At 35.2% G+C, this 122,994-nt stretch overlaps 1 long non-coding RNA gene across 1 annotated transcript; it reads right to left on the bottom strand.

The window, feature by feature from the left end:
• Positions 1-46,936: 46,936 nt before the first annotated feature.
• LOC129144690 (uncharacterized) lies at positions 46,937-117,898 on the bottom strand. The gene is made up of 4 exons (XR_008549111.1): positions 117,749-117,898; positions 50,443-50,523; positions 49,410-49,483; positions 46,937-47,473 (listed from the first exon to the last, which is right to left on the bottom strand). It is a non-coding gene; the product is annotated as an uncharacterized LOC129144690 (long non-coding RNA).
• Positions 117,899-122,994: the final 5,096 nt, after the last annotated feature.

Here is a 122,994-nt window from a genome sequence, read left to right on the forward strand (position 1 = left end):
TGGCAACTTTATCTTGATTTTGATTTTGCTCTTTTCCTCCTGGACTTGTCTGATTGTTTCTGACCCTTTTCTCTAGGTCCCTATTGAAAGATGCTTTAGACCTGTGGCAGACTTTCAGGTCTTGCTTTGGGGCAATCCTGTTTGGCTGGACTTTTACCCATGAGGGGATGGTAACTTTGGGTGCTTGATTTAGAAGTTATATTCTTTGTCTTTTCTGTATTATACACTAATTGTATTAAAGTTTTTTTTTTCCATTAAAGGTCTTACATATTTTGTCTTGATGTGGAGAATGGCAGAACCTATTTAGAGCAGGCAGGTTTCGGGGTTCAAGGGTGCGCCTCTCTCTGCCCTGTAATGATTTCACTTTTATTCAATATTCATATTGTAATAGCTCTATTTTTGTGATATATTCTGTTATATGAATGCAAATTTTTCTTTCTATCTTTTCTTATTTTTAGTATGAAGATGGATCTATGGACTTCATTGTTTTAACTTTAAGTACAATCACTTGTGATAAATTATTTCACCATTGGTAACCCTTTCAAACTGACCTTTGTGTCCTTTGACATTATTCTCCCTTAGACTTTGTTGTTTTCCTGCACAACAAAAGTCCCAAACTCCTGCCATGCCTTCTTAGATTTGGGTGCTGGGTTTTAAGGGTACTCTTTGTTAATTGAGTGTCTTGTACTTCCAGTCACTTAATAATATTACATTCATACTGATATGTCTAACTGAAATTTAACAAGGAACAATTTTTTTCTTAACTTCTTTAATTTTATAGCACTCTTTCCTCTTACATAAAAAAAATCTGTCACTAAAATCAATAGTATTTATTTGCCTTCGCTTGCAATTTAAAACAATTGACACAAAATCTCAAACAATGTATATTGGTTTACTACACAATACTTTTACTAACAATAAGGCTTCTGACAAAACTATATAACATCTTTTTAATTATTTTTATCTTCAAGGGATATGTCACTAATGATGTACAGTCTGATTTGTTCTCAAAAGCTGCATATTTTCCCTTTGGGGATGGCACTTATTTGATATATAGTTAAGTTTCACTCAAGTCATCCAAACTCCACACTCCCTACCTCACACTGTCCTCCTTTTACTCTCCCCTTGCCAATGTCTAACTTAGGTAATCTTACTTATTTGTTCTTTCTCCTCTTCGTATGACACTACTGAGTAACTGAGGGGATAATGTAACCCTCTGTATTAAGTTCAATAGATATTCATGCTTTTTTAAAAAGATTTATTTTAATTTATTTATGCATACAAGAACTGTAGTATAGGACAGAGGTGCAGGGGTTAGAGGATTCACTGAGACAAAGTGGAAAGCAGAACAGGTGGATCTAAGGAAATACATTGCTGAGGGGAGAAGCAGGAGAGACAGGAGAGGTCTGCTGCATTGTGTGAGTTAGCTCCCTGCCAGGGGATCAAACTTGTGCAGGCCACTGGAACTCATGCTGCAGTGACTGGCCATAGCTTGATAGTACTGAGACTTTACACCCTGAGCCAACAGGGAAGCCCAGAGGTGTATGTTTTTGTCATGAGCTAACCCCTTAATCATGTTTTATAATTAAATTCATTCATCTGCTAATTTTTACTTTTTTATGGCTCCAATGACTTTCTTACGTACATCACCTTGTTTCATTTTATCATGATTAAGTCAATAGTGAAATTAAAATTTTATATCTCCACATTTGGGAATTTGAATTTTCCTGAATTAATTATCTTCCTTGAATTATTGAGGTTTTAATGAAATCTGCCAGCTTAAAGTCAAGGTTAAAGGGCGAGTGAGAATCTCCTGGGTCACCCAATGAATCACTTGATAAATGAGTTGAGTCAACATGCACAACTGTGGTAAACATTGCCTCCTAAACTCTCAACAGACCAATCAAGTGTGGTAGTTTTTTTTCAGTGAAAGGAGAGACATGGTGCAATGACTTGCTTTATATAGTAGAGTGGATATGTTACCCAAAAGGCTTACAAAACAAAACTGTAGTGCTATTCAGACAAAACTGTAGTGCTATCTCACAGCTGTTTAATTAAGAATCAGACATCTATTCTGCCTAAACTGGTTCAGAAGATCAGAGCAGTGAGGACCCTTGGTTACTTTAGTCCTATTGACATTCATTTCCTAGGAAAATCCCTGCCCAAGGGAGTTACCTTGGTTGCCACTTTCTGAACATAGGACCCATTAAGAGCCCTGCTCTAGTCATGAAACTATGCATTCCTGCCTGCCCCAAGCTACACAAATATCAATAATCCTATAAAAATCCTATTCCCTTTAGGAAAGCAAGACAGTTCTTTTGAAGTGATACCTTTGTCTTCTACTTGATTCCAGAGATAAAATTCTCTTTACCATGATTCTCAGCTTGATCTCGTCAATTGTCTGGGACATGCCAAACAAGGAGTTCAGTAACACATGTTAATATGTTACATGAATTTATATACTTATTGATTTCAGTAATTTATAGACATTTTATTTTGGCATACACAGTATTAGTATGTTTGTAGTTACCCTAACATCTGAATTAAAGGGAAAAAATCAGAAGTTTGTGTATTTTATCCAAACTATAAGTCTACTTATTAATATATCTATTTTTCATTAATTTTCTCACCATTCATAAAAACATGAAAGATCAGCAAAATTGAATTATGTGGGATGAAAGAATCACAGGGTAAATTTAAACATATTTGCAGCAATCTCACCACTTTTGGCAGCATGGTTTAATGAACGTTTTTTAAGTTACTCAGATATTATTTTAAATCCCAGTGACATTACTTAAACACTGCATCTTTATTTATTAAGTGGCAAAATTGAAAAGTGTTTTCCTACCCTTCCTGTAGGATAAAATGATATTATATATACTTTTACATTAAACTAAATCTTTACCCACCTATACCTTCTTTCAACATGTGATCTTGAGACTATTTCTTTCCTTGCCTTGTTGAGTTAGTAAATTCTCACAGAATGAATGAAAGAACAAACTATAAGCTATTTAGCAAGAAGAGCCCAAGGGAAAATATCCAAAGTGCAACTAACAGTCTTGGAAAAATATTGCAATGACATGTAATACTACAAAGGTTACTTTCCTTAGAATTCAAAATGCTATCCCCATTGAAAACATATAAATTAACAAATCATTAGGAAATTTAACAAAGCCTTGAAAAAGACAATTTACTGAAGAAAAAATGCATATTATCAATAAATACACAGAGATATATTGAATATCACTATGGGGAAATTTAAATAAAAACTAGTAATTCCTTATCAAATACTATTTATTATCCCTCCTAAACATCACTCAAATTGGACCTGTTAGTTCTTTTTACTCACTGTCAGTAACTTCATTCAGTCCCCCTTGATCTTTTTCCTGGGCTAACATAATAGTTAGTTTCTTGATGGTGTTTCTTTATCTAGCCTTCTGATTTAAAACCTATACTACTTTCCCTAAAAATCAGATTATCTTAGCAACCTATTTTAAACTCATTAATGAGTACTTAGTAAAGCTAATGTTACATTATTTCTCTGGGACTATTTTTACCATATACTTCTGTTACTACTTCTATCCTTTCTATTTTTCTAAGTTACTCAAAACTACCATGTTTTATTTTTTTAAAGATTTATTTATGCATATAAAAACTGGGGTAGAGGTGCAGGGGGTGAGAGGATTCACCAGAGACACACTGCGGAACAGAACAGGCAGACTGACTGAAACACACTGCTGAGGGGAGCAGCGGGCTAGGCAGGAGAGGTCTGCTGCACCATGTGGGTAGCTCCCTGGCTGTCCGGAGATTGACTCATGCTGCAGAAGTGGTGGACAGCCTCATAGTGCTGTGCTCAACCCCTTCCACCCTGAGGGAGGCCCCATTTGCTTCTTTACAGGGTGGATTTTTCAAGAATAGTGACTATGAAAGCAGTGCTTGAATCATCTTCAGTGATCATTGTGTTATAGTCACAATATACTGAGTAGCATAATAAATATTCAATTATAATCATCAAATGGATAACAAATTAATAACTTTAACATGTAAGAGATAGCTGAAGAGTAATTAAATGTCATTTTAACTACCAGTTCAGAGAAAATATCTTATTTTAGTGTCCAAGGAATATTTACATAAATGAGTCATATGTGGGACATAAATGAGTCATAAATGATATGTAGAAACATGTCAACATAAAAGGAACCTCAAAAAATTTCAGTATAAAAACTTTATAATGGGGCCTCCCTGCTGGTGCAGTGGGTTGAGTGCAGCACTGTGAAGCTGTCCGCAGCCTGTGCAGTGCCAGTTTGATTCCCAGCCAGCAGGGGAGATAACCACATGGTGAGGCAGAGTCTCTCCTGTCTAGCCTGCTGCTCCCCTCAGCAGTGTACTTCAGTCCTTCTGCCTGTTCTGCTCCCTGCTCTGTCTCTGGTGAACCTCTCACCCTCCTGTGCCTCTGGCCTGTAAATAAATCTAAACAAACAAACAAACAAACAAATAAATAAATAAATAAATAAATTTTTTAAATAAATCTAAAAAAAAAAAAAGAAAACATTGTAATGGGCTATTTTCATAGCCAAAATACCATACAATTATGATTAAAAAATACCAGAAATAATCCAAAATTTTATGATACTATAAGAATTCTCTTGGGTTGAAAACAACTGAAATTATAGATTTTTTGAAAATTAATTTTAAGCTTCAAATCATGTGTTCTGACTAAATCTGTGCTTAAAACAAATGTATAGACTTAAAGACATATTTTTTAATAACCTCCCAAAGCATTTGATTCCATATATTTTAAAATAATCCATACAAATTTAGAAAAAGCAGAAGAATTGAATGATTTGGAAAAAATTATGTTTTATTAATAATTAGCATACAGCTGTCTAATAATAAAATTAGAGAAAATTTTGACAATTTTTAATCAGTCAACATAAAGGAAATAATACTAAGTGTGAAGTTGGTACTATAATCAATAGTAGATATTAAAATTAAGAGAAAGCTATGCTTAATTCTGTATTAATAATTTTGAGAGTTTTGATTAAAATACATTGTTACATTAGAAAATGTTTTTTATAAAAACTAAGATTTTATTATAAAGTCTAAGATATTGGGAAGAAAATGGAATTAGATAAATAATGTTTATGCTGAATCTCTGAAATTATTTTTGGCTATGGTGGGGGGAAAGTCAAAATGGTTTTAAGTAATCAAATTAATACAAACTATACCTTGAAGGATGGGTTCAAACTGCCTCTAATACCCAACAATTAGAATTTTCAATTTATATATTCAATGGTTGTTGTACATTGGAAAATGTGATATTTTCAATAAAGGCTATATATACATGGTACTATGACTAGAACATTTAAATATATAATCCAACATTATTAAAAGTAAGCAATAAGGTTATGCATCCTTACTGAAGGGAGCAGTTTGCTATATAAATGTATGCTAAGTATTTAAACCAGGTACATGTGCTAATAGAGAACCAATTTCCAAGAAGGAAAAAAAATCTTAAGTCATTAGACATTTTTTTTCTAATTAGGTGTTTTCATACTTCTTATCAAAATAATCAAGTAAATATGATAAGCAAGTCAGTATGATTGGGAGTACTCATTATGTGTTTATCATTACTGAATATTGAGAGGTCACTATAGTGAAGTGAGGATTCTGGAGTGCTGAAAGGCTGTATCATCTCGTCATGAAATTTGTTTTCTCTTCTCTGAAAGGCAGAGCAGACAGAATCACTCATTGACTACAGTATGTAGAGTAAGGGCTGTTGAGACAAGGAGTGTCTGGACTCAAGTATTTAGAGCATGTTCTAGAATGGCCACACAAGTGAGGGGTCATTGACTCCCTGACCCCTTGTGTGCAGCTGTTGGTCTGAGGTATTCTCCCAGAAATTATAAAAGAAAAAATTTGGGCACTATGAGAAATAATAGCAGAAAAATATTAATTATTAAATATGTTAGAAAGGTCTCTTCAGTTAAGTGATCAGTACTCTAAAACAGAAATGATATGACTAATGTCTATTAGGAATAAGATAGTGAATTACAGGAAATTCTAGATAGATTGAATTATAAAACTGACACTCTAAAATATGTTAGTTACACCCCAATACTGTAAGTTGTTCATTTATAAATGAATAAATAAATTTTAGATGGATAATAGAAAAGATGAGGTACTGAGATGTACAAAAACAATGATGTAAAATATATATAAATAAAATAAATTAAATTTAAAAAATGAGGTAAAGGAAATTTTCAAATAATAAATCCATGATCACTAGCTTAAAGAAACCGAAGGAATTCAAATGCTGTCAAATAAGATGATGAAATGTGAAAAAAGCACATTTTAGGTAGGGAGAAATCATGATTTGTATTTACAGCTATTATGTTTCAGATCCCTGTGGGATATACAAGTGGATGGAACTCAGCAAAGAGATCAAGACTGAAGACATGCACCCAAGACGTAACTAAATACTGATGTAACACGAAGCCATGAGTCTGGGGAAAATAGCAGGGAGAGATTAGAAAAAAATAAAAGAAACCAAAAAGAGATGATAGGCCAGAACCCTGAGTTATTCTAACTTTCTGAACACAGATATAAAAGAAGAAACTGGCAAAGGAGACTGGAAAAAAAAAAAAAAACAGAATATGAGAATTAGGAATAATAGAATAGAGTTTGAAGTCTTGATTACCACTTGGGAAAAGAGTTAGAAAGGAGTGGGAATCGGGTCTCCCCGGTGGCGCAGCAGTTGAGCACTGGGCTGCGATGTTGCCTGCAGCCTCTGCAGCGCTGGTTCGATCCCCGGCCACCGGGCAAGTGTCCCACATGGCGTGCAGACCTCTCCTGTCACTCGCTGCTCCCCTCAGCAGTGTATTTCGTCGGTCTGCGTGTTCTGTTCCCCCCTCTGTCTCTGGTGAATTCTCTCACCCTCCCGCGCTTCTGACTGTACCCAGTGCTTGAATGAATTAATTAATAAATAAACAAACAAACAAACATATATTAAAAAAAAAGGAAAGAAAGGAGTCAAACCATAAGGACAGAAAAGCATCCATTAGATATGCTAGACTTGAAATGATCTCAGCAGGAACAGTTCTAGTATAGAAATAAGGGGGAAAGTTCCAAAGTGAATAATTGATTAGCAGATAAAGTCAGTACTGTTTGAGAACTTATATTTGTGTGTTGGAATAATCTGCATAGTTGGCAAAATTTCAAGCTATTCTCCACCAATTCCAATAATCATCAGCCATAGTCAGGTGATTTACTTTGTCTAGCGGAGTGTGAGTGGTAGTGAGACATGCTATTTCCATACGGTCATTAAGAATCTCTAGATGGTCCTACCATGGCCCTTTTTCTCTGTTACAAATTTGGCATGTGTAGATGGGCCTGCTCCATCAAACTGAGTCCTTGAGGGAAAGAGAAACAACCGAAGTGGATGTGTAAGAATCCAGAATAAAGTAGTCAATTATAATTAAAAGGGACTACTGTCGTTTTTGCTCTCTTAATTTAAACCTGATGATGTGTAATCATAATGTAGTCATTTCCTATAAGGAAAATGTAAATCTGTAAGAGGAAACATTAATGTTATCTGTGAAGATGTAGCAATATTCTAAACATAGAACAGACCTAAAAAATGTAATAATATGAATGTATTAAAACAGGACTATATTGGGTTATATATATATATTATTTACTGCATATATATTAAACCATATATATGATAAACTACATATATACTATAGATAGAAAGCCTGTAAAAATTATACAGTAAATATAATCATCTGTTTTTCTAATCTACTCTCCTTTATCTTATTATTTAACTACTCAGTTCCCAGAAATTAACAACTCTGTCTCAAGACTTAGAACATTACCAAATCTTACTTATTATCTAGTTTGATTATATGTAAATGCAAGTATATGTAAGTTAACCTAAAAAACAACTTTTTAAAAGCATAGATTTTCTCAAATCTCTATTTCTCATTCTCATGAGAACATACCACTAGTTATCATGAGAATGAGAAATAGAGATTTGAGAAAATCTATGGGGCCTCCCTGTTGGCCAAAGGGCTAAAGCCTTAGCACTCTCAAGCTATCTCCAGCTACTGCCAGGGAGCTGACCCACATGGTGCAGCAGACCACTCCTGTCTCTCCCACTGCTCCCCTAGACAGTGTATTTCAGTAGATCCACCTGTTCTGCTTCCCACTCTGTCTCTGGTGAATCCTCTCACCCCCTGGCCTACATGCCCAGTTCTTGTATGCATAAATAAATACATATAAATCTTTTAAAAAATTATCATTATTAAAGTCATCATTAAATGTAATTACATTTTATAGCAAGAAAATTGACTGGAGATAGATACTTCTTGATAATCTATTTCCTTTTTAAAAATAACAAATGTTTTCCATTAGAAGTATTTTAAGGAGAATATAACATCTTATTTAAAATGCTAGCATAGTGACTCACTGAAAAATCTCATGTAACCTGCTTTCTTTGATTTAAAGTACAATATTTCCCAAAATGTGACCTTTTAAAGCTAACACATCTTAGAGCTCCGGTTTTCTTCCCCATCAGTGAATTTTCTATCATATTCATTCAGTTATTGAGTTTTTTTTTTTCCTTAATAATGTAGTCTGTAGTGCAAGCTTAACCACTTATTAGGAAATCAAGCTATGTTCTTTCTACTTCATACATCAGCAGCAGCAATAAAAATCCCAAGATTAGAATGTTTCTGGCAGCAGTCTGACACATTAGGTGGGGAAAAATCATGCTTTTTAGAATTTCATAGCTCAGCATTGATGATAATAGTGCAATTGTTTTTTCTTCTGTGAAATAATCATACATGATTTCTCTGGCCTACAAGCCTGACGCTGTGCAGTGAAAGAGTGTTATTTGAAATCTGACAGGAAACTTTTCTGATCACAGTTCTACTTTTCACATAATTTATTTTTTTCAGGATGATAGAATTCTCATTGATGTTAGTGATCATACAAATTTTTGGTTGTTGGTAATTGTTTAGTCTATGCAAGCTATTGGTAAGAATTCTCTTTCAGTTCTCTCATTTTGTAGAACAAAGTGTTCTACCTGTTTCACCCACTGGGTTTGTTCTTCATCCCACCTCTGGTTGAAAAAACTGTTTCGTGGTGGTTGTTTTAAGCATTTAAGCAAAATTATTAAAATTTGTTTACACTAGCTCAAAGTATTTGGGGACGTTTCCATAAGATGATCATCGTGTTTTTTACTCTCCACATTTCCTGAGGATAGCATTAGGGCCTGGGTTTAGGGATAAAATTGAGGCGGGCAGAAGGGTAGAGTATCACAGAACATGGAAGCGTAAATTTGGCAAAAACTAAGAGTTATTTCAAGGAAACTTTCCTTGAGTCTGTACAGACTGAAAAGTAACCCAGGAAGAAATTAATGTTTTGCCTTACTCTACGGAATTAAAGGAGGTTGATGATGAACAAATAATGACAGTTGCTAAATAATTACTTTGATTTAAGTCATGGACGATATCTATATGTGAGTATTATAGAAGGGCGACATCAACAAGATTGTCAGATGTTTATAATGATGAATTAAGAACAAAATAAAGAATGAAAATGTGTGTATATAATTTTGTTTTTAATTCATCACTCTGGGACATGCACACACACTCACCCACCCAGATTATTTTTTTTAGGCATTCACACTGGAATAGTATCTCTGACATAGATATCTTGATATGTAGGAATAGAATGGCATGGCAGTATATACTCATGTCCAAAAACAAAGTTTGAAACTGAATCAAAATACAGATCACAATTATATATGTGGATCACGAAAGATCTCTGAATACCTCTATCTTTGTGTACAGCAGTTATGCACTTAAAAGAGAAAATAATACCATAATTTCTTTTACCAAGTTAGGAAAGCTCTCTAACTTTCTAACCATTCTCAGAGGAGTTTTTTGACAAATAAATTATACACACACACACACACACACACACACACAGTGCCTACTGGAATACTTTGCATAAAGAAAGTGCTTTTAAAAGGGAGCTACTTAAACAAGACATCCAGAATTTTGAGTTTGTAACTATTAATGTACTCTGATTCTATGAATGGCATATGATGATCTGTACATATTTGTAAGTGTTTAGGCTAATCTGATTTAGTTGAGAAACCAGTATTTCCTTTAAAATATTCTGTGGAGTCCTGGGATAATAATCATAGATGGTTATGCAGGATGTGTAATGTGCAATTGACCATATAAACCAAGGGACAAAGGGTTGAAATCTAGCCCCGTGCTTGGCATGAACTGAGTTTTCCCAAGAGGAATGCAGCTCTAAAATATTTATCAACTTACTTTAAAAGTTAAGCGTGATAATCTTTATAAATTTTAAAAACTTAGTTATCTGGAGTTTTCAAGTAAAAATAAAATCTTTTTTTAGCATAAACCAGAATCAAGAGAATCCTAGATTTCTGTCAGATGGATAAAAATGTAAATATAAAACTTTAGGTGTTATTTTGTGCCATTATGTTTTACAGAATATTAATATTCATATGAAATATGTTTTATTCTCCACCTATGTGATGTGAGAGAAAAAGAATAAAAGGACAACAGGTCTTAATTTGTTAGATGAGGACATTTGATAACATTTTTGGCTTATGGTACAATATGAAGTTTTTACATATGTGCTACTAAAATAAACACTAGAATATGAAATTTTTAATGCTTTGTTAACTAGTATTCTTCTTATCTACTTTGCTTCATTTAAGAAATGCTTGAACAGTAACTATCTTCAAAAAACAATACAATGACATTATAAATATCATGCAATATAAAGGCCTGATTGATATACATCTAATTTCAGAAAGTTCTCCAGATCACGATCATCTTGTATTTGCACATGAAAGACTAACTGTTCACCTTTGCTTTTACCTTTTCCTCCAAATAATAGTTCTGGATCTATTGGAACTCTTAGTGCTTACAGTAGCAGTTTTCCTGTTATACTGATGTATCACATTTTCCTTTACTTCCCTTATAATATTTTATTTCTTGGGTTGAATGAATTGCATTTCAAATGATCTCTCACATGTACATATCTAAGTCTTCATTTGCCTGTTACTTGTTCCCTGTCTCAATTTCTTTTTACTGGAACATAGAAAATCCTTTCTCTTCTTTCCTCCACAAAGCTCATTGATCTCTCCTCAACTTTCTCTAATTAGACAAGCTCTTCCCAATAAACACCCTTGAAATGTCATTTGAAAGGCTGTTATTGAGTACTTTAACTTAACTCACAATCTTAAAACAGTGTTATTTTCTACAATAAGCTATGCATATTTTTATGAATTAGCTGTATAACTTGTAAGCCTTTTCTTTTTCACATTGATTAGCTTATGTTATATGGGTTGAAAACTGCATGTGGATATTTTGGATTCACAAAGATTTGGAAGGGCCTCCCTGGTGGTGTAAGGGGTTAAGCGCTGCACTATGAAGCAATCCACATCCTCTGCAGCACCAGTTCGATCCCCAGCTAGCTAGTTCAATCCCTGGGAGAAACCCACATGGTGCAGCAGACCTCTCCTGTCTCACCCGCTGCTCCCCTCAGCAGTGTATTTCATCAGTCTGCCTGTTCTGTTCCCAGCTCTGTCTCTGGTGAAACCTCTCACCCCTGCTCATGTCTGGCCTGTACCCCAGCTCTTCTATGGATAAATAAATAAATCTTTAAAAAAAAGATTTGGAAAACCATTTAATAAAAAATCTTAAATGAAACTCCTGAATATGAGAAGATACCCTCTATTTATATGTATACGAAGTGAAAAAAAATGTTCTGAACCAAAGTCCCTCATTACCCACATTCCTGTTTTCAAACTGTATCCATTGTAATTTGGATGTGAAAAAGCCCAAAATAAGCCCCAAGAGTAGAGCTATACTTTAGAGAGTCTGATCCAGAGAGGTTAGAACCCCAGGGAGTTCCATCACGCAACATCGTCGACATTTCCAATATTTAATATCCGTGTCCCTTTCAAAGTATACTTCGGTCTACTATTTTTGTAGACTTGGACATTTTGTGTACTAAGCATAAAACTATTTTTAAATATGGGCTTATAAAAATCATTAAATATGTTTATACTCTATCATGTGGCTTCACTATTGGGTCAAATTTAATCTGAAAATTCTAAGCTTATAAAATAATAAATGCAAACAAGTAGATGATAATAGATTTTTAAAAAATGTTTCATCTGATTCCCAGGAGCTAAGTAAACCATGAAATGTGAAAATCTGAAACATAAAATAGGAGAAAATTCAAGCTTCTTAGAGCAACATAAATGTTTTTCATGGTTTATGTTGTATTTGTTCATTGTTTCTAACTTTTTGGAGAGTGTCTTCAATGATGGATGATGGGACAAAATAATCCTTGCTGATGTCAATACTTTGAATCTTAAATAAGTTAGGCATGCCAATACTTAATGAGAATTTTATGTGCTATGCTACTGCTCTGCTTCTTGTTGGCCATTTTCTCTACTTTTGCTGTCTGGAAATGTTCAAATCTCTCTTGTCCATTAGATATGAAAAGTTTGAATTTAGGTACTATGTATTAATACATGTTTTCATTTTTAGGTGTTAGCTCAAAGTTTGGCTCAAATTAAGTGACTCTAATTGAGAACACGTAGGTCCATAAAGAAAGGAAGGGAGAACTCAAGTGAGGGAAATATCTAGTTTTTCTGCTAAATTAGACAATGGTTTATCCTATATCTTTACAGCTGTTGCTTGTTTTTAAACAAATAGGTTTAATTGAATAGTGTGAGATAGATCGCAAAAACTGAAATAGTTTTCCTCATTCTATTCTGTTTCCTTGTCTATTAAGTTTAAGACAAATTCACTGTAAAATAAAGTAGACCTCTGGCAACACCCTCAAGTTGGAATATATGATGATGATGATGATGATGATGATGATGATGTTTTTTTCTCGATTAGGGTCAGCTCCTATGTAACTATTTCTACAAGAAAGACATACTGTTTGAGCAGGCATTGTTATTATTTATCCCTTTTGTTAGGGGGAAAGAATGTCCTGAGCAAACTCCATACAGGCTTTGTGGACTCCACCCCCACTCCATCAAGACACTGGGAACTACAAATCCTATGATCTCCAAAGGGAGGTTGTGAGGACCTGAGGGCAGAATTAAGCAGCCATGTTCTTTGTTTTGGATATTTAACTAGCCATGTGAGTGAGGCTTGCTCTCTTGGCCAGGCAGCACTTGGTCTCAGGGTGTCATTTGGGATTTCAGGTTAGCGGAACCGGTAGGGCTCATTTAAGAATTTATGTCCCTCTTTTTCTCTGTGGGTTATTCATTTTGTCATTTCCCCTTTCCTTGAAAATAAACCTTTGATTAACCTTTTGTGTGTGCCTGCAGTTTAAGTCCCCTTTAATGGCGTGGGTGAGGACCCACAGTCAGGCAACCCGTTTTATATTGGGGTTGCCCTGTAACACTTTTATGGGTTATTTTGCATTTCTGTTCTGGAGGTAATAGCAATATAATTTTGAATTATTCTGTAGTAGAAGCTCTTATTTCCATGAAAGGAAGAATTCTACTTGCACTGGTCACTCTGTTATATTTGTGGTCACATTTACTCAGCTACTGTTATTGGAAGGTGGGCTTAGTTTACTGATATGTTCCCTTAATGATTTAAATGACAACAATGATAAGCATTAAATATGGAAGGAAAAGTGACTTGAGAGTTTGAAATTTTGTTGCATTTCTGTCAGATATTTCCTTATGTCAGCAGAGACAAAAGTATGACACTGAAATGTACAATACACCCGGAGAAACAAGAGCTATTTGACTTCTAGTCATCTCACCACCAAACTCATAAGCACTTTATCACAGTTTGGAATCTTTGTCTATAACATAAATAAACAATATTACTCTACCCAAAATTTATTTCTCAAAAAAAAATTGCCTAACAATGTACAAATTTAAACTATGACAGATCCTGTTCAGGAATATGAATGGTATGCATGGATGAATAAAAAATATGGGTTAAATAACTTCAGCTGAGTTTCTGTATATCTTTTACAAAGCAGAATCCTCTCTGGAAAGCAATATTAAGTAGAATCTAACATAAAGGTATGAATCACACCTACAGCCAGCAGCACGATTTTTATATGAGATGGTTGAATTAGGTTGTCATCCCCCAAAGGAGTCAAGTCACCTGCCCTATAAAAGTTAAGTATTTAGAATGAAATGTAAAATGGTGGGTGAAAATAAAGAGGTTACTTTGAAAAATAAAATTTTAAGTAAAAAAATATCCTTAGAGAGGAGAGATGACTTTACATGAAAAATTGGGTCATGGAGTACCTAGATATATGGATGGGTACCATACTGTTTTCCCCATGAAGGTGATTTTGGATGCATCATTATTTAAATTAGTAGAGTGAGTGAAGTAGATTGTCCTCTGTAATGTATGTGGGTCACATGCAAACTATTATTTGAATAAAATTAGAAAGCCAAAATTTCCCTGAGTAGGAGAGAATTAATCCTATCTGACTGTCTTCAAACTGAGACAACAGTTTCTCTTACTTTCAGACTTGAATAAAAACACTATCTCTTTCAGGGTAGTGAGTCTGCCAGACAGCAATTTGGAGCTTTATCTTTGGCTTTCTTTGGTCTTTGACTTGCTGACTCAGCCTGCAAATCTTGGGACTTGACAGCCTCCAGAATCATGTGAGTTTAGGAGAAAGAAAAAAAAAGGAATCTGAACTTGGCATGAAGAAGTAAAGCAATCATTATTTTCAGATGACATGATAATATACACAGAAAACCCTCAAGATGTCATGGAAAAACTCATGAAAACAATTTATCAGTTTAGTAAAGTCAGGGTATAAAATCAACACATAAATATGAGTTGCCTTATACAAACTTATACAAGCAAGAATGTGATGCCATTTACAATTACACCAAGAAAAAAAAAAAACACCTAGGAGTAAGCCTAACAAAGGTATATACAAAAAAAAATTATAAGATATTGTTAAAAGAAATAGAAGAAGACACAAAAAAATGGAAAGAAATATACCCTACTCATGGCTTGGAAGAATAACATTGTCAAAATGGTCATCCTGCCCAAAGCAATATACAGATTCAATGAAATCACAATGAAAATATCTATGGCATTTTTCAAAGAACTGTAACAAGCATTAATGAAAGTTACATAGAATTATAAAAGACTGAATAGCAAAAACAATCTGGACAGAAAAAAAGGAGAATGGATGTATCATACTTTCAGACCTTAACTTATATCATAAATTAGTAATATTAAAACTGCCTGGAACTGTAACAAAAAACAAATACACAAAATAATGGAATAGGAATGAGAGCCCAGACATAACCCGCACCTATATGGACAGTTGCTCTATGACAAAGGAGCCAAAAACATACAGTGAAACAAGGGTAACCTCTTCAATAAATGGTGTCAAGAATAATGGACAGCTGCATGAAAAAGAATGAAAATAGATAACTATCTCATGCCATGCAGAAAAATCAATTCAAAATGGGTTAAAGACTTGGATATAAGACTTGAAACCATAAAATACATAGAAGAAAACATAGGCAAAACATTTCACAACCTAAGCTTTAGTGGTATCGTTAGGAATTCATCCCCAACAGCAAGGAAAACAAAAGAAAACAAATGATTGGGACCATACCAAACTAAAAAGCTTCTGCACATAAAGAAACCATAAATAAAATGAAAAGATACCCCTCTGAATGAGAGAAAATATTTGCACATCATACATCTAACAAGGGACTGATATCAAAAGTATACAAAGAACTCACAAAACTCTATAAAAACAAAACAAATAAACCAATCAAAAATTGGGCAGAAGAAATAAGCATGTATTTCTCCAAAGAAAACATACAAACTATAAACAGGCACATGAAAACTGTTCACCATCACTTATCATTAGGGAAATACAAATCAAGACCACAATGAGCTACCACCTCACACCTGTGAGAATAGCTCATCTCAAAAAAGCCAGGAACAACAAGTGGTGGTGAGGATGGTGGTGACAGGGAACCCTTCTACATTGCTAGTGGGAATGCAGACCAGTTCAACCATTATGGAGAGGTGTATGGAGATATCTCAAAATGTAAAAAAAAGCAATTCTACCCCCAATATTTTTCAGAGACATCCTGAAGGGGAGGAGGAGGGAGAGGGATCAGAGGGAGGGAGGAAGAGCATACGGGGACTGAGGTGATGGTGCATGGGTACATTGGTGAAGGAAACTCTATGCGGACTACACCTGATGGGGTGGGGGAAGCAAATATTATTTAAAAATGAACAATGGTGTAAAAAATAAAATGAAATAAAAACAAAAACACCAATTTGAAAGAAGACCTGTAGTCCCATGTCTATTGCAATGTTATTTTCAATAGCCAAATTATGGAAACAAGCTCAGTGCCCCAAAACACACCAGTGAATCAAGAAGATGTGGTATATATCCACAGTGGAAAATTACTCAGTGATCAGAAAAGATAAACTCATGCTATTTGTGGCAACGCGGATGTAACTGGAAGGGATAATTCTAAGTAAAATAAGTCAAAAAGAGAAAGATAAATAGTGATGGTATCCTAGTATGTAGAAAACAGAGAAACTAGTCTAAGAGTCAGGTAAAGACAAGTTTAAACATTAACACTTGAAAGCTGAATACAGTACCCAAACACCCACTGGAGGGGAAGAGGTGGGGGGAACAATAAAGAGGGAAGGAAGCACAATGGACGACGGTGGTGGACTCTGGGTGACTGGGTTTTGGGTGCACTATGGTGGCAATACTTGATGGAAATGTCCAAATATGGGGCCTCCCCTGGTGGTGCAGCAGTTGAGCGCTGGGCTGCGAAGCAGCCCATAGCCTCTGCAGCACCGGTTCGATCCCCAGCCGTCAGCGAGGGTCCCACATGGTGAGACAGACCTCTCCTGCCGCACACGCTGCTCCCCTCAGCAGTGTGTTTCGTCAGTCTGCCTGTTCTGTTCCCCGCTCTGGCTCGGGTGACTTCTCTCACCCTCCCGTGCTTTTGACTGTACCCAGTGCTTGTATAAATCAATCAATCAATCAATCAATCAATCAATCAATCTTAAAAAAAATGTCTAAATATGATCTCAATTTAAAAGTAAAAAATGTATATATTCTAATGTATTACAGGTTAAATATATTACATATATATGTACACATATAGTGTGTTTGCATATATGTATGTACACACATGCACATCTGAAGAACACACACATAGATATTGATTCTGTTTCTCTGGAGAACACTTAATGCAATGATTGAGAATAATATGTACACATAAAAAGAAGACATTGACATTTTAAAAACTGCTATGTTTGCATACTGATATTAAGCAACCCCTCAAAAAAAACAGTTAATATAATTATTATTTTGGCACAATTTCTTAAGAGAAACTCATAGGTTTACCTTATTTCTTCATGACCCAGGAAAAGTATCTAAGAAAGACAGCAAATTATTCCCTCACACAGGCAATGTTGAATCATTACATGGTCACTCTTCAACTTAGCTATTGTGTTATGACAGAAGAACAATACAGACCGATTATACCATTACCCTTCATTATGTACTTCTAAGTCAGGTGGCCAATTTGGCATGACTGTCCGGATTGTCTTTAGAATGGAATATGTGTGACATGGTTTTCTGGGAAACAATGGTACATGTGAATGAAAATGAGTCAGAGGATGAGAGTTGGAATATACTTAGCACTTCACTTTTAGAAATTCTGGAAGATAATCTAAATATATTTATTTCTCTCTGCCTTTTTCTGAAATACATGTGTTTTGCAACCATCCCAGGACAGGAAGGGTCACCATCAGTTCTAGCAATGTAAAGAGAATTTTGGAGCCTATGGCATCATTTTCACAGCCTTTAAAGGTAAGCAGGTAAAGCAAGCCATCAGAAGACAGCAACTTGAGGTTCCTGCAAATCTCTATACGCTCTTTTCTCTGGGCTGTCTCTGGTTTTCTCTCATGGTCTCTTTCTCTCATAGCCATTGCTCGTCCTCTCGCAGACATTCTGCTGCAGCCATCTCTGAGTAATGCTGCCCTTATAGCCCTGATCTCTAGGCTCAGGTGTGCACATTTGCACATGTCCACACACTCATGCTCCAGTGTCTCTAGTCAGGTATGCGAGCTCCACACACACAAGCCATTAAAAGATCAAGGTCTGGGGCCTCCCTCATGGTGCAAGGGGTTAAGCACCACACTATGAAGCAATCCACAGCCTCTGAAGCACCAGTTCGATCCCCGGCCACCCAGGGAGCCACCCACATGGCGAAGCAGACCTCTCCTGCCTCGCCCACTGCTCCCCTCAGCAGTGTATTTCAGTGAATCTGCATGTTCTGCTCCCCACTCTGTCTCTGATGAATCCTCTCACCACCCCCATCTCTGGCCTGTACCCCAGCTCTTGTATGCATAGATGAATAAATCTTTAAAAAAACAGAAACAAAGAAAGAAAAAGACCAAGGTCATAGGTGATCAAGGCCAATGGCATAAAAGCCTGACCAACTTCATTTACCCTAAAACAAGAATGAATCAAGATAGGAAAATTAATGCATACAGCATGAGTAGTAGGAAAATCATAATTTGCATTATCTTTTGCAAAACACTATGGAATATAGTTTTAATTGTATTAGAAGTGACATTATACTACTCCCCATTGCTCCTCTATAGGATGCTTATAGGGCTCAGGGTGAAAGAAAATATTTTGTAGGTATAGGGTAAATGAAAATTATCGGAATTTCTGTCCTCCCACCATTAACATAAATGATAAATCCCTGTGGCCCTACATGCATACCTGATGGTGAGCACCTGGAGTGGGGTATGTGCATGTGTATGTAGGTACGCCTGGGCTGAGAGACTGGGCTTATAAGGGCTTATAAGGGCGGCATCATGGGGATGCCAGGAGAGCAGCAATACAAGAACAGAACCAGCATAGCAGCAAAGGAGAAGCAGAGAAGCAGAGACCAGAGCCTACGAGACAACGCTAAGAGAGCCCAGAATGAGTGAAGATTCACTGGGGGCTGGGAAGCCTGCCAGCCTCCTGTCCCCTTGGCCCCCCTGCTTGCCATGTACCTGGGTGCCACAGGACAAATGGTGTAAAAGCTCAATAAAAGCCTGAAAAAGCCACCAAAGTCTCCAGGTCTCTCCTTTACCCATCTGTCCAGATCATAGAGATCCTGCTCTGTGCTTTGCTGCCACTACAGTAGTATACAAATCCCCTATATATACTGATAGCAAAGTTATTCTAAAATTACTAAAAGAATCCCTAAATTTTTTTAAGAAAAAACTTCTCTCATGTTAAATGATTACTCTAGCATATAGCCTAATTTAAAAAAAATCAAACTAATTAGTGTTTTTACGTGCCATATTGAGTGAAATACTGAGCATCCATAATGTTTAGCTGTTATAACTTTGATAAAGAATGATAGAAAAGAGCTCCTGACTCAAAACAGTCCAGAAAAATTGAAAGTAGAGAAGAGAAAGGGGCCTCCCTGTTGGCACAGGGATCAAAGACACAGTGCAAACAAGCTATCACCAGCCACTGCAGCAAGATCCCGGCCTGCCAGGGAGAGGCCCACATGGCGCAGCAGACCTCTCCTGCCTCACCCGCTGCTCCACTCAGCAGTGTATTTCAGTAGATCTGCCTGTTCTGCTCCCTACTCTATCTGGTGAATCCTCTCAAACCCCTCCACACCCCCACCCACCTATGGCTTACACCCCAGTCCTTGGATACATAAATAAATAAATATTAAAAAAGGAGGCATGTATTTATTATAATTTCAGAACATAATGCTCCAAGACTAAAATCAGCTCTAGCAATATAGGCAACAGAATTAAAAAACAGTAAAAAATCACAGGTCCCTAAAAGAAATTGTTGTCCCCTCCTCTACATCTAAGGTAGATGCTGCCACCTAGACAAGAGACAGTGTTAAGAAAAGTCCTTTGGGAATCCAGGTGCAAAAATTTAAACTTCTGGGGTCTCTCTGTTGGCACAATGGGTTATGACGCAAGCTATGAAGCTGTCCTCAACCACTGCAGCACAAGTTCAAGCCCCAGCCAGGGAGCTATCCATATGACGCAGCACACCTCTCATGACTCACCCACTGCTCCCCTCAGCCATGTATTTCAGTCAGCCTGCCTGTTCTGTTCCCCATTCTGTCTCTGGTGAATCCTTGTACCCACCCCCTCACCCCGGCCTGTTGCCCAGTTCTTACATGAATAAATAAATCTTTAAAAATAAGAAGATGGTCACATGAATTACTGATAATGATGATAATAATAACTTACATTAGCTAACACTTTAAAAAAATTAAACTTATAATATCAACCAATCACTCAATCATCAATCTTTTCTTCACTAGGGACACTGTCAAGCTAAGCAAGTGGGATGTTGTTAGGGAGCCCCAAGAACCTGCTTCTTGTTTGTGTCATTGAACTAAACTGTTCCTTCTTGAAAACCATGGAACACTGGTCTGCTAATAACCTGCTTCCCTATTATCCCTCCTGCTGATCAGCCCCATGAATCCAAGGTCCTCACACTTCTCCAGCTGAGAGTAGCTCAGGGCAGTTGCTTGCCCTCTCCTCTTATGTGATGTACAATAAAAGTTTCTTGCTTGAAATGGGTTATTGGCTCTTTCAAAGTTTTTATGGGATTAATTTGTGGAAGCCAAACAAAGACCGTCAGAATCCGTAACAATGTTGATGCATCATTCAGGCAAACATGACCCCAGCTGTTATGATAGCTCTTGGCAGCTGTCGCACTTTGGAAACCTGCTGTGACACAGTCACCATGAATTCAGTAAGTGCAGAAGTATTTCCTGGAAAATTTGAATGTGCACAATTAAGTGGAAGGAGCAGATCAACCAAAGAGCAATGTACAAACCTGGAAAAAATGACTATTCAAGTTAAAACAGTGGGTCTGATGGCAAGTGTTAGATGAATTACATGGCCTAGCTGATCATCCTTGCCAGACCTTGGTATAGGGCACTGCATACCCAGTCAGTAAATCCCAAAGCCAACAAGACAGGAACCACCCAAATTTGGTCCATTTTTATTACAGGACAGCATGCATGGTCTCACTTTCTAATTTGGATTTCTAGAATCATGTTCTTTCCTTTCCAACTTACATACTCAGCACTTGCTAAGAACCTGTGAGAACAAAACCCAAGGCCAGAATATTCATCTGGTTTCAATGTATCACTTGATAGCTTATCAATCATAAAGATGGAAACTCAGATAACACTTAGATAGCTAACAATAATCCTATCTCACATTGTCTCAGGAGCAATGAGACAAATCTGTGAAGAAGTCATGTTTGTAATGGTATAGTACAGTGGAAAATTCCTGTCATTATCTGGTAGTACTCTTGCAAAAAGGCATAAAATGGAATTTAAACATGACAAAGTAAATATAAATTCTTAAATATCTTACAATTCATTTATCTTATACAATCAGAAAAATGCTGTAGAATGTGGGTCTAAGATGCAAATGACCTAAACTTCTAAAAAAGGGCTAACATTTGTTGTTCTTTTGCAGTTACTTCTTTTGGAATCATCCGGAGGACAAATCAGTGAAAGTGTTTTTTTGTAGGTCTGATAGGTACTTGAGACTCAGGATGTTTACTTTTTAACTAAATGTCTCAACATTGGAATTGGAGTCAAGATGAACTCTTCCATTTCCATTTCAAAGAAGTTCTACACCTTGAAATTGATTGTTTAGGATAATTTTGGGGAAGCGTACTAAAGAGAACAACCATGAGGAAGGTAGGGCAGCAGCGAGGGAAAGAGAGAGAGACACTAGACAGAGAGAGAATACTATGGTGCGGCTGAAATAGAGGTCAGAGCAGACTCCATTCTGGAACTGAAATGACCCATTACCATTGTCACAATGTCAGGCAAGGGGTGAGTGAGGCAGGCCTTTATACCCTAGCTATGACCTAATTTTGGGCAGCTACTTTCACACAGGGCAATTTCTTAGAAGGTGCAGTAACTGGGAACCAACAGAAATGACTATTACCAGCACCTGGAAAATGAAGGCTTCTGTTCTGAGAGGGACCTGGGGATTGTACCTCCATAAACATGATCCAAAGCAGCACAAAATCCAGGAATTGGGGCAGAGTTGGGGGGGACATCATATTTTTACTATTTAACTGTTTGACTTTTATAATACAGTGTTTTCCTCATTTTTTTAGTTTCATGGTTTTTGGAATATCTCTTCATTTGCCTAATATTTTATTTTGTTTTCCTTAAAGGCAAGAGAAAGATAACTTATTGTCACCTTTAGAAGGGCTGGTCAACAGTATTTCTTTACTATTTATATTTTTTAATATGGAAAATTATTTTTACATTTGGACAAATCTATGTCAAGTTCTTTATGAACTTGAAGATTTCAGCTATTTAAAGGTATCTTGGGCAGGGAGTAAGAATAAATTAATTTTTGTAACAGTCACTCATTCATCAATAGTATACAAATAGTATAGTGAGGATTATAAGTTTTATGTTGGACCCATCACCATCATTTCAGGAATCAGCATAGTAGTGGAAGGAATATTCTGGAGCCCGTTCTGACATTGAGACAAGCAATATCTATAATTGGAAGTGACTACAAAGCATAGATAAATACAGTTTATTAAACCCACATTAAATTTATCTGTAACTTAATTGCATCTCCATAATTCAATTAGGGGCTGGTATCAGTGAGTGTTCTGAAATTTAAACTTCAGCAATTTCAAGGTAAATTTGCTCCCATACTCAAAGTTCACACCTTTCTGAGGTTTTCATTTTTTCGTTATCCCTCTCCCCCATAATTCTGGGGAAGTGAACACACAGTGAACAAACTTATGAAGCACAACAAAATCTGGATTTACAAATTCAGTAATTATGCATGGAATATGATGGTATAAAGTTTCTCATCAACTCAGTACTAGCTAAACCATTAGTCAGTTTCAGTCAAATACTCCCCAGTTTCAGTCATTTTTCCAGCTCCTTCTATAAACCCAAGTTCTTTTCATGTGTCCTTTTCAGTTCCGTCAGTTATACTTTTGTTCCAGTTATCTATGGAAGCACAAAATTTTCTGTCTGTTCTTCTGGAAGTTCCTTGGAATTTCATAATGAAATTGTTTTCTCAAAGTTACCTGAAATCGGTCCTCCCTGCTGGTGCAGCGGTTTGAGCGCAGTGCTGTGAAGCTGTCCACAGCCTCTACAGTGCAGGTTCGATTCCCGGCCAGCCAGGAAGATACCCACATGGCACAGCAGACCTCTCCTATCTCACCCGCTGCTCCCCTCAGCAGTGTATTTCGGTCCACTTGCCTGTTCTTCTCCCCACTCTGTCTCTGGTGAATCTTCTCACCCTCTTCCACCTCTGGCCTGTACCCCAGTTCTTGTATAAAAATAAAATAAATAAATCTTAAAAAAAAAGTTACCTGAAATCTCACTCCATTTCATCTCAATGTACTACTCGCAGAATTCTTGGAACTGGTTCTTGTACCGCCCATGGAACATCACATCTTCTGCTCAACTTTCTTGAGTGTTGCCTTTGCCCATTATCATACATGGTCTTTCTTTTTAGTCATTGATTCCTCTAAAGGCATCAAACATTTTTTAGAACTCAGATCTCTAGTATACTAAGTGTACTATAATACTATAATTAAACATATAAGAATCAGGGCCTCCCTGGTGGCCTAAGTCTCAATGTCATCACTACGATGGCCTGAGTTTGATCCCTGGCTAGGGAGCTATCCACATATGGCCCAGCAGACCTGCCTTGTCTCCCCTGCTGATCTCCTTAGCAGTATTTCAGTAAATACCATGAAAGTATTTGGAGTATTTCAGTAATTACTCTCCAAAAGTATTTCAGTAAATCCACTTGTTCTGCTCCCTACTCTGTCTGCTGAATCCTCTTACCCCCTGCACCCCTGGCCTACACTCCAATTCTTCTACCAAAAATAAATAAATAAAAATCTTAAATTAAATAAATAAAACCTGTAAGAATCAAGCACCAAGATTCCAAGGAAAAATCTAAGAGTGACTGCAAAGAAAGAGATCTAATTATCACATACATCTCTTTCAAATCATGCTTAAAGTCAGGTGGCTTTAAGAAATTAAATAACATTTCTGCAAGTTTTAACAGTAGAGAATAAAATAAAAATAAGTATTCTTTATTTGAATTCTGTATCACACACTTAGTGTAATGCCACTTTTCATGGTAATGTTTATTGGGATGCAAGTGTCCGATGCATTTCCTTTGCTCACTGCACTAAGATCCTATGTGAAAATTTTTTAACATTTATTACTCTTCTGTGTCAGTGAATATAGTTAGCATTAGATTATTAGTGGACCAGGTTATTAATTGATCCATGTCTTTTCTCCTCTTACTTTCTTTAGGTTGCTAATTTCTTACCCAAGTTCATTTCAAAACCTCACATTCTTCACTATAAGCATCAGAAAACTGGACAAAGGTTACTTTCAATGAAAGGCCTTCCTTAAACTCTGAAATTTCTTACTTGTTATGATAATGTAGAGTCTCAGTTCCTCTACCTTTTTAAGGATGTATGCAATGGCTTTATTTATTTATTTTGGCCACCATATACAAAAGGAATTGAAACAACAGTTTTAAAACCTTATTTTATGCTGTTTTCATCAGAACTATAGTTTTCCAGTTTAATTTTATTTCAATTGTGACAGTGTTAATTCAAGGCTGTTCATGGGAAAGACGAAAGTTTGAAAATAAAATAAAAAATAATTCATGGTCTTTTGTTACTTGAATACTTCCATCACACATCAGCATCACTGACAAAAATTATTCCTTCAGTTCTCTAGTTAAAAAAAAACAGAAAATGCCCATGCACATATTTGGAGGTGGGGGCTACTTTAACAAATCCGTTGCTCTACTTACAAAATAAAAATTATTGAAATGGAAGTTTCTGCAATGATATTTTATGACAAATTGAAAAGCCTTTCAAAAATTGAGTTATTAAATTAATAATTAAAGTTGATTAATTGTTGTCTATTTCTTTATCTTAGCCCAATTAAACTGCCACTTAAAATCCTGGGGCAAACCCAAAGAAACAGGAAACTACTGAGTTAGCTTGTGTTTGCCTATGGGGAGGGCAAAGGAGAGGTTCAGAACAGCAGAAGGGAAATGGAAGGTTTCCCTGCTCTCCTCAGTGACGCGCACTGAGTACTCAAAGGCAAAAACATTTAATAGACATCAGTGTTTATCTCTTTCTTAAATTTCAGTCTATTAAGAGTCTCTGTCATTTAATTTCAAAAGTAAAAGGCTTCCTTTTGAGAGCAGGGCACTTAGAGAATCACTATCCTGAGGCTCTTGGGTAGGAGATTTTCCTTTCAAAGATACGAAACACTGTGGCTCTCTTTGTCAACAAGGTCAACATTGGATTCACTTTTCCTTACCATCAGAGTTCACTGGTAAGCTGTTAAATTTGTAACATTATTCTTCCTCCAACAAGATCACTCTCTGGCCCTCAAAAGTGCTAATTTACTGATTTTCATGGAGTTGATACTCCCACCATGGTTGATTTTGAACTATAAATCAAAATGACTGAAACCAGAGGTGGGAAAAGGTGGGCACAACCAGGTCTCTGCAATGTAAATTAGTCTTGGCACACTACTGGGTGCCCTGGAGGAAAAAGAGGAAGTCTCTTAGCTCTTCCTACAATTTGGATTGAAGGGATTCTACCTTAAAGTTCTGTAAAATCAACTAAGCCTCTTAATATAGATGTCTTGCTGGAAATTGACAAAAGAAATATACTTTCCAATAAGTAGTTGAACCATATGTTTCAAACAGCTTTTGAAACTTGGTTGTGTTTTGAAATTCTAGTTGAAATGCTTTAAAAAGAATGCATTACTTAGTTGAAAGAGAAGTTGTGTTTAGTATGATTGTGGGAATATTCTGCTGCCAGGCAAGAAGATTCAATCTAAAAGTTATTTCATTCTTTTCCTTCTCAACTTCTTCAACTATTTCACAAAACACATCTGAGTTAGTTATAGTACTTATGCATGAAGCTTTGTGGCACAGACCTTAGACCTGAAAGAGATCTAAGATGATGAGGCAATGTTGAATAAAACTCTACAACTCTTATACTGAACAACTAGTATGTTTTATTCTTGACTGTCACGATATACTCTTTAGTCCAATAATTTTACATTACAGAGAAAAAATTGTTAAATGAATTTTTCTTTCTTTCTTTTTTTTAAAGATTTATTTATTTATTTATTTATACAAGCACTGGGTACAGTCAGAAGTGCGGGAGGGTGAGAGAATTCACCAGAGCCAGAGCGGGGAACGGAACAGGCAGAGCGACAAAATACACTGCTGAGGGGAGCAGCGGGCGGCAGGAGAGGTCCGTGCGCCATGTGGGACCCTCACTGGTGGCCGGGGATCGAACCAGCACTGGAGAGGCTGCGGGCAGCTTTGCAGCCCAGCGCTTAACCTCTGAGCCAACAGGGGAGGCCCAAAATTGTTAAATGAATTTCCCCAAATCACACAGTCATTAAAAGTTAGGGCCAGAACCCAGATTTTTTTTTAATTCCATTCTTGCTTTCCTGTCCTGTTCTTCACTCCCTCTTTTAAACATTGAAATACAACTTTAATATCTTGAATATCTGAGTGTTCTCTAATTTACCCAGTATCTCAAGTCACTATTGGATTTTGAGCCTATTTTTTATTTATCTATACTATATCACTATCCATTTAGAAACTTTAGTTGATTTTGGTATGGCTTATAATATTTCTAGCTGATTACAAGTCACATCAAAGAAAAGGATACATGTAATATGTTTTAATTAAGAGGAAAATTAAAATTATCAGATTTTTTTCTTATTAAAATTAACAGACTTTATAGTCATACATGAATGGCCAACTCCTTATTTCAAGATCTTTGATTCACATTGCTGTCATATTTAACAATTCCTACTGATTATTAAATTGGCCAAAATCAATAGATGAGTTGTATTTGGCTCACCTTTATTTTATAGGTAAAATTTTAGCATTTATGACATTGCAACTATACACTTTCAAAAATACTCAGACACTTCTAAAAATGTTTTAAGAATAGGTATAATCAATTTTATCATATTCTTGGTGATTAAATTTCAAGACTGATGTTTCAGGAATTTCTATTACTTTTATGCCTAAAAAGTAGTAAAAAAACTCCAGCAGATTTTTTTTCCACAGAAATATTAAAATTTTTAAAGATAAAAATTATTAATTAGGTTATGATATCAAAATTCGATATTTATGTATTTTCAAATGATCTCTCTCTCCCTCTCACAGTTTCAGATTTCCAAGACTCAAAATCTTTCATGTAATTCTTTTTTATGGCATTAAGTAATAAAGTTGATTTATTTATAAGGTGATTATAAAGATCTGTGAGTATATTAAAGATCGTCTTTCTTCTTCTATTTTCCATTTCTTTTCTCTGATGCTACGACAGTCTTCCACAGACTTAGGTTTATAAAAAATGCTTCCAGACTTCTCACATCCTGAATTGGTCCATCAAAACATAACTGAAAACTTATTTTTCTTGAGATTTGGGTGTCATGGTCCTTTCTCTTCAGAAAAATGCTATTTGATGCCCAGCAGGAAAAACTTTGAGGTCTACTAATAACATTTTCCATTTTATAGTATATGTACATTTTCCGTTGTGTTTCATATCTAATATCATTTTAGCCTTCAAAGAAGTGATTTAAGACACAATAAATGTTTTCATGAATGTCTTCTAAGGACACTCAGCAAGTTAAAATTGAAATATTGAAAACTGAAAGAAATCCAGAAAATATTTAAGTAAAAATATACCCTGGTTTTAACTAAATCTGTGAATGCATTTTCAAGTATATATAGAACTTTTAAATCACTCTATTGATTTTCTTTTGATACCATCCACATTTATAAGCCCGATTTTAAATTGCATTGAAGGAGTTATGTCTGTGGAAATGGTGTGGTAAGGAAAGCAGAAAATTATGCTTTCATGAAAGAAATGAGAAAACCGGCAAACAAATGTTAGAGTCAACTTTTTCAGATTTCCGTATATAACGGAAGGCGTATTTTTGGACTCTGTAGTTTTCTCTTGAACTTTCTATCCACCTCTGAGCTGGTAACTTTTTAACTCTACAATATGTTGTGGTACTTAGTCTGGCAAGTCTTGATTTATTATTCTTATTCTTGGACTTTTATTAGATATATATTTGATTACATAAAATCCACAAATCATTCTGAGAAGAACAGATATCTTTGTGAGCTAGGATTTCACAGTCAGAAATAATGAACACTTATTTTGATATTAAGGAGATAAAAATATGATATCATCTATAATGTTTTATAATTTCTTCATGTAAGTTTACATAGCTTTCATTAAACTTTTTGTTTCATATATTAATTTCTGGAAAAATATTTTAATTATATTTTGAATTAGTTATTACTAATTTATGAAAACATCTTATTTCTTGATTTACTCAGATATTTCATATATAGATTTTATGTATCTTATTTCTTGATTTTCCGTTTATATAAATTTATTATCTGAAAATATATTTTTAAATGTTTTTCCTGTCTCATGATTCATATTGCTCATTTTTTTCTTAAGTTCTGAACTAGATAAAAATTTTGAGATTGATGTTTAATACTGAAGTGTTTGCAGCATTCTTGCTTTATGCATTTGATATTCACAGAATGAAATAGTGATGAAACTTTTCCAGACTTATGAAAATATCTTATCAAGTGCTTCACTTATGGCACAGACTTATGGTTTCCCACATAGCACGGGGTTAAAGTTTCAGTGCTATCAAGTTATTACCAGCCACTGAGGCATGAGTTCCATCCCCAGCCAGGGAGCTAACCCACATGGCACAGTAGACCTCTCCTGTCTCACCCACTGTTTCCCTCAGCAGTGTGTTTCAGTGGATCTGCCTGTCCTGTTCCTCACTCTCTCTCTGGTGAATCTTCTGATCCCCTCCCACCTCTGACCTATACTCCTCAAAATGTACTTTACTTATATAAGAATGGGGAACAGAGTAATAAAATGACTTACTAAATTTTACACATTGCATTAATGGCATAATTGCCAATGGCAAACTGGCAAGCTCTTTACTAATCTAGTCTGCAATTTTTTTTCTCATAATAGCATTGAGGATGTTTATTAAAACTTTAAAATTGAACATATCTCAACTAAAACATTATCTTCCTAAAGAGATAATTTTCATTAGAGGCACGCAACACACATTAAGATTATTTCATCTAGATTATTTACGAGGTGATTTTTAGGTGAACATAGTGGTCAGAACTAAAGGATTTGCAAAAGATGATGAAAACGATGGCTGATGGTACTCGATTGAACAATAGTCATCATCTGCATTAATGAATAGGAAATGGGAAAGGACATGTGAATGAGCAAACATATAGGAAAAATTATAGGATATGTAAGTAAATGTGTACACATACACTCATCTCCCGCTATGACTGCATCCAATGACCTTCACACCCCCTAACAGCCCACCCCAGCACTGATACAGAAGTCATATGCTACATCAGTACTGAAGGATTATCCATGCTACAAACTGAGTAGAGTGCTGTTTGTAAAGTCTATTTTTTTTCGATAAATACAAGGCTGCTTGTTTTCTTTTTTTACAGGAAAGTGAGTTCACTGAATAAGAGTCTTGTTTTGCTTTGTCAAAATATTGCTATTTAATTTACGCTCCGCTTAAGTCTGCCAGATAAAAATACATATGTACCAGAAGACTCACTCTCCATCACCAAACTAGTTGCTTCTGAGGGCTATAAAAATTATAAGTGAATAAATCAGAGTAAACAACATACTCTTATTCTAGCCTCATATTAATTGCTTATATTTATTTACTACAAATGTGAAAATATTAAAGCATGTGAAAATATCAGATCAAGTCTCATTCTGTAGCAGAGTTTTAATTTAAAATTTAAAATGAGTATAATTTAATTTTCATTCAGATAGTTTTTCAGAGTTTGGGTTGGTCAATATGATGTAACCATTACTTTCCAGAAAACAGGTAATTTCACAGCAAGCAGAGGTGTGAAATGATTTTTGAATTTCCAGAAGACAGTGTTCTGCCGACACCTGTGTGAATGTTTTGTCAAAATCAATTATGGGATATGAAATTATATATGGATATTGACTAATTAATGTAAAACCCAGTGGAACTGCCAGGGAATTAAATAAATTCTCTCTAGTGTATGAGAACAGGGTAAATTTTCATTAAAGTAATGATGTCAATCACACAAAGGATCTTAAGTAAATTTGGGTGATAACTTCCACATATAGATCATGATTCAAATACTGTTTCATGTCATCGGAGTTACATTTCATTCTGACAGAGAACATGTGCTCCAAACTCCTCAGCAGTTTTTAGTACAATTATGCATCATCAAGGGACACTGCAGTCAAAATAGCTGCATTTTCATTCAATTGGGAGTCTGTATTGAAAAGTTTTATTCTTGTGACCATGTTTTGCTAGTATGAACAGAATCTAATGAAGATAATGGTAGTCTAAATGTTTCCCATATCAGAGAAGATGTTATTATCCACTAGGGGAAAGTTAAGAACTATAAACAAAAAGGTGATGAACATAAATGATTTTTAATTCTCTTCCTGCACATCATTTAAAAAAATCAATTCAGAACTAGAGAATTGTGATATTGTCCTGCAACCTGCTGAATTCCATGGGAGCAGAGGTATTTTTCAAGTGTGATCTATGGCACTTTATGACCACAACTCAATCTCTCATCTGAGCCGGTACTCATATTACACAAGTACCAGAAAAAAGTCAAAAGACAAAATTGTGATGATTGTTAAGATAAATTGGTGTCCCAAACCCATGTTTTTATAGAGATTTGTGAAATGTCTCCCTGTATATCACTAAATGAAGTAGTCACAGAAGAAAAGCCAGGCTGTCAGGTACTTCGTACCTTCTGCAAATCTTCAGAGAATGCCTGATTTTTGTGTACAACATAGCTGATTTACAAAAATTCCTTTTAATACCTAGTCCTTTTGTCAGCCTTTGTGACTTCTATAAAATCATGTCTTTTGAACACTTTTCATGTTCAAGAGAGACCTGGAAACATCAACTCAAAGAAAACTGTCACTAAGTGATTCACCTAACACCTTCTAGAAGTCTAAATTAATGATTCTCTAATAGGTATATTGAATTCTAAGAAGGAAAGATCAAAAGCAGAACCAGACAAGAGTCATCACTGTGGAAACATTTCTACATTGCCTCAGTAAACATTTTAAAATTCTTTGCTTATCCAGATAAAAGTTTCTCTAACTTTTGGTCGTGATTCTTACCCATGCCAGCATTCTTTGAATGGACTTTAGGCCTGGAAACTGGTTCTTGAAAATGAGAATCATCAGTGATTCTAATGTGACACTAAAAGCTACAGTGACCAAATTCTAGGAATAAGTGAAGGAGGCTGTCTGGTTCAAAGCAGATGAATTATTAAGATTTCTGTTTTTTTATACATTCCTTTTTAGCAACATTCTTGCATAAAATTTCCAAACATTAATTCCCTTGGTGAAGTAGGAAAAAAAAATACTTCTTCACCCTTTGCTCATGTCATACACATGACCACAAAGACACTTACCTTTCCACATATTCTTTTTTTTTATATAGAGGCATGTTTTATTTATTTGTTTGTTTTGTTTTATTTATACATGCACTGGGTACAGTCAGAAGCGCGGGAGGGTGAGAGAATTCACCAGAGCCAGAGCGGGGAGCAGAGCAGGCAGAGGGACCGAAGTACACTGCTGAGGGGAGCAGCGGGCGGCAGGAGAGGTCTGCGCGCCATGTGGGACCCTCCTCCTGTGGCCGGGGAGCAGCCGGGGATCGAACTGGTGCCGCGGAGGCCATGGGCAGCTTCACAACCCAGCGCTCAACCACTGCGCCACCAGGGAGGCCCCCTTTCCACATATTGTTAACCTGGAAAACCTCTTAAGAACAGGAGCCCACTATAATACCAGTGCTGTAAACATTCTCTTTTATGAGTGTTATATTTAACGAATAAGTATTATTTGGTAACACTTTATGGGTATTTACTCTCCTCCTCCCTTCCTACATATACTTTATCAGCTATTCTTAAAATTTATATTAAAACAGCCAACTGTAACCAAGCGTTTGTTACAATGCCATAAAATTTGGTGAAATTTTAGTGCCTGTAACTAATACAGTGAATCAACACGATATAGCGCATATTTGGATGTTAGGGTCAATGATAAAATACTGATTCCTTAAAAAATATTTATAATCTACATTTTAGCCTCAGACTTAATAAACTAAGGGGACATTTCATTAATCTACATGCTCAGATCATTGCTAGGAAACAGGTTTTAGGTCTCCTTTCTCACCGGATTGCCTCACAGATTTCTTTCTCCACTCATTTCTGTTCTCCCCAGACACAAAGTATTTTGGGTTGTCAGCAATCTGAAGTAATTAGTGACTACTTACTATTTAATTTTACAAATAGTCTTTTATGATAAAGAAGGTTAATTTTAGTTTTCAGATTGTAAGCCTGTTTTTGCTGATCATTTTAATCCTTTTATCCAGCACAGTGTCAGGCACATAGAGGATTCTGAATTAAAATTTGTGAAATGAATAAGGAAAAGAATAGAGGAATGAGAAAAGACATTGGAAGAAAAGAGAATTTCTTGACTCTTTTGCTCAAAGTTTGAATAGAAGCTGTGAGCCAGCCAGAACTTGGTAGTGTTAAAAAGCATTGATGCCAATACCATGGCTGTTAGATTGTCAGCTACCTTGTCTTTCTCAGCATTAGTACCCTATAACCTTAATAATTTTCTTTAAGAAGACATCTTTTGCACCATTGAGTTGCACTATATAAAGTGCAAAGATTGTCATCGGTTAGGGTAATTATTATCTATTAAAAGCATTAGGTCAGATAAACCTGTAAAATGTAGTCCTGCTCAGCTTTTATTCACTCCAGGTTTGTAATCATGGCACATTATTTGATATTAAATGTACTTTTTTAGGTTCTTTCAAAATTATTACCCATTGAAGACTTATGCAGGTACCTATTTCATACACTTCATATGTCAGAATAGTTCTTGGCTGATGCAAATTTAAATATTATGGAAGGATTTTCAGTGCTTTTATTACAACTGTACCAGTAGCAATGAAGCACTCTCAAATTTACTGAGTAGTATTCCTTTTAAAGTTCAGTTGAACACTTGAAAATAGTGCAAAAGTATTCTTCATATTGTTAATCCAAGAAACAGCATGAAGAGTGATGGTAACTGAAGAAATCTTTTGGAAGTCATACTCATTGTGTTAACATTAAAACTGCCTTTTGGATGCTTATATAGAAGGGTGACACAGATTGTTCCTAGTCTCATAAAGGTTTGCTAGTTCCAGCTCTCTGGATGCCTGATGAATTCATCATTTTAACCTTAGTGTCACTAACTCTGACAAAATATAGTAGACTACCATATTGGAGGCTTAAGAGGGAAGAAACATCTCTACCACCTGTATAGGAAAGCTCATGTCTTTGACAAGCACTGGCATCCCGCATGGGTGGTCAGTAGATCCTGCCCTATTTATTATCACTGCAGGATGTGAAAGCTGAAAGACATGGCTATATTTAAAGCAGACGTTTATATAGAAGTCTACTAAGGGCGACCATGTATATTCATAGATGTCACTCATGTATAAACGTGCCATGAAACGTTTCCTTGGAGTTGTGCACTGTGTAATTTGCACCATTCTAGCAAGCAGCCATAAATCCAATTTACCTTGCCCATTACTCCTTGAAATACCACATTCAGGGATATTTGATTCTTTTGAGGATGACAATCATTTTAAAAGCATGGTCCCTTATATTCTATTTTCACAATCTTAGCTACAGGAAGAAGGCAAACTGTATGTTTTTGCACTTTGATCTGAATTCTAGGTATAAAATTTCCTTTTGTGATACCCTTTTAATTACTTTGAAGAAGTACTCTGTACTTCCCTTTTGGGGATACACATCCTTATATTGTCTTTCCTAATGACAGCAGGTTCTTCTGGAAATGTTTATTCTATTTTTTACTTTACATTTCTCTTAATTCTTCCACTTGGGTCCTTTGCACATGACTATATTCTAGTTCATTGATTCAATACTCCATTGGCTCTCTTCTGCTTCTGTAACTTTCTCTAGAATTTTTAAATCTCATTTATTGAGCTTTTTATATTCTAAATTTGTCATTTTCATATTTAAAGTTTCAATACTTATTTTCTTTTCCATATTTCAATTTTTCAGGTAATTCATGTGTTCTTTTGAAATGTGTATATCACTTTGACTTGATTTTCTGTGTTTTCTTCCATTTCTTTAACTCTACACACTAGGGAAATAAAATTTTCCATGTGCTTATGGTTGTATTCTAGAGAGTTGTCCTTGCCTTTAGTGTAATATATAACTTGACTCTGAAAGTGTAACTTGCTATATTTTTTGGTCTGTCCATTTTGGTGTTTTAGATTCTCTGTTTAAAAAGAAAAATGTCTCTTTTTTTAACTTGGAAGTAACTTAGGGGTTAAACTAATCAGTAACGTAGAGAGCTACACTAATTTTACTTTTCTAGCAGCTGGCACTATGGTTTTATTTTATTTTTTATATTTTTTTGTCTTTGCTGCCTTCAGTAGGGCCTGAGACCTGATCTTGCAGTGACTTGGTCAGTGCATGGGGCAGTGACCTTGAGGTGTCCAGTCATTGCTGCAAATGTGCTGAGTATTTGGGAGGCATGGCTTATAGATTTGGCACTGCTGATATTATTCCTCTCTGTGATTCATATCTGAGACTCTGCAGTCTTTGTGCTATCAATGCATTTCACTAGGTCAATACCAGTGTAGAGGATGCATTTTTAACTGAGTTTGTGCACTGTTTTTGCTTTTAATTTTACCCTGGGATCTGGCCTACCCTATGGGGAACATGCCAGCTCCTCTGAATGAGTTTCCCCTCAGTCAATGATGTGTGTCTCTATATAATCCCTGGCTTGTATTATAGCCTCCAAGCATTTTCCTTAACCCACCTCCTGTTCAGTGAAGCCTGATTATTTTATCTCTCCTCTTCTGGTTCCCAATCTATGCTGATCTCTGATATCCAAGGGATGTTCCAGTTTTACCCGAACCTACAGGACTCACTGGGTGTGATGTCCCTCTGGTAAAGCATTAAATCATCTCAGAATCAAAGCAAGGAACCTCTTCTTTCACCATCATACTCCATCTCCCCCTGTTTACTTTTAGATTTCTACATTATTCCTATTTTCTGCCCTCATCTGCATTAATTTTTTTTATGATATCACTTTATCCTCTTTATCTGACAATTATTTATTTTTATTAACTGTTTAATAGAGTGGTTGCTTGAGGGTATATAGCATTCATTCAATATAGATTCGACTTATCACAATCTACCTTCATTGATATTATATCAATTTAAATATACATGAAAATGACTGACAGGGGTATTTCATTTTTCCCTTTCTCAAAATTGTGTTACTTTTTGTCAGAATTTTACAGTATAATTTCTGTAGTATACCATAACTGTCATTATTAACATCAGTTGACTATATTGAAATAATACTTGTAAAAACTGCTCATGTATTTACACATGCAGTTAAAATGTCTAACCCTCATTCCTTGTGTAGATTTATATTTTGATGTGGTCTCACTTTTCTTTCTGCCTTAGGACATTCCTTGATATTTATTTTAGAGACAGTCTTTAAAGATTAATGCTTTCTGTTTTCTCACGGCTGGAAAAGTCTACTTCATTTGTAATTGCACTGAGTATTTTAGAGATCTGAATTAATACTTTTTTTCTTTCCTTTTAGTACTATAAAGATGTTGCTCCACTATCTTCTAATTTTCATTGTTTTTCACAAGGAGTCTATGTTTTTGCTGTTCTAACTGTTCCTCTGGATCCTATGGAATTTTTACTCTATCTCTTTGAGCAACTTGATTATTATTATAGGTTTCTATTAATACTACAACACATTATCACAAAATTACTGATTTAAAGAACATAATTTCATTATCTTACTGGTTTATAGGTCAAAAACCTCACCAATCTCATTGGGCTAAATTTAGGATTTAGTAGATACATCCCTCCTTAGGGAAGATTTCACTTCCTGCTCATTTAGATTGTTTGTATAATTCAGTTTCTGTGCTATAAACCAATGTCCTCATTTTCTTAGTGACTCCAAGTTAAGGATTGTTTCTAGCTTCTAGAGGTCACCACTTCCTTTATTTTTACATGCGTACAAATATTCCGGGTATGACTAAGTCACCAGAAATTGTTGTTGCTTTCAGGATTTGTTAGGTGAGACAAAAAAAACAAGTCACTATAGATTTAATCATTCCATTATTGAGTCAAAATGCTTCTGGATACTCTACTCAATTCTCCATAAATTATATGTGTTTCCACTCTGCTTTGTGGGAACAGGCACTGTTCTCAGCTCTCTGCATGCACCAGGATCTATTCCTTCTAATTCTTTTGTGCATCTTTCCTCAAGCTCAGCTAATTTCCTATATATTTTTGGCTACATATTCTGCGGAATACTCAAGAACATCCTTTAGAAACGAGTTGGAACTCTATACATGTGTAGCTTTTTTCTATTTAGTCCTTTGTACTGTGAATTCTAACTGATACCTTGCTCTCCTCAGGCTTTCATTTCTGTCTCCTCAACTTGGGGGACCCACTGGGATCCAACGGGAATCCCTCTCCTATGGGCTTGACTTATAAAATCTCCAAGCAAGAATCTAGAAAATTTTGATTCTTGTTTCCTGTCACTGTGGAACACTCACTTATATTTTCTACTGTTCATCCTCTTGAACAAAGTTATTTTATGAGTTTTTTTCTACTTGTTTAAAACATTTTCAATGACTTCATTTTTATTAGAGAAGTGTCTCCAGAGATCACATGTAGAATTTTAGAAGACATCTGAGATAATCCATAAAGTTCATATTTTTGACTTATCATAATTTATTTTTAAATCTTCTTACCCAATCATTATTTTTATTCTGTTGTTGATACACAAATAATAAATGTGTGAAAAGGAACAGTTCATAGTCTCATAACAAAGGAGACAGAAAAACTGAATCTGACACATTGTTCAGTGATTATATAATATTGAACTTGGAAATAATGATAATAACCTGCATTGTCAAGAAAAGTTTCATTGTAGTTAATTCCCTTTGTTTATAATTGTGGTTGTGAGATGTTGGGTTTTTCTAAAAAAGCTTTTTAAATCAAATGTCTAAATAAGGCTTATTTTATTTTACTTTCTATCATTTTAGCTATCATATGCTTCAGCTACCTGATGCATTTTTCTATGGATTAACTCATTCTTGTGAGATGCAGTATAAGTAGACAAAATCTTGTTTGGTCTCTGAGGCAGCAGTAACCTCTCTATTTTTATTTATGAGGCAGGCATTTCCTTTTTTCATTCCCTATTGTATATAAGAATTCAGTGGTTCAAATTTTACTCATCATTTTAATCTGTTAGTCTTAATTGGGCCTTTTAAGCACAAAAATCCAAAATATACAATATATCCCTTTAGAAAATAAATAGGAAATCTTGCATAAAAGGAGAATCATGCTGTGATCACAATTCATAGCTCATCAGCACACACCAGAATTTCCTTTTTAAAGTTCAGTAACTAGAATTGTTAAATTAATTTCTAAAAGACATACATCAACATCAATTTTGGGGAATACTATAATTACTTCTCAAGATTGTCTAAGAATACTAATGATACAAAAAGTGACTGGAAGCAATTTGTATTCCTCGTTATAAAAAAGAGCACTATAGAAAGAAGTTGGAAGTATAGTTACAAACAAGTTAAAGAATATATGTCTTCTTCAATTCATCTTCACAATTAAAATTTTTTTTCAAAGGGGGCGGAGCAACATGGCGGCGAGGAGACGCTGCGAGTAAGATCTCCCATTAAAAAAAGTGAATAGGGAGGAAAAGCGGCAGGTCCCAGTGAGAACTGGGACACGGAAGATAAACGGGTGACGCCAGCGAACTGCCCGAAGAAGAAAGTGGCCATAAAAGAGGACTAGAAGGGAGGGAAGCGCAGAACCCTGCTCCCCTCCCCCGCCCACAGAGGCGGCACTCCGACCGGCAGAGAGGAGGAAACAACAAACCAAAACAACCAACAAGAACAAACGACGCAGCAAGCGGGACTGTGAGCGGAAAGGAACTATTGCAGCCACCACACCCCGTGAACGGGAGCTGAGGCGAACCCTGCAGGATCCGCCGCGGCGGTGAGCGAACGGCTCCGGGCGCCATTAGAGAAGAACAAAGACCCCGGGAGCCGCGCACACAGCCCGGGCTGCCGGTAAGCCTGCGCGGGAAACGCGGCGCGCCTGGCGCGCTTGAAAAGCAAGTGCAGACCGGGATCGCGGCTGCCCAGGTCCCCGCGCCTGCGACCTAGGCTTGCGGGGAGACGACCTAGGCTTGCGGGGAGACGCACGGAGGTCCTCACTGAGGTGAAGGTCCCTCCCTGAGTGAGCAGGAACCAGGCGCCCAGGCACGGGAGCCGGGTGCAAAAGGCGCCATTCCCGCGCCACTGAACTGGGCTACAGCCCGCGTCCTGGACCTGAGGGCTTTGAACTGAGACCCGGGGCACGAAAATTCGGGGCGTGGTTTCTCCACGACGGTGGGGCACAAGGCAGACACAGCACCCCAAAGCTGTTGAGGTGTACCCTACCATTCCCGCTCTGTTCTCTGTCCAACGGGGTGGGGGGAGGCGAAAAACAGCCCCCCAAGGACAATAGGAGAGATCTCTGGCGCCACCTAGCGACCAGGAAAAAAAAAGTCACTAACACCCTATAAAACAGGACATTTCTTAAGTCTGCTTGAAAAGGGCAGAAGGTTTCTGGAGGACCCAGTGGCCAGCCGGGAAGTTATTCCATGCCAGGCCCCTTCCGACCAGCAGTCTGAGCCCACAGAGGGAGCAGGCACCCACGTCCGGGGCAGACCGGGTGCGCAGAAGAGTGTGCCTGAAACCGGAGGCGCAGGGACTGCATCCTGCTTCGCCATTTGAGAACAGGGACATTTCTTCAGTAAAAACTGCCTAAAACCAGCAGAAAGCTCCCCCAGAAGACAGAGATGGCTCCTGGAAGAGCCAGAGGGGAGCGGAGAAGTTCACCCAAGATGTCAGTCAGTCCGAGCAACACAGTGTCCCAACGCATACGACAAATTAGAAAACAGACAGTAGGGAGTAGAAGAACCACACGCAACCTAAAAACTCCTCAGGAAAGAAGCACACCACAAAAAGAAAACCACTCCCCAGATTGCAACGACAGCAACTTGGAAGAACTTCTGAGCCTTCCAGAAAGAGAATTTAAAATTGCCATGATTAAAAAAGTGATAGATCAGAAGAAGGAAATTGAGTCCCTAAAGAGGGAAGTAAGAGAAATGCAGGAGATCAAAGAATTAATGGAGGAACTAAAGAACTCTGGGAAAAGCAATGAAAGCAGAATAGATGAAATGGAAGAACGAATAAGTAATCTTGAAGACACAGAAATAAAAAGAACCAAAACAGAAAAGGAAAGAGAAGTACGAAGGAAAAAGAATGAAGAAAGACTTCGGGAACTATCTGACTCCATGAGGAAAGGAAATATAAGAGTTATAGGAATTCCAGAAGGAGAGGAGAGAGATGTAGGAACAGAGAAAATATTCATGGATATAATTGAAGAGAACTTCCCAAATGAGAAGAAGGAGCTGAAAATTGACATACAAGAAGCAAGAAGAACACCAAACTTCCACGACGAAAGGAAAAACACAGCAAGACACATAATAGTAAAGCTCCCAAGAATCCAGGACAAGGAAAAAATAATGAAGCTGACAAGAGGGAAGAAACAGATAACATTCAAAGGAAAACCAATCAGGCTGACATCAGACTTCTCTGAAGAAACACTACGGGCAAGGAGAGAGTGGAGGGACATAGTCAACAGACTCCAAGAAAACAGATGCCAACCAAGAATACTCTATCCCGCAAAGCTCTCTTTCCTCCATGAAGAAAGAATATGGACCTTCCCAGACAAAGAGAAACTCCGGAATTTCATTGCGACTAAACCCCCACTCCAAAAAATACTACAAGGAATCCTAAAGCCAGAACCTCAGAGGGACGAATAACAACGAAAGAAGACCAAAAAAAAAAAAAAGTTATTAAAAGAATAAATAAATAAAATCAAAGGAAAGACAAACATAATGGCAAATACAGATGCTAACATATCAATATTAACTCTAAATGTAAATGGACTAAACTCTTCAATAAAAAGACACAGAGTTGCAGCCTGGATTAAGAAACAAAACCCAACCTTTTGCTGTCTCCAGGAAACACATTTAGCTACAAAAGATAAAAATAGGCTCAAAGTCAAAGGATGGAAAACAATCCTACAAGCAAATGGGCCAAAAAAGAAAGCAGGAACAGCTATACTTATATCAGATAAAACAGACTTCAAACTCAAAAAAATAAAAAGAGACCCCAATGGTCACTACATTATGATTAAGGGGACAATACTTCAAGAAGAAATAACACTCATTAACATATACTCACCAAACGAAAGAGCACCAAAATATATCAGACAACTGTTGTCCTCTCTGAAAACAGACATCAGAGAAAACACATATGTAGTGGGAGACTTCAACACACCACTATCAACAATGGATAGATCAACAAGACAAAAAATAAGTAAAGAAACTAAAGCTCTAAATAAGGACCTAGAGCATTTGGGCTTAACAGACATCTATAGAACACTAAACCCAAAAAAAACGGAGTACACATTTTTCTCAAGCGCACACGGATCATTCTCCAGGATCGATCACATACTGGGGCACAAGACAAACATCAACAGATACACCAAGATTGAAATCATACCAACCATCTTTTCTGACCACGAAGGCATCAAACTAGAAATAAATCATAAAAAGAAGGCAAGGAACTATCCTACCTCATGGAGATTAAAAGCCACACTACTGGAAGACCACTGGACTAACGAGGAGATCAAAGAAGAAATTAAAAAATTCTTTGAATTGAATGACAAGGAGGACACCAATATCCTAAATGTATGGGATGCAGCAAAAGCAGTAATAAGAGGAAAATATATAGCAATAGAAGCTCACATCAAAAAACAAGAAAGAACTCAAAGAAACAACCTAATCTCGAAGCTCAAAGATCTAGAAAAAGAACAACAAAAAAACCCCAGAACCAGTAGAAGAAAAGAAATAATAAAAACCAAAGCAGAAATAAATGAAATTGAAACTAAAAAAACAATCCAAAAGATCAATGAAACCAAGAGCTGGTTCTTTGAAAAAATAAATAAAATAGACAAACCCCTAGCCAGGCTCACAAAGGAAAAAAGGGAGAAAGCACAAATACACAGAATCATAAATGAAAGAGGAGAAATCACAACGGACACAGCAGAAATCAAAAGAATAATCAGTAACTACTATGAACAGTTATATGGAAACAAGTTCAACAATCTAGAGGAGATGGACAAATTCCTACAACTCTACAATCACCCAAAGCTAGATAAAGAAGAAATAGAACACCTAAACAGACCAATTACAAGCAGCGAAATTGAAATGGTAATTAAAAACCTCCCCAAAAACAAAAGCCCAGGACCTGATGGATTTACAAATGAATTCTACCAAACATTCAGAGACGAATTAGTGCCTATCCTTCACAAACTCTTCCAAAAAATTGAGAAGGAAGGGACAATACCAAACACGTTCTATGAAGCCAATATTACACTAATACCAAAACCGAATAAGGACAACACAAAAAAGGAAAACTATAGGCCAATCTCCCTAATGAACACTGATGCAAAAATCCTCAATAAAATTTTAGCTATCAGAATCCAACAATGTATCCATAAGATAATTCACCACGACCAAGTTGGATTCATTCCAGGGGCACAAGGATGGTTTAACATCCGAAAATCAATCAACGTTATCCAACACATCAACAAAAAGAAATATAAAAACCATATGATAATATCAATAGATGCTGAGAAAGCTTTCGACAAAGTGCAACACCCATTCATGATAAAAGCCCTTGAAATTCTTGGGATACAAGGAACATACCTCAACATCATAAAGGCCATCTATGACAAGCCAACAGCCAGTATCATTCTCAATGGTGAAAAGCTGAAAGCAATTCCATTAAGATCTGGAACAAGACAAGGATGTCCACTCTCACCACTGCTTTTCAATATAATACTGGAAGTCCTAGCCAGAGCAATAAGACAAGAGAAAGACATCCAAGGAATCCAAATAGGAAAAGAAGAAGTCAAACTATCACTATTTGCAGATGATATGATAATATACATAGAGAACCCCAAAATCTCCACAGAAAAACTAATTCAACTCATCAATCAATTCAGTAAAGTGGCAGGATACAAAATCAACACGCAAAAGTCAGTAGCCTTCCTATACACAAACAATAAATCTGAAGAAGAAGAAATCAAAAAAACCACCCCTTTTATTATCGAAACAAAAAAAATCAAATATTTGGGAATAAATCTAACAAAAGAGGTAAAGGACCTATACAAAGAAAACTATAAAACACTGTTAAAAGAAATAGAAGAAGACACAAAGAAATGGAAAGACATCCCCTGCTCATGGATTGGAAGAATAAACATTATTAAAATGGCCATCCTACCAAAAGCAATATACAGATTCAATGCTATTCCAATCAAAATCTCAATGGCATTCTTCAAAGAAATAGAACAATTATTGATGAAATTCATATGGAATCACCAAAAACCCCGAATAGCCAAAGCTCTACTGAAAAAAAAAGAAGGAAATGGAGGCATCACACTCCCAGACTTCAAACTATACTACAAAGCCATAATCATCAAAACTGCATGGTATTGGAACAAGAACAGACATACAGACCAATGGAATCGAATAGAAAATCCAGAAATAAACCCACAGATTTATGGTCAACTAATCTTTGACAAAGGAGCAAAGACTATGCATTGGAGCAAAGAAAGTTTGTTCAATAAATGGTGCTGGGAAAACTGGGTCGCTACATGCAAAAGAATGAAGCTTGACCACTACCTCACACCATACACAAAAATCAACTCAAAATGGATTAAAGAACTAGACATAAGACCTGAAACCATAAAATACATAGAAGGAAATATAGGCGAAACACTACGGGATTTGCACATCAAAGACATCTTTACAGACACATCACCCAAAGCAGTGATAGTGAAGAGAAAGATAAACAGCTGGGACTACATCAAATTAAAGAGCTTCTGCACAGCAAAAGAGACAATAACAAAAACAAAGAGAAACCCCACCAACTGGGAGAACATTTTTGCACCCAACACTAATGATAAAGGACTGATCACAAAAATCTGCAAAGAGCTGATGAGACTCAGCAACAACAAAGAAAATAATCCAGTCAAAAAATGGGCAGAAGAGCTAAAAAGAAACTTCTCTGAAGAGGAAATGAAAATGGCCAACAGACATATGAAAAAATGTTCAACATCACTTGTAATCAGGGAAATGCAAATCAAAACTACCATGAGATACCATCTCACACCAGTGAGAATGGCACATATTAAAAAAACTAGCAACAACAAATGTTGGCGAGGATGTGGAGAAAAAGGAACTCTTGTGCACTGTTGGTGGGAGTGCAAACTGGTCCAACCACTATGGAGAGCTGTGTGGAGATTTCTGGACCTACTAAACATAGAGCTTCCATATGATCCAGCAATTCCACTCCTAGGTATTTACCCAAAGGACACAGAAACATCAATTCCAAAGAGCACCTGCACTCCTATGTTTATAGCAGCACTGTTTACAATAGCTAAGCTTTGGAAACAACCCAAATGCCCAAAAATAGATGACTGGATCAAGAAGATGTGGTACATATATACCATGGAATATTACTCAGCATTCAAAAAAGATAAACACATGCAATTTGCAGCAACATGGATGGCACTGGAAGGGATCATGCTCAGCGAAATAAGCCAAAAAGAAAAAGAAAAATACCGGATGGTCTCACTCATAGCAGGAATCTAGAAAACTTAAATAAGGGACCAGGAAAATGAATATAAGAAAGTGAAAATCAAAATCAACAAAAAAACTATGAACCAGAGACACTTTTTGGGGGTGGGGGGCGGGAGGGGAAGGATTGGGGTCAGAATGGGGCGTTTGCAATTGTATGGGGGAATATAAAAATAAAATTTAATATTAAAAAAAAAAAAAAAAAAAAAAAAAAAAAAAGCCAAATCCTCTATAAAAAGTGTAGCTAAACTTAAAAGGTATATTACTGGAAAAGGGTATCAATGTAGACAGGCACCTAATTTGGATAATGAGAACAGAAAAATGCCTTGACTTTAGGTAGAACAGAGAAGCACATAATGTACACACTAGAAGTGAAAGAGTGAGTCTCAAATGCCTAATTTAACAAGATATCCATAGAACGAGCTGGAGTGGAGAATGTTGAATTTAGGTTTAAGATAGATAGACATGAGATTTCTACTCATCAAGCTTAGAGGTCAAGGAAAGAAATAATTTCCATACACCCCTTCCATATAGATATCTATATACATGTCTATATCTACATTTGCTTCTTAAAATTTTGTACAATGGGAAACATAAATAAAAGAATATTTTTTGTTTACTACTTAAAAAAAAAAAAAAAAAAAAAAAAAAAAATTTTTTTTCAAACTTTTTTTGTAGTCTTTTCTATTACTCCAACAGAAGTTCGTGCAAAATATTCTGTTATGCAATAAAAAGGTGGGCTTTTGTTCTCTGAGGATGGCATTAAAGCAAATATATCTGACTCTAACTTAAATGATATAAAAAAACTGAAATAATAGAGCAGGATTATCTTACACAGTGCATTCTGCTCTTACAGTACATGGTAAATAACACCTTTATTTTAGATTCGTTATTTATCTTTAATTTGTTGACATGAAATCACCCAGAAATGAATGTATGCTGATTTACTTCACTATTATGAGGGTTACATGAAGTATGCAAAGGTTGTCACTGCCATATTACTTTCCACTCATGTTCAGTAGTTGAAATAAGTATACCTGCTTCATCACAATTCTTAGGCATTGTTAGTCTTAAGAACTATCTCATAAAGTGAAAATATTTTAAATAGAGAAGCTATCATAATCCATAGGAGTTATTAAAACAATACCTACAATAACCAACAATCAACACAAAACTAGTCTCCTATTTTCCTGGTGAAGAACGTAGATTCAATGTTCAAATACACTGTTCTATGCTGGAGCAATTATAAACAAATTAAATTCCATAAGAAATAACTGAAATCTAACATCAAACAAACCTTTCTTTTAATCTGAAAATGTACACATCCAGAACTGTTTAACTACAATAATGATAATTGTTTGAATCTGGAATTAAATTATTTTGGTTGCTAATATTTTGCACCTTTCAAAAGATTTGTGGCAACATATATTGGGGCCATTTTTCTCCTTTTGAAATTGCCGTTATGCTCAGCCAGAGAATAAATGAGGCTGAAAATTAATTCACCTGGCATTTCAACCAATAGCCAGTAATTTCTGTTCTGCAAGCAAGAAGCAGCAGCCCAATACACTTAGGAATGATTTCGCCAAAAGCCACTCTATTAGCTGCCACTCTGAAGGGAGCCAATCCATTTCATTTCAGGCCTTTTCACCAAATTAAACTTTTTTTTTTTATCAAGGTGCCAGTATTTAAGCTGTACTTTATTCAATATAGAGGCCGTTTGTCTTTCATTTCAGTCAGCCTGAATCTGAACCACTTCCAATATTTAGACATCTTTCCTCTTTGTGCATCTTGTTAGTTAAGAAAACTGCTTTCTATTATTAAAACTGAAAAGGCTAACAAATGTTTTCTTAGCCCTCCTCTCAGGTGGGACAGGAGACTGTTTCCATGAATCGGAGCACCCAGTTCAGAGGTTCAAGACTCAGAGAACCATCATCTCTGCAGTGGCAGCCACTGCAAGATGAAAGGAGGTATCCAGAGAAAGCAGCAGGGTCTAGTGATTTCCATCTGCAGTGCTATACTCAGCAGAGCACTTCTATGATATGATTTTTGTCATTGTTCTTTAGTGCATGTCTCACCAAAAGTCTTAATAGCAGATTTCAGATCCCTACCCCACAAGCTTTCTTCTCTCGAAACAGACAGATCCAGTGATAAGAAATTGGCCTTTGCAAGCAGATAGGCTCAGATTCTGACTTTATCTAAACCAATTATCTAAGTTATATTGTAGGTTCAAATAATTCTGAGGCTTTGTTTTCTTTTTGTAAAACTGAATTGGTATACAAATTATATCAATTAACAGGTGGTAAATACCAAGCATATGTCAGGATAATAAAGAGAATTATTGTTTTTATTGTGGCCAAAGAATCAAAACAAATAGCTATTTATATTTTGTGTTGTGGGGCCTCCCCTGGTGGCGCAGCAATTGAGCGCTGGGCTGCAAAGCTGCCCGCAGCCTCTGCAGTGCCAGTTTGATCCCCGGCCGCGCGGCGAGGGTCCCACATGGCACGCAGGCCTCTCCTGCTGTGCCCGCTGCTCCCCTTAGCAGTGTACTTCATCAGTCTGCCTGCTCTGCTCCCCGCTCTGCTCCCCGCTCTGGCTCTGGTGAATTCTCTCACCCTCCTATGCTTCTGACTGTACCCAGTGCTTGTATAAATAAATAAATAAATCTCATATTTTGTGTTCTGGATTTTTTCCTTTTCATTTCTATATTGTTAGCCAGGCTTTGTGCTTTCTTATGTCAGAGGAGTAGTTCAAATTAAGAGGCTACTTAAAGATATTTCCAAGTTACCTTCAAGTGTTTTTAAATTGATTTATTAAAAGTGTCATTTTAATAGGGTAAAAGAGAAGCAAATGAAAGCAACAACAAAAAAGAAGATGGCTGTCTGCTTAAATAAACACAACTGTGTGACTCAAGTTTCCTGGGTTGGTGTGGACTCTTAACACATCTCTGCAATGGGAAAACCTACATTGCACACCTAAAACCTACAATGCACACATTGAAAACCTACATTCAGTCACCTAGAGAGATTGAAACCTATCACCAGCGATCCAGTTTTCACTTGAAAGTTGCAGAGCTACTTGTTTGCAAGGGAACATACAAGGAATCAGGTTTCAGGCTTTTTTTGTTAGGAGGGGTAAGGCTCGCACCACAGATCCCTGCATGAACTTGAGTTTTCCAGTCACCTGATAGAATGAGGTTTCAGTGTTACTTTCAATTTACTTTGAAGAAAATTATTATGTTTTGCTTGTCTTTGGGGACTGCGGTACATATAGCAGAATCTCAAACAGTGATAATTTACTTCCTTTTCATCTTCTCTTTTCTCTCTTCATCCCTTACATTATTTTGAATTGCCTAGTTGAAGACCTAGCACACAAAAATAGTCACACAGTCAATATTAATTCCGTGCTCCCCTTAAAGTTACTAAATCTTAAACTTTTGAGATAATTTCTAGACTAACACATTAGACATTAACTTGACATTTTAGTGGCTTGAAGTTAAATAGTTAAATAGTTAAATTTTTTAAATGTATCTTATTTTGATTCTTTTAAGGAAAAAACATATAATAAACACGATCATCCCAGGACCCACTCCTTCTTATGATTTTTACTTCATCAAACTTCTTAATTTTGTTTTCACCTTTAGCAAAAAAATAACTATCACTTCTATCCTCTTTATTCTGGGCAATAAAAGTGAGATTCTTTTCACTTGATTGAAAGGTTGTGTAAGTGAATACATTTTTGGAAAAAATAAACAAACATAGGGTTGGGGTGGGGGAAAAAGAACTGTATTTGATTATGAACATCAACAACAGAATATAAAGACAGTAGGAAGGAAACAATGAATCAAAACTTAAAACTGCACATGAATTTACACTGCATGTAGAACTGACATCAAGGATTTAACATGAAATAGTATCTGTCAGTTTTATATGTACTAGCTGTTATACTAAGAGTTTTTCAGGTATTACATCATTTAATTTCTACCAAGTTAGTAAAACAGTTATATTTTATTCACATATCAAATGAGGAAACTAGGGTATTGTGAAGTGGAGATTTATCCACAATTATCTAGGTGTAAGAAATTAAGAAGATTTGGACCCAGTGATTTTACTTGAGTTTCTTTGTGTATAACCACCATACTACATTGATTCCTGTAGATTTTTTTGGTATCACCTAACTACCTTAAAAATGAGGCTTGATTTTTACAGTCCACTGGCAAAATTCTATGATTGCTATAATTTTAAAAATGCAAAATACAGAGACAGCTTTTCCCTTGAAATAAAATTAAATGAATAGGAAGAGCTTTGTGGCTAAGAAATTTAATTAGGAAGACTTTTGCTATGGAAGCACTTCCAAATACTACTGTCACAGAAGTGAAATGTTTTTCTATACTATACTTTTTCTATAGTGCCCAATTGTTCTTATAATCAGGAAACAGTAATGTTAAATTCTCAGCAATGATGAGTCATAGTAAAGTCCTTGCCATGCCTTGAAACCTATCCTCATTACCCCTTAATGTGGTATGTTTGGCTTTGTTATGACATTGGAAGATAGAACACTCCGTGCATGGCAAGCAGCTGCCCACTTGTAGATGGCAGAATTTATGTCCATACAATCTCTGTAACAAAATTGCAATTGATGTGACATCTGTATTCATAGCTAGGAGACCCATAATAGCAGCAAGGAGTCCCCCACAATTAGACATGCAGTAAAACAAAACTGGAAGGATTGTGCAAGCAAAAAAGGAGCTACAAATAATAGCCAGCCCAACGACCAAAAGGACTTTCCTAACAGAAAGGATACATTTGTATTGTTTCACTCATTTAAACATGGGGGTATGGTGATCCCACACCTAGAACATACCCAAAAGCAAACAATAGAGAGAAATAAAAATACAACTGGTCAAGCAAGCCCTCCTGGAAATACACCACAGAAAGAAAATCAGCCTCCAGAACCAACACTGACACAAAAGAATTTCTCTGCCTGCTAGATAAAGAATTCAAAATCACTATAAATTAAAAACTTAAATACACATAAAGGAACAGAATGCGATAAGAAGTATTACTAATAAAACAGAACAACAAGATTGAATCTTAACAAGAAAATAACGGAACTACAGGATGTTAAAAGATCAGTGGGGAGCTAGGGTAAAGAATTATTTAAAAAGCCATGAAAATAGAATAGATGAAATGGAAGAATGAATAAGTACACTTGAATAGAACCACAAAACAGTGAACACAATGGCAACCACAACTCCCATGTATCAATAATCACCCTAGACATAAATAGACTAAACTCACCAATAATAAGACACAGAGTAACAGGCTGGATTAGAAAATAGAACTCAATCTTCTGCTGTCTCCAGGAAACACAACTAAGGACCAAAAATAAATATAGATTTATATTTAAAATATAAATATAAATTTAATAAAATAAATATAAATTTAAATTATAAATATATATAAATAAATATAAATTTAGATTTAAAGGGCTGGAAAAAAAATTCTACAAGCAAATGGCCCCATCAAATAAGGCAGGAGCAACCAGAGTTATAGCAGATAAAACAGACTTCAAAGTAAAAAATGTGACGAGACACTGATGGACATTATATAACAATAAAGGGGACAAAACACCAGGAAGATATAACATTCCTTAACATATACGCACCAAATGAAGGAGTACCACAACACATTAGACAATTACTATCAATTCTGAAAACAGATATTAGAGAAAATCATATGTGGTAGAAGATGTCAATACCCCACTCTCACCAATGAACAGATCAACAAACAAAAAACAAAGAAGGACAAAATAGCCCTAAACAAAGATCTAGACCACATGGACCTAACAGATATCTATAGAACATTGCATCTCCCCAAAAACGAATGCATGTTTTCCTCAAATGGGATTATTATCAAGGTCCATGTTTCACTGTTTTATTGTTATCGCTTCAATGGAAACGTTTCTATTATTATTTCTCATTAAAATATATTTTTAATAATGACATGCAACAAATAGAGGACAAGTTAAAAAAGAAAACTATTCTATTTTCATAATCTAGTCAATAGATCAGCTATTCATAACTCATATCCTTATAACTTGAGAATATGGTTTAATTTATTATCAAAACCATAAAACCATAAAAGGGATTAAATTTTAAGAGAAAATAAGACTAAATTTTATTTCATTAAAAATTAAACTTTTGTTGAATGACTAATTAAAGACCTTCTCCTGTTGTATCAAAAACAGCTTTGGAGAGTACTGATGCAATATCTACAGAATCTGAGCATCTGTGTCTTCTATGACTCAGTAATTCTACATCATGACACATACCTTGGAAGAATTATTGAATAAGTGCACACAAACACATCTTCAAATATGTGCAATAGGCTATAGAGTGCAACACAATGTATGCTGGAAAAAAATAGAAATGCATAAATATTCACCAAAATATAAAATGTATACATTTGCTAAACTGGAATATGATACATATATATTTAACAGATGTTGTTTTGTGTTCTTCCACTCAGGTAATTTTAAAATACCAACACATTTAATACAACCCTGTGAGAAAGAATTATTAACTTTTTCTATTTTATACATGAGGAAAATGAGGTATTAAGACTACCTTATCCATGGTAGTACACGGCTAATAAGTATTATAATCAGAATTCTAATCTACTTTGGTTCCAGAGTTTGTAATATAAACCACAATACTATTTTGTTTCTTCAACAGTAATTATTTAACTACATTCCCATGATTAAAGTTAGCACAGACCAACTTACACACACTACATGCAAGTTCATTACCATTTAATTCATTGGTCCAGTAACTGAACTTACTTTATTTTTTTTTGCTTTAATTTTTTTTTGTTTTATTTAGGTAACATTAGTTTACAATATTATATATGAGTTAGGAGATAAATCCATACCTCCTCATATGTATGTCACCAAACCACATCCACCACAAAGGTATCCATGACCCTTCCCCATAGATCATTTGGTCCTCTGTTCCCTTTGTACCCACCACCCATCCTACTTCCCTATCTAGTAACCTCAATTCTGCCATCTTACATACATTTTTTGGATTTTTTTTTCACCTGATATTTCAAATCAAAAATTGGCAAAAGAAACTGAGCAATTCAGTATTTCACCCAATGGAGATATCATTATTATTTATCCAACATATATTTGCTCATCTTTACTACCATATTAATCATTTTCTTTTGAAGTTTTTTTGGTCTTCCTGTCATCTACTCTAGCCATCAAACTTGTTGTATAAATTTTATCTAGTTCTAGGTACCATCTTAAAAGAAGTAACTTCCTTATATATTTTTATCCATCTACACTTTAACTTTTTCACTTGACATATTTATCATATTTTCATCCATATTTCTGGCACTCAGATCCTCCTATCTGTTCTTCTAATCTATTTTTCTGGGTTGGTTAGCCTAACTCACTTTGTTTTTTCACATCAGACATACTAACTAAAGTTCCAAACACTAGATTATTCTCACCAAGTTGTCATAGAAAGAAAATTGAACATGTTATATAACTTGTGATTTTATATCTTTATACCTTTTTCAGAAATTTTTATTAAGATTTTTGCTGTGATTCCTGCCAAAAATCTAATTGTGATTCACATTCACTCTGAATTATATTTTATTTTGGTGGCATTAAAAATATTTCTTACTAGAGTCAGAAGTGATCTCATCTTATGAAATTTCAGATTTATTGAGCATGTGTCACATGTCAATTATTTTGTTACTTTACATATAGCTTGTTTAAGATACATTAAATCAGTGAGTTAGTGAATCTCACTGTTTTAAAATTCAATGCCTTATTTTATAACACATATTTTATAATGACTTTTTACTATCCCAAAATTGAACTCACAGAAAAAGCAAGATACTTATGTACCTAATTTAAAAATCTCAATATTTTTATTAAAATATAAGTGAAAAGAGAGAAATACTATGGAATGTAAATATGTAAATATGTCAAATGCTTAGGCACAGCCCTAAGAGATGGTTTAATGAAGGGGTCAAATTCTTTCATCTATTTGCAATAAATAAGTTTGATTTTAGAAAAATAAGATTGGGATTCATTCTACCTACAGACTATAGAAGAATTTAAAAAAATATTATTTTGATAGTGATATAAAAATGTTTTAAAATAAATATTCAAAGATATAAGTTTATAAGAAATAACCTTCCTTTAATGAAGCAAAAATGTAGCAAGATAAATTATAAACTGAACTGGAGAAAATGAGAAAGTATGATATAATATTGCCAAGTTCATTGCAAAATTATTTCATTTTCTTTTTTGTTTGTTTTCCTACTGGCTTCATTAGGAAAGCACATTTTTTTTTAAAGATTTATTTATTTATTTATTTATTTATACAAGCACTGGGTACAGTCAGAAGCGCAGGAGGGTGAGAGAATTCACCAGAGCCAGAGTAGGGAGCAGAGCATGCAGAAGGACCAAAGTAAACTGCCGAGGGGAGCAGCGGGCGGCAGGGGAGGTCTGCCGCCATGTGGGACCCTCCTCTGGTGGCCGGGGAGCAGCCGGGGATCGAACCGTTGCTGCAGAGGCTGCGGGCAGCTTCGCAACCCAGCGCTCAACTGCTGCGCCACCGGGGAGGCCCAGGAAAACACATTTTTAACAGAAGACTCTTAGCTTTATTTTATAGTCAGAACTATGAAATCAAATTTCAAGTATTCCCATAACAATTGTCAGATTTTCTTATTATTGAACATTTTTAAGTAGGGACACAAATCTGCATTTCCATATCATCTGTGTTTCTATTCTCTCTCTCTCTCTCTCTCTCAACATACACAAGTAAAAGCTGATGCAAGTGAATGGTATTGGCAGCTTAAATACTGTTTGCATTTGAAATAGTTATTTCTGAATGATAAACCATTCCTGGTAAAATTTAGGAAATAAATTTCAATCTCAGTCTTTACTTGGCTTGCTTATTAAAATAGAAAAGACAATATAAACTAAATAAGTGTGGAACTACTTCGTGTGTGCATATATAAACTTATCCAACCTCTTATAATATAAACTATAGTTTATTTAAAACTATATTTCCAGTTGAATATTCAAAAATCTGTGAAAATACAGAATTATCTTAGCACTTAAAAGTCATTGTATACATTGCCTCTTCTCTCAGAAATATCACTTAGGAAATCACTTAAAATTTGCAGGGCAAAAATTTTATACTTAGTGGAATATAACTAAAGGAGTATACCAGTTTATGGTCCAACCATTGTGGAAAGCTGTTTCCACAGTCTACTAAAAATGGAGCTACCATACGATCCGGCAATTCTACTACTAGGGATCTACCCAAAGGACAAAAAACAGTGATTCAGAAGAGCACCTGTACACCTATGTTTATTGCATCACTGTTTACAATAGGTAAAACCTGTAAACAACACAAATACCCAAAAATAGATGACTGGATCAAGAAGATGTGGTATATGTATACAGTGGAATATTACTCAGCAATCAAAAAAGATAAACTCACGCCATTCACAGCAATGTGGATGGAGCTAGAAGGAATGATGCTCAGTGAAATAAGCCAAAAGGAAAAAGAAAAATATCGGATGGTTTCACTTATAACAGGAATAGAGGGGAACCAAGTAACACATCAGTGTAAAAAAATAATAGTAACAGTACAAAACAAAAACAGACAATTATAAACCAGAGACATCCTGCAGGGGAGGAGGAGAGAGAGAGGTAAGAGGGAGGGAGGGAAGAGCACAGGGGACTGTGGTGATGGTGCACAGGTGCGTTGGGGAAGGAAATTCTATGGGGACTTAATCTGAGGGAGTGGGGGGAAGCAAATATTGCCTAAAAAATGTAAAAAATAATAAATGTTAAAATAAAAGAAAGAAAGAAGTATACCAGTTTATAAATTTCACCCTATGCCCTAAAATTATCTAGCTTTATATCTTGCATGGAAGGGAGGCAGTAATAATAATTTTATAATTAACTTAGAATTAAGTTAAAGTCGACATTGAATAATTTGGTACCACTGGAAAAGTGAGTTTGATCAAACTCCTCACTTACACAATAACAGATTAACCTAGAGAAAATTAAAAAGGAAACTATGATCAATTAGAGCACATAGACCTAATAAATGTTTATCAGGCACTACACTCTCCAGAAGTTGAATACATATTTTTCTGAAATGCACATGGAACATTTTGAAGAAATGACCATATTATTGGTTCACAAAACAAGTGTTAATAAGTTAATAAAGATTGAAATGCTATCTCAAGTAAATAATCTAACCTTGCAGCTGAAGCAACTAGAAAAAAGAACAAAGGTATCCAAAAAATCAGTAGAAGGAAAGAAATAATAAAAATTCAAGCAGAGATAAATGAAATAGAAAACAAAAAGTTAATCCAAAGGATCAGTGAAATCAAGGGTTGGTTCTTTGGAAAAAGAATAAAAAAGCCCTCAATTAACTTACGAAGAAAAGAAGAAATCAAACCCAAATAAATAGAAACAGAAATAAATCAAAGAGACAAAATTACAACATATACTGCAGAAGTACTTAGTATAAGATGTTACTACAATTGTCTCTGTGCAACCTAGAAGAATTAGACAAATTGTCCCCAGATGAAGCAAGATAGAAAACTTAAAAATGTTCAATTACAAGTAATGAAATTAAAAGAGTAATAAAAATTTTTCCTAAATACAAAAGCACAGGACCAGATGGCTTCTCCAGTGCATTTTACCAATTCTTCAAAGAATACCTAAAATATATTTTACTCACTCTTCCAAAATATCATAGGAAAAATTCTACAACACATCCTATGAAAACAAGATCATCCTCGTCCCAAAACAAAATAAAGACAATAAAAAAACAAGAAAATTGTAGACCAATATCTCTGATGAAAATAGTTGTAAATCCTCCAGAAAATCCTCATAAGCTGTAGACTTTATCCCAGGCATGCAAGACTCATTCAACATACTCAAATCAATCATTGTTATTGCCACCTCAACAAAAAAACATAGCTAAAATTAACCTGATCATCTCAATATTTGCCTAAAGATTCAACATCAATTTATGATAAAACTCTCAATAGAATGGGAATAAATTGAACTTATTTAAACATTATAAATAACACCTATGACAAAGTCACAGCCAACATCATATTTAATGGTAAAAAGTTGAAAGCATTTCCATTAAGATCAGGAACAAGACAATGATGTCAACTGTCACTACTATTATTATTATTTATAATTATTATTTTTTAAAGACTTATTTATTTATTTACACAAGCACTGGGTACAGTCAGAAGTGTGGGAGGGTGAGAGAATTCACCAGAGCCAGAGTGGGGAATAGAAAGGCAGACCGTCCTCCCTGGTGGCGCAGCGGTTGAGCACTGGGTTGCGAAGCTGACTGCAGCCTCTGCTGCGCCAGTTCGATCCCCGGCTGCTACCCGGCCACCGGAGGAGGGTCCCACATGGCGCGCAGACCTCTCCTGCCGCCCACTGCTCCCCTCAGCAGTGTACTTCAGTCATCCTGCCTGCTCTGCTCCCCGTTCTGGCTCTGGTGAATTCTCTCACCCTCCTGCGCTTCTGACTGTACCCAGTGCTTGTATGTATGTATGTATCAATCTATCAATCAATCAATAAATCTTTAAAAAAAAAAAAAGAACAGGCAGACCGACGAAATACACTGCTGAGGGGAGCAGCAGGCACAGCAGGAGAGATCTGTGCACCATGTGGGACCCTCTCTGGTGGCCGGGGATCGAAATGGCGCTGCAGAGGCTGCAGGCAGCTTCACAGCCTAACACTCAACCGCTGCGCCACCAGGGGAGGCCCTGTCACTACTATTATTAAACATAATATTGGAAGTGCTAGCCGAAAAAATTAATTTTTGATTACCCTGACCCTAAAACAAAGACAGGAAAAAAGAAAACTACAGACCAATATCCATGATGAACATAAATGCAAAACCCTCAAATCCTTAGCCAAATTATGGAAGCAATCTAAGTGCCCAAGGACACAAGATGAGTGGATTAAGTATATGAACACAATGGAATACTACTCAGCATAGAGAAAAAAAAGATGAAATTTTGCCATCTGTGACAACATGGATGGAGCTGGAGGGATTTATGTTAATGAAAAAGACAAAAACTAGATAACTTCTCTCTTATATGAAACATAGAGAAACAGCACAAAGGAACAGCCAAAACTATTATAAAACAAAACCTAGATAGCTTTAAAATTGAGGTTACTAAGGAGGAGTGGGGGTGAGGAACTAAAGGAAGAGGCCTAATAAATGAAGATGATTATGGGTGATTGGTCAATGGATGTGGCGTTAACATATGAGCTGAAGAATTGTGCACCTATGCACTATACCATAGAGTTTTATAAACCAATTCTATCTCAATAGAAAAATATACAATTTTTAAAAAGGCTCCTTTGACATGTAAAATTTATTATGTAAGTTTGTATGTTTTTCTTTTGTAAAAAAAAATAAGGGACCTCCCTGGTGGCACAAGGGGTTAAGCACACTACTATGAAGCTATCTCAGCCTCTGCAGCACAAGTTCGATCCCCAGCTGGCCAGGGAGATATCCACATGGCACAGCAGATGTCTCCTGACTCACCCACTGCTCCCCTCAGCAGTGTTTTCAGTTAGTCTGCCTGTTCTGCTCCCCACTCTGTCTCTGGTGAGTCCTCTCCCCCTCCACACCTCTGGCCTGTACCCCAGCTCTTGTATGCATAAGTAAATAAATCTTTAAAAAAATAAGTAAAACTGATACAGGGCAGCAAAGGGCACTAAAACTAGCCAAGGACACTGCCCAAATAGTTACTGCTCACTGTCTGAATTCTTTAACAGTGCACACAATTGCAAGACTACTCAGGCTCAGAGAACAACAATAATAGTAGTTAACAAGCCAGCGAAAACAGAGTTACTGAGGCCAAAAATGGTCATTTACCTTATCCAAAGCAGTGTCCTGTGTGGTTTTTTTTTAAAGATTTATTTATTTATGCATGCAAGAACTGGGGTACAGGCCAGAGGTGTGGGGGTGACAGGATTCACCAGAGACAGAGTGAGGAACAGAACAGGCAGATTGACTGAAATAAACTGTAAGGGGAGCAGTGGGCAAGCCAGGAGAGGTCTGCTGCACCATGTGGGTCATCTCTAGCTGGGGATAGAACTCGTTCTGTAGTAGCTGCAGATAGCTTCATAGTGCTGTTTTTTTTAACCCCTTGCACCACCAGGGAAGCCCAGTGTTCAGTGTGTTAAAGTCCAAAACATAAACAGACCCAAAAATGGTGTCTTCCTGCCACTGAGGGCCTATAGCACATGGCAGCCAGAAAATAGGCTGGGATCTAACTCAAAAGGAAAGCAGATGACAAAACAAGAGATATCATGTTGCTGCAGAGATGCCCCAGAACAGCACCAGAGAAGCGACACTCAAAATATCAGCTGCAGCGGCCAAACCATCTGACAAACAGCCACACTCACGCAACTCAGTGAGGTGCCTGACTCCAGGTCTTCACCTTTACCTTCCAGGCTATAACAGTAGCAAAGCTGGGAATAGTTTCATTTGCTCAGCTAACTGCAAAGCCTTTGAAATTTTCTTCTTTGAGGCTGGCTGCTGGAAGCCTTTCCATGTCCTTCAGAGGTCCACATAATCCTTCTTGAAGAGCAGCGTGGTGGGGACAGAAAAGGATGACCCCAGAATGGTTGGAGATCTGAAATCCCAAACCCTGAATCCTGGAGGCTGCTTCTGTAGTCCTTTATATTTCTTTTTTTTTTTTTAAGATTTATTTATTTATGCATACAAGAGCTGGGGTACAGGCCAGAGATGTGGGTGGTGAGAGGATTCACCAGAGACAGAGTGGGGAACAGAACAGGTAGACTGAAATACGCTGCTGAGGAGAGCAGTGGGCTATTCAGGAGAGGTCTACTGTGCCATGTGGGTTTTTCCCTGGACGGCCGGGAATCAAACTAGTGCTACAGAGGCTGCGGATTGCTTCACAGTGTGGTGCTCAACCCCTTGTGCCACAGGGAAGGCCCCTTTATATTTCTCATCAGGGTCTCTAGCCCCACTGATATTTTGTATTCACCTGGGTATTTATCCTCCCCAGTACCCCCTCCAGGCTCCCGCCACTTGTAAGTCTTGGGTTTCAGCTGCTGGTAACAAAACAGTGCGCTTATGACATAAACCTGATCCAGACATAAACTTTAGACCTATCTAAATGTATTGAAGCCATCATATGATGTTAACTCTTGGCAAATAGAATCAAGTGTGACATCTCAAGGGTATTTTTTTTTTTAATCTCTCCAGAGAGTGTGGTAACATGGAATATGTTCAAATACATTTATTTAATTCTTGGACATGATAGGTGATTAAATTAATTCTTAGATGATCACACTTCCTATAATTCAAAATGGTTAATATAAAGAGGCTCTCTATATTTTTTAATTAGAAGCTAACTATACGAGCTATTTATATTGGTCCTAGAGCAGCATGTAAGAATAGTAGAATTAGAATTGGGAAAGAAAATTAGCTCATGGCTAAGGAATGGAGGTAAAGGCTTCTGTTTTTCCGACAGATGCTAATGAATGATTTCAATCTAGTAGATTCTGGATTGCTCAGACTTTCCAAAACTATTGCCACAGAATTTCCCCTAAGGTTTCTGTGGTAACTGTAGCTTAGTTTAGTCCCAATGTGGGCTGTAACATGTTAAACAGAATCGTGTTTTCTTTTTTTCCAGTGTTTGACCTAATAAGTTTCTCTTGATGATGCCCCATCTCCCTTTAAGCACACAAATACTAAGTCACCAGACTATAAAAATTGTGGACATGATGACTAACATTTTCTTTTTACTCTTTTCTCAAATTTAAGATTCCATCATGGATTTTACAAGACCAGTGGTTAAGTATTTGTGATAGTTTTCTTTTGAAATGTGTGTGAGATTTATAGTTTTTCATTACTGTTAATGGTTCATCTGAGTAAAAGTGTATTCCATCAAGTGCTCCTTTGAATGGGTTTTCAGATCTCACTCAAACACAGCTGGTTCGAGGCAGAATAATGCAGAGACTATTTCTGCCAAAGTACATATGTTTCATATAACTTAAGGTGGGACTCTTGAATTACTGTGTATTTGCCAAAAACCAGATATATTATTTATTTTGCTTTTGTGCATGTAACAATTGGAAGACTAAAAATTATGGAGAATTATTATTCAGGCATCTTTCTCTCTTCTGGCTTGGCACTCACTGCAGTAGCTAATGAATGCAATGGTGAGAGTTTATCTGTCCTCTGCAGCTACTGGGGCTCCTTGGCATTAGTTTTCATAGATACCTAATTGTTGCCATTCTGTCTCCAGGGCCAAATATGTTCGTAGCCACTCATCTAGAGACTGTGCAATGGAGCACTTTAATGGCAGTTGGATCAGTTCTGCTTGATAGGTTTTAAATTCATTTCTATTTCTAGAGATGATATCAGATACTAAACTTCCTGATGCTAAAGGTTAGAAATCATGGTAATAAGGAAACCTAATATTTTTTCAGCTCACATTTACAAAAAAAAATTATGCCCTGGTGTAAATTGGAACTTTTAAAGTTGCAAGTTCAAAAATACATACTGATTAAGCACAAAGGAAACACAGTGGCTTACATAACACATAACAGAAAAGTCCAAAGGCAGGACACACTTTATGCATGGCTGGATCTTGATACTTAAACAAAGTTACCAAGGTTAATTTTTCTTCATTTTATACCTCTGCTTACTCTACCTTAGAAAGCTCCCTTTTAGGTAGAAGTATGGATGGCAATATCCTGGGTTTATATCTTCACAGTTCCAAATCTAAATAACAAAAGAACTAAATAGATGAGGAAGAGAGAAGAGCAGGGAGGAGAAGGGAAGAGGGAAAGTGGAAGGGAGAGTGAGAAGGAGGGAGGAAAGATCTTAGAAAAAACTGTAATAGCAGGCCTCCCCTGGTGATGCAGGTGGTTGAGCGCTGCTCTGTGAAGCTGTCCGCAGCCTCTGCAGCACCGGTTCAATCCCAGGCCAGCCAGGAGGGTCCCACATGGCACGGAAGACCTCTCCTGTCTTGCCCGCTACTCCCCTCAGCAGTGTATTTGTCATTCTGCCTGTTCTGTTCCCTGCTCTGTCTCTGGTGAATCCTCTCACCCTCCTGCGCATCTGGCCTGTACCCTGGTTCTTGTATACATAAATAAATAAATCTTTAAAAAAATAACAAAACTCTAATAGCATGCGTTACTAGTTTGTAGTAGCACATTTATTTCCCCTGAACCAATCACTGTGATCTGAGTCATGGATTCTCTGATTGGGCAGATTTAAATTCTATATCCACTATTAGATTGACAATGGAATTAACACCACAATAACTACTTAGTCGAAGATTGATATATATACACGGTATATATGGTATCCCATGAAGGAAATCAAGGTGATTTATCTGTGAACGATGAATGAATGGGTAAATCTCACCACCCTACTCTAAGTTGCCACCTTATTAGAAGAACCAAGAGACTTTTAATATGTACTCGTTATTCATGTACTCACTAGGATTAAACTATGGTAATTTTTTTCAACAGATCAGGTAGTCTCTGTCTCATATGGAAACAAGGGTAATATGAGGATCCAAAGACACCTCAGGAAGTCATTTTGTTATCTGAGAAACTCCAGAAATTTCAAACTCCTCTGGGTTTCCATATATTGAAATAATGGAAATTTGCATGGAGTTGGAATTGTCCTACATGGGAGTAAACTACTTGAAGATCTTATTGTAATTACTGTGCCTTGAGAGGATTCCTAGGACCCAGGGCCTCCAGAATACAGTTTGAACTTGGGACAAGAGCCTCTGACTTTGCTATAGTTATGGAGGTAACATAAATTTTGGGTTATATAACTATAACTCAGAAGCAGGATATCTATAGGAAAAGTTAAAAAAAAATAAGATGTCTTTGGCTAGGATAAGGAATTTAATCTAAATAACTCTGGGTCAGAATGGGTAAATTAAAAAATTACCACAAATTTATCATATTATTCTGGTAGGAACATTTAATATTAGAACATAATGAATATAAGCTATGGAACTGAGAATTTTTACATGTAAAATTATTGAATGAGCAAAGGATATGAAGGGTATGATATTCACTCTTGATGACTCTAAGACTTTCTGCAGTAACAGCACAGAGACTGCTGTCAGCTAAGAATGGACTCCCTAACAGCAGCCACCCACCAATTATGACTGCTATAACAACTAGAATCTTGGCAACTCAACATATTGTGACGATAGTTTTGAAGCTTCCCATGGTGTCTGAGAAGTCTGGATTAAGAAAAAACCTTACAAGTTAATTTATCACACTAATTGATTTTGTTGATTATTCTGTTAGAAATGAAAATTTACTCTCTAAAAATGTAACCAACCAATACATTTCCTTTGCAATAAAATTTTAGAGATAGGCAAATACAATTTATATTAAGAATTTTGAATCCAACAGTTTTAATTGCTTTTCTTTCATTAAAAGTGCATAGTCTGGGCCTCCCTGGTGGCACAGTAGTTAAGAACAGCACTATCAAGCTATCACCAGGCACTGCAGCACGAGTTTGAGCCCGGGCCGGCCAGGGAGCACCCCACATGGTGCAACAGGCCTCTCCTGTCTCTCCTGCTGCTTCCCTCAGCAGTGTATTTCAGTAGATCTGCCTGTTCTTCTCCCCACTCTCTCTCTGGTGAATCTTCTCCCCCACCTCCCTCACCTCTGGCTTGCACTCCAGTTCTTGTATGCATAAATAAATCTTAAAAAATGCATAGTCTTCCCTTTCATATAAGGGTTTATTTTGAACAGGACATATTGCTTCAGACTAACTATGCTATCTGAGCTCAAGATGGACAGTATTTTCAACTCTGTAGGAAAACACAGTTGCCAAGAAAAGATTTCAAACTGTCAGGTCAATTAGGAGTACAGAACCCCTGCTTCTTAGGCAAATTTCCATGCTGACTCAGAGCACTGTGCCAATGACTGTCCTCTGTTGGCAAGCTATGTGACCTTACCAAATTTGCATTTTCTTTCCAGAATAAAGAGTACTGCAGAATTAAACAATTCATTTTAGAATATAATTAAAGTTTCATTTATCACAAAAGAGCTAAAATTTAAAAAATGAGTTAATTATTAAATTCAATAATGATTATTTGAGAGTATCTTAATTTTCATTTAAAAGTATTTTAGATTTTATGAATTAGAATAGAACATATACTTATATAATATTAAAGGAATGAGCATATCAACTGTCCTGTTTAATGAGTTGAGAATAAGTCATTTCTACTTTCCCTAATTTAGCCAGAGAAAAAAATCATCATATGTTAAATAAGAGGCATAGGATCCTGGGCCACAATTATCTTCATTGTAGGACTACTGGTATCTGACTTATATTAGCAACAAGCTAGAACATTTTGGTGAGGGATGAGAACTGTATTTTTTCATTTTCTTTAAAATTCTAGTAGACAATCTATAAGACAACATTAAAAATGTTTATTGTAGTATACTTGGTTTCAGTCAATAGATTTTAGACATGTCAGATAAATTTTTAAGGTAAATTTAAATATAACAGGAGTGAAATTTTAAGGTAAATTTAAATATAACAGGAGTGCATTTTTCCAAAGGATGTTATAATAAATTATTTGATTAACAAAAAATCCTTTTCTAAATTTTCAGTTTGTTTCTGAAAAGAAACACATTTGAAATATCACATAGAAGGCACATAAACCAAATGTGAGCAGCAGCAGGAACAGGGATTTTAGAGTAAGAATTGCAGTTGCTCTTATCAAAATTGGACCAAAAGCCTTCCAGAATGGGAGTGCTGCAGGCTTGGCTACTCTTTTGTCCCTTTCTCTTGCATTTTTGTCTTTCTCTTGTATCTTCTGACCTCCTCTCATTAAGGCCAGAATTCCTTTCTTTACAAGTAGTTAAGAATTTAACAGTACCAAACACAACAAAGCAAAATCGGACAATTAAAAATCAGAGACATACTGCAGGGGAGGAGGAGGGAGCGGGATCGGGGGGAGGGAGGGAGGAGCACAGGGGACTGAGGTGATGGTGCACGGGTGCATAGGTGAAGGAAACTCTATGGGGACTACACCTGAGGGGGTGGGGGGAAGCAAATATTGTTTAAAAATGAACAATGGTGTAAAAAATAAAAATAAATTAATATTAAAAAAAAAAGGAAAGAGTGATAAATCCAAAAGAGGTCAAGAAAATAGAAGTGTGAAAATAAGAGGAAGCACAAAATAAGGTAAAATAAATCCAAATAAATTTGTATTTAGTGTAATAAATGTTATTATTGCTATATTAAATACAAATATTGCTCACCAAAACAAAAAAGAATTTTCTGTCTCAGGGGCTTCCCTGGTGGCACAGTGGTTAAAGCCTCAGCATTATCAAGCAATGGCCAACCAGTGCGGCCTGAGTTGCATTCCCAGGTAGGGAGCTACTCATAGGGCCCAGCAGACCTCTCCTGTCTCACCCACTGATCCCCTTAGCAGTGTATTACAGTAGATCTGCCTGTTTTGCTCTCCACTCTCTCTGGTGAATACTATCTCTCTCACACACACACCTCTCGCCTGTACTCCACTTCTTGTATGCATAAATAAAAAATAAATCTTTTTAAAAAGAATTTTCTGTCTCATAACTGCTCATTAATCATAACTTTAGTTTCCAGAGAGATCTCATGATTCCAAATGTAGTTCATTCTCATCCTTCCAGCCTCTACTTTGGCCACAAACTGTGTCTCAACCATCAAGGATAGAATCTGATGCGATTTCTTCATATTTTATAACATATTGATTCACTATTTTCGGACAAGAGGCTCACCCTAAAACCAATCCATTGCTTATGTAATGTTACATGTTATATAAAACAGAGCTATTTAAAGGCTATAATTTCAGCATATTCTGAGTGAGGAAGGGATGATCTCAGTAGGGAAATCTGTGTGGCAGATATTCTGAGGTCTGGCTTATCTATTGAAAATATTTATGATTCTCCCAGATTAATTCGTTTTTATTTTCCATAAAATGGATGTGTGCACACACTCACGCATGTGTGCACTTACATTATGGTTGCCAATGAAACTTCCTCCCCTTAACCAATTCCAAGGAAGCCAACCATGTGACACAAACTCTTTTGTAGAGTTGTAGATTATTACAAATGATTCACACCTTGTTAATAACAATTAGTCATGAGACCTAAGGCAATCAGTTATTTCAATTTTGGGGGGTGGGACAATAATCTAATGAATTAATCACAATAAAATCAATCAGAGACTCTTCCTGTTGATATGAATGATGACAAGTAATTCCTGAAATTTCATCACAAAATAGCCAATCAATTACCATGAAAACAGTTGGCCTTATGATATAACCCGAGCCACCTAAGGCTTAAAGAAAATAATGAAAAGAAATTGATGTTTTATAACATTGTTGACTGCTTAATTAAGCCTCACTTAGAATATCTTTCTCTAAAGATTTAAGTTACTTGAGATAATAAATTTCCTATATTATAAAAACCCATTTGGGAGTAGGTTACTTAAAAATGAGAGTAACACAAATAATAGAGTCTGATGTCTTTTTTCTTAAATTTTATTGAATAGTGGGTTAGTTTTTTAGAAGGATTAACTCTAAGCAAAACAGTATGTTTTATACAGGTAATATACAGTAAGCTGTTTCTTCTTCAAAAGTAAAGGTTAGTGGACAGGGATTCCAGGCTGTGAAAACAGCAGGACAAGGTAAGAGAATAAAGTTAGTTACAGTGCATTCTGTGAAAGCTGGGACAGAGTATAAGCTCCATGGGAGAGGGGTTAAAAACTTTCAGCTTGTGTTAATAGATACTTTCGTAGTTATTGCACTAAGTAAAAGGATTGATTATAGGTTACACTTAGGTTATAGCTGTTCTTCTTGAAGCTCCTCTGCTCATTTGCAGCTTAAATATCTATGGACCTGTGAGAGAGAAGCAAAAACTTCTGTTTTGTCCTGTTGTAGTGAAATGTATATTCTCTTGAAGAGCTCAAATTCAGCTCTGTGTACAGGGTGGTGTGTGCTGGGGGAGGATCCCAGAGTCTTCTCCTATCCCAAGCCTGCCCTCTACAGAACATGCGTGAACATGCTGGTCTGGAACGTTGGTATGAGTCTGGAATAGAGGACAGGGCGCATATTTCAGGGAATGAGCAGAGAGCTATAAATAATGACTGGGGGGTGGGGGGGCTATCCCTCCAAAAGACAATTATAACACCGAGATAATGACAAGTTCTGTGTGGCCAAACTGGAAAGGGCAGTGCCATGCAGGAGGAAATTCTTCATCCAGGAACTTTAAGATCAGAAATTATACTTTTGGAGAGAAACAAGCTTTCAGGGAAACACTTTATATGTTAAAGTAAGAGGCATCTTAGAGATCAAAATCTCCCAATGTGTATCTCTTGCACGAGTATTTCTTTGGTATATTAATACATGTTAGATATAAGAGGAGTTTGGAAGGAATTTTCTCATTAAATACATTCAGAATAGAATTTTCAAACAATTGCAGACATTTTTTACTACCAAGATACTCAGTGCCTCATTAACATGCATTGTGATTCTACTGTTTTAGCTTACACGCTCTCATGTTTGTTTGTTTTTTCAAACTTTTTTGCAAAGATCATTTCATGGCTATAGAATTCATGGAATATATTTTGGAAATGTTATTTGTACTTTATCATAGAATGTTAACAAGAAGAAGACTGAGGTCTAGAAAGAGTATTCAGCTCAACTGACTCAGACTGAAATGTGAGTGGCTAGTACATTTAACCCTCACATCTGCATATCCAAGCTCTACTTTCTCAGCCCAATGATAGTTTCTCTCTACAAGAAAATTTAACATGCATTGGTTTTCATTTTTTTTTTTAATGTGCATTGAAAACATTCTCTTTAATTCATGTTGCCTGGTGATTTTTTTAATGGAGGGTTAATGATGGTTGACTGGGCAGACATTTCTAGTTTCTAAAAGTTGTGTCTAAATCAATGAATGTTTCACCCCTCTACAATGATGTGGCCTACTTTGCTTCAGGGACCTCAAACACAGTATTAACATACTTTATAAAAATACAACACATGCATTAAATAGAATGAAGACCATGTTAACTAGGGCTTGTGAAAACATCCATTTATAGGATTTGTCATGGACACAGAAGTATTTGTATTCATATTAGGTTAGCTTAGGAGGAAGGAAGCTATAGAAAAAGGAAGTGGCAATCAGGACATAAAAAGTGGTGTCTTATATAAGATAGATTAAACTTTGATAGGTTTTTCAAATTATAGTCAGAACCACAGAAGAAGAATATTGAAATTACATGTGTACATTGCCTTATGTAGCAGTTTTAAGGAGGAGTAGTATAAAACACTATAAATTCTGTAGAGTCATCAACCTTCTTATCTCTCCAAAACTTTAAGAATAAGCTCCTGGTATGCTAGAGGATATGACTGTCTGATTAGATCTTAGTAAGTATTGCAAAATCCATTTCAAACAGATGAGTAGATTTTCATAGTTCACTGAAATGTGAGGCCAAAAAATGGTGGAACATACAGAAAGAGCTGTTTAGTCAGTCAACAGGAGAATATGAAAACTTGTCATTTTTAGCATGCATAATTAAAAACTGTTATTCTATACAGCTAATTAAATGGAAACTAGGTAGAACAAGTGTGTATTTTAAATAGAAGTGTTTCATATAATTGTTTGAATATAAAATAATGATTCCAAACCTACATTAAAATCTTGACATGCTATAAAGTATTGAGAAAGATGTAAATGGAAGTTCCATAGAAAACTCGAATTACATAAAAATAGAAAAATCAAGTGACTCAGGTAAAAATGGATGATATATTATTAGATAACTAGACTAAAGTCACAAAAGAGTTGTTTCGGTGTCAGTTGACTAACGACAGATGACCCCATTCCATAGTAAAATCTAGATAACAACATTAACTCACAAACACAGGTTGTGGTGAACACAGTTTCACCACTCGGATGAGTGAAAGACTGAACATAGTTTGGGGAAGTGGCACTTAGATTTTGGCTCATCAAGAAACAAGAAACTGATATTCTACTACATCTGGCTATCAAAGGAAAATGTTGAGAAGTCGTAAACATGCCTCTGGAAAACACATCAACGAACTTGTTGAATTGACAAGATGTTTATCTCCAAGAAGCTTGAAAAATAATAATAACTGTGTAAAGACCTGACAGTGGTCCTTCAACCCCCTGACCTATAGGAGCTGGAGGAAATTCTTGGGCTCTCCAGCCTGGGGTCTTCAGCAACCCTATTCATATGCTTTGCTGCCAGCATCTAATACTTCAGTTTTCAAGGTCTTGTTTTTGTGGGTTTTTTTTAATTGATGTAAAATGGTTTAAAAAACATTTTATGTGATTTAAAGGTATTAGATCACCTTTTTTAGGTATATGTTACAATACCATACCCACCACGAAGATGCCTAGTTTTCACATTTTTTGAAAAGTGTATATAAGACAATTTCTAATCAAGATCTATAAAGTGATCATTTATATTTAAATTCAGTAGAGACAGAAATAAATAACCTTTTATTCTTACAGGAATATCTTTTCTAGAAAACTTAATGCCTTTAGTTTTCCATCTAATAGGTACAAATGTATTTAATACATTTCTGTAGACAAAAGAGAAAGAATTGATGAAACAGTTATCAGAAATTCTTATATTTAATGTTACTAAAGACAGATTTACAGTGAAGTTAATGATGCCAGCATTCTAGTTCTCTCTAACTTGGATATGTTTCTTCAGAGACCTTGAAACTCTCTTTATAAGTGTTCACAGGACTATATGCTGGTGTGATAATTGTAATGTATTTTGTTTCCCCTCTCTTGAACAGAACCCAAACAAAATTTAAAACTGTCCCTTACTATCTTCTGATAGGCAAAGAAAAACCAACTTTTTATTTTTATGTACTTCATCTAATCTTAAATTCCTAAACATTGAGTAATTACTTTTTTAAGTTGCCAAATTGTGGTATCTCTATTCTCTGATAGATGCATTTAATTCCTATTTTTGATAAATATTGTCACTCTATTTCTTTGGAGGAAATGTGTCCTCTTGAATCCAGTATCCTGGTCCCAAACCTCTTCCTTCCAAGACTGTAATCTTTCTATTTTCCAATATGTAGTACTTAACCTCATGCTATGCGGGAGAGGGGATAGGAGAGCCATAAAAATCGGTGTATTATTTTAGGTGTTTGTTAGCTTTCACTTAATTGCTTAACTTGTCTAGATATAGAGATCATATAAATTGTTTTTTCACTTGTAAGAATTTGAGAGTTTTTCTGTAATTTGTTTATCCTTCGTGCAGACTTCTGATTGTGTTACCAGCATCATCTATACAATTCTCACTTGGAATATTTAACCCCAGTTTCTGTAGCCTGCACCTTGCTGTGTGATTGCATTTCAGATCTGGATTTTCATCCCCATTATCACTTCCTTGTTTCCCAAAGTACAAGAAAAAAATCTAATCACATTCACTTCACTACATCTGGGAGCAAAGGGAAAGGGGCATATGAAAATCCACTGACATTTTCCTACTGGACATTGGACCCCTGTGACTATCACTCTCCACAATACAAAATGAAAGTAAAATAACATCTTTTTGGTTTTTAACTTTTCTGTCACCATATCTAACATTCCCATTCTAGGGTTTTCCCATGAGTAAGTGTGATAGATTGCAAAAAACAAAACAAAACAAAACAAAAAATCCCTAAGTCTCTATTTCTGTCTTTTGCATTGACGTCATTCACAATGCGTATTTGAAGTTCTGTCCATTAGGAGGTGGATCATATTTCTCCACTCCTTGAATTTATGCTGGTTATGTGATTTATTTGATCAATAGAATGTGTTGGCAGAATGGACCCTGTGCAAATTCCCAAGTCTAGGCTTTAGAAGGTGTTTTATAGTTTTCTTTGGTTTTCTGCCTTCATGATGAAAAGAGGTTTGAGATAAAATGCTGAAGGATGGAAAATTATGTGGAACATAATTAGTTAATAACAGTCAAGATCACCCTATATCAGAACCTGCTAAGAAGACCTCATTGCAAAATTCAAACAGGAATATGAACAGGTAAAATCAGTGTAATTTCATATTAAATTTGTAAACTTATTATAAATAAAAAGTCATAAAATGCTAGGTTTGGTTATTATTTGTTGTCAATCTCTTTGTATGAAAATTAAACGGTTTTATTTAATTTATAGAATATTCTGAGTTTCTAGATCAAGCAGAATAATGATGCCTTTGTGCTAGCTGTATGTTCCATCTCTTGCAGGAGATAAGTGGCATTCCCAGACTTCGATGAGCCACGAGGCAATCTGTTATAAAGGATAACTGATACTCCATTAATATGATTATTACCATTAAATATTTATTCTAGTAGTTGTACATGATATTAAAATAGGAACCTGAAGACCTTTTAAAATTCAACAACCAATACTGAATAAAATTTTGTAAGTTTTGAATTTTAACAAACAAATAATAACATGAAATATGTGATGCTTTCTACATTTATAGTATACTGTAAAGAATGCCTCTCATTTAAATACTTAACTCTCAAGGCAAGCAGGGTCTGCATTACAATCTCTGTTTGTATAAAAGAAAACAGCCTTAGAATTATTACAGTGAAAGATTTGGAATCCACTTTGATTTCTCTGACTTCTAATCTATCATTCTTTGTTTTTTGAAGAAGGCTGGTGTAGGAGAGACAACAAGTACATATCTAGATATAACTCGAGGTACAACGTGATGAAGTACATAGAAAAGGTAAATATAATGTTGTAGCAATTTAGAGGAGGAAAATATTCTTTTTGACTGACAGATCAAAAGTAGTATTTGAATGGTGTTTTATAAAAAAGGAGATTAGATCAAGCATGTAAAAATGAATCAAAATCATAGACATCTATTCATGTAATAGTGCATTAACTAAAAAATGGATTTAAAAAACTTGAGCATTTCTATGAATAAAGGTAAAATAAATGTTAAATTCCCTATCAATTAAAAAATCCAAAGGCAAATTAAAAGTGCAAGAGAACTTTCTTAATTGAATCAAGAGTACCATTCAAAAGCCTATAGCAAACCTTTTATTTAACAGTCAAATTTCGAAGGCGTTCCAATTAAATCAGGAGCTTCACAGGGATGTCATTCAGGACTGGGACTAGGGTGAAGCCAATAAAAACAGTGTCAACATTTGCATGTTCCTGACAGAAAGAGGTCCATTAAAATCTGCACACTAGGCCTCATGCCAGATATTCTAAAAAACAGAATTGAAAACTTATAATTAATAAGATGACTATGAATAGGGCACATAAAGAAAAGGAAACAGACTAGATTTGCTCACAGACTACTTAATATTCACTCCACAAGAATCAAACATATGTCAAACTAGGTTTTGAGAGGCAACATTATGAACCTCAGCCCCATCTACTTTCATTCGCAAAAGTGAAAAGCAAGAGATAATTTTGGTATTCTTCTGGCATGGTTCTTATAATGTCCATAGAAAGTTCCTTATAATTTTCATGGACTGAATAATAAAAACAAACAATATTTTCTGGTTTTAAACCTATCCACTCTTTTTTTTTTTTTGAAGATTTATTTATTTATGCATACAAGAACTGGGATATAGGCCAGAGGTGTCAGGGGTGAGAGGATTCACCACAGACAGAATGGGGGACAGAACAGGCAGATCTACTGAAATACACTGCTGAGGAGAGCAGCAGGTGAGTCAGGAGAGGTCTGCTGCGCCATGTGGGTAGCTCCTTGGCCGGGGATCAAACTCGTGCTGCAGTGGCTGCAAATAGCTTCATAGGTTGCGTCTTAACCCCTTGTGCCACCAGGGAGGCCCCTTAAACCTATCCACTGTTATCAAACTACCCACTGTTATCAAAACTTTTCTCTCTATTCAAAACAACTCTTAGTTTTGGAGAAGGGTCTGATTGAGTGCAGGATAGTCCCATGAATTAAAAAAAAAATTCATTACCCACATTAGTGCCTAGTCTATTCTCCCTACTTTGCTCCTCTGATTCTGTTTATAAAAATCCACTTTAAACATTTAAAACACTGCCTCACCAGTGCCACACTCAAGAAGATCCTCTGAGAGTGTCCTGCTTTATGTGCCAGGGAGTCCTAAGAGTTCCAAAGTAGTAGGACCACCTGTCATCAGTGACATAATTCCTGCTGCCACCAAATAATAGGGACCAGACACTGCCACTCTCTTGAGCTCCTCATACCTGACACTGGGCCCTGCAGCTGCCCCCCATGTATGTTAAAGAAACACCATTTACCTAAAAGTAGTCTGGTCAGCACACTGGAGCTTTGTTAGTGGGTCTATTGTACTTTTTTAATGGTGTATCAGGTCTTTTGGCCTCAATATTTTAGTGAGCTTTCAGGAAAAATATTTTCTTCAGGCATTATACTTTAGCTCTGAAATTTTTGGGATTCAGCCCAAGCAAAATAACATGGGTCAGAAGACAAATGTAAATGCCATATATCACACTGTACTTTAAATTCACATTTCTCTAACAGCTCAGAGGTTTTTCCATTCTGCAGAATTATGTGTTGCCTCTGTGAGGCAAATTCTTTTCCAGAAAGGATCTTTGTGCCTTATCCCCAAAATATTTTTTGTCCATCTATCTCAAATTAAAGTGCCAGACATACCCAAATATACCAGGGTTAATCATAGCTAAAACACTATTGCAAAATTGTTTAAATTCTGATCTTACAAGATATCCTTTTATTAATTGTTCAACTTGATATTTAAGAACATAAATAGTTAAATTTAATATAATACTGAGCAAATTTTCAAATTCTTAAAAATTAAAAAAGGGTACAAAAGATACTTTGGCCTTTTAGTATTTCATATAGTCACCTGTACTTAGGACCTAAATATCAAATAATAACAATAACAAAAGCAATAAAATAACAATAATGTATTAACTAAAATTCATAAAAATAATCCTGGAATTTCAAATAGTTGCACTAAGATAAGATGCCCCTAGCCTGGAATGTTCCAAATAGGCAGCATCGGGAAATTCCCCTTTAAGGAAAAATGCCTTTGAAAGGAACAGTTCTCAAGTTTTCCAATCTAGGTTTATGATTTAAAGCACAGATTTTAGAGAAAGACTTGAGTTTGAATCTTTTTTATTTTTTTTTTTAAGTTTTTTTTTTTATGCATACAAGAACTGGGGTGTAAGTCAGAGGTGGGGGTGGGCGGAGAGGATTCACCAGAGAGTGGGGAGCAGAATAGGCAGATCTAGGAAATACACTGCAAGGGAGCAGCAGGTGAGGCAGGAGAGGTCTGCTGAGCCATGTGTGTTTTGCCCTGGCCGCCAGGGATAGAACTCTGTTGCAGTGGCTGTAGATAGCTTGATAGCACTGCCTTTAACCCCTGCACCACCAGGGAGGCCCTGAACCCTTTTTATTACTACTACTACTAACTGTGTGATCATATACAATGACTTAAATTCTCCACAGCTCTCTGTTGAATTATATATAAAATGGCAGCTACAATTTCACAGAGGGTTTTTTTTTTTTTCATGCTTAGCATAGCCATGGCCATTCAGAAAGTTCTCAGTTAATGATCACTGTCCTTATTAAAGTTTCTTCAAATATTTATTTTTAACTGTTTTGGAATTTCCATCGGGCTTTACACCAAAAAAAAAAAAGGTACAAATTTTTAAAGCTTTAAGCACTTAGTCTGTTTATTTCTCTGATTTATATATAATTAAACTTGCTGAAAATGGATGTGGGCACACCAAACCCACAGGAAATATATTCAAGTTTTCTTGGAACCATTCTCTAGATTATAAATGTTCAAATATGCATTTTATATGTGGAAGATGAAGAGGATATGGTGCAGCCTGAAATCAGTGAGGAAAAATATCAAGAAGACTTAAAGTTTCAAGGTGTAGCACAGACGTTCTTTACCTTCTGGGATTTTCAGCTGTGTAGGGAATGGTAGCCCTAGCACTTTTCAAGTCAGCAATCTAGTGAAGGCCATGGGGGGTATAATTAGATAATAAAATGAGGTATCAACTTTTTCACAATTTTAATGTGCATGACAATCTTAGAGAAAGCAGGTATCTCTCAAGACAGGAATGATGTGGATGACTGGGTTTGGCAAACCACCAGCGCATGAAAAGCATACCTTTAAGAACAGGTGAAATCAACCCTTCTTATCGGCATCCATCCCATGGAAACATGTTCTCTGGAGCTGAATTCCCTGGCTCAGAGATTGTTTTGGCTGTATTTAAAACAAAGACTGAGATTATGCACATCAATTTCACTTAATTAGCTTTTTACATGACTTTCATTTCTGTTAAGTTAGCTAATTAACAACATGCTTCCAAATCAAATCTCCTACTCCCTTCTCTTGAGTTCACAGGCATTTTCAGTCTCATGCTCACTAAAATCAGCTCTGCTAATGTCTCTTCTTTTGCATTGATTCAGGCTTTAGGGTAGTTCCCCATTGAGATACAGTAGCTATACTATTAATTTTGTTCTATACTTTTCTCTCTCTGGGAAACAGGCTATTTAATTCGTGAGATCGCTCTGAGGCAGGGTGTTATGTTGTTGAGCAGATTTATGTAGTGCCTGTACTGAACAACTGAGTATGTTGCCTGTAAATTACTATACTTGCCACAGATATGAATTTTAAGTAAAATTTTTCCAAAGCCTATTTAAGAAAATGAAGAGAGTCCGCTCCATTATCAAAATGAATATTATCTTGTGTTTCCACAGTTGGCTTTAAAAAAGGTGTGAAAATATGTTCACGACAGAACTTCTATCATTATTGAATGCCTCAAATACATTTTATCAGGATATTATTTTAAGATGGCTGATAACATTGGGCTTCCTGACTTCTTTCACGCAGCCATATTGGTAAACTTCCTATTGACTTCCAGTCCATATCAACGTTTATAATCAGTCGACTCAGTCAAGTCAGTCAATTCTTTGTGGAAGGATGTTATATTTTTCCTTCACTTAATGGATGCTTGATTTTCAGTTCTACATAATCTGGCATCGATATTTATGTTTCTCTTTTTGAGCACATCTGAGAATTATTTAAATTTCCCATCTTTCTCTCCATCTTGGAGAGAAAAACAGAATGGAAATTCCTAAGGTCTGGAACCAGTGCAGTCTCTTAATATGGGTTATTAACTGAGTTTTGAAGGGTTAAGTAAAAATTTGGTTTTTGGCTTAGGTCTGCTGTTGAAGGGAGCTAACTACTTTTTATATTTCAAAATTAAATATTGTTATAAGCAATGTTGGATACACACACACACACACACACACACACACACCAAGAAAAAGTTTTGTTTTCTTTTTTATTACTAAGCAATTGCTTTCCCCTCTAGACTATGCAGTCTCAAATACTAAGCATCATGCTTAGTGGAAACATCAAACATAATGCCAGTCAAGGCATCTACCAGGAAACTAAAATATTAGAATAGGTATAAAGAAATTTCCTATTTTGATTTACTCAAACCAGTCCATTCTATATTCAGGCAATTAAAACATTTCTTTCCAGCTCATCAATAGATATAGGACATGTAAGAAAACAATCACAACTCCAGTTCTCCAGACTCAGGCACAGTAATGAACACAAAGCACCCGGAGGCAGTGACTCTGGGGACTGGATTTTCACAGTCCTTAAGAAAGATTCAATGAGTCTTGAGAATGGAGTTCTTCAGTCGTGGATTTAGAAAGAAACAAGATGAACGACATCCCAATCAGGTCTTTCCTTCAGTGTTTGTCTACAACTATTTCTCCTCTGCAGAACTGAAGAACTGGGAGTACAGAGGTAACAATAACTCCAGAATGGCCGCAAGAGACCAACCCCAGGATTTCAGACAGACAACATGATGGCTCAGCGTTTCCTGCAGCTCCAGACATATTCTCTAAGCTGTGGACGGACTTCATCCCACTAAAATTCTTTTCATATTTGGGGTTTTTGGTTTTCCTTTTCTTTCCTTTCCTCCCTCCTGACTCTGCTAAAGAGAGCACCACCAAGAGCTGTCTCACTTCTCACCCACAGGCCTTAGCCAGATGAAATCTAGACTGGGTGGGGAGGGTTGGTTCCTTCAGCAGATAAAAAAATATTTATTATTCTTGTTTTTAATTTTAGCCATAGTGTAGCTATCAAATGAAACATCTTTAAAAACAAAAGCAAAGCCTGAAATGTATATTTGGGATAATGACAAGGCAATTGAAGAAATGAAACTTCAGGTATCTTGTTTTAAGTTTATAAACACCTTCACTTCCCCATCCTTTTCAGAGATGGTAAAATCACTCTGATGCATCTGTGTACAGATTATTAAGCAGCATCATTTTCACTGAAACCCTTTTGGCATTTAGAAGGAGTCACTGTGGATAAATTGTCTAAATGGTTCTGTAGATAATGTCAGTGGAGTAAATCTTTGATGGGTAGTAACTTGAGTCCATGCCTTGCCTCTATTACATGCAAATTTTGACTTATGTGACTAGTGATTGAATTTGCAAGGTTTGCCATCAATAATGATTAATAACCCTCTTATGCAACACTCATGTTTGTACCTCAGTGAATGTAAATTTTCCTCTTGTTTGCCTGATATCACTTCTGGTACACTTAGAAATTGATGACTATTTCATTGGTGCTACTATTTCTTAATGTTTATAAATTGAGATATACATTGAATCACAAAGTTTTCAATTATTAAATTTCTCCCAGATGAAATGCTCTTATTTAACATTTTGTTTGGAATTCTGCACCCTTTTTTCCATACCGCAAGATATTCTGTTCCACCTTGTAGTGAAGTCTGTATGTCCTTTACAGAGAAAAGTATCTGAATGCTTACTATGTGGATGAAGTTTATAACACACACACATAAATCCAGGAACTAGTTTAGCTAACATTTGCAAATGAAAATATATTAAATAATAGTGAAAAGCCATAATTAATAAATAGAATAATATAAAATAGTAAGTAATAGCAAAAAGAGAAATCCAGTGAAATAAAGTTTAATAGGTAATTTATCAATTGGGGACACTGTTCTATGTGTAGTCATTTAAAATATAATGATTATGATGCTTGGTGTTTGCAATTTGATATTCTCAATAGGTAGTGCATTAGCTGACCTTAGTGCTAGCAATGATGTTAGGGAAAAGATACATGTTGAAATAATATTACATCAGATCTTCATTTTAGCAAACAATTCCCTTCACAACTTAAAAAATAATTGGATGCAAGGTCAGACCATATAACAAAAACTTAATGTGGAGTTTTCCAAATTCATATAAATTAATTAAATTTTATTATTTGAGATTCAATAAGCTCAAGTCTCTAACCAGAAGGAAGATAATGATAATTGCCTCAAATAATAATAATACATGTATTCTAATACAATACACATTCTCAACAAATTTCTTCTATTTCAACAAAACAGTAATACTGGTAAAGACCAATATTTGTGGTAACTCATAGTAGAATCCTGTCTGATTTGTCTGAATAAGTGGTTTAGCAATGGTAAATCATTGCTTTTGGAATCTGAAAGATTTCTAAATCCTAATCTTGTCACTTACTAAATATAGTGTTTTACATAAAAAATTTAATCCCTTGAAATTTATAAAAGGGGTATACATATTTGTAAAACTAAGAAGAATTTGTAAAATAAGCATGATAATATGTATTTCAAGACACTATTATGGATTAAATGAGGTAACCTTTACCGTGTCTTAGGTCAGCTCCAGGAAGAGAGCAGCCAGTAAATTAGTGTCATACAAGATGAATTGTAGTCTCCTGGAAGGCAGGAGTCATGCCTCAGTTTTTTTCACATCTTCAATTGGACTTATCACACTACCTGGCAAACACTATGCCTTTCTCTACTTACTTATGAATTCTTGTGTAGTGACAGATTTCTGATGTGCTATTGGGACACGCTTTCACATTAACAGTTGACTAAATGTAACTACACAGAAAATGCATATTTATCATTCACAAAACTAGATCTGTGCCAGGTTTTCTCTTTCAAAATTAAACATAAGCTTGGATTGTAGACAGCCCAAGATGGAGCATGGAGAAAATGTCTCTGTCCTCTCCATTAAAAAAAGAAAGCCTCACTGCACAATACAAAAACAAAATTAGTTTCAGTGTAAGCTATTCAGCTGCAATTTCCTTTTCTTGAGGATAATATCTATTCAGGGCTGATGGCTTTTAAGATCGTAAACTGTTACCTAATTTCCTTCCTCCTTCAGCTGGTTTGTAAATCAGCTAGCTGTGGAAAACATTCTGAAGTCTTGCTCTCAAGTATTCTCCTACCTCATGTGGCCATTTAATAAAACATATCCTGCCCACCATTGAGAAAGCAACACTGGAACTTCATTGAGAGCTGAAGATATATGTTATGTTTTTTTTTATAAAATCTCATACACAGTGTTTATTTTTATGCTTACGGCAATTTTAATTTTTCTTTAAAGTAGGCCAAGTTGTAGAGACAAGAGGAGGATGATTAATTCACTGTGTACATCTTATTGACAAGAAATTATGGATCTGATGGCAGGTCTCTAATACTGGTGAGCAATGCTCTTTCTGTCATGCCTTCCTGAAAAAGAAATTTAGAGATTTATGGCTGCCAAATCATTGGTGCCTCTTTCTATCTGATCAAAACCAGTGGTAATGCTCACATAGAAAGAGGATATAAAATTCTTTAAGTGACTTAAAACCAATGCTTTAGTCACTTATGTCTGCATTACTGAAATACATTTGTGTGGCTAAAGCACATAGGCATGGTGTTTTTATGAGATTGTTTTACAGCTATGCTATTCTATTAAGACTAAGAAATTGTTTGATTATAAAATTACTTCATGATCAGCATAATTTGAGGAATACATGAAGTGTTAAAGAGAAATGTAAAATTACTCATATATCTGTTCTCGCTTCTGTGATAATTACATGGACTTTCAGTTTTGCGCCAGTGTGTGAATCTATAGGTTTATTTTCCTCCTCAAATTTATGGCTACATTGTATATGTCATTTGGATTTTCTCTCTCTGTATGATAATTTGTTACAACTTTTGAATGAATTTTATTTTCATATATATAAAATGATCATGTTGCTAAAATATTACATAACTTCACTAATAGGTTTGTAAAAATGACAGAAAATTCCATTCCATGAATATGTAACAAAACTTTTGTCTTTTTGTGCATTTAGAATTTTTCATAGTTTTATATTATCATAAATAACACTGGAGTCATTGTGTTTTCATGTAATCTGGGCATATGTCAGATTATTTTATTAAGACACAGTGGTTCACTAGATAAATGATGATGAAATATTTCAGACATTTGATTTGCACTACGAAATCTGCTTCCAGAAAGATATACCTATTAATACTGCTAAGAAACAGAGCTCAGAGCTATTTTACCCATTTCACTTTTTTTTTCATGGAAAATATGTAGATAAAAACAGTATTGCTTTTTTAAAAATTTGCAATTTCATAAATTTAAATTGAGTTAAATAAGTCTGCAATAGTATTTTCCAGTTAAATTCCTCAATTTTTAAAATATTTGTATAGAAAATACATCTCATATATAAATGTATGAGAATTTTAACCTGTGAAAGACAATGACTTTTTAACTGAACACATATTTTCTCAGTCTGTGTTATTTATATTTTAAAGAATTATGTTCATGTTTTCCACTCTTATATCACTTTATTTATCAATCATCTTTTGCTGTCATATTTTAAAAGGATACTCACAATTTTAGTTACCTAAATTTCTCCCTTATTATATAACTCCAATTTTGTAGATTTAACTCAATATGGCATACTTATAATGAATTCTTGCTTTGAAGACTATTAGAACTAAGTTTAAATTTTGTCTCCACCATTCTGATTTTGGTATAGAAAATTAATAGCAAAATAGTAGTTATTTTACATCTAAGTTTATTAAGTCAAGAAAAAAAAGTACTTGCCTTGTACCTTACATACTTAAGCACTAAATTACTGATGTCATTTATGATGATGACAATGTATATAATTTTAAACTCTAGTGTTTATGTTGTAAGCCTTCCAGTATTGTGATTTCTGAGTGTTTTTGAAGAGAATTTGTGCCAGATTTTTATTTTTAATGTGAAATCGATTTGCATTATATCACTTCTTTAATTTTGAAAAAGATACGCTATTTCTCTTTGCTCCACCAACATAATAAAATATATCATTCATTCCTTTAATATTTTTATTATGTTCAGAATCATACTGTCTGTATTATGTAAATTATGACCTATTATAGTTTTAGATTAAATTTGTATTATTTTGTTAAGAACTTAAAAATCTTTATTCTTAATAGTAACAAGTCTATATATTTCTTTTTTTAGGACTTTTCTTGCCATGTTTTAGAATCACTAAGAATTTATACAATAAATTGATTCCAAAAATATTCACATATAATTTCATATGTAGTATATATATTTTTAATTTGTAAAAATCTCATTTCTGCATTCAAATGTATTCTACTGTATAACACTTGCTCCATTTTTATTGAAAAAAACAATGATCCAGCATCTCAGTGATTCCATTGTCACACTATATTTGAGAACTAATTGCCCTAAGGAAAGTCCCTAAGAATTGGTATTTCTCAAAGTTTTCTGTTTCATTCTTATGTGTACTAACTCTGAGAACCTGAAGCTTGGAAAGACTGAACAGTTTTTCTTAGGGATTGTTATTATTATTATTATTATTATTATTCAAAGTTGTGTGTGTATGCTTGAAAATTGTTGCTAAAAAATCCTTAGAATTTCTGAGAAATTTTTATTTTTCCCTAACAGGGAAGAAAGCTAGATTAATAATGATTGACTAATTGATTATCATTATTATTAATGATTAGACTAATTGAGTCTCTGTGTCCTTTGGCTTTGGGAATTGCAGAAAGAAGTCAAGATTTAATCATAACAGGCCTCTTTACATCCTGCTCACTTAACTGCTTTTTCCCTAACAGTGACTCTATTTTCTCCCATGTAGATTAAATCTCTACAGACATAGCAAGCCATTATTTTTAGTTATTTTTAAATTTAAAATTTATGCTTAAATATAAAAGTAGTTAAATATTAAAGAAGTTATATATGTATATATTTTTTCTGAATGGAGGTAGATTTTTCTGAACACAGATTTTATTTTTACTCCCCACTGAATCCCCCAAGCTTTTAACATAACAATACCTGACGTGTGGAGTGGGCATGCAGAATATTTTTGCTGAATGAGTAAATAATACAATCAATTTATGATTGTGAAATGAAATGGGAAGTTAATAAAAATACCTTAAGACATATCCTTAAAAATCAATAACAATAATACATGTTGTCTTGTCATTGATTACTGTGTAGCTAACTCATCCTCTCTCTTTGTTTCTATTTCTAGAATTCTTGTAATTATGGCCAGTTGTTTTTGTTCATCTTTTTTCTCTTGGAACTATCAAGAATAAAGCTATATTATTTGTGATTAGTTAAACCAGTTTTAAATTATGCATTTGAATAGTCTACTGAAATTGGTTTTACACAAATTGCAGTTACTTAGACTAATAATTTCCCCTTGAGAATTCTTTCTCACTGCCTACTTGTATATAAATAACACAGGCTTTTTTGTTGGCACACAATGAAATGTTTCTATGAATATTTAGGGTAAAATATGAGTGTAAAGAAGTATTGACAGTATAATTTATTGTCCTCACAAGCACACTTCTGAGAGCAAACTGGTATGCTATTAAACATTTAAGCAAGGATAACAGGAATAAACTAGGGTGACCCAGGTCAAACAGAAATGTGAGGTCACCCTATACTAAACTAATAAGCCAAGGCACTGAGATCTTTCTTTTGGAGAAAAGTTTTGGCTGTGTCCCCAGTCTTCATCGTTGTGAATTAATACTCCTCTGCATAAAGATATGTTAGTGGAAATATTTATGATTCTTTGGTTATAATGGTATTTCTAAAAAGGAAAAAAATGCTATACTCTCCCACTTTTGCATAATCCACTTGTATTTGTCATTTCAGCTCAGTATTTCAAGTCCTCCTATTACAGGAACATCTCAGAACTTCTCAACACTAGAAAGAAGTACAATTTGGAATTTTTTTCATTTTTTGTTTAATCCCTCCTTTTCTATGTGTATGCATTATGATGGCAATTATTGCCTGCTAGCTATTGTAGTCCTTGTACCCACAACAGTCCCTGAAACAAATAGGCACTAAGAACACTGTTTAACAAATAAGTGGATGAAAGAAACTCAAGTAATTAATTGGATAAAAATCTTCCTTTCATTCTCACCATTAAAATCTATAGAAATTCTTTCGGTTTTCTAATGAAATTTAATGTGAAAATTAGGAAAGGCTTGAAAAGTCAGTGGAATTGGGTTTTCTCTTCAACAATCTATTGTTTTTTATTTGGAAAATCTAGTTTCTCAGAAACTTCTTGTACTTTCATTTTTATGACGTTGTTTCACCATTGATTTCAGGTAACACAAAGGAAAATGGAGTTATAAAGAATAGATATTTACAAAATAAATGTGATAATAAAATTTCTAAAACTAATGTAAATTTTTAAAGATCATTTTTCTGTTTTTGTGCAAAATGCTTTTGGTTAATGGTAACCATGCTGGAAATTTAGAAAGACTGTAATATCAATATAAATTCCTTTGGAATTTTATTTACTATTATACTTCTAATACATAAACAATGATGCAAGACAGTATTACTGCAATGAAAAATAAAATGAGATTCATTTGAAATATGAAAAAATAAACTTACTATTATAAATAATTGTAGGTGAAGGAAAATTATAATTTGCAATAATGAAATAATTCAAAAACTGTATTTTTTAATGTTTCTGTTCACTTCGCCTGAGAGAATGATGTTCTACAAAATGTTTAACATTCTGAGTCCAACTTATTTTTGGAAACACTTTAAATGGTTCAGAAAACCAAGCTATACCAGTACTATTTTTATTTACAGATAAACCTCAGTTCTCATTTTAAGATTTTATTTATATAGTAACCAAGTTCAGGAACCAAATTTAAAAATAATTCATGCTCAATATATTTCTAAATATGTTATGGCTTGGTACTTACCAGAAAGTAATCGTTTTAGCATTTAATTTCAGTTCAATGTCATTCAGTGACCATTGTCAGGCTTTGTTCAGAATGTGTTAATAAAAATATGAGACTTTATCTTCCAAAGAGTCAAGTCAAGTAAAGGAGGCAAACATATAGCATCCCTGCCTTATGAGCTGCTACTCTCCAGTACTGAAGGCTACTCTATCTCACACCCCTGGTTAATAGAACTAGCCATAGAACGTTCTGGTTAAATGCAATTGTATTAATCCAAGGATTATTTAAGTCATCAAGCAGTTATTAACTATTATCGTGTTAGTAGAGATCTTAACCTAAAGAAGAAAGGACACTATGTATAGGATGAGGAGAGCAAAGGGTTACTGTGTGAGGACCTTGCCATTCAATTCTGCTACTTATGGGGCCTGCCAGCCACCAGGGCTCATCTCAACCACCTGGGCAGCTAACTGCTTGCCCTATTCCACTCTTTTCTGAGATGCCCCTGCTCTAGTCATTATTCTTAATGTGTTCTGTAATCATCTGTTTCTCCTTCAGGAGTTATTTGCTTTGTTCTGATAAAATGTAGCTGCAAGTCTGTGGAGGAGTTAAGCCCAGTGCATTCATTCACTCAGCTACCATCTTTTCCCTGTGCTTCCCACCCCCTCACTGCACAGTGAATTTTTCAGGCCTTTTCTTGAGAATCTTGCAAGTAATATTCTTGCAATATTCACTTTTAATTGATCCAATATCAAATATTAATTATAAGGAGGATATGATAACTCCCATGACAACGACAATGCTTTCCTGTTATGCTATATTTCTTCTTTTCATGACTCCCTTTTCTGGAATACTTTTCTGCATTCTCAGCAAATTGTCTCATGACTGTACCACTTTCTTCAGAGGACATTTACTGATTTTTGCCTTCTCAGCACTGATCGTTTCTTCTTTGTATAACTGCTCATTTCCTTGACTCTCTGGAATTGTAATTTGATTAAGCCCAACTCAATCTTCCCGTTTGGAATTGGCATCATCTACAACTTGCCACTGAGATTCCCACTTTGCCCTCTCATCAGTAATTGGTTTGGAAATATAACTGTGAACCACCTTTGATCAGTCAAAGCCCATAAAGATAAACCTCAAAGCTTTTGTTTGAAATATTGATATAAATCCAAACTGTGGTTGAGTTTGCTAGATATCAGAAGTGAGTCTGAGTCTGCAAGTGGCCATTTTGCACTAAGGAAATTTCCTTCCTGAGATTGATGTCTCCACAAACAGAGTCCAATATGGAGAATGAACATTTTCTGATTATACGGTTTGAGCACCTGGTTACAATGATGCTATGTTTTAAACTTGAAATACCTTGGATATTTTAACTTTTTGGTGTACCAGTGCCCTGTTCATGCATTCTCCCCCAAAACAACTTTGATTTGGAACATTTCTACTTGTAACAATTTCTAAAATTGTGCATATTTTCTTTGACTTATCATTTCCCTCTCACTTTAGAATATTATTCTGTGGGCATCTTTGGTGGCCTAGGGGTTAAGTCTCAGTACTACCAGGCCACCCTGGTGGCACAAGGGGTTGAGTGCAGTGCTGTGAAGCTGTCCACAGCCTCTGCAGCATGAGTTCGATACCCAGCCAGGGAGCTACCCACATGGCGCAGCAGACCTCTCCTGCCTTACCCCCTGCTCCCCTCAGCAGTGTCTTCAGTCAGTCTACCTGTTCTACTCCCCACTCTGTCTCTGGTAAATCCTCTCACCCTCCGCCCCCGCACCTCTGGCCTGTACCCAAGTTCTTGTAATCATAAATAAATAAATCTTAAAAAAAAAAAAAGACTCAGTACTACCACCACTATGGCCTGAGTTCGATCCCCAGCTAGGGAGCTAACCCACATGGTGCAGACCTCTCCTGTTTTGCCAGCTGATCCCCTCAGCAGTGTATTTCAGTAGCTCCACCTGGGGTTCCCCACTGTCTTTAGTGAATTCTCTCACCTCCCTATACCTCTGGCCTACATCCCAGTTCATCCATGCAAAATGAATGAAATAAATATAATCTTACATTAGAGAAATAGCTCTTAAAAATATTATTCAGTATTTTTTTATTTCTCAATTTTATATATTTCTAAGTATCATTTCCTTTTGGTACAAAAAAGCCAGTCAAACTTCTTATTGTGCTTAACTATCTTCTATTCAATCACACAGGGGTTACAAAAATATGCAATATTTACATACAAACGCATAAAAGGTAAGAATATTATCCCTAGTTAAAATATTAATGGAATGTGGTAAAAAATCTCAAATTTATTCAGCTTTTAATACTTGGCTTTCAATCATATAGTTCTGATTAATTAGAAAACAATATAATAGGTGAATTGCATTCACAAATATACTCTGATAATATATACATATTGTTTATAGAACTGTGTTTTCATCTAATCTTACACAAAATAAAAATCTTTCAATATTTCTCTATCAATCCTCATTTATTTTCTAGTGATCATAGATGCTCATCATGGTATTGCACTATTAATTTATCCTTAATATTAACCTCTGACACTCAGCTAGTATAAAATATTTGGAGTAGCAAAGGGATGGTATACATTATCTCTTTTGCTTTACATGACTAGCCTATGATACAGATGGGAAAGAAACTAAGATCTTTGTTTTGCATCTGTGACAAATGCAAAATTCAGATCTTCAGCCTAGAATTCAGATCTTTAGCTGCTTAGTTCAACACACCTCTAACTGTAACACAAACAGAAAAAATAGTTTGGAGTTAATGGATGAAATGTAGAAATATTCACATAATCACTAAATCTAACCTAATACATGTACATCACTATATCTTCGAGGTAATCCAGCCTAGGACAGGGTCAGAGCTGCCAAACTGTATTATCTGAAAAGGAATAAAACTGTAGCAGTCTCACTTTCTGAATGTCCAAAGTGTAAGGAACATATTACAGGCACTGTCTGGGAATGAGTTGTCAGTGGTAAACAGATCTGACTGTTTTTAAAAATCATATTCTTTTGTATTCTCCAACTTCATTATTTCATTTAAAAAAGGATCTTTGGGCCTCCCCCGGTGGCGCAGTGGTTGAGCGCTGGGCCGTGAAGCTGCCCGCAGCTTCTGTAGCTCCGGTTCGATCCCCGGCCACTGGCGAGGGTCCCACATGGTGTGCAGACCTCTCCTGCCACCCGCTGCTCCCCTCAGCAGTGTATTTCGGTCCATCTGCCTGCTCTGCTCCCTGCTCTGGCTCTGGTGAATTCTCTCACCCTCCCACGCTTCTGACTGTACCCAGTGCTTGTATAAATAAAGAAATAAATATTTTTTTTAAAAAAAGGTAACCATAAAAAAAATAAATAAAATAAAAAAGGATCTTTTCTGTTATTTGGTTTTTACTGGTATGTGAGCTTAACTCAAATGCTAAGTAGGAAATCAAATAGACAATATAAGGCCTTGGATGTGTACATTAACATATTCTGAAATAGATTTTAACTACAGAAATTGTCTTGTTCTACTACACAATCAACAGAAATACACACACACACTCTGCACAGATATTTTCATCTTTGGCATCTGCCCAGGTGAACACAGTTAGTCTCTTAGATAACACACATATTTTATCATAGTTATGAAGTTTTCAAGCTGCTTTTTGAAGGTGCAGTTGACACAATCTTTCTGTTTAATAGTTCGAAAAGGAACAGAGTATAGACAAGTATAGCGAGATTGTATGCCAAAATGTCAGTTTTAAACTACAAACAAAGACTTGCCACAATTGAGGCACTCAGCCTTCCAAATGGTGCCAATTATGTTCACCCTTCCTGCTGTGCTCTGAAAAGGAGAGGCACCATGGGGATCAAAATTAAAACACTTAATTACTTTATGTTTTAAATGCAAACTATCTGTGGAAAACAGCAGGCCAATCTTTTCCTATCCACTCAACAGAAGTCCCTTTGGTCCCTGGACAACTCCACTAATCATTTGACTTTAAGTACTTTTCAACAGCCCTGCATTCTCCCTACAAATGTCTTTACCCTATCTTGGAAAGGCCTACACACTTGGTTACTATTTAACCACTTATCTAGTGAAGTAAATGCCTGAGAATTAAAGCTCCCTAGAGCTGGCTGATGAGTTTTCACAGAGAGTAAGTATTATAACACATCTGGAAATTAAAGGCTAAGGGGAAAGGGAGAGTAGAATAAATTTCCAAGGTACTTCTTGGAATTTGCAGGATCACCATTATAGAATGAAGTGTTTTCAGTGGAATCAAATTTATATTTCATTAACAACATTAAAAGCCTCCTGAAATCTTGATTATCTAGCCCAAAATGTCATTAGCAGAAAATGCCAAAGCTTAAAATAGAATCTGTAGAGAAATGTCTGAGGAAGAGCTCTAGATATTTTTATAGAATTTAAACTTATTTCAATTGTGCCTTATTCTTTTATCTTTTTAATTCAAATTTAGACAGTACACGTCTTATTTTCTGAGCATGTTGACATATACTTTATAAGTTCTTTTATACATATAGCAATGCTTTGACTTAGGAAATAGCAATTATCTCTGTTTTGCAAATAAGGTAAATGCAAAAAAAAATCATTTTGTCCTTCAGTTGAGGTCATACAATCAATAGTGTGGAACTGAAACTAGAACACAGATTTTTATAGATCCTAGATTACGACTTTTCCATTAGAGTGACTTATATTGTGTGTGTGTGTGTGTGCATGTGTGTAGTGAGTACAATATGAAAATGTGATCTAGTTGCTGGAGTTAAAGGAAGACACTGTCACAATAATATATTAAGAGTCTTATGAGAAAAGAAATTTGTTTGAGTTAAAAAACACTAGTGATCTACCCAAGGGACACAAAAACATTGACTGAAAAGAGTACCTGTACACCCAAGTTTATTGCAGCACTATTTACAATAGGTAAAACCTGGAAACAACACAAATGCCCAAAAACAGATGACTGGATCAAGAAGATGTGGTATATATACAACATGGAATATATTACTCAGCAATAAAAAAAGATAAATTTATGCCATTCACAGCAACATGGATGGAGCAAGAAGGAATTATGCTCAGTGAAATAAGCCAGAAGGAAAAAGAAAAATATCGATGGTTTCACTTATAACAGGAATATAGGGGAACCAAATAAGAAATCAGTGTAAAAAAATAATAACAGTACAAAACACAACAAAGCAAAAACAGACAATTATAAATCAGAGACATCCTGCAGGGGAGGAGGAGGGAGAGGTATCAGAGGGAAGGAGGGAGGAGCACAGGGGACTGTGATGATGGTGCACAGGTGCCTTGGGGAAGGAAATTCTATGGGGACTCAATCTGAGGGGGTGGGGGGCAAATACTGTTTTAAAAATAAGAAAAAAAATAAATAAACGCATATGTATAAATTGAGAAACTTTAACCACTTATCATAACACCAATCAAATATTGTATGTAAGTGAGAGAAGCCCAGATTAGTTGAAAGACAAGAAAAGAACGGTGGAAAAATGTGGGAAACAATGTGTTTTTCTCCCCAACTTATTTTCTTTTCTAAATTGTCTCTGATCACTGTAATTTGCAGTGACAAGGGTCAACGACAAAGCATCAGAGATCACAGTAGAAAGGTGAAATGATTCACCCTCATTTAAAACCTTCTTACAGAACTCTGGGATCTTCTAATTAAAGTACCAATGTAGGCATCTACTCGACCTTAACATTGACATTTTGAAATTTAAAGCAATCAACTCTCTCTCCCACTCTCAGGTTAATTTTCCCTTGAAGAAATGATTTTGACAGTTTCAGAAAGTCATGTTAGACTTTCTTAAGGAAAAAAGAGCAAAATTTTCTTCTTTTGCTGACAGATGTATCCTCCAGGAGAAAATTTACTGAGAGCTCAAGGACTTGAGTGTAGTACCTGCATCTCCATGCTATGAATGATGCTTGTGCTCTTGCAAGATGTACTTAAACATCTCTGAGAAGTGTTTCCTTTATCTTTAAATTTAAATAATTTTAAGAATGTGGTGATGTTAGTAGTGGGTCTTATGCTGACCCCTAAAATAAGTCTTTGTCCTAATTCCCAGAATGTGATGAGAACTTTGCAGGTACAATTGACTTGCACATCTTCAGATGAGGAGTTCATTCTGGATTAGATCTGAGGGGGCTCTGAAGCAAATGACAAGTTTCCTTATAAGAGACACATAGAGGAAAGATGCACAGAAGAGAAGTAAATACTGCGATAATGAAGAGAGAAATTGTAGTGATGTGACCACAAGTCAAGGAAAAACTGGAATCACCATCTACTGGAAGGGGCAAAGATTGGAATCTCCCCTAGAGCCTGAGGAGGGAATGTGAGTCTGCTGACACCTTGATAATAGGCTTATGACCTTCAGAATTTTAAGAGAATATAAATCATTTAGGTCAATTGGTTTACAGTAGTTAGTTCCAGCAGCCACAGGAAACTAATACAACATTAAATTGTAAAAAATGCACTTAGCTAAAACATAAAATACTTTACAAAATCAGAAGTTACATACAAAGTCTGCATACTATAGAGACTAGAACCAACGTCAAATGATTTGTGAACCTGGATAAAGTTTCCTTTTATTGAGCACTTTCTATAAGCCAGCATTCTCCTAGGTATTACATGTGTATTATAGTTTCTCCTCCTAACTAAATGTAAGTAAATATTATGATTTCTTTAGAAAGTAAAGGAGAATAAGACTTTGAAATGTGGAATACAAATACAAGGTCTTAAAAAAAGTAGAAGGGTCCAAATTTAAACTCATATTTAATGCTGAGATAAGGATTTACTCTCCTCTTTTCCTTTCTTCTGTAAGACACAGTGTTCAGGAGTGGTGAATGGGTTTAGGGGGAAAGAAACATTAAGGCAAAACCATAATACCGTGTAATAGATGTCAATCTAAAGGATCCTTGCACAGAGGAAGAATCAGGGATGAAACAATGGAGTGGATAATGAGGACTATAGGCAACAAGGACAGTTATATGGGGAAGGGTAGAATTTGACTTTTAGTGATAAACTTAATTTATTATATGTAGATTTTTTTCAATGATGAATACCTCAAAATTATATAATGTTATAATGAAATGTCACTGCAATAAAAATAATAATAAAAGACAATCAAGGCTGGCTTTTACCTACCATAATTGAATTTTTAAAAAAATATTGAAAGTGATCAAACACAAAATTTGAAAAAAGTTTCCTAGACAAATTCTATTCTTTGTTATTGGAGACAGGAATTTGGTCCAAGTAAATTTTATAGGATATTAAAATAGTTTTAATGCTATAGCAGGTAGAATTTTAAGTTGGAACTCAAGATTTCTGTACCCTACAATGCATACCTTTGAATAATTCCATCCTGGAATATGGGAACTGTAATTATATTAGGACATCACCCTGATGATTATCTTCTATGGCAAAGGCAAATGGATTTTTTCAGATAACAAAAGTTCCAAATTAGCTGAATTTTAGTTAATCAAAAGAAGCTTTCCCTTCATAGGCCTGATTAATCAGATAAAATGAGCTGCTGGGCCCTTCCTGATTTAGAGATTCTCCTGCTGCCTTCAAGGAAGGAAATAGTCATAAGGCCTCGCTGGTGGCACAGGGGTTAAGTCTCAGCACTATCAAGCTATCACCAGCCCCTGTGGCACAAGTTCGATTTCCAGCCAGGGAGCTAACCCACATGGCACAGCAGACCTCTCCTGTCTCACCCACTGCTCCCCTAAACAGTATTTTTCAGAATAGATCCACCTGTTCTGCTCTCCACTATGTCTTTGGTGAATCCTCTCGCCCCCTGCACCTCTGGCCTACACCCCAGTTCTTATATGCATAAATAAATAAAAATCTTAAAAGAAGCAAGCAGCCATATTGTGAGTGGCCCATGGAGATCACAAGGCACAGGGCTGTTGTTCCCTGTATGAGTTGACAGTCTCTGTAGTCAGTAGCTACCTTTAAAATACTCAAGTAAGTCCTTTCATGATGAGGAGACAAATTTTGCAAAAAAATCTAAGAAGTAAATTCTTCCCTCATCCAGTTCACCAGTGAGAAAGTAGTCTGTCCAAACTTTTGAATGTTATCCTGTGCAATGAGCAGAGGACTCAATTCAGCTGAGGGCTCCTTGACATACAGTGTTTGCCAGGTAGTACATGTGTGTTGGTTTGAGATAATAATCCTTGATAGTTTGTAGCACACCTATAGAAAATTAATGCAGACACCTCTCAACAATCAATTTTGTTTAAATATACAATCTTTATAAAAGAAATCAGCACTGTGCTTCCAATTAGTCTAGCCTTTGTAGGGTTTACTGATAGTGCTATATGTTCCAACCTTACTACTCCATTTTTTGTTCTCTGAAAATATGCAACCCTGTCTTCACACCCTCCCCAGACATCTTTTGACCCACTGAATATGTGACACCTTCAACTTCTAGCTCTGTAATCTAGAGGCCAACTTTACACACACATATGCAGATTTGAAAGCAAACATAAACATATGGGCACACACATGACTATATCCAATATGTATAGGGACATACATGGATTCAGCGCATGTATAGAACACATGCACACACACCACACATGTACATGTCACACATAAATACATATTGTCATTACAGTCTGATAACATGTATTATATTTTTTGTTTTACCTGAAGAAAAGTCTTATTGTTTCTTACTTTTTTCCTGTTTCTCTTTAGTACTTAAAACACACTTATGGCCAAATGTACCCCTGCAATTGTACAGTAATGTACTTTTAACATTTTTATCACATCATAAACTACTGTAGTGATGGTACTTTAATGTTCAACTATTGCATTATTAATAGGAGAGGTTTCGCTTTTCCAAAAGCATCCTGAATTTGTTGTGATCCATGGTCATTATAGCTCAATAAATATGATGTGGGTCGGGTTGGACATGCAAAGAATTTGGCTTTGAATGTATTAGGGGCAGTTTGAACCATTTACTACCACTACTGCAATGATGCAATTTCAAAAGTAGCATCTTAGAGCTCGAAAGAAACTCTTTTTAGCACCACAAATGTTTACCTTTTATCATTTAGTAAGGATAACAGATTTATTGGCAAAGGTTGTAACTTGATAATTTCATATTTTAATTTTTCAAACTCTTGATAGATGAACAAAGAATAATATGGCTTGAGCATAGACTTTTGATTAAAATTTCAGCACGTATATTTAAACATATAGCTTATTTATAACTCAGGTATATTAATTTGTTAAGGTAAGATCAAAATCTTTCTCTTCACTGGATGAAATTAATTTGGATATATATATATAAAGAATGGACTTAGGTACTGCTGAATATAAAGGATAAATTAGGGCCTCCCTGGTGGTGCAATGGGTTAAGTTTCAGCACTATGAAGCTATCTGCAGCCACTGAAGCACTTTTGATCCCCCACCAGGGAGCTAACACACATGGCATAGTATACCTCTTCTGTTTTGGCTGCTGCTCCCCTCAGCACAGTATTTCAGTAGATCTGCCTGTTCTGCTCCCGACTCTGTCTCTGGTGAATCCTCTCATCCCCCACACAACCTCTAGTCTATATCCCAGTTCTTGTATGCATAAATAAAGTAAATCTTTAAAAAAAATAAGAGGATAAATTAGTTTTGATTTGCAAATATTTTTAAACCAGCAATGCAAGAAGTGATGAAACACAAATATAAATAATATAAATACAAATAATGTAAATAGACTAAAAGTTAAAAAAAAAATCCCTTAATCACAATAGTTAAAAGTGTAGTTAACAAAGAAACAAAAAGCTCAATGAGAATATGTTATCAGTCATTACTTATCAAATTAGCAAATATTTTTCAAGTATAATAATTATGTTTTGTTATAGAAGTAATGAAATGAATAACCTATTTAGATTGTGTAACAATATTTAGATTGTGTAACCCTAGAATATACATACAATTTTGACCCAGTTATTCTAACTTTTTAATAATAATTATATTCCCAAAAGACTTTTTTTTTGCAGAAAAATTCAAAATCTTAGTAAAAAAAAAGAGGATATGACAATTCTATACCCAATCAATTTAGAAAAATTAAATCAAGATAATATCAATTTTTAAATAGCACATAATTCAGTGCTATGTCATGAATGGGCAATATATAGGTATATATATATTTAGCTATAATCACTCCTGATGACACTGATGACACTTGGCTATATGATTTTCTGCTCAGTTCAGTAAAGTATCTTCCATTTTTAACATTTATCTTTATTTTTTAAATTTAACTGAAGTAAATTTTCATTGTAGAAAACTGAAACTACAGTTTCAACGAGAAAAGTAACAAAGGAAAATTAAAACTGCTAATTTAATTTTAGATGACAATTTCATCATTAAATTCCCAGATATTTTTCTACTGACGTGGGAATGTTTTATTTTAAATTCTAACTTTGTTTATTTTATGTCAGAAATGTGTTCTTGATGTTTCTAATTAGTACACCTTAGAGTCTTTTTAGATAGGAAACATTTTGTAATTTTCATACTTCCTGTCCTGCTCAGTTAGATATTTGACTGATAAATATGTACATATCTTTAGCTATGACTTAGAGACTCTGTCATTTTCAAACTGTACAAATGATTATAGTTTGGGCCAATAGTTGGTGATAATCAAAAATAGAATTAGATCTCATATTTCTATGTCTCTAGCACCCTATTCCCAATATATTCAATATATAATTTTTTCTATATTTTAGTTTCTTCTGATCTCACAACTGTTATTATTAGACAAGAAAATTCAAACCAAATTTGAGAATTCTCCCCAAAACTAATCATAAGACAGCTTTCCAATGTAAAATTAATGCTCCTTCTGCTCTCCATTCCTCTTTACCTCTTTTCTTCTTCCTTTCTTACTTGTTCTGTTCTCTCTCTGTATCTCTGTCTACCTCCCTCTTCTTTTTTTTAACCACTATGTATTAGCCATCTGTAATGTGCCATGCATTGTGCTAGGCACAGAGATATACATGTGAGCAAGATATAATGTTATCTGCCCTCTGTGTCAAGGAGTGAGAGTTGAATGCTAAAATAATTACTCACAAGAAAGTACAGCATGTAATTCAGTAAACAGAGAGCAAGGTTGTTAGGAAATGCCTCACACAGGCCCCTAATACAGTTGTGGTAAAGAAATGTTGCTCAAGGATGAGTTTCTAGACAAAGGGATAGACTGAGATCTAAAGAAATATTAAAATTTAGACAGATGGTATTTTTTCCTACAGGGTGAAGAGTTGTTTTTCAAGTTTTCTAGCTTATTAGATTTTTCATCTTAGCATTTCTACTACCCACACAAGTACCTGGCATACAGATCATATTTAATATATATTTGACTAATTAATGTAGAGATATATAAATAGTGTCTTGGTAATATAAATTTTATACATGTGTTTACAAATTACACAATGAAAACCAGCATTCAAGAAATAAATCTTGGGCCTCCCTGATGGCGCAAGGGGTTAAGGCACAACCTATGAAGCTGTCTACAGCCACTGCAGCATGAGTTTGATCCCTAGCTAGGGAGCTACCCACACGGCACAGCAGACCTCTCCTGCCTTACCCACTGCTCCCCTCAGCATTGTATTTCAGTAGATCTGCTGTTCTGTTCCCCATTCTGTCTCTGGTGAATCCTCTCACTCCCCACACCTCTGGCCTGTACCCCAGTTCTTGTATGCATAAATAAATAAATGTAATAAAAAATTTTTATATCCCAGATTCCCACTGCTAATCTTAGATTCTCATATTTTTTATGCTTTATTTGTTCTGTTCATTTAAATTTATTTGTTTGTTTTGGACTCAAATCAACATATATTTGATTTTAGCCTCTCATAATATCACTTATTAAAATGTTAATACTTATTCAACATTTAATCAATTATTGTATAAGGTATAATTTTATAAAACAATATGAACATATAAGTCTTCTGAGTTAATATTTGCCATACACTTTTGCCTGTAGAGAAATTAGTTCAAAAAAAGTCAGCAAAAAGATATAGAGAAATTGCCAAAAAGTTTGAGTGTTAAATAATTACCTTGGGTATTGCTTAAAAAACCCTGCATATTAAGTGCAGCATGCATATGTAATACATGTAAATTTATGCTGCCTTCAGTAGAGACCATTTAATTAAAGAAGAATAAAAATAATTTAGAAACTTATTCAAAATTCATTTGTTAATGTAAGCATATGATATACATGAAATCACTAGACTCATAAATTCATAAATAAAGTAAATTAGAAAACAGTCATGCTAATTGATATAAAACACTAAGGCAACAAGGCATCTATAAATGTCATTCAAAGTTCTTGGAATATAGTTAAGAAAATGAATCTTAAAATCTCATTAGGAACTGAGCCTAAGAAGATCTCACAAGTATTTTTATGATAGGGGTATTAGAAATTTGACTATATTAATTCAAATTGGTTTTGAGTATCTCATTTTCATGTTATTGTATTATGCTCAATTATCTGAGAATTTAAGTGCAGGAAAAGGAACTGTGAAACTTGCCAAAGATGGAAATGATGGAAATGGGTAATAATTTAATAAATGCCATCATACATTACCTTTGAAAATCAAATTATTTCTGAGAATTTTAGAGGCAAAAATCCATAGTGTTTGTACCAAAATTCAAAAAATCAGGGCTGATTTTTCAAGAAAAGCAAATTTCTTTTCCAGGAAACTGAGTATGTAACAAACACACACACAATATGTAGCACATAATATTTTAATAAATTAAAATGTCCATAATCACACTTTGCTCTTAACAAATTGATTGATCATAGTAGGACTTTGAAGGTAGGGTATTTTTTAATTGAGGTAATACTGGTTTATAGCACTGTATATGATTCAGAGGTATAAAATCAAACCATTTAACTGTATTCTATCACACCATCTACCACTAAGACATCCATGATCCTCTACTACTCTCCATTATTGTCCAGTGTCCCTCTCCTCTCTTTACCCCCCTCACTGGCATCTCAATTCTACAACCTGTTTTCTAGAGTTTGTTTTGGTTTGGCTTTGTCTGTTTCTTTGTTTTGTTTCATATTTAAAAAAAAAATTAGTTCTCTGAGTCTCTGAAAATAGCAGAGTCAAGTCAAGAACCCTAAGTAGCAGATGTGAAAAGAGAGTTTTGGAAAAATGGAGGAAATTGTTGGGCATATCAGTGTCACCAGTGGCCCCTCCCTAACATTCTAGGATCTGTGCCTACTTCTCAGAATTGCTAGGGACATGGCTGTGACTGGGGTGGAATGGTCATGCATGGTTCAGGGTGAAATTGATGTAAGTAGCCTCTTTCCTTCATGTTTCCCACCCCTGCCACAGCATACATAGATTTACCACACACAGAATAACATATTATTTCAGTTTTGACTTTGTATTTCTAATATCCAGTGAAATTTTATATCTAAACATGTGCTATAAATAGATTTAAAGTAAATGTCTTTCTCACTGTCATTAAATTAAGAATAAAAATGACATTTTCAAGTACTCATTTCTTTAAATTTAGGGCAGAAGAAAATAAAAGTGATTAACAGAAAGATTGCACACAGATTCAACAAAATAAATTACTGAAATATCTTGAACTAAACACATCTGATCTGGCAGGACTGTTGTCAAACACTAGTTAAAGGTTAAAGGCTGAAAAATTGCAAGTGGGCTTTAATGTCCAAGTTTGTTTTCATTTTGAATTTGTTTTGATAGATTTCTACATAATAAAATATACCTCTAAGGCATGATATGAAGAATAGCTTATTCTTTAGATATTGAAAAAAAGGCCTGCACTTGAAATGTCAATGTATCTCCTTTCATAAAAAATTAATGCACTTACAACAAATTGAAGTAATTAGCTCTAAAACTTTAATTTGTCAGCCATGGCAATTTATAACTCTTAGTGGTGAAGTTCTAGACATTGACTTATATCAAAAGTATCCTTTTGGTATCATGGGAAGGAATTGATGTTCTTGGTTAAGAGTAATTTTGCCATAATAGAGAAATCAAATTACAAAGATGACCTTGAATTAAAAGTGGTTCAGCAAAATATTGTAGCTGATGTCCTTATAAAGAAAGGAAATGATATGCTGTTGCACTACATATGCTTTGTTGAACAATTGTATACCTTTATGGTTAGAAAAAGAGAATATTATCAACTTTTTTAGTTGACCTAATTTGGCTTTACTACTTTTCTTCATAATTGTAAACTTGACCCAAAGTAGATTAAGCATTTTATATAATAATTATAAAAAGTTAGGCATATGTTTTAATATGAATAATGAAATAATCCTCTCACAAGTTGTTGAAAGTTTAATTTCACTGTAATTTGATTTTGATGGTTGTGAGCAATTATAAACATGCCCCCTACCCTATCCTAGTCTTTTTTCTCATATGCAGTATGTCCATAAGTGAAATATGGTCATTTGCTTAATTGAATTATGATTTGGTGACAGTATAATCTATCTTCTAATCCAGGAAGAGTTTGAAGTAAACAGAATACTATTAATAATTATACTAGAATATCAGATATAAAACAGAACCATTTGAGGGACCTAATTAGGGCCATTATTATTATGACAGGTCTACATGATGATATTTTATGGTGGTTTGAGGAGTCACAATTTTTTTTTTATCTCAATCAAGGGTTAATCTTACTTTGGTTTTCAGAAAACTCAATTTATGAAATAAATAACATCTTGAAAAATGGACCTAGGATTTAACTTATGGATGTCATATTTAGTTTTCCTTTGATCTCAAATTTTTCAGGCTTCTTCCAGCTTTTAGCTTAACAACTGTGTGAATTAGACAGTATATATTGAGATTAGACAGTATATATTGATATTTTAAAGAATAATGTATGCCTTACACTTAATAACCAAAAGGGAAGAGAAATATTTTCAGCAAATACATATTTGGAAAAGCAATTGATTTTGAGGACATTAAGATTAAAAATATAATGAGGAATGTTGTCACCTAACTGGTATAGAGAATTTTTTTATTTGTGACATGGGTTTATAATAAACCAAATTATAAATTCTGTATTTCCAAACCAATGTACATCAAATCACTAAAACATTTTAATAGTGCTAGCTTGATATCTAATCATTTTTCTACAGAAATGGTGATAAAGTTATTAAATTAAAAAGATGGAGCAAAAACATTCAAACTGATTTGACAATGTTAAACTCTGCTTCTAAATAATGATTCAATAATACATGAGGAAAACAAATGCCAGTTTTACTATTTAAGAAACAACCTTAAGACTCAAAATTAAACAATTACTTTTCTATCATCACTGAACTTAAAATTACTTAAAAATGAGGATTTATTATTTTTTGTTATTTTTCAAGTATCTGCTGATAGCTATTATTAAATCTTATTTCAAAGTATCAGTACAATAAAACCCTAATCTAATCAAATTATATTGCCATGGAAGAAAAATGACAACTATACAAAAGTGATAACTTTAGCCAAAAGATTTCAATTATGAGAAAGCTAGATATTCTAGATAGAGCCTTTGTAATAAGCAACTAATTTTTAAAAAGATCACTAAGCCACCATCACAATTAATTACCATCATTTAGTCATGACACCATAGGAGTCCTATTTTTTACCCACAAGATAACAAAAAGTTTCAAAAGTCACTGTCAGTTTAATAACCAATCATTTTCCTAAAATTTAACGGAGACAATACTTTTTGTTTCTGTTATCTTTTTTTTAAAGATTGTTTACTTATCTAATTCTTGTAGAAGAACTGGGGTGTAGGATGGAGGTTAGGGGTGTGAGAGGATTCACCAGAGACAGAGTGGGCAGCACAGCAGGCAGATCTACTGTAATACACTGCTGAGGGGAGCAGTAGGCAAGGCAAGAGAGGTCTGCTGTACCAATATGTGGGTTAGCTCCCTTGGAGGGGATCAAACACAGGTTGTCTCATGCTGAGACAACCCCTAGGCCAACAGGGAGGCCCTATTACTTTTATCCTTTCAAGTCAGCTACCTAGAAGCAGCTTCAACTTAAATAGTTATTTCTTAAGCCCCCTCCTTAGGAACTAAGAGCAAATAAGAAGGTGTGGTTTTTGAGGATTTGAATCTATTTTTACATAGGTCTAGAAAGCATCTCTAATGGATGCATCTTTTAAAGCAAAGAACCATTTCTTTTCCAGTCCCTACAGATTATGGAATAACACATTCCAGGGTACATTAGGGACTCCCATCTCTGAATACATGCTGGGTTCTACATTCAACTTGTTACATAGGGTACATGTGCTTTTCTTTCTTGCAAGTTGCTTTGACCTTCTGTAAAATTCTGCCAAAGACAGTTAATTTGATTTTGTAGACCTACCCGAAGAAAGTTCTTTGTTGGAGCTTCTCCAAAGCAACACGTAATTTTGACTTTTCTATTATCCCTACAGAGCTCTATGCATATAAAACTCTTTATAAATATATGTGGACGCTAAGGTGTCTGTTTTTCATTATCCTGCCTTTTGACCTGAATTACAAATTCTAAGAGAAATCAGTTGACTAGAAATTAGGGGGATTTCTTCACAAACTGTTGGTCATGTTGGTTATTTTTCTTATTTGTCTGCTTTGAGCCAAATTATTTGGTAAGTCCTAATGTAGAGGTATTTCTAGGCAGACATTTATAGGTGAAAAGAAGAACTCCAGAATCATAGTTGAACAAAATGTACTATTAGACATTCCTTGACTTTTTTAACCTCTGGAAGGAAATGCTAATCTACTGCATAGCTCAAATAGCAGGAAAATGAATAAATTTTTAAAAAGAGGAGACTGAAAATTAGTGGATAATATGTGGTTTAATATTGTATTTTAAATTCTGGAAGAAGATAATAGTTTAATTCTCAAAATTAATATTTAAAGTGCAATGAATATCAGTAAACATAAGAACCAAAACACTTATACATGGTGAGAAAATACAAACATAACCTGGATTACAGTTGCAAATAGCAACAGTTCATATTTTTAAAATGTTTATCATGTGTACTACCTTTTTATCTTATTTAGTTTTAAAAGGATACTTCGAGGTATGTATCATCTTTATTCTTATTTTGCCCATATGGAAATGGTCGTTCAGAAAGTGAAAAAATTCTACTACTATTTGACAGAGAAGAGTCTATTCAGCCCAGGTCATGCAGACTGCTGTCCAATTCATGCATATTGGAGACTTAGAAGCTGTCAAGGAAATCCTAGCTCCCTCCCTTGCTGACATTACAGTGCCCAATTTAAGATGCAAAGGCACTGAAAAAGTAAAAGTGAGGTCAGGATTCCCTTTTGTGTATAACTCCAAACTGTATTTTCCACCATATAAAATAACACTACTAATGCACAACTCTTTCTATATTAAAATATTCAGAAGAGTAAATAATGTTTTGATTTTGACAATGTAAAGAAAACTTACATTATGTTTAGAGATTTGAAGCATAGAAGTTATCCTATGAAATTCATAGTTTCTAAGGATGGTTGGAATTAGTGAACAATGAGACAGCAAACATTATTTTGGAAAGAACTTACAAAGTAATGCAAAAAGTTAACAGAGTCTGTGTATATCCTTCTGTTGATGGCTTGTTTTGGTATTAAAGGACTATAAACAAATGTTTTTACGTAAACCTCTTGAGTAAAAAGATTCCTAAAATCAATCTCTCTCTCTCTCTCACACACACACACACAAAGTCTTAAAGGGGACAGTCTTAAATTGAAGAAAATTTCACAGAGAATAATGTCAAAGATTTTATATCAGCTGTTCTATGTGCACTCTAGATAAGTTCACACTTCAATTCCTCCAAATTTTCAGGCCATGTTGTTTGGAGATGACCATACATCTCCCAATGCTAAATGACTATCTTAGATTTTTCTTTTTTCTTTTTTATAATATTTGAGGTGAAATATAGAGATATTATTAATAGTGGCTTACACTTGCAGTGGGTTTTGTTGTTGGTTTGTTACCATTTTCTTTTTTTTAATGGAGACTAAATTTTTTAAAAGTTTAAGGTTCATTGCAAACTTGATAGGAAGATTGACAGAGATTTTCCCATATGCCGCTTGCCCAGATTTTGCCTTTTAAAAATAGAAGGTGCCACTGCTTCATTTCATTTCTTCTTAAAAGCAATCTTCTGTGTGTGAATGGTCAAAACTAATCAATGCAGCCGGTGAGTACTTAGATCATTAACTACATAGATTCACACAGCTCTTACATGAGTATAATAGGTAGTGATATGTGGGTAAAAGTTTAACATATAGCTCACCATAATTTGGAACTCATTTTCATAGTGCAAACACTCCTAACATTGCTGATTTCAGGTAACCTCCATGACATCACTGAACATTGAATTGGGAAGAGATGCTCATCATATGCTTTAAATAACCAGAAGGGACCAGATCAGCACCCTGAGATCCATGGAGAGTAACTTAGATAAGGGGTCAGCAACATTTTTCTCTAAAAGGCTGCCTAACAAATATCTTAAGCTTTTCTGGCCATACAGTGTCTGTCACAATTTACCTTTGCCAATGCAACACAAAAGAAGTTAGAAACCATATGTAACTGAAAGTCCGTGTCTACACAGGTATGTTTTTGGATACTGAATTTTGTATTTCAGTTTTCAAATATCGCAAAGCATTGTGTTTGTTTTTTTTGCCTTCCAACTATTTGAAATTGCCAAAGCAATTTTTACCTTGCAAGATACACACAATATAAAAATAGGCCATAGTTTGCAGATCCCTGGTCTGGGAGAGAATTGAGTAGACTAGAGAAACTGGATTGAGTGGCTTTCTTAACTAGTCCTGACATATCAGTGTCTACTTTCCTATGTTGCACCTGAATATTCTGAGCTTTGGCTTGTCAGTGTCCATGGCCCCTTTCAGCCTACATGAGGCACCAGATCCCAGGACATCTGCTCCCTCAATTACACCCTCTTTCCCATTCATCTCAATCAGCATTTTTAATGCTGAGTTCATAGTTTTCAGTATAAAGTTTATAGCATACATTGGCTTTTAGGAACACAAGAAACACTTTGCATCCTAAATGTGAACACATAAATGCACACATGAAATAAATTAAACACACATTTCACAAATCAGATTTTACCTATAGCACTTATAATCTACTTTTGTTTTCCATTCTACTCATTTTCCATTACATTACTTCTATTTTAAAAAAAATGCTCATGGAATCTCATTTAGTAAGTCAACATCTACAATCTGAAAAAAAACTGATTTAATTAAAGTGATTGACATCATGTTGTGAACATTCTATAAACTAGCTTCTCCCTCCATCACCATACTCTGCCCCCATGCATCCTGGGCTATTTACAATTGTTAAAAGAAGCCATTAGTCAAATTAATCATAAGTTATAGAGAGTATGAGAGGTTTTTCTGAGAAAGAATTTCTGAGATTTGGGGCCTCCCTGGTGGCACAGGCGGTTGAGTGCCACACTGTGAATCAGTCCACAGCCTCTGCAGTGCAGGTTCGATCCCGGCAGGCCAGGGAGAATCCCACTTGGCGAAGCAGACTTCTCCTGCCACACCCGCTGCTCCCCTCAGCAGTTTATTTTGTCAGTCTTCCTGTTCTGTTCCCCACTGTCTCTGGTGAATCCTCTCACCCTCCCACATATCTGGCTTATATCCCAGTTCTCGTATAAAAATAAATAAATCTTAAAAAAAAAAATTTGAGATTTTACTTTTTCTAAAGATTTTATTATTTTTGCATAGAAGAACTGGCAGGTAGACTGGTTTTGTGGGGGCGGTGTGGTGAGAGAGTGGGGAGCAGAACAGGTGGATTTTACTGAAATACACTGCTGAGTGGAGCAGCAGGTGAGACAGGAGAGGTCTGCTGTGACATGTGGATCAGCTCCATGGCCGGGGATCCAACTCAGGCTGCTGGGGTAGGCCATCTTGGTGATAGCTGAGACTTAACCAGGGAGGCCCCTCTAAGATTCTATTTCTATTCAAGAAATTGTTAGGGTTCCTCTTCTGTCTGTTACCTAAAATTCCCTCTCTACAAGCAAATCAGTGTCCTATAATAGATTCAGGTTGTAATGACTTTTCTTATCTTTGACATGCAAAACCTATCCTGACTTGTAGAGGGACTTCAACACAATATATTAAAAATTGCATATATTATTACTCATTGCTTAGGCTTCTGTGATTTTTGTTCTGTTTCTAACCTCTTGTCCAATAGGATCTTATAAATAGAGATAAGGCAGTATATGCAATAATCAGCCTACCAACATCATATTATTATTTTATGTGAAACATACACTTTTATCCTTCTACGTGGATTACTGGCCATGCCCATAAAACACGAGCAAATCAACATAAATTCAGCCTGAAACTACTACACCAGACCATTGTACCAAAATGTACTATAATCCAATCAGACTTCCCCCCTCAACCTCTTAGTATAAATTATATCTTTATGTGACTTCTGATCCAAACCAAGAAATAAATTGAGGAAGCTGTTTATGGTATGATGGAAGGATTTTTTTTTTTTTAATTGCAGTGCAATTGTTTTAGTTTTAAATCATGTTACAGAAAATGATTCTGATTGGGAACCAGGAAAGTCATGTTCAAATCACACCTTCCCATAAGAACTCTGTGACCTTTGACATATTTATGAAAATGTCTTTGTAGATTCAGTTTCTTCCTTTTTAGAATCAAGATCATGCTAGTCTACTTATCTCAAAGGCAGCTATTTGTGAGGCTGCAGTTAGCAAGCACAATGCAAATTTCTCTACCAACTTGAAAGCATCATGAAACAGAATAAATCCTCTATACATGGAGAACTATTAAATAATTTTTTTGCGGGCCTCCCCGGTGGCGCAGCGGTTGGACGCTGGGTTGCGAAGCTACCCACGGCCTCTGCAGCGCCGGTTCGATCCCCGGCTGCTCCCCGGCCACCAGAGGAGGGTCCCACATGGCGCGCAGACCCCTCCTGCCGCCCGCTGCTCCCCTCAGCAGTGTACCTCGGTCCTTCTGCCTGCTCTGCTCCCCACTCTGGCTCTGGTGAATTCACTCACCCTCCCGCGCTTCTGACTGTACCCAGTGCTTGTATAAACCAAAACAAACAAACAAATAATAAATAAATAAATAAGACATGCCTCTAGAAAATTAAAAAAAAAATAAATAAATAAATAAATAATTTTTTTGCAACTTCTCATTTCACTTTGATCTGGAAGCCACATGTAACCACCCTCTGCACCTCTGTTAGTGACACAGTCTCCGTGCCCCTCTCCTGTGAGAGGCAGATTGGGAAGCCTGGGCAGTGTGAACGCCTGCCCACGTTCTCAGCGCATTCTTTACTGCATTTGTGTCTGAAAAGCACTGATAGTGTAGGACCTTGACAATTACGGAGACAGAAATGTCAGCAATAATAGTAACTTGAATATATAGGCAAAATTTTTAACATTATTTGGACTTACTGCTAGAAGACGCCGAATAAATGCATTTGACACACATCAGCTCTTTTAATTACCACTTTAAAGCTTCGCTAGTTCTTTTATCTTTCATATTTAATAAGCTATTATAACAGTCCCATATTATCTTCAAATTAAACTTTTCTTCCATTAAAAAATGAAACCTTTAAAAATGATTGAAATATTTTAATGCACAGTTGAAAACTGCTTCAAAGTGAAAAAGTCAGAGATAATTTTCTTGCTATTAAATACATACACACACACACACACACACACACACACCCATAAGAAGTTGGAAGAAACTCCTTTAAAAAACCAATATACAAGGCAAAAACTTGAAACCTGCTATAGTGGAAGGGATAAATGAAATCCTCTACCTTCCTCAGATGTCTGTAAAAGATATGATTTAAATACACCTAAAATTTGTAGCACCACATACAGTCATATGTCATCAGATTGTAGGGAACTTTAATGCAAAATATTTTATTGTGTTATCATTTTATTGTCTGGCTCTCAGATGCATAATGTTGACATAATGCTGAGTTAATACACATTATCATCAGGATTCAGGCAGAGTTTTTCCCCTGTTCTTATTCCCACACTCCATTTCTATCTCTAGTTACCCAACAGTCACTGCACTATTATGTTTAATGTGCATTTTGTATGTGTATGTTTTGGTAAATGTGCATCATTTTTGCATGTATTTTAATGTACCAAATGGTATTGAATGATATATAATGATCTCTACTATCATTACTCATTTTTATATTAATTACTGTGCTTTAAAAAAATCCATGTTGCCTTGTATATCCTCAAATCCTGTACTTCAGCACTAAGTATTTCCCAGGTTGCTTCAGACTCTCGACTGCTATAAATATTGCTGCAGTCAACATCTATGTAGTGTCTCTCTGATGATTATGCAAGAATTTCCTAGAAAAATACATGAAGGACTGAAGGTCCTGGACCATATGGCATAGTTTTATTTTATTAGGAAATATTAGAGTCTCTCCTGAATGAATATTTCTACTACCAGCAAAAGGTGGAAATTCATATAGCTCATACCCATACCAACACTTTGTATTTTCCAACTTTTTATTTCAGAGCCATTTAATAGGTTAATAGGGTATTTCCTTGACTTTAAATTTGTTTGTTTACTAATTATTTTGAGCAACTCTTTGTTTCTTAGCTTTTTTTATTTCCTCCTCTAGAAAATTCTTGTTTACTTTGTCAATTCCAATTATTTTATACTGGAGGTCCTAGCCATGGCAATAAGACAAGAGAAAGACATACAAGGAATCCAGATAGGGAAAGAAGTAAAACTATTGTTATTTGCAGATGATATGATAATACACATAGAGAACCCTAAAAAAGCCACAATTCCAATTATTTTGTTACCTTTTCAGTAACAAATTAAATTGCTATTAAATACCTATTGCTATTGCTATTAATTACATATTGCTATTAATTACATATTGTGAAGGCTAATGTTGATTTTCAGGAATTCTACTTTTTTTACTCTATTATTTATAGATTGAAATACGTTTTCCTATTCTTTTTTATATATGCTAGCTTTTTCAGAATCCATATTGAACATTAATTCTTCATTTTATGTAATTTAAATTTTTTACCTTGTGATTTGTACTTTTGTATTTTTAAGAAGTGCTTCCTTATGAAAATACTCTGCAGCATTTCCTACTAATACATTTAATAGTGTTTACCTTTAACATTTACTGTTTAATTTTTTTGAAACCAATTTTTTAACATGCCAATGGGTAGTGATCCAGTTTTATTTTTCTCCATGTAAAGAGCGAGATTAACTTATACTATATAATTAACAATTTTTCTCTATTCTTTAATCAGGGGGGTCTCTTTACTGTAATTGACTTTCTATATAGTCATGTTTCTGTCTCTGAGCTCTCTCTTCTATCCACTGTACTATTGTTTGTTTCTCTCTGATACTATACCATATCTATTATTTTGGCTTTGTAAACCTACTCATTATTTGGTTGTCTAATTTTATAGATATGAAGAGATCATAAGGTCATTGTCTCAAACTTCCATATAATGCCAAAACCTCCTACAATATCCCTGATGGACCATTTTCAGCCTCTCTTTAAATAATGATGGTTTCCATGTAACTCATCCTGTTGTTGACTAGTTATTTTAATGCATGATCTTTACCCTTGTAACCCCACATTTTCACCATATTTTGTTTCACCACATTTTGTTCCTCTGGAACAGAAGATTTACTTCATCTAATACATGACAATTATTTAGGTAATGTTGTAATCTTCATAGTATTTTTTCTTTAATCCTCAACTACTTTAATATCTTCAGCTGCCCTCATGATAACAGACAAATCTTAGTTCTAGCTGTCCTCCTCTGTACACACTTCATTTGGTCTTTGATCCTTTGGAAGCACTGTAATGTGTAACTGGAAAAAAAATAATTTAGATTTGATCTGGTGAAGCTATAATGAAATTTAGTCTGTTCTATATTTATATACAATAATGTGTAATTAAATTATAGTCTGTTAATGTGGACATGCAAACTCTCCTTATGGATGTTCTTTCTATGACTACCAAAAGTAGGTGCAAAAAATATAGGACTCTTAAAAAAAAAATAGGACTCTTGAAAAAAAGATACAAATACAACCCAAATCTACTGCTAGAATGAATCTTATTACTTTAAAAAGAGATAAAGCAATATTTTTAGTAAAATTATATTTATGATATTCCTACTCTTCTATGAATTAATTCTCAGAGAGCTTTGGCTCACTGCTTGTCAAGACATACACAAAAATTGGTCATTTTTACAGTCAAACATCACAAAAACTATCATTAAATATAGTAAACCTGCTGCTCTAACTTATTTCACAGGAGATTTAGTTTTCTAGGACCACACCAAGTTCAATTGGCAATAATAATGCCCTGACATGTCTCTTCCTATTTTTAGGCAAGATTTCCTCACACATCATTTTGCTCTCAGCATGGAAATATCCGGGAAAATATGAGAAGGATGATTTGCCCCCTCCAGGCAAGGAGAGAAGTTTTAAGAACCAGTGACAAGTTTCATGTGAGGAGAACCCAAAGTGTGAAAAATCTTGTCAACCATATGACACACTGCTGCAGTCCTGTCAGCTCACCTTCAGTGTGCTATTAAAGGATTAGTCGCATCACATCCCCATGCAAATTCCAGCTGTGTGCCCTGAAATCCAGGGAAAAGGCCCTGCAACAACATGGTGTGCGGTGTTCTTTAAAAAAGTTCATGCAATGGATTCTCTTAGTTATTTTCTCTCCCATAAATTCTTGCTTACACTGCTTGAAAAATAAATACTCTTGCTGCTTGGAGCTTCAACATATTTCCCTAAGCAATTTCTAGTCTACTTTGACAAGCTCTCTTTAGGTTGTGTTTGGACACTCTAAGCAATTTAGCTGAAAGTATTTTGAATCAGCTTCAAAATCTATTGAGCTTTGTTTGATTGTATGGTAGCATAATTTATCTCATCTTTCAAATCCAACTTGAAGGTCGTTTCTTTAGTACGCCTTCCTCTCTGCTGGGATTAATGTTTTGCTTTTTAATGCTCTTTAAAGACAGTTCACAACATGATTATAGTATTCATTCATTCATTCTTCTAGAAAACATGAATGCCCATTACAAACCAAACTCTGTATTGGGTACTGAGGGTAAAATGTTCAACAAAAGTTAACCCTTTATTCAAAGTTTTATTTCAACAAAGTCACAAAGATAGGCATGTTAACGGATGATTGCATCTTAGTACAGTAAGTACAAGAATGAAGAAATTATGTGCAAAAATGGTGTTTTTATAGGGAAGTAATCAAATTGCCTTGGATTCAGGTCAGTTCATTCTAGACAGATGAGACAGATGATTGGGGTGATGCAGAGAGGAGTTCTCTTATAATGTAGTTTGTCTTGTACACCTTGACTTCTTCCAGTAGAATACTCTAGCCTTTGGATATATCTCTGAATTTTCCCTGCCTGATAAGGAAACGGATATATAACAAATGCTTTACAATATCAGCCAAAGGTGTGCATTTTTGTGCCAGGGATTTTGTCAACTCTACTGAAAGTAAAGTGACTATTTGTTTTATGAATGCATTTATTTTTAAATTTCACTTATGAAATGTATTACTACTGTCCAGAATGTAGATACCAAAATTTACAGTACTTCCATTTTTTATTCTGGGAAACAAAGTCTTGAGTAGAAAGTTGAAGCAGAAAAAATAATTCTGTGATGGCAACTGTGATGTAGTAGACAATAAGCAACATTAAGACTCTCAAAGGTAGTTCACCAATACTTCCTTTTGTCCAAAATAATGAGGTACATTTGGGGAACTTTCCACAGATTCTGTAATTTAACTTTATTCATGTTCCCCTAACATGCAGGCTGTAGTGTGTTCTATATAACTAGACAAAGGACATGGAGTTTTGAAGCATTAAGACAGACCTACTTAATCACAAAACTTATAAGCCTGAGGAGTATACAGAGTCCATTTCTTAAATAATATATGAAGAACCAAATGATTTCAAAGTTCTGCCACATAAACACATAGCTTAGACATGTGCCATACACTTAGGTTTTATTATTTTCTAGGTCATAATTCCATATAGAGAGTGGTTTGAAGGAATTTTGACATGGTCAAAACAACCAGGCATGTGTTTTTAATCATTCAAATGTAAGCAAAACAATTGCTCTAAGAAAAGAAACCTTGACTGTCAAAAATTATAGGCTATACTTTGCAGAGTAATATTAATTTTATGTTGCATTATACAGTTCCATGAAAATACATTTTAATACATACCAATATTAACCTTATACCTGCTTCAAGCACTAGTTTTATCTGCCTGACTTCTGTTAGCATTTAAGTTTGTAACAACTGCTAAAAAAATAAGGTCAGCTCAGGAAAGTCAAACCGATGTGAAACACAGGTTAAGTTGATGGGAATAAATACTTTGTACTCCAAAATGTGGATAAACCAGAGGTTGAATGAATATGGTGTAATGGGATAGCTAAGTTTATGAGCAATTCAGTATGTCAACATCACATTCTAAGGAATGCTGAAGGAAAGTTAAAGTTTGAAATATTAATATTATGTATTTACATATATTGCCCACACTTAATTATCTTAACCAAAAGGGTATTTATTTAATATATCAGAAAGTGTCATTGAATATAGCAACATGATTAAAAATTGACATTTAGAATCACAAATATGCAAAATTGTACTGCAGCCAGAATTGTAGACTGGATGGATGACACATAGAGGCCTGTGAAGAAAGGGTAAAGTCTCTATAATTTTTAAGGTAAAATAGTCACCTAAAGGCTTTTCTTTGAGAACAGCTTTTCTATGTTTAGTCTGACCTTCTCACGACTGTTTGTGTTTAAAACACTTATTGATACCATGTATGATAAAGGGCACAGCTAGTAAATACGCGCTACCTCACAGTATGGCATGTCCGTCTAATGTTTCTGACCAAATCTCAAAGGAATAAGTGTTAGTCACAGAACTCAGCATTAGAAAAATAATTGAATTTATCTAGAGATTCCATCAAAAATGATTCTAAGGGCAAAGAGGATGAATAGTTTGAAAGAGCTATTCAGAAACAGAGGAGTGTTTTGAGAATGTTTGATTTTTCTTCCCAGAATAATCCTTCTGTAGCTACAGAAATTTAACTTGACCCCTCAAAAAAATGTTTACCAAAAAAAAAAATTATAATTCCAGGTTGAGGGAAAATAACAGCTGTTTTCTCATTCCACATTACAGGTCTCTGGGGCAATGTTATATTTACTACCTAAGCAAAGATCTTGAACCAAGCAAAGGAAAATCTTTAGTTTGACCTTAGTATTCTGAATATTTGAATATTTTAGATAAATTTGTTTTAACAGGGGAGAGAAAAACGGGGAAAAGGAGTACCTGTCTTTGAATGAGTTAAATGATTTTTTTTTTTTTTTCATTTTCTATGGCAAGTAACTTCTGCTTCTGGGTCTACAATTCTTACAGAAGAATAAATATAGGCCCGTCTATAAAAATCAAGTTGATTTGGGACTGTGTAGCTTCATGGAAAAAAAATAGATTTATGATTACAAAATTACCAAGTTAAAATCAGAGTGATATCTGATTTTCTGGGGTTTTATAAACTTGAGCCATTTTTACCAGCTTTTAATTGTTTTGATCATATTCCATGTTCCATAGACAATCCTAAGCATCTTAGATGTGCTCTCTTAATCTGTTCAACTGCTCAACAAGAAAGGCATGATTATATCCCTGATTTGTTGAGGAGAAACTCAGTCTCAAATTCTAAGTAGCTTGCCCAAGGTCATACAGCTAGTGGTAGGCACAGGATTTGAACCAGTGCTTTAATGTTTCAGATAAGGTGTTTTCCTCATTGGGTGTCTGACTTCCAGGTATAGTACCTAACTATGCACCCTGTGTGGCATCTAAAATTCTCAGAAATACTTCCCTACTTAAAATTCATATAATATTGCTAGCACTACAATCAGCCCTTAGACATATTTGAAAATTTCTAAAGTGAGAAGAGAAATCTTTCCTTGCCTTTTTTTGGCATTGTTTGAATTCTTTTTTTTTTTAATTGAGATAATGCTCATTTACAATACTATTAATGGTTTAAATGTGTAGGGGCTCTCCCTCAGGTGTGACCATATCACACACAACACCAAAACCCCTATAGTTCACCATCATAGCCCATTGTGCTTCTGACATTTTATTTTATCAATGAAAGACAAGTTCTACACCAACAATCTCAGGTTGAATTAAGTATCAAAGAAGGAACTGGACCAGATCCCAACCCATATCTCAGAATTGCTAGTGGTCCCTATTCCATATCAAGTGATAATTATTCTCAGTTAAGTCTCTCATGAAATTCCAAACAGGCCCCTAAGACAAGTTGCTTTGGCATGTGAATTATTTTGGCATGTCAATAGAGGCCCTGCAGACTCAGGAGAAACTTTTGACACTCCCTTAACTACCGAGGTGAAAACTAGGGGTATTACTCTATTTTTTTTTTTTCTTTTTATCATAAATAGCCTTTCCATCACACAACCTTGTCTATATTGCAGGGCAAACGTCTAATTCAGGAGCGCTTGGTTTTGAATGTATGAGTCAACCTTTCCTCATCCTGGGTCCCCACTCTCCATCCTTGAAGCCCTTATACCCTGTCCTATTCCTTAGTGAAAGTTATTTATATCCTCATTTTTGCATTGGTTTAGAATCTATAGCCATATAGATTCTTCACACATATGTAGTTAAATTTGTTCTTTTTTCTTAATAATTTGTCTGATGTTAATTTAACATTGACCAGTGCAAGAAGCATCCAGAAGGGTTGGTGGAAATTTCCTTTCTATTCTTACAAAGTTTATTGTTTTCCAGGCACTGTAACAATATAATTAACTTCATCTCATCATATTGCCTCTCAAATGCCATTTTCGTCAGACAAATTATGAATTTTAATGCTTCATTGGAAATCTCCATTACAAAAAACAGGAGTCATATGTTTAGATCTTTTTATATAGTCATCAGGTTGGGTACATTATAAACGTAGATGGACTAAGTAAAATGTCACCAGGAGACAGAAAACCTGATGCATGCAGCTTTGCTCTTACCTTGCTCCCTGAAAAGCTTACAGCAATTTAGTTGCGATGCAACTTGATCCTGTGTTTCAATCCATCTTCTTGCCTTCTTCACAAGTCATTCTCATATTCCCCAAATTATCAAATTTATCTAGGGTGGCTTTTCCAAATTTAAATTTGGAAATTTAAAATACCCATAAATACGGGGCCAATATATTTGCGACTACAGTTTTTAGTAATATCATACTATATAGTTTCCCACATCTTTAATAGAACAAATAGTTTAAAATATTGTTATAACATGTAGTATTTTAAAAATATATTATACAATTGAACACTCTATATAGATTCCTCTCTCTTCATTGACAGTAAAATATTTATTTGCACTATTGACTGTCGCTTGATTTGTTTGTACCTTCAGGAAAAAAAAATAATCTGAAGGGTAGGACTGAAATACATTCATTTTATTAACTGAAATGTACAGTGAATGGACTTTGAGCTTAAAATATAAAGTAATAACAGTGATATGAAGAAAGCATACTGTCATTGTTAGTGAAAATATTATAGTGATGTATGTTTTAAAAGGTAATGCACATTTTTTTCCCTAAGATTTTCTTTAAAGATCAACCTTTTTGAAAACAATGTTAAAAACACCCTTTGGATTTTCTTTGTTATTCATTTTGTTACCTTTATAAGGTCTTTCAGAAAGCACCAATTTTATTTTAAAGTTTTAATCAATATTTCACAGAGTGAAATCTTTTTCTTTGACACAATGAATTATCAAAGCACCTTTTCTTCCTGAGGCAGCAGCTTTGAGCTGTGACTGACAATAGATCTGGGGGATACTGTCCAAGTTAAGATTAGAGCAACACCATGGGGATTCCTTTTCATGTTTGTACCTCTTCAATAAGCATAAGCAATGCACAAATTCCTTCATTCTAAAGGTGAATTTTTCCTCAGTGGAATGACTATCGCTGATGATATTTGACTTCCATTAATTCAAAATGAAACATACAGCTGTGCAGTTGGAAATTGTACCTGGATATATATATATTTGACTTTTTCTTTCAATATTGTTGTTTCCAACAATATTGCTTCTAACAAAATTCCAAAGCCACAGTAAATGGTATATATATATATATATATATATATATATATACATAAATATATAAATCTGGTGTATGTATAATATATATAAATGGTATACATTATATTATATATATTATATTGTCCAGTTATTTCTTTTCTTTAATTGCTTACAACACTGTAGGATCCTACATACTCAGACATATGTCCTTATACCACACCCAACACCAATGGCATCCTCACCTTCTTCTACCTTTTAGTTTCCCCTCTTCCCTGTTTTGTAGTCTCATTCCACAGTAAGATTTCTAGAGTATGGATTAGTTTTGTCTGACCCTTGATTATTTTTTTCTATATTCCACATATAATTGAAATCATCTGGCATTTGTCTTTCTCCATCTGACTTATTTTGCTTAGCACAATCCCCTCAAATTCCATCCATGTTGTTGCAAGTGTAACGAGTTCACCTTTTTACAGCCAAGTAGTATTCCACATTTTTTTGAAACCAGTTTTCTGATCTTGGGTACTTAGGTTGATTATATAACTTTGCTCTAATCATGCTATAATGAACAGAGGAGTCATATATCCCTTAAATTTAGTGCTTTAGCATTCTTGGGTAGATACCTAGGAGTAAAATTGTTAGGTTGTATAGTAGATCTATTTGTAAAATTTTCCATGGAGGTTGGATCAGTGTAGAGTCCCACAACAGTGTGTGATGGTTCCCTTTTTCTCCACACCCTTTATAACACTTTATTTCTGTTCTTTTTGATTGGCTATCCACACAGCTATGAGATATCTCATTGTGGTTTTTACTTGAATTCCTTGATGATAAGTGATGTCCATAGTTTTAAAAAATTATGAAATTAAATATTTAATATACAAAGGGGCCTCCCCAGTGGCGCAGCGGTTGAGCGCTGGATTGCAAAGCTGCCCGCAGCCTCTGCAGCAGGGTTCAATCCCCAGCTGCTCCCTGGAGGAGGGTCCCACATGGAGCGCAGACCTCTCCTGCCGCCCGCTGCTCCTCTCAGCAGTGTACTTTGGTCCTTCTGCCTGTTCTGCTCCCTGCTCTGGCTCTGGTGAATTCTCTCACCCTCCCACACTTCTGACTGTACCCAGTGCTTGTATAAATAAATAAATTAATTAAAAAGAAAACAAAACTAAAAAAAAAGTAGCCTCTTTCAATGCAAATTTTATATAATGCATATTCTATATGTCAGAATGTATATACATTCTATGTGTATTTGTGCTAACTGAAAAGGTTTTTCTCTATAAGACACTGAGGGTTATGACATATTGGTTGAGGGCAGTCTTAGACTTCCATGTGCTTGAATTCTATCTCTGTCACTAACCTTGTGATCTTGGACAAGTCATTTTTCTATATCTCATTTTACTTATATTCAACAGTGTCTAATACATAGACAAGAGAGAAAGATTTAATGAGGTAATCATATAAGAACTTAACCCTGTCTTTGACACATAATGTGTGTTTCATGCATATTAGCATTGTTATTTATGTAGTAAGTCTGATGTATATACATACCAAAAATTTGCCTAAAAATGACATGTTTTAAGAAAAAAAGAGTAATTTATTTTCATGACATTTTATCCTGATCTTTGAGCATTTTATTAGTTTTTTTCCATTGAGGTCTAAGAGGCAAAATAATATCATTTCCTAAGAGTAGAAAGTAATTAGAATATAACTAATATAGCTTTGTCAGAGTAACATTTTAAACGTGATTTTCCTAAGCATTCAACATAGTCTCAATATTAGATAGCTTCCAATTTATTATTTCAATATTCTATGACCAGCCAAACAGAAGGATCCTTAAAGAAAAATGTGAGAGTGGGTAGTTTCCAAGAAAAATTTGCAATCAGGCTGTGAGGAGAATTTGTCTCTGATTCAGCTAATATAGCTTTAGGCTCTGGTAGGACAGGTAGTAGCTGTCTCAGTTATATCTGATATTCTGAATGCTTTCCTGCTTTAGAAGAATTGAGTAAATTGAAGATGGAAACATTTTCTAAAGCTTGGCCCATTGTCCAGCATGATGGTCACTCTGACCATTCAGGTGATGAACATTTTTGAAACAAAAAATGAAAGTATGAAAATAGCATGAAGAATGGGGCTAATGAACCATAAAGGTGCATAATACGAACAAACCATTTCAGCAAAGTAGAATTTGCAGCTTTTGCTCCATAAATAATGGGTTTACTCTCCAGAAATTACCCAGTTTAAAAATTTTAATTAATTTGAATTGTTAAGTAGATTGTAGGCATTTACATCTCTGTTGAAAGCTGGATGGAAGTTAATCATCAACAGACATTCTGGGAAAGATTTTTTTCAGTATCCAAGATATTCTTATATATTTACAGATATGTTAGCAATTTTAACTAAGGTATAAATCATTCCTTTATATAATCCTATATTCAAGTCATTCACTATCATAATTTTCTGCACTATAATTCAAAAATTATTCAGGGCAGCTAGTGATATCATAATTACTTGTAAATGGCAACCTTTTAGAAGAAAAAATGTAACAACAGTAAATACTAAAGGAGAAGAACTAAAAGTGTGTTTAAGGAGGATCCCTTTCTGCCTTTTGGATAGAATTATTCCCAGAATTTTCTTTTATGGACATTATTATATCCAAAGTCACACTTTTATTTTCTGAAACAAGATATCAAGGATGTTGTAGGGTAAGGTAAAAGTATCAGGCTTTTCTGTGCTCCCGCCATTAGGATGGATGACAGAACCCTGTGGTCCTGAATGCATGCCTGATGGCGGGCGCCTGGAGTAGGGTGTGGGCATAGGTAGATGGGATTCACCTGAGCTAAGACTGGGCTTTTAAGGGTGGCGTCATGGGGATGCCAGCAGAAGCAGAACAGAAGCCAAGAGAGAGAGAGAGAGAATGCCAGAGAGCCCAAATAGAGTGAAGACTTGCTGGGGGCTGGGAGGCCTGCCAGCCTCCCGGCCCCCCAGCACCCCTACCTGCCATGTACCTGGTAAATCCCAATAAAATCCTGTAAAAGCCACTGAGGGCTCCAGGACTCTCTCCTCCTTTATCCCAGTCTGCTTGATCAGGAAAACCTGCCCTGTAGCCTTCCTGCCCTTACAGATGTATAAAGGAATTAAAGAATGAAACTCATTGCCAGCAAATACCCCTAAAGCTATGACTACTTTCTGGCATGAATAACTATCCCCAGGTGAAAAAAAAAAAATAGCTCCCTGACTAGGTAAGTTAATCTATATACACTCCATTCAAAGAGAAATTTGCTATTTGATCCTAAACTAGTTATCTAAAGACTGGCTTCCCAGCCATTGGCAATCAGAAATTAGATTTAAAAAAAAAATCTCAATCATTTGCCCTCATTCTCATTTATGGAGAGTGTGTTTCTAATTTACAAAGCCTAAGGTAAGTGAGGAAATTTCTCTTCATAGGGACCACATGTGAGCTTATGCCACAGGAGCAGGTACCCACAAAGGTGAGCACTTGCCCTCACTCTGTGAAGCTAAAATGTAACTGCCACTCTCCATCTGCAAATCCTCTCCCCGCCGTGCCTGTTCTCAGAGAAATGTTACTAAAGCTTGGAGCATAACTGCTTGTAATAGAGTTGTCTTGGAATAAACCGAAAAGCTTTTTATCCTGCTACTGGCAAGCATATCACATTTTCTTAGGCTCAGAATAACTATCTTTCAACCACAGTCCATCAGTTCTTAAAAATGAAAGAAAAAATTACCACCTATGGATTTAGCTTATGTTATGAATCATGCTGGTAGAAGTTTAAGAATCTCTGTCTTCAGTATTAAAGGCCATTTTAAAAATATTTAAATAAATGAAAAGAAAAACTATAAATGTATAAAATTATTGATTATTCTTTGACAGGGTGTTATAATTTTTATCTTTGAAGAAAAAAATCTTCAGAAATAAGACAGTTTCTAATAGAGAGAATTTTTCATAAATGCTTTTTAGGGGTTTCTGGTGTGGCACACATTTATTGAAACATATTAATAAATTCTCCATGTATTCATTTATTGACATTACTGTTAGGATGGGATTTCTATAGTTTTACAGAGTCATGTTTTGTGTCCTTGTGAAATGAAGCATAATTCAAAAAAAACAGTGACAAGTGGGATTTCTACCACATACACAAGGGTGGTTCAACATCCCCAAAGCAATCAATCAGTGCAATTCAGCACATTGAGAAAAGATAAAAAACCATATGGTCATATATAGAGATAGCAAGAAAGCATTTGAAAAGAATCAACATTTATTTATGGTAAAAAAAAAAAAAACCTGGGGCTAAATGAACATACCTCAATATATTAAAGGCCATACTTGATAAGCCCACAGCAAACATCAGTCTTGTAATGAAAAACTAAAAGCTTTCACACTCATATCTGGATGTCTACTTTCACCACTATTCCCAATACAGTACCAGAAGTCCTACCTAGAGCATTTAGGCAAGAGAAGATATAAAAGAAATTCCAACTGGGAATAAGGAAGTAAATCTATAATTATTTGCAGATAACATGCACAGAGAACCCCAAAGACTCCACTATAAAACCTAATTGAAACAATGAATCCGTTCAGCAAAGTGGTAGGTAATGAAACCAATACACAAAAATCAACTGCATCCCTATATACAAAGAATGAATTAGAAAAGGAATAAGTTAAGAAAACAATCCCATTGACAATTACACCAAACTAAACACCTAGTAGCAAACCTAATAAAGGCGGTGAAGAAAATTATAATATATTGTTCAAAACAAAACAGATACAAAGAAATGGGAAGACAATTCCTAATATATTGAAAGAATTAACATTGTCATCCATCCAAACAAAACAATATAGACTCTCACACACCATAAACAAAAAAAAACTCAAATGGGTTAAAAGACCTGGATGTTAGACTTAAGAACAAAAACTATATAGAAGAAAACACAGGCAAAACATTCCATGACAAAGGATTCAGAGATGTTTGCCGATTCATCGCAAGGAGTGAGGAAAACAAAATAGAATATAAACAATTGGGACGACATCAAACTGAAAAAACTTCTGTACAGGGGAAAAAAATTGACTAAAACAAAAAATGCCACACTGGATGGAAGAAAATATTTCCATACCACATATCCGACAAGGGGCTGATATCCAAGACCTATATAAACAACTTATACAATTCAACAAAAGAACAAATAACCCAATCAAATAATGGGCTTAAGAGATAAATAGGCCCTTCTCCAAACAAAACAAACATATGTCCTACTGGCACATGAAAAATGCTCATCATTGCTTATCATCACGGAAATGCAAATCAAAACAATAATGAGATACCACCTACCTTCAAGAATGGCCCTGTAGTGGCAGCAAAGCACGGGGCAAGCTCTCCATTGATTCAGGCTGACGGCTGAAGAAGAGCCTTTGGACTTCAGTGGCTTTTTCAGGCTTTTAATTATCTTTCTAGACCATCTGTAGTGAAGCAACCAGGTGCACGGCAGGCAGAGGGGCCGGGACGCCAGGAGGCCGGCAGGTTCCCCAACTCCCAGTGAATTTGTACGCTTTCTCTTTGGTTTCTCTTTGGCGTTCTCTCGCGGTCTCTTCTTCTCACACCCATTCTCGTTCTCTCAGCCATTCTCTGCTGCCTTTATAGGCCCAGCCTCCAGGCTCAGGTGTCCCCACTTACGCACGCCCACACCACACTCCAGGAATGTGTGCCCCAAGCTCAGGCTCCCAAGTGCCTTCTGTATTCAAGGATGCAGGTGACACCCACAGAGTTCAGCAGCATGAAAACCTAACCATCACTTACCTCACAGGCCCTTATCTAAAAGATCAGAAACAAGTCCTGGCAAAGAAGTGTAGGAAAAGGAACTCTTGTGCACTAATGATGGGAATGTAGACTTGCATAATGCTATGGAAAACAGTATGCAGGTTTCTCAAAAGACTACAAAATGGATCTGCCATGTGACCCAGCAAGTCCATCCTAGGTATCTACCTGAAGAACACAAAAAACACGAATTCAAAGGGAAACTTGAACTCCCATGTTCACTGCAGCTCTATTTACAATAGCCAAGCTATGGAAACAACCTAAGTGCCTAAAAACCTATGAGATGATCAGGAAGATATGGTGTATATACACAATGGAATACTACTCAGCTGTAAAAAAACATTCTTGTCATTCAGCAACATGGATTTAGTTGGAAAGGATTATGCTAAATAAATAAGTCAGAATGAGAAAGACAAATACTGGATGGTGTCACTTATGTAGAAAATAAAGATAACAAAGAAGGAGTTAGATAAAGTCAAACTAAAAAACTAACCCTTGAAAGCTGAACTGAGAAAGGGTGGGGGTGGATAGAAAGGGGAGGCATGAGAACAAACAGGGAAGGCTTGGACTATGGTGGTAGACTATGGTGCTTTGTAGATGGCAGTGTACTGATGCAACACCACCTGAAAAGGGAGACCCTACACTTATAAAATACAAACAATATTGCAAATCAAATGTTGCCTTAATAAAAGAATATAATAAAATAAATTAAAACACAAAAAACATTGAATCTTTTATACATATGTCTGAGATTATGCAGTAACACGTTACATTAAAGTAATTTTTCTATTAAATTATATTTAATAGCTATATGTAGAAGATTCAAGCTTTCATATATGCATCTTGATATATTCCCTTTCTCAATATTGTTTAAAATATTTGCACTCCTGAGTATTTATGTTAATTATCTAGTGAAAAAATAAGGCAAAATAATTAAACATTTGACATCTATAAACCAGTTAAAGTTACCGAGGCTTATCAAAAGACATAGACTTGAGTATTTTTTATAACTTTTAACTTATTTTTGAGTGAATGAGAGAAAGAATGAGTGCCACCCTGATTGCTGACCTCTGAGAGACCTATGTGTCCACCAGTTATGAAGAAGGCATGAGATGAATTTCTTGAAAGCCTTTATTAACTAGGCTGGCTTACCTAGTATTTCATGATTGCCACAGGGAATTCTTTGGATCATCTCAGCTGACATGGATTTGACTCCAATTAGCATAACATTTTTCATATTTCCTACTTTCACATACTCTTCTCCGACTTCATCATTGTCTAGTCATCACAGACACTCATATAATCATAATCACTGTACAATCAAAGGGAGTTATTTTTTTTAAAGATTTATTTATCAATGCATACAAGAGCTGGGGTACAGGCCAGAGATGGAGGTGTGAGAGGATTCACCAGAGGCAGAGCAGGGAAAAGAACAGGCAGACTGATAAAATACACTGCTGAGGGGAGCACCGGGCAAGGCAGGAAAGGTCTGCTTCGCCATATGGGTTTCTCTCTGCCTGGCCAGGGATCGAACTTGTGCTGCAGAGGCTGCGGACAGCTTCACAGAGCAGTGCTTAACCTCTTGCGCCACCAGAGAGGCCCCGAAGAGTTATCTTGACTTTAATAGATAACGGTTCTCTAACGAAACCATTTCTTCCCACTTTGTTGTTACAGCCTATCTGTGCAATATTCTTGGTGTTGAGGCACGTTTTTGACCTTTTCCTCATTTCTGTCTTTCATATTGTTAATTTTTCCATTATCATAGAAAAAACCTGCATTTTGAGGTTGTAAATTGATTGTAATATTCTGTTAGATTTTAGATGATGTAAACATATCACTGGCAGAATTATCTATGTGATTAGATTTTTATTTTCTGTGTATTTTTCTTAACTATTTGTATTTTTGATAATATATATATTATTTTATCACCCAAAACCTATTTTCCATGTATTTTCCAAGCTTAATTCAGATGTGATTACACATATAATATTGTATAAGTTTAATGAGCACATGTTGAATTCATAAATATGTTGCAAAATGATAACTCCATAACATTAATTAACAACTCCACCATGGCATACAATTACCAAGTATTTTTTGTAGTGAACACATTTAAGATATAGTCTCTTATTGATGTTATCATGTGTAATATTTGCCTGCATTGTATATTAGGTGTCCATACTTATCATCTTATAACTGGAAGTTTATACTCATTGACCAATATCTCTCCATTTTGACAGCATATAGTCTCTATTATCCACCATTCTACTCTCTATTTCTACAAGTTTGACTTTGTAATTTCACAAATAAGTGAAATTATACAGTTTTGTCTTTCTCTGTCTAATTTAGTTCACTTAACATATAGCCCTAATACTGTTGCAAATGGCAGGACTTCTTTCTTTCTCACTGCTAAAATTATTTTATTGTATATCTAAATCTATATCTGTCTTTCTCATTATCTCCCTATATTTATCTATTTGTCAACTCTATATGCATATACACACATATATAAATACATATCTCTATTTAATTATCTATATTTATCTATAATCTTTCTCTCTATATATATGTACATCTTTATCCATTTATTCACTGGTGGACACTAAACTTGATTCCATAGCTTGACTATTGTGAATAATATTGCAGTGAATCTGGGAGTGAAACTATCCCTTCAATATCCTGTATTCATTTCCTTGTTATGTAAACCCAGAAGAAGGATTGCTGGATCATACGGTGATTCTATCTTTAATTTTTCCCATCAATAGTGCACAAGAGTTTTCTTTTACTCCTCACCAACCCTTATTATAGCTTGTCTTTTTTATTTTCATTTTAACAGATGTGAGGTAATAGTTCATTATGGTTTGATTTGTGTTTCTCTGGTGAGAAGTGATGTTGAGACTTTTTCATTTATCCATTGGCCAGTTGTATTTCTTCTTTGGCAATATGTTTATTCAGTTTCTGTGCCCATTATTTAATTGGGTTATTTTTTTCTGAGTTGTATAAGTTCTTTATATTTTTGTGTATTAACCCCTTATCAGATATATGATATGTTTTCATTCATTGTATTCAAACAGTATGTGTGCCCTTGAACAAAATAGTAATGAGACCAGCAGATCAGAAAAGAAACCCTAAATTAGAAGAAAATAATGGATATTTGATTGATTTTTTCTTTACTATAGGTTGCAATTTGATTTTAGAGAGCCTCATTAATAATTTTTGTAACCAGGTTAGGAAGGTTATTTTCTATGAATCATTAGAAAAATAAAAATTGAATACTATAACTATAATTTCCATGAATTATATCACACATATGTGTAGGGAAGCAAGAACTGATAAAGCTTCTTTAAGCAGGTCATGAGTTAAGCAGAGGCATGTAGCTAGAAAAGTCATTTACTGGTTTTTAGGGTAGAATGCTTTCTTAATCCTTGGTACAACCAAGGAGACACAGTGAGAACAATTTTTACTTTCATTTTATAAAAACAGAGGAAAGGGAAGATTTTCAGAGCTGTCACTTAAAAATTAAAACTCATGGTTATTCAGAAATAGTCTTTATCATAATTATTAAATGGAAAGAGAAGTCCATTAACTTACAAAAAGGTGGGCTAAATCCAAACAGATTACTTCCCAAACACAATTTACCTTAAGTCTCAAAAGAACAAAGGCAATTTTGTTAGAAGAACCATTTTCTCTCAGGAATATTTTTTTAATTGCCTCTGGTTTGACAGATAAATAGGGTCAAATAAATAAAACATTGATGAATTTCTTTATTAAACATCATAATTGCAAAACAATAATAAATGTTTAAAACTGAAACTGAACCATAGTAGTTGTATTAGTGTTCAATGCATTCATCTTATGAAAAGTGTTTAGTGGGTTCCCAGGACATATTTTAAAATTTTTATGTAAAAAATACTTTCAACATCTTTCTAGTCAATTTACTTCAAATGAAAGCAATAAGCCAATAGTAACTGTTTCTTTTTTTTTTACAAAATACAGTGGTACATGAAATGTGGAATATGAAGATACTAGGACTTGACAGCTGGCCTCTAAGGGATCATGATCTAGTGTGGGAGAAAAAAAGCTTTAAGTAATTAATGATAAAGTAAGACATAATGTATTAAGCACTTTAATGTAGATACTACATGACAGGAGAATTGAGCAAAAAGAAGTATAAATTCTAACTAAGGAAGGAAAAAGATGATTTTTGATCTAATTCCTTTTGGAAAAAAAATAGATTTTGATAGATAAAGGAGAGAAGAAAACTTGGGGACATAAAGAGTTAACATGCCTGGTATAGTTTGATCATAGAATATTTTGGTAGAGAGTAAAACACTGGAAAAGATCTAGGATATAATTGGAATTGAGACTGGAATGTGACGTTGAAATTAGATCATGAAGGAACTTTGGAGTGTTGGGAGCTGGGGACTATACTCTCAAATAATAAGAAGCCACAAGAGCTTCCCAAACCAGGTTGTGGCAGAATCTGACCTGCATTTGGGAAGATACATTTGTTGACAAAGAGATTAATAGATTACAGAGGCAAGAAATTCAAACTGAAGAAATCATTTAACAAATTAACACTATAGCAAGCAAAAGTGTAGATGTGAATGAACGTCATGGCTAAGAAAATGTAAATTATAGGATATAATCAGTGGTATCTGTTCTTATGGGATGGAGGTGGTGGAGAAACAAGGGTCAAAAATGACTGACTACTGGAAGGATAAAGATGCATTTAAGTAAGATATCAAATAAGACGTTTTGGG

This window comes from Talpa occidentalis, unplaced genomic scaffold (genome assembly GCF_014898055.3).
Source record: "Talpa occidentalis isolate TD23 unplaced genomic scaffold, MPIMG_talOcc4v2.1 talOcc4.6, whole genome shotgun sequence".
Taxonomy (NCBI): domain Eukaryota; kingdom Metazoa; phylum Chordata; class Mammalia; order Eulipotyphla; family Talpidae; genus Talpa; species Talpa occidentalis.